Here is a 116,229-nt window from a genome sequence, read left to right on the forward strand (position 1 = left end):
AAAAGGCTGAGGCTGATAAGGCAGGGTGCCCATAGTTTATTCCCCTGCCTTACTTACTGTGGGGCAAATGCTTTGTGAAGACCTGAACATGCCCCCCCCACAGGATATGTAAGTGAGGGGAGCTCAAATGCTTTGAATATCCCCAGCGTGACTCACGGCTGGTGTGGTCCCCAGTTTTGTCTCATTTCTGTTCACCCACAGAGCCTCTGGCACGTCTGATAAAAACATGATGGGGAACGGCCTCTCATGCGGTGGGGCAGGATGGATGCCTGCAGTCAATCAGCAGGAGATGCTAGGTTGCAGCCAGGGGCTCTGACCCATCCAAGGGAGCACCTTGGGGCAAGACATCTCGTAGGAGACATACAAGTTTGCTTTTGTATGTACCTCCTAAGCAGTTGCAACTGGTAGGTAAGCCATTAGTGGCACCGGGGACATGGCTTGGCAAGGTTTGGCGGCTGCAGTATGAAGCTGGGCTCTCAGCCACCAGGAAACCTTGGACTGCAGCCTCCAGCAGCAGGACGTGTGGCCTGCCTGGTGGAAACCCTGCACTGTGGCAATCACAGCAGGGTGCAGGGATGGGGGAGCTCCTTCTCCAGACACAGATGAGTGGCAACTGCTTGTGCAAAAGGCCACGTGCTGGCACATGGTCAGGGGCGAGAGGAGAAGCTGCCAGAGCAGCTGGAGACTACCTCGAGGAGGCTTCCTAAAAGGTGTTGGGCTGCAATCCCATAGATTCCTGGTGGAGTGAGGGATATCAGCTGGAACTGGCCAAGTGGTTTCCTTCAGTCTCATCTCATAAGGTGGGGATGAGACCTGCCTTTCTACAGCCCGAAATGGCAGGCCTTGGGAAGTCAAAGGGTATCGTTTCTGTCTTAGAGGCTCAAGATATTCTGATTAACCCTTTAGATAGCATAGAGAAGTGGGCTTGCTCACATCACCCCAGGACACATTTTCCTTTTTGTGTTTTAGTGTCTCCCCCCTAATAATAAAAAAGGACTGCAGATCTTTTCTGTAAAATTCTTATAGGGCTAGTGAAAATGTCAAGAATAAACCTAACCGAGATGTCACCATCTAGCTCAGGTGACGGTCTTGGATGATTTTTTCAACTTGAAAGTGGTGAATCTCCCCTAATACTCTTGCTGAATGCTCTGTCAGAAGTAATCTGTAAACTCTTAATTTGTCATATCAGTACTGCTATTTGAATGATATATTTGAATTATATATTTGAATCTCCAGCCCTCTGTTAGCAATCATCCTGAAGATCTGGTGCACAAGTAGAAAGTATTTTAACTGTCTTCCTGCAGACTTGACGGCAAAGTTAGCACAATCCCCACCAAGCCTAGACAAACTCTGCTGTGAAAGGAAGGCAAATAAAGACCTGGAAGAGCTCCTTCATAGAGATTGAGAGGAGAGAAAATGTTTACCTGAAAACCTTAAAGCAAACTTGGGAATTAACATTGAACAGCTTGTGTGTATTTCCAAGTGAGAGACTTTGTAAGCAAAGCTTCATTTAACTCTCTGCTGACACAAATTCAAACAGTGAAACAGCTCCTAACCCTAATTAACTCAAAATGTTTGACATTTTAGAAAAGCTTTGAAGCACAGAAGGGCTTTCTATCAGCCAAACCTACAGTGCAGACCAGAAGTTTCCCTATTCAAACTTCAAAGTTTTTCAGTTTGCATCAGGCATTGTATAAACTACATGCAACCTCACACAAGATCCAGCAATGTATTTTGCTCCTAGAGTGCATTTTTCTAGGATAAAAGCTTGAAAGTGATCTACACGTTTCTAACTGTAAGCAGAAAATCCCAACTTCTTTTCAGACCCAAGGGACATGAAAATGAATACAAGAGATATGGTCATACTGTCAAAAGGCAAGACAAAAATGTCCCTTGCATGGTGTTGCAAGGGGGATAGGATAAGAGGTCAGGGTCAGACCTTCCTCTGAGCTGATCTCCTCTCTGCCACTAAGCAAGGGGTGGACCAGAGATATCCCAAAGTTTCTTTCCACAGCAGTCCCTACTCAGGCTAGAGACTGGCTAACGATAGAAAGTTTAATACTCTCTTTCCTCAAAGGATCTTATCATTCATTTATGGATTTCCAACTCTAAATAGTCTCTGAAACAACGCAAACAAGACTTGGTTGCTCATTGCCTGGTAATGACCCTGATGCGTGCAGTTTCATCAGCAAATTTTGCTGAACAATCACAGCTAAGCTGCTGGAAACCCACATGTCATCAATTTCAAAAACCGTAAAGGTGAGCTTCCTCCCAGAAGATCCACACCCCTCCTGTAATTGTCAAATTAATGGAGTTACGTTTGGGTAAAAGCAATGTAAATGAAGAGAACACTTGCTTGGCAATTTATGTGCTGTATCAGGAAAACGTTATCACTTCTGACATAGCAGGCAGATTCTCTGTTCACTGACACGTTTGTAACACTACAGTGATTTTGATGAAATCCTTAGGTAATGATTACATCAGGAGACTTATACCACTGAACAAAACTTCAGCATTTTCCATCTGCGGTGCACATTAAATATCAGCGATGATGACTTCCATGGGGCTATCCCTGTGGAGAAGTGAAGCAGTAGAGCACAGATGCCCGCATTTTTGTTAAGGCCACGCATAGCTTTACAGTTACTTCCAGTCGCTCACATGGAAACAGCATCTTGAGGTGCTTTAGTACATTACAGCTTACAAAGCAAACAGTGGTAGTCACAGTGGTGCCACAGGTAACTACTGCTTCTCATCACGTGAAAGCCAAGCAGTCCCAGCCACAGCCGGGACTGCTTGGTGTCGGTGAGAGAGGAAGGGAAGGGGGTGCTTAGACCTGATGTGCTCATGGAAGGAACAGGGTTTGACCGACAGAAGCAGCAGCAGAATGACTTCTCCATCTCCAGATATGCATTATGTCTACGATTCACTGATTCACTCACGATGGTGGGTTTTAACAGGAAGTAGAAGAATAAAAGTACAAACGTGCTGAACAAGATAATCTGAGTTTGTATATAGCAACCTTTGCAATCCAGCTACCTTTTCCCTAAAGAAAGGTCTTTCTTTAGATCTTTACATCAAGGCCTTTAGATCAAGGTGCCCCAACGAGAGTTAATACTTCCTTTGACCAAAACTGAAGTGTTGCTGCAATAAGGATTAGCCTGGGGGCTGTGGAAGAAAGTGCACCGCGCTCAGGGAAGGCCAGGGCGGTGTGCTCGGTCACAGGGCTGCCCAAAGGGTTTGCAAACGAGGGACATCTGGACTGCTGAGTCACACGTGCGGAGAGAGCCTCTGCTGCAAGCAATGGCCAGATGGCAAAAGCATACAAGCAAAGCTGTGTCCCATGTGCCTCTCATACAGGACGTGGGATTTGACAGTACAATACAGGAAATCTGTGTTGGAAGGGGTGGCTGAGAGGCTTAGCCCTGACTGATGGGCAAGGGGCATCCGTTGCTAAAAATGGCAGAGGTGTGCAGTTCCTGTACAGGATGGGGCATGCAGCAGCAGCTCCCACCCGTGGCACCCGTGCACCCTGGGGGGGCCTGTCCACCACCCGGGCAGCACCCCACTGAATGCTGGAAAGGTATCCCTGGGTGCTCCGGATGCTGGAAAGGTATCCCTGGAGAAAGATGCTGCAGGGTATCCCTGGCCTCTCCACTGGGCTCTCGTCAGGCTGGAGCTGCCAAGGAGGTCAGCTGCCTATTTTAAGAGGTCTGCCTTGGCTGGTCTCCTCGCCTGGCTGTTGAGGCTCAGTCTGGGCCCTGCTGCATCTGGCTGCGGGCACCTCTGCGTGGGGAAGGGAGCGCTCTCCCTGAAGGCTTTCCCCTGGAAGAGTGGAAAACCACCAGCAGCTCTCGGCAGGAAAGTGCAATTGTTTGTAAGAGAAAATAACGATGAGATAATGCGTGGACGGGGGTGGGCGGCAATGACAGAGAAGAGAGTCATTTGATTGATAGTCTGATCTATTGAGCAGGGGCTATTTACAACAATATCCACAGTGCAGTGATGGAGCTGCGGCTTTCGTGGGGGTGACGTGTCTGAGCCCAGTTCTAACATCCAGGGGGTTCCTGTGCCACAGGTCCTGGCTTTCCTTTCCTGCCAGGTAGACTGGACAGCTGGAGTGCTATTTTTTCCCCTCCTCTTGTTTGCTAATGGGAAGAGGAATTCCATTGCATTAATCTGGGAGCAAAAGCCGAGAGAACAAAAAGCAAATATTGCAAGATTTACAAAATCACAAGAGCTGGCAGCACTGCGTAGATTCGTCTGTACGTCACTCATTCTAGAATAATTGGGAGAGACTTAACCAGCCTACTGGCAGAGATGGGGACACATGGTGCCTTGTAAAACTCAGCAGAGAACAAAGAGAAAAGGTAGCGTAGCCCAACTCCCTGCAGACGCAGAATTGCAGCGTGAGAGTCTTGCAGACCTAGTCTCTCTCTGTGAATGCCCTTGTTTCCTGCTGTGTCCCCAAATCCCTGCAGATTTCAGCACGAACAAGTACTCCTTGAGCCTTTTACCAAACTGCAGCAGAAACAAAGTCCATATGACAAGAGCATGAATTAAGAAAAAGGGCTTATTAACTCCAGGCAGTCACCAAGTCAATGTCTCTAGACTGAATCCAGTAAATGCTCCCTGTGCCATGTGGGCAGACCAGCTTTGATTCCCACTGCCTCTGGCATTTCAGTGGCAAGCAGCGTTTTGTGGTGTAAACTTGTACTTAGTTCACCCACAGTGCTCTGGGGTTCTCTTGGGACTCGTTTGATATAACATGATCATCTCGATGTCACCACAGTAAGGAGCTGTGAGCCACATCCTGTGTTCCTCATGCATTTGATACTTTCAGAGCTACAGAAATATCCACTCTAAGGCTAACATCTCAAAGAAAAAGTTAGATGCCCTTTCAGAAAAATATCATGGTTGGACGCTTTGAGTCTCCTCTCAGGTCTGGAGCTTCAAAACTGGTTCCCCATATGAAGTCATGGTTTAAAGGAGAGCAACAGTTTGCATTTTGTTTCTAGACAGCCATTTATTAAAAATGCCAAGACAAGCAACTTTCCAGGGAATCACACTAGCCCCATTTCTGCCTGCTGAAGGACAGCTGTCTTACCCAGCCACCGGTCAGACCTTTCCCCATGGAAGCACACCAAGGCTAACATCCTGCAGCATCTAGGTCTCCCCTCTTTCACTCCAGTTTGGGTTAGGAAGCATTGAAAGAGGCTTGACTGATGTAAAACTGTAGGAAACAAGCTATTCTTAGACACAGTGGTTATGGTAATATGGTACCTTTGCAAGACAGAAATAAGACAATTTCCTTTGACAAGAACCAGCAGCCACAGAACCATTGACACTGGCAAAACCGGCCGTGGTGAAGGAGTGAGAGGCATCTGACAAAGCTAAGTAAATACACTACAACAACCAAGATAATCCCAACAATGTGGTGGGTAAACAGAACAGGTTTTTCTCTGTCTATACATACACACACGCACATCTATATATACACATGCACGCATGCAAGTATATATATTCAGGTAGAAGCATTATTCACCCAGAGGTCTAATTTGAAGCCGATGATGCCCATTAGTGCAAGGCATAACCAGCAATTTGGAAGCACTTGGAAGCGTTTCCTTTTGTGGGTGCAGAACTGCTAAATTGCATCGTAGAGGCAGCAATGGCTCTCTCCTAGGGAGACTGCGCTGCACAGCCCCAGAAGGCAGGCCGGGGCCTCTGCTTCCCCATGTGCCTTTCATTGCAAGTCAGAGCTAGGCTGCAAGTAGGATTTGCTGCCTTATCACCTCCTCCTGCCCCTTTCACTGGCGTTTACATCAGCCTGAATCTGGCCTGGCTCATTTAAACAAAGCCATCAAAGAAAATGTCACTCTGTTTTCCTAAGCACAAATGGATTTAGAGAGCCTAGCATAGCAAGTGGCAATGTAAAACTCACTTGTTTTACAAGTACAATCTTGCTGATGTAAACCAGAAGGCATATGCCAAGGGAAAGTTTAATATTCACCTGGAAAAAACATTAACTTGAGTTACATCTATTTTCTAATGGCATATTGTGTATGTAACAAAACACCCACAAATAATTTTGGGGCCAGAGATGTTCCCCTTTCTAATTGTTTTCATCATGGGGGCCGCCAGGGCTCTTACGTGCACTTTCGACTGCCGCTGTGAAATATGTGTTCCCTGTTTGTTCTTGTTCTGCCTCTACAGGAAATCAGAGACTCTGGCTTCCTGTAGGCTGCAGATGCTTTATTCTTTGTATTCCCCAAATAGGAAGTCCTGGGGTCATTCTGCCAAATATATGGAAACTTAATTTCATTTCAACACAGGATTAATCACTAGGAAGTGTCAGGACATTGATGGTCTGATAACAAGACAGTTACAGCAGAAACCTTTTATGGGCACCAGGGCTAAAGCATTTGGCAACAGACATGAAGCTGTAAGTCTCTGCATCAAATGGGGAAGGAAGGCTACCTGATGCGAATTAATGCCGGCAATTGTAATAGCGGTGTTTTTTTAATGCCCTGTAAACCTTACCAAACTTTTAAGCTTTTTTTATATTTCAAGAGGAAGGTAGATTGCTTTTGATGACTAACCCCTGTTTTTGATGACTAAGCTCTATGTTTTTTCTCTACAAATCATAACAGTCTGTGGTGAACGTCCTCTCACTTACCACAGCCCAGCAATGGCACACCTCCGCTCAGTTGAAGGAAAGGCTTCTGATTTCACCCTTGGAAGTCACAGATCAGTCCCCTACTGCCACTGCATGTCAGAGCGGGTGCAGATTTCTCAGGCTAATGGATACAATGGGAACACTGGAAAAAACAATTGCTAAATTTAAGTCCATAAGCAATTAAATGGCGTTTCACCAAGTGTGCTCAGACTTTCTGTTTAAAGCACTGTTTAAATGCAGCCAATGCCACAATGCTGGGAGGTTAGCAACTATTATTATTCCCATTGTAAAGGCTGGGAAAAGTGAGGTGCAAAGACTGAGAGCTTGGTCTGTGCCCACAGAGCTGGGCTCTTCGTCAGCACTCAGGGATTGACAGCATCAGTCTTTATGCAGTGTCCAGCTTTTGCTCAGGGCTCAAGATAGCTTGCAGAAGAGTTGCTTTACCTAGCATCCCGTTTTAACTGATCAAATCCCAACAGCATGACCTTCATAACAGCTTCTCCTGTATTCCCTTCTGTGTGGGCTAGCTGTTACAGGCCCCGTCTCTCATACTGCACCCTGCTCAGCTCATTAGACATTTTTACACTTTTTCTGAGGTCTAGCTTTAGGGACAGGTACAATACTGTTTTATCATGACACTGGGCTTGTTCATCTTACCTGGCATTGGGACAGAAATGCAGCTCTGTAAGGGATTAACATGTTTTATGGCAAGCAGTTAAGGCCAAGACAGGGTTGTGTGAAACATTTAATGAATATAATGTCATCTTCTGCCTTAGAAGAAGAGATCTGTCTAAATCATAGGACTTTGTGAAGACGGTATGCTTCTAAAACCATACTCAGTTCAGCATTTTCTACAAGGAGTAAACAGGGAGGGAGGAATCTCCTTTACAGAAAGCAAGAACCCCTTCACAGAGACCAGCAGGCATGTGGTGCCCTGCCCAAACTGCTCTTGTGCAGTATACAAATGGAGCTGTCACCCCCTCCTTCTAAAAACACACTGCAGCAACTGAGTATTTCAATTTCTACCCTTTTGAGCTTGTGTGAAATCTGCTATGGAAAAGCAGTCAGATCAGCCCACTGCTTAGCGTGCCTCCTCCATCTCCACCATCTGAAGCCAGAGATGAGAAAAACCAGGTGCGTAGAGGGATGCCCTCTGCACGCCGCATGGGATCGCCCAGCTGCCATCACCCTTCCCACGCAGCAAAGCTGAGATCCTCACCAAAGTCTTGAGCAACCCCACAGGCCATTTCACCTGGCAAATCCAACACTACAAAAATGTCCCTTGATGAGCAAGACTAAAATACCAACACTGTGCCCTGGGAATAAACCGTTGGATGCACAAGTGGTGGAGGAGGGAAGCCGTGGGGCAGGAGTACACCACTCTTCCATCTGAACCTAGCTCAGCAAAGCTCCCCTCTCCTTGTAATTAATCCCCTTCTCATTCAGTGATGTAGTGTGGACATTCACCTAAATCCAATAATAAGCCATGGGACTTGAGCATGGGTTTAATATTAAACTCACAGTTAAACATTCTGCTGAAGAGAAATGGAGCCAAAAATTGGCTTATGTACTTTGCTGAATAGGAATGGCTTGCTGCAGTTCAGTGTCGGTGGAGAAGGGGGATTACTCTGTGAGGATGATTCACTTCACTCAAGCCCAGACAACCCCGAGCTCCGCAAGCCAGATCCCACCCTGCTTGTAAAGGAGACTTGAGAACACGAGAGGCTGGAATCGAGCAATGATGCATATGATGACTGCCAGAAGACACCCAGGACATGAAAATAACAAATGCAAAAAGGTTCGCTGCAGAGCGTCACTCCCTCGGGGGTCTACATGAATCTGCAGAAACACTGTATGAAAAAAGCGGTGACCTTACCTAACTGACGTACGGCAATTGAGTCAAACCACTGGCACTTCAGGCAGCTTCACTTAGGAGCACTTGTCTACACTACAAAGCCTTTACCAGCAGCTAAGCTGGCTGATTTATGTCAGCAGCGTCTCCTAAAGCAGACTAAGGTTATATTTGGAAGGGAGTGATTTGGAAGATTTATCTTAATGTTCTCCCTGAATAAAATAAGCTGCGTTCTTCTACTGGTCTAAATTCTGCTTACTCGGTGGGTTTTCCTGACCTACCTAACCTGGTTTGGGAAATAATGTCTTTTCCCCAGAAAAACTTCAGAACGTCAGCTTGACTGAGAAGACCGATGCAGCTGCAAACATGCATAAAGAGGGCAGACTAGGAGAAATGAAATATAAAGATGACAAGAGGCAGGAAATTTGGGATAAAAAACAGGCAAGGAAAGGCTTCCCAATGGTAACTCATTTTCGTTACAGACAAAACCCAAAGGAAATAAAGCTAAACAGCTTATCACAGAAAGAGTCATGCTAAAAGCCTGTCACAGGGAGAGTTTACATTAGGGGACAAACAACAGACATCAAGAAAGGCGTAAAATGTTGCCCTGAAGGACGTCCTTTTCAGAAATGGCCAGGCTCTGGAGGACAGAGCAATTGGGGATGAGAAGGAAGCCGAGAGACCTAGATTAAAGGATCCTGCTGAAATTTGTTGAGATATCGGTTTCAGTATTTGAAGTCTGAACTGGAATAGCCCAAAAAAAGTGAATAACAGCATTTCTTCAATTGAAGGGCTTTACCAGAAGCCCTGTGAAGATTTATGGTAAGCACACCTATAGCCCAGGGCATGAGCTGGCTACAGCCCCCAGCAGCAGGTGTGAGTGGGCTCTAGCCGGCCTCCGTGCCAGCCAGTTCCAGCTGTGGCAAGCAGAGATCTCCTGAGCACGGGAGCTGGCACCAGTGAGGTGCCTTCAGGGCCAGACCAAGCCCCTGGGGGAGGCTGTTCTTGCAATGTCACCGACATCTTTGTGCAGCTGTGCAGAGCTGGGATCGGGGAAAGGGGCGAGGGGTCCAGCAGGGGATATACTGAGAATAAGGTGACCAGGGAGCAAGAACTGCATTTCGCAGAAAAAAACAAAACAAAACAAAACAAAACCCAAACAAACAAAAAAACAACCAACCAAACAAACAAAAAACACAAAAAGAAGATTTCGACACTTGTTCCCCACTCCATGCCAGAGGAAGAACTCAATTTTGGATGGCCCCAACACAGGGAGAAGAGGGAGGAGACGGGAGCAGGGGAAAGGGTGAGGGGAAAACATGGGGAAAGCCGGAGAGGCGTGCCTCGGCAGCAGAAGGCTTGGGCTGGGGTAAAGCCAGCATGCCTGAGGTCAGACACAAGGAGCACTTAATCCTCAGCATGGCCATTCATTTCCTCACTGTTTAAAAAAATACATATATTTAAAAGATCTCTCAGGGAAGGGAAGTTCTGTGAATCAGTGTCTGACTATTAGTTGCTGACCCAGATGAAGGCATTAGCAACTTGGAGCACCCCTTTCACGTCGGCTCCTCAGGCATCCTCAGGCACAGCTAACAGCTGTGTGCCATTAGAGCTAACCTCACCCGACCTTGCATCGCTGTCGTGTTGACATAGCACTAATAATGTATTTCACGGACCTGAGCTCATCTTGGGGGCTTTCTCTTCCTGCCTTGAAACTCTTCTTTCAAGGTCCTCAGCTTGTTGAAGTGTAAAATCTTTCAGCTTCATGATAGGAAATTCTTCAAAAGGAGGTACTTTCTCTCTACGCCACACTATCCTTGGAGCTTCTCGCAGCAACCAAGTTCCTATCGTAAGGTGCCTTTGATCATATCATTGCTCTGCAGAGCACCCCAAAATATATACTGCCAGTCTCCAAGAACTATGGATTGCCAGAGGAAACCTTGAAGCTGCCCACGTCCTGCTAGGTATTAAAGAGGCACTCTTTTACCCCTGCAGGCTGCCATCAGGCTCCACAGTGCTTCTCCCACGCTGAAGGGTCACGTCTGATTTCAGCCTCTGTCAATGAGGTCTTTCCTGTACACCGCAGCCCTGGCCCCGGGCCAGAGAGGGATGGTGTTCAGGCAGTGCAGATGCGGCAGCTTCCTGAGTTCCTCGTGCCTGCAACAAGGGAAACTCTTGGAGGAGAAGGGCCGTTCGGAGCCTTTGTGAATTAGACAAGTCCTAAGTTTTCTCAATGGCATGTTCCAAATTGCCAGCCAAAGGCATCCCCAGGAGGTGAGGACCAGCAGGTCAGCCCAGCCCGGGGAAGCATGGCCACAGGGTAAGGTGACGTTCGAGTCTGTAGAAGTGATGGAGAAACTTCACAATTCAAGTGGTTTCTGGTGAGAATTAGGCACCCAGAAAGTAAAGGCACCCAGTGAGGTTTTCAAAAGATCCCAATCTCCCAACGCATTTATTTCAATGGAAGTTGGGGACCAAGGGGCTTCCCAAAGCCCCATTGCTCCCCCCGCCACCCGGACCTCATCGCACATCTGGCCTTGGAGAGCCACTGGAGAGCATCACCCACTAGCAGGCTTTTGGCCCTGAAGGCTGCAGCTCTGCCACCATCAGCGTGAGCTCTCCATGCGAGCAGGTCACCTGGCAGCACAAAGCTGAGACCGAACAGTCACGCTCACATGGTTGCCTCTCCGTTGAATTAGCCACAACACGTGGCCCAACGTCTGTGCAGCTTTACTCCATCGCCCTGACCTCATGCCAGCTTCAGGAGGACGTGTAGCACCTGATCTAGCACAAAAGCTGCTTTAATAACATTAACCCATCCAAAACCACATTGTCCAGTGAATAAGAAGAAGCAAGAGCATTCAAAATAGCAGCTCACTGTTTTGTGCTATATGGTTGCAATGGATTTGGGTCAGTGCTAAGTGCCCTGAAAGTTCATTTACTATCTCATTGAGCCATGGCCTCTGCTACTTGGGAAATTTGAATAATATTTCCAGAAGTACCTAAGTGCTCCTGATAAATTTTACTGCCAAAAATTAATTTCCTTCATTTCCTCTTTTTCCTCCCACTTTCTCCCCTTATTCCCACTATTGTTTCAGGAGCAAAGGATTGATGTCAGTGCCACGAATAGCTCTGAATTCATTTGCTTACAGCTTTGGGTAGGGAGATTATTTTTTTTTTCATTGGAAGATTTTATTGCATTTATTCTCTCCTCCTCCTTTCTTGCACCTATGCCTGGCCTCTTCCTCCCTGCACTAGCATTTCAAGACTCCCCCTCAGCTGCTCTCGTAATGGAGGCATCACTACTGAGTCATCCCTTCGCATTCAGCTCGTTGCTAATCCACCTCTTGCTATTTCCTTCACAAGGGTTGTTCACTTCTTCTTCCTCACATCCATCCCCAGCCGTCCACGGTTTGCGCATTTCCACCCTCAGTGGCTTCTGTTACCTCCTCTCTGAATTTTCTCTCTCTCCTTTCTCTGGAGTCTGCATTACTGAAGATGGTGCCTGCCCCTTTCCCCTACCTGCTGTTCAATGGAATGCCTTCCTCAGATGTCTTCCCAAGTTTCTGGCCTTGCCCCCCGCACCCTGCTATGAAAGTAGCTACCTTATCGTCATCTACACAGTCACTGTGGATGCAGCAGGGACGGGCTTGGCAACATTTCGTTTTGATAATTTTCCATCAGAAACAGATTTCCCTGTTTTGTTTTTGCTTTTGTTTTTCTGCTCTGGCCATCAGAGTCCTGAGACCTCCTCCTTCTCCTCCTCCTTGTTCTCTTCCTCCTCCTTCAGAGGCAGCTCCAAAGGAAGGAGGCCTGGCCACTCTTGGAGGCTGGCGACGCAAAGTCAAAGCCTCTCCAAAAGCCCCTCTGCACCTTGTGCTGTTGAGGATGACTCAGGAGACAGCCGTAAGCAGAGCTCCTGCGTGAGGTGCAGGAACAGGGAAAGGAGGAGACCATTCCCTCCCTGGTGCTCCCAGACATGCTGCTCTGGTCTGCGGGTGGCTGCCTCCCTTCTCTCCAGCAAGGCAGCTGAGGTAGGTCGAAAACCGCTGCCCCTCACACCACGTTGAAATCAAAAGAATTGTTATTTGCAACATTATGCACGCCATTTAGCACATTGCAACGACTCTATGGGCAGGTCGCCTGTACTTAACCAAAAACCTTGGTTTTCCCACCTCTCCAAGAAAGGAGAGGACATCACAGTCCTTCAGTCCTGCAGGTCCTTCCCCCTCTCCTCCTCTTCCTGCAGCCCTCTGCTTGTGAGCCCAGCCCTAGGGTTAGGGACCCTGAGGGCTTCTTCCTCAGGCTGCCTCTGCTCAGGTGTCTGGAGCTCAGAAATGCCTGGGATGAGCATCACAGCAGGAGGGAATCATACCAAGTGTCTTTCAGAGAGGAGCTGGGTCTCCTTTGAAGAGTTTGAGTCCCCAAATCAGAAGTTGGTTGTTATTACCACAGATGAAACACACTTCAGAGGAGTGGGCTGCGGCCAGAGACAGTGACTGATAGCCAACAGCTACAATACAGGAGGCTGCACGCTTTTTTACATCAGAGTCAGGAGCTTTCATACCACGTCCTCAGGGAAGGACTGAAACCACCGTCGAGATCAAACCCTTTCTTGTCCAAGCAGCAGCAATGCCATCCAGCACAGTTAAAGCCTCTGGAGCAGGAGAGACTCCCTGTGCACGAGCACATCAAAACAGGCTGTCACACCACTAAGCGTGCCCATACCAGCATCTTCACGGTTGTCATCGGAAAAGTTCAGTGTGCAAAATGGTGGCAGAAGATGGGATAGGGAACTGGACGTGCTCCTCTTCCAGCTCATCCAAACACCTTTCTTTCAGAGGTATATGAATATAGTCCACGTAGCCAGGACATCAGCTGGCAAAACTCAGTCACCCAAGTAAAAGGGGAAGTTATAGGATGTTTTGCCAACAAAAAAAAAGGAGGAAAAAATAGGTTCAACTGGCAACAAATAATTCAACCGATAACAGCAATAACCTTTCAGCAACTTGCTGGCTACTCAGCAGCTTTTGGTGCCATTTTTATTAGCCATATAGGATAGAGATTATATGATCCTATCCAGGTAACACTGTTAAACCAGAAAAAGATACTACAGCAAAACAGCCTGTTCTGTGGCTTAATTATATGGCCTTGATCCAAACTCCACTTAAGTCAATAAGAATCCTTGCCACTGACTTTAAAGACTTTGTACGACTGAATACTCCCAGCAGGGCTTTAATAGGAAAAAAACTGCAGTTTAAGCTGCAAAATACAGGATATAATCCATACAGCAGGAAAGCTGCCGACATACTTCCATGGCACAGACAACTGTCGATGATGGGAAAAAGGAGATTTTGACTTAATGGGAGAGCTTTAGGGTTTGCATCTTCATTTTCTGTTGACGGACTCAAGGAATCCTTTGGGATTTACATTAATAAACTGGTGCCTAACTATAAAACGTACACTGTCAGAGGGCCAAAATGCATGTCTGTGCATCTGGGAGAGGTAGAGTATGTTGACACCCAGAGCCTGTTTTCTTACTGTGCCAAATCTTGATTAGGTTGAAGTGAAGGGAAACACTTCCACGGGCTTCAGCAGGACAGTGATTTCGCTCACTCTCTGGAAAGAGCTGGCACTGTGGAAGGAGCACTATTGCACACGCTGGACTCTCACTTTGCAGAGTCCTTTTTATAGATGCTTCTTTTTTATAAGCAAAAGTACTTACATTAACATTGCAAAACCAAATAGTCTAATGCTGTTACATTTTAAGGGCACATTAACTTGAAAGAGCAGCCAAGTTTGTTGACTAAAATGATTTACACAACTCTAAGGCCACTAAACAAGTATTTCTCAATGTCTCAGCAGCAGCTCAAGGGAGCAGAAGCTAAAAATGCCACAGCTCAACAAACAGTTCTGTGTTCCTACTGTTGATAAGTACATCATGTTTCTTTGCAAATAAAACACTGTCAGGGGTTGCTTTAAGAAAAAGAACAAAACCAAAACAACAAACCAACAAACAAACCAGAAATAAATAAGTAACACAAATAAAATTCTAAGTACATACTGTCCTCTTTCCCTCCTTCCATTTCCCTTGTATAACTCCATTACAACAGCCCCAACAAATCATCTGCAATATGCCCAGGATTCCCCAATTACCTTCAAACAGGCTGCTGGCTGGCCAAGAGGCAACCCCTCATGTGACTATTTCAACACAACAGCCCTTTGCTTGGCAGGGACAGGAAAGTCCAGGTGTCAGTAAACTCCATTTACACAAGTTGATCATCCAAGGTGGCCAGGTTGCCCGAGAGATGCTGAATGTCCTCCACCAGCAAATATTTTGATGGGAGATGAGCATGTTCAGCATCACACAGACATGGTAAGCACCTCACAGGGGCCTGCCCTAAGAGCACAAGCCTATGCATGGCCATGGAGCCTTATGTGTAATTCCAGTTTGCAGATGCACCCCCTGATCTGTCAAGTTGCAATGGGAATAGGTCCCTGTCAAAGGTTGCCATTGATTAAGAGCTCGGTCAGGATCTCTCCTCAGCTCACCAAAGGGAAGCGTCCAGGTGCCTTGCCAAGGAAACACTATAAAGTGGAGACGGTTCCTTAACAAAGCAGGCAAGGGAGTGGTAAAATGAGTGGTTGGAAACTGAATTCAGGAAAACATTATGCTAGCAGATGTCTAATACTGACAGCAATCAGTCAAGGGACTCATTACCAAGGCACACTGTGCAATCCCCATTACTTGATGCCTTTACATCTAGACTGGCAAAACTTTCATAAGAGATACTGTTCAACCAAAAGCTGTGGTGCTTCATTTTAGGAAGTGGAGGATAAAATTCAAAGTCCTCCATCATACAAAGGCCAAGCAAGGTGATCACAAAGGATTTTAAAACATTGAAGACTATGAATGCAATCATTGGAAAGATTTAAAAAGCTTTTGTCTCCATCAAAAATGCTGGAGAAGCAGAATAGGAGAGTGTGCTCTGCAGCTGGACTGCAGGCAGGGAAAATACCAAGAAGCACTGCACTGCTCTGCGTGTTTTGGTAATTTCTATGGCCATGGTTGCCAACCAACAGAGATCCTCACTGATGTGTTGACTCCAGCAGGCCTAGTGAAGCACGAACACGGCCAGCTTTCACAGCTACAGAAAGAGATGAGAACCAGTGGTTTATGTATGTCATCCAGTCACATAAAATATAAATATGTCCTAATGGAGGCATGCAAAGCACTTGCTCTGCTTCCTCTTGGAAGTACTTGCTTACTTCCTCTGCTAAGCCAGCTGAGAATACGTTTTGCTGTTGCAGTAAAAGTGGTCAAACTGTCACATGTCACATTTGGGGCATACATCTTCCATCATATATAGTCTGTCTTTTCTCTTGGTTTTCCTTCTTTTCTCTGTAAGGTAAGCACAAAAGTTTCACTGTAAGTAGACAGACATCTTGCAGACTTGATTCTCACTCAGGTCCTATATCCTTACCATGCATATTCATGACACAGATCTATTCTGCCATAAGAAGATGGCTGGTCTTTTGCCTGTGATATGATCATTTGCCAGAAATGATTTTAAATAGAGCAGACAATGAGCCTGTTACTTAGAAATGTTTTCTGATAATTATGTTCTGTCACCCTTAGCCAAAATGATATAACATCTGTGCTCAAACAGTTCCTACACAGATGCTGTCTGAGACCCGTTTTTCCCTCTGAACATTTGGTGAACAGTGCAAGACAGAGCAGGAAAACACCACTTTGAGTAACGTTGGCAGTATCTCCACGATGCAGAGAGAAGTCCGTGAGCTGAACTCTCTTTACGTAAACACCAATAGGGGATAAGTCAGTACTCTTGAAATCAGTATGTCACCTTATTTCAACATCAAACTAAAGCTTGATGTGAAAGTTCAGTCAGAGCTGAATCTGGCTCCACGATTTACAGTGTTTATTTAACTTAGGAGCCAGCATGATAGTAAAATATCTCAGATATCTCTTTAATCTGGATAGTATATATCCAAAATTACATTTAACTGTTGGAGGAGGGGAAGGAGGGAGAGTCACAGTTTGGACCAGGTTTTAGTGGGTGTATTGGGAACTGGATGCCCATCCTGGGGAACAAGACCAGGAAAGCAGCTCCAGAGCGGGGATGAACTCTGGCCTTAGAGGCCAGAGGAGAGGCAAGAGAGGAACGGGGAGGGAAAAACATGTCCATACAGAAGGGCAAAGGCACTTGGGATTTCGCCCCCAAATGTATGCTACAGGGCAGGAGGCTCAAATGAGAAAGGCACGGGCCAAGCTTGGCACAGGAGACAGCTCGACCGACTGCGCTGCCCTGGGAGGAGACGGGAATGGCTCCACAGGCGACACACGCTGCCCGCACTGCTCAGCTTCCTCTCCTGCTCCCTCCCTCCCTCCCTGCCGAAGGACACCGTGCATCTCCTCTGCAAGGGATACAGCCCAAAACCCAGGGGCCAAGCTTCAAAACTATGAGAACATGTCCCCTGTTGCACGCTGTGAAACAGGGTCCTGCTACCGCAGCTGGCGGGACTGACCCCTGCTTCTAGAGAGGCTGCTGAGGGGCCGGCTGGGCATGGGGCACTGAACACCTCCAGGCGTTCAGCATCTGGCTACTGAGCCACACACAGTGCCTGATGTAAAGGTTGCTCTTATTTTGGATTCTTATTTTGGATCAACGACTGGACTGAAAGCTGCTTCAATAAGGAATTATATACAAATCATCTTCAGTCCGGGGGGCAGCGAACAAAATCTCAACAAGTTGCAATTTCCCCTCTGGAACACACAGCTATGCATTTGGATTTGAAATCTTCATTTGCACGTTATCTATAATATAAACATACATTTACACACATATGTATATAAAACTCAAGAGACGTTTTGTAAAGACATTTGAGTGTGGTAGAAAGTTGTCCCACTTCCCTTCAGGCAGGGCCCTGAAATGCCTCTCATGGCCAGATGGTATTCCCTGCCTTTCTCCGCAGATGTCTCAAGAAGGCGGCGGTTTGTGCTTACTCAAGAGCCAGAGCCCCTCGGGAACTGCCGAGGGACTCGTGCTGCCTGTCTCACGCAGGCTCAGCAGGGGATGGACCTGCCACGGGTGAAACCGGGTGAGGCGAGGCCAGATGACCCCAAGGCAGGAGTGCTGCTATGTTTTGTACAAAAAAAGTGAGGCTGTTATCCAGAGGGTGCTGCAGCTGAAGTACTTGGGTGCAATATCAGGGTTGGCACATCTCAAAACTGCCCCAGGTCCCAACACAGATCTGCTGTGGGTGGCACAGGCATAAGGGTACGCTTGGACCAAAACCACATCCACCCACACCTGCCATGTTAAATGGTTTGGTTCGTTGGGATGGTGACAAGATGTAACGAGGCCCGAGGCTTTGCTTTATCCACTTGCTTGGTCTTGGTTAGCCAGTGCCAAGATCTCCTCCAGGATACCGTGACAAATACCTTGTTTAATGGCTCCCCCTGAAAAGCCAGGATTTTCTGAGTCCTAAAACTAGTCATCGCTGGATGGTCTAGGAGGCAGACACAAGTGATTCAAACAGCAAGCAAATGCCAGAAAGGGGATGATTTCACTGCATTATTGAACACATGTTCGACAGATAAGCCTAGCAACAGGGAACCCTGACTGCAGGCTGACTCCCAACACTCAGCTACTGCTGTAGCTCCCTGTCATTCGACTGCACTGCTGCAAACGCAGGAATAAATAAATAATCTCCTATAGCATTTGTGCAATAAGCAGAATATTAGCATGTGGCTCTCAAGATGACCTTAATCAAAGGAAGCAGCATTTATACTGGAGAAACTTATCTAAAAATAAATGATTATCACTCATGTATACATAGAAATACCAAGGGCAAGATATGACTTTCTATAATGTGAAATGACTCATTTTCCCCTGAAGTTTTAGTGAGTGTCGAAGATATGTACTTCTAAGAGTGAATCACTCCAAATGGCCACTGGGTGACTGGCTGAGTTTGAACTAATCTTGGGGAGGAGAGCTGACGTAAGGGCCGTGGGACTTGGAATGCATCGGCTATTTGCAGGGCAAGGATGGCAGACATTAGCACTCAGTTGTCTCTAGTAAATCTCAAATTGCTTTGACAGGTGGCAGATTGTGAGATGTAAATGGCTACAGCTTCCAGGGGAACACTTCTTTCCATGGAAAGTGGAATGAAGCCAAGGGAACAGCCTATATTTCTTCTTTATACATATGTGCGCGTGCACACACACATACACATATATAGCTGTAAAAAATAAAGCACCTCTTTTATCGATCAGTAAACTAACTTGAACCCTCATTTATACTTGCTAGCTCAACCCCAGAGTAAGAGCTCAAGCTTTCTGGACACGTAGCTGGATTGCCAGCCTCCAGAACAAGCCCAAAAAAGTTCTGGTGAGTTATCTACAAACTTTGTAAGCGTGAGAGAATTCAACAGCTCTGCAGATATTCACGGGGGAGTGTGGAGCCTCCTCTTGCTGGGTTCAAATCACTCCTGGGACAATCTGTGACCACAGTATGAGGCCTAAAGTGGTTTTTTTTTCAGTTACCCCAGTGATGTTTGTCCTCTGTGTCATTCCCAGGTGTCCATGTCAGCACAGGCACTGACTGGCACCCTAGGAGATGGCACGAGCCCTGGGGAGGGGTGGCATCCCCTGTCTTCCTGGACACAGCCAGTCTGGCCAGCATATTAGTTGTGACAGCACCAGAGGAAGAGCTTTATTCTCTCTTCCCAGTGGCATAGATGGAAATTGAGGGTGGCAGGACTGAGCAGGGACGGCTGCAGTGTGCTAATTGAGCACACAACAAATTCCTGACTCACTTACTTAGGATTGCCTCCCCCAGGGCACAGGCATTACATATACATAAATATCAGCTTCATATTGGAGACATGTCCCGAGGAGGGAAGTGAAAGAGAAGCGAGCCTTGACTTTACAGATTAGCTCACAGCTTTTTGCAGTCTCCCTTTAAACAGTGATTAGAGCAGCCTGACTGCCAAGGAGGGAAAGATCCCCAGAAAGCTCTGTCTTCCAGAGGAACTTAGCATCCTCCATAAGCAATGTAAGTATAACTGTACTTGGCAATAACACATGCCAGCCATGCAATGTGTCACACAGTTAAAATGGTCTGAAGCAGCAATGCACCAATGCCTCGGAAACGACTGCACATGCAAACTCATATTCTACGATCCACTACGTATAGCTCCCTGCATATAGCCCGGTGCCTGATGTGCATGTGGGTTCCTTACGCACAGTGAACTCGGTGAATGAGGGTCCCACACAGGTGTTACACCTTGCTAAGGGACTGGCTGATGCAACTGTGTCTTTCATTTTCCACTCCCATAGGGAGCAGCCAACACAGCTTGCCCTGCATTTTGTAGGGATGTTCATGGCAACTAGTTACACTGGGGTACAAGTTTTGCTGTGGGCTATAACGAAAAAATTAAAATCAAGTCACACTGATTCAAGGCAAACTTGTAATGAAGAAACGATTCCTCAGAGGACAGAGCTGTCAAGCAGAAGGTCTTTCAGAACACAGGAGAAACCTCTTTTGACTAACACAGTCTGCCAGAAAGGATGAAATCCTGGAAAGATTTTGAAAATGAGAGGGAAAAGTCGGTATTTCCAGTACTGCCACAGAGATTTTGTGTGACCTTGGAACAGTGGTATAACCCTGCTTTGAACCATAACTTCTCCCTTCCTCCAAAGGCAGAGAGATGACAGGAACTCCTGCAGTTCCTCCCACTCTATAAGGGCATTGGTAAGTCTAACACACTGGACAGGTAGGGATTTTAAGCAGATGAATTATTTGCTATAAACATTCTTTTCCACTTTGCTAATTATTTGCATACCTACTTGGACGGCTATAAACTTGTTCATGATTATTAAACAAGAGAGGGATGCAGCTGTACTTCATCCTGTACGCAAACTCTTTGCACAACAAGGATGGAGTCAGCCCTTGTCCCGCTGCAAGAGCTGTGCAGCTGCACAGACACAGCCAGCTGCTGCTAGGGCAGGGAAAAGGGTTGGGATCTCTTAGCCAGGCTCACACAGGAGTAAAACAGGAGTGCAAAACACTCATTTTTTTGCTGCCATGGAGTTATTCAGTTGCACTTCCCAGTCCCATGGTACCTGATGGCCAAAGCCACAAAGAAATGCCAAACTAACCCTATGAACCCTTCCAAATATTGATATATTTGCATTTTACCTTCTTGAGAACAGTCTCAAAAAAACATACGAGCTCCTCAAGTAAGTGGAGTCCTCAATAGCTCGTAACTCATGTGGTTTCTAATCAAATTGAGGTTTCTGGGTCCTTTTGGGAAGAATTTAAACCACTCTGCTCTTACAGTGATGCAGCTTATCTAGAGGGAAAGATACCATATAAAAACACAGATGAGCTGGTTTCAAATCCCACTGCACCCCAGCTCTCCTCTGTGATTTCAGATAAACCGGGTAAACGTTAATTACAGTTTCCATTTTCTGCCAGAGGACAGTCAAAGGACTGTTATACCAATGACTGAGAAGAGCTCATAAACTACACGGATGAGATCTATAACCATTTGCACAGGTGAGGCAGGAGAGTTCAACATAACATGCTTATTTAACAGAGAGACAGGTTTCATCTCTTATAAGAGGCAATAGTTGATACCTGAAGAACAGATTCTTGCATGAAGAATTTTGATAAGTATATTCCATTTTCAGTGGCTGAGATTCTTCTTTGGAGCATAATTAAGTATGCAATATATGGTCTAAAACAGCCAGGAAAGAGACTGAAAATACAGAAAATTGAAAGGAAATTATTTCAAACTGGAGTGCTCTGACTCTGGAAACTAAGTTATAAATGCTTTTGAGAACCTGCATTTATTACTTGCAATAAATAACTTTTCTTCCAAACACGCCTTTGTGTGAGAGACAGATTAGCAGTGCAAGTGGAGCATATTTCTGCTGTGCAGAAGTTACTTATTTTAGAATAATGGACGTCACAAATTGGCCCTGCATAGCAACACTCATTGGAAAAAGATCACAGTTCCACTTAACACAAAAGTGCAATCTTGAAGCCCATTGAAACTGAAGTCTCTTCACAGGGCAAACACTGAAGTAGCTCCTCATTTGCGTAAAGCTGGACAATTGCTCCACTTCCATACACAAAAAATTGCTTAGATATCTGCTATGCATGGGGAAAGGCTCATTAATCACATTACAGCAAGTGAACATCCCAAGGTTAAATCCTGCTGCTGTGGAGTACTTCAGCGCTTTATAAAGTCATCTAAATGGGATTTATAGCTGCAAATCTTCACGGTGCGGTGAAGATTTGGAGCTTACCTTTAAACTCGGGGCACTTATTTTCCCCTGTAAGAAAAGCATGGTTCTGAAAAGCAGATTTAGATACATAAGGCCTGATTCTCCACTACATTAAGCCTGTTTTACAGCTGTGTCACTGCAGTGAAAATCAATGGAGTGACACTGGTGAAAAAAAACAACTTAATGACGAGGAGAACTAGCACAGGCTCTTTAAAAGGCAGTTCATGCAGCCATTTCTTCAGGTTTTCTTCAAGTCCATTTTGCTAGCTGCTATGTGGCAGGAGGATGTAGGAAAAGAAGGCCATGAGATGGCAAACCCTTCCACCCTTGTTTGCTTGTTTTATGGCATTCCTGTCTTTCTGCCTTTGCATCATAACTCTGTTTTCCTTCAAGGAAAAGAAAACAATGAGACCTGGATTTATCCTCACTGATGAGCTGCCTTTCCTTACAGTTTTTTCTGTGAGAAGCAATTACACCCGAATTTGTTCCACTGCTTCTTACAGCCCTGGGAGGACGTCTGGGAGCACAGGCTGTAAGCCAGCATAGCTCTAAATGGGACCAAGGGAACGGTGCTGATTTATACCCACAGAGGATCTGTCTCATGGGGTTTGCCATCAGGCGTGTTATTTCACTTCTGGAGTCTCCACTGGCAGACACTAAGTTTCCCCTTAAAAGCCAGCCAAAACCACTCAAAATCTTGCAGACCGCTTCAAAGTCACCTTGAAAGCACTTGTGAGCAAAAAGGGGCAGCTCCTCTGCTTGTTACCAGTCACATGCATCCCTCCCAGTGCCTGCTGCCTCCCACCCAGCCCACACCAGCTCTCACCCGCACTCCTCCAGGATGCCTGGCGCGGGGCCGGACCCAGCCTCACCACCCCGTCCCAGACAGAGCCAGCTGATAAGGCACATGTGCTGGGGTTTCTCCTCATTCATCATACCAAAAGCTGCTCTTATGTGGCTGGGACCCAGACACAGGAAGTCTGGGCTGGTGGTTAAATTTGCTACGGATTCCCTGCATGAGATTAGGGAATACAGTTGAGCCCTCAGTGTCTCAGTTGCCTGTCTCTGATGCCGACACCATGGCTTGTCCTCTCATCCACCCTCTGTCCAGTGCATCAGCTTTTGGGGACAGAGGCTTTTTTTTTATGTGCTTCCCCCCACCCAGTAGGACCTCCCTCATCCCACTTCACTGCGTGAAACTATTCAGAGCTTAAGCAGCAAACGTGGGTTGCACACCTGTGCCTGCATTCGCTGTCTCGGAGCAGACACTTTTTTCTGGAGTTTGGGCATACGGCCAAGTGTCAGGAAAGCTGGCTGGACGCTGGGACTCTGCTCAGCAGAGTTGCTGGCTGCAGAGGAGGTTGGCACGAGACAGCTGGCAGCAAATAATTGTCCAAGTCAGGGGAGCATCTGAGCAAAAGAAAGCGTGTATGAGCACAAACTTGCTTAAAAGAGTGGGCCACACCTGGGGCCACGGCTCTGGAGAACTGAGAAGGGAAAAGAGACAGGATGACTGAGCAAAAGCCCAGGGAAGAGTCAAGAGCCACGTAGGCACAGGGCAGCACAACACATCAGCTTGAATTTTGTGAAGAAAGGTGAGAACCTCTCCAGTTTGGCCAGTAAACATTATTCCCCTTAAGCACTTTGTGTCACACGGCTGCAGTGTCCTTTCGCCCAGGACAAAGTGCTCTAAACCCAGATTTGCCACCTCCTGGACACATGGCCCCGCAGCTGAGGGCTGTGCCTGTGCTGGAGACAGCCCTAGGGAACGGGGAGCAGGGACCCCTGCGCAGCAGGGTGGCTCTCCGATCACATTACCGATAGGCACTGCCGCAGCTGCGATGTATACATATGACTGGCAGAGCTAAATCACCCTTCGTTAGATTAACAACCGATTCAAAGGCCACGCAGCTGTCATATCATCCGTCCCATTCCTGGGGTCAGACTGTTTTAATTTTAGCAGTTCCACATACCTTTGGGGCTACTTACAAGGTTAGAAATGGGGGGTTTCCAAGTGAAAACCGTGGGTAGCCAGACCCACCCAGAGCTTCTTCGTTCTGGAGATGACGCAGCTAACTGGACATCAGCAACTGGAAGACACAGACAGCTCCACGAGGTGGCTGTGAGTCATCTGCCTGGGGTTTCTGATTTGGTTTCCCTTTGACTGGAGGTAAAAGTGAAGTGCCGTGACTCCCAGTAAAATGACAAAGCACAAAGATGAACTACAGGGATTCAGCCAGTGACAAAGTAATGAATGAGGCAGGGAGGAAACTGCCTGGAGGACTCTTCTGTTAATCCGCAGCCGGATGAATTACTCCTGATAACATGCACACATTGTCCACTGACAGCAGGGTGGGCTTGAGATTTTTTGCAACGTCCAACAAAGTATGAGATTCAGCACTAGTTTGTGGGGACACGGGGCCAGGTAAAGAATGAGGTGAATAAGTGACATTATCAGGAATAAAACAAGGTAAAAAGTTAGCTTTGTCAGTGGTGTAGCCAGAAGCAAACACAGGTAACACAGCTTACCCACTTCTAATTCAGATACTTCCTTCCTTCATGTATGAAGAAGCAGCCAGACAAGTGAGTTTACCCACCTCCTTCCTTACCAGCTCCCACCAAGCTACACTGTATTATATTTAGTTGAACAGCCAGCTCCAGCACTGACCTTTAAAGCACTATACAATCCTTGTAACCACCCTGTAAATAAGAGCCTTCTATCCTAAGGACAGGCAGCTGGGGACACCCAGGCTATGTCCATAACAGTGTATCAGACATGCCCAGGTCTGTCCTCTGGCACTAAGGCCAGCCAGGATAAGATACTCCACTTCCAGACGATTGAACTTTCTTACCTGCCAAAACAAGGCAGTTTCATCTCAAATGTCTACCGAGAATTGTCTCCAGGCCCTGCTGCCTTCCAAGCCATGCCTGGGAAACATCTGAAGGACCACAGACGTGCTTCGGACATCCTAAAAATTTAACAGTATAGATGACTCAGTCTTAACGTCTGAGAATGTGCCCTGGCACCATTTAATTAAGTAGCAGAGAAGTAGCTTGAGGTGCTGAAGTACTGCAACTCCAGCTAAAACCAGGGGACAGTTTCAGGCAGCCACTGGCAGCTAGCCCTTCAGTGGTTTGAGCTGAGCACCAGCATCCAAGGCATCAAGAACAAAGCAGCTTTCTAAAGCCTCTTTGTTGTGATTGACTCACTCAAGTAACAGAAGATAACTGCCCCAGAGCATGTCTTGGATGTCTCTTATCCCCTACTAGAGAATGATGTGGGAGTGAAAGGTCCTTTCTCTCATCCCCAGTTGCACCCTAGTTCCCACGCAAAGGAAATCTGAGTGCACAAGCTGAGCTAGACCCATGCCGCCGCTTGTGGAAAATGTAGATGCAGCTGCAGTGATCCAGAAGAACTGGGAAACATCTTCCTAAGACCTCTACCTCTCCTCACATCCTCCTAAGAGCCCTACTTCTCCTCTGCCTTTTGTCCCAACTTTCTAGACAGTCTTCTTCTGTGGCTAGGTCATGGAATCAATCCTGAGCCTAATTGCACAAATGACAGTATGCAACTCGCTAATTAACGACAGACATGTCAATCTGCTTGCATGGAGCTGCACGCATGCCGTGCATTTTTAACATCGCTTAGTAAACAGTGGTGATGAAACGTGATAAAGAATGCCAAATGTTTAGCACTGATATGATGCCCAGACAGGTTTCAGTGCCTTTGGCAGACAAGGGAGCGGGTGAGCTCCTTTTCTTTGCTATCACAATAACCCAGCGGTCTCACTAGAATCGTATCTGCAAGATCTCAGAACTAAGCAGGATGTCCTGTTCATAAATCAAATCCCAGCAGACCTCTCCCTTGACAGGCTTTTCCCTTCCTGGACTGGACTTTCTGGAAACTTAACATTTAAGATTCTAATCCTGCAAACATTTGTACACGTTCTCCTATGTAGAGGTCCCATTATTGAAGTTAAATCTATGTACGAATGTTGACAGTATGGGCCCGTGCTTAAGAAGAGATTTTGTAATGCTTCTTTTCAGCAAGTTACCTATTTCTAAACAAGTATCTGTATTTTTCCACATGACCTCATAACTCTGGGGCAAAAAGAGAACCGTATACACCCACCAAGTGACATTATAATCAGTTGTCTTAGCAGCCTTGCCCTATATCAGATTTGGGATGTGCCCTATGGAGCACCTCAAATATTGCTCAAGTCTGTTGCACTTCCCTCCCTATTATTTAGGCAATAATAGCTGATGGGGAGGGTATTTCCTGAGAGTCATCTGGAGAAAATGAGGTCTCTGCCTTAGGCCCATAATTCAGTGAGGAATGCACCGCCAGGAAGTAAGTTCCACCCTGTCCCCCTGCGCTGGGCCCATCGCTCTTACAGCAAGCCAGCAAGTGGCTGCTTGGTTTGGGGTTTTCAGGTGTGAAAAATAGGTCAGACCTACATTTGTGTTTTCTTCAGTGAGCTATTTCTCAGGTTTCCAGACTGGTGATTTTGGAGACACAGAAGGCTGCTCCACTTCCAAAGGGAAATTTTGCCCCAAAGGGTCAATGAATCTTGGGATGTCAGGCTGCAAAAGGGGAGATAGACAATAGGCAATATATGCAACACACAACAGACAAGATACACAATCAATATATGATTGCTGTCACTTGTCATGTATTGATTGCTGCGGCCTTCACAGGACACATCAGAAGGCTTCAAAAGCAGCAGGGGACTGCACTCTGCATTTGAAAAATCTCTGCTTTATATAGGGACAAATTTACTGATCCAACTATGCACTTGGAGCCACTGCTCCGAGCCATAAGCTGCCATCCATAAGCTGGGTTTATGGCTATATTGAATTCCCGGAAAGCTGCACAGCAATCAGCACACAGAGGAATCTGCCGCAATTATTTTACACCAGCGTTTCTTTCACTGATATGTTCTTTGCTTTTCATAAAACCTTTTCTTGCTTAAAATTGTTACGATAGCAGGACTTATTCTTCTCAGCAGTTATATATATACATACATACATATACATATACATATATATGTATATATTTTCTTTTTTCCTAACAGAGAAATTAAAAAAAAAAAAACCACAGGGATTTAAAAAACCTTGGATTCAAACCTGGAAAAATGCCAGCAGTGGACATGCTGGGGAGAGTTTTGTTAGCTTTATTAATGTGAACTGTGAGAAAGAGAAAATATTTTTTCAGATCTGTACCTGTACGACTACAAAGACTGTAGCACACCTCCGGCAGCCTGCAGAACTCATTGCCACAGGACAGCAACATGTTCACAGGGTGGGTAGGATTGATGTGGAGTATTTGGAGCCACAGGATATTCTCAGAAATTACTTGTTGCTGCTGCAAATTAGCACGCTTCTCCTAACTTTACTAGAGAGCTGTTGCCATCAGCTGAGGTTTTAGCTGCAAAGGTTCCTGTGGACATAGTAACACCAGGACTAACAGGCTATGGTTTCACAATACAAAGCCATCAGTAGCAACACTGGCTCAAGCAACTAACATTGCCCTCCCTTCTTGTCCCCTGTGTCATCCCCTCACACTACCTAGCACTGTTGTCTGTGGGGCCAAGTTTTGAACTGGCTTAGGGAATGGATCCAGCAGAAAAGTAATTTAAAAAAAACCACAACAAAGAATCCTTGGGTTTTGACCCAGCTTAGGTGTCCCACCTGCTTGACAGCTCTGGCCAAAAGCAGGCAGGCAGCACAACAGAAGGCAGGCGAGCCCCAGCGCAAGGCAAAGGTGAAGAGCCGAGGGCATCCACCGCTGAAGCCAGCAGTGCTGCCAAAGACACGGCAGTGCGAAAGCACAGCCCGGCCGAGCTCCCCTGGCTCTCCATGAACAGGGCAATGGTATATGATGCCTCTCCTGAATTCCCTTCCAGCCTACAACCGCCTGTGTTTCAGGGATTTCCTAAGCCAGCTGCAGCGTCTATAACCCTTCTGGTGACACTCAGTGGGATCTTCCTCCATAAACTTGTCTACCCTCCTCCTGGATCCACACAAGCTTCCTTAGCATCTAAATACCCCTGAAAGGGAGAGAGCTGCTCCACCACCAGGTCACGGGATGGGACCACCCCGCCATGTGATGGAGGAGGGCCCAGGCAGGGAGCCTGTGCCTCCCAGCAGGACTCAGCAAGGCTCTGCTAAGGGAAATGCGGCACAGACCATGGGAAGGCTGACCCCTCGCATGGGGCACGATGGTAGGGGGTGTTATGGGGCAGGAGAGACGTTGCAGTGCCTTCTCCTGCCAGAGCACCAGGTAGTGGCCAAGGAACGCGTGGCGAAGGCCAAGGGGCCAGCTCATGCTTTACAGTACAGATCAAAGCAAACAATGGGACTCAGGAAGAAGTGTGCCATCCCCCTCATCCTCCTAAGAACCTGTTCCCCAGATTTTCAGCATTTTCCTTGAGAGCATCTGGTGGCGTTCCCTGCTGGAGATGGGATTCTGGCTTATGGGTTGTGATTTTGCCCAATACAGCTGCCGTTGTCTTTGCACAGTCCCCACCACAGTGGAAACAACCTGCCTGCAGAAGACGCAGTTCTTGCTGTTTCTTTAGTGCTGATCAATTGCACATTTTGGGCAGGACTGTCTGGATTACTGCTGATGTGAGTTATGGCAGCGTGTCAGGTCGTTAAGCACCCAGAAGGTTTCGACATCTTGCACCTGCCACTTGGACAGCAAATCCTGGCATTTCACATTTCCACCGGACAAAACTTTAATCCCTTTACAGAAGCTGAATTTTCAAAGACACCAAATCCTCTAGCATGACAAAACCGACAGCATTTCTATGTTCTCTTTAGTTTGTCTCTATTTGAAATTGCATCTACACCCTAGTGTGGCTGAAACTCTGGATGTACAAATCAATTGAAACTGAGTCACTGGGCTTGATAAAAGCAAATAGACGTCATCATAACGGGAGTGAAGCCCCACTTCAAGCCTCTACCACCCTGCTGAGTTACAAGATTAATTAAAGGAATGTCTAAAACTGTAATGAATGAAGCAAGCATTAAACATGTTGCTAATATTTAAAGAAAATTAAACATGTTGCTAATATTTAAAGAAACCCGGCCCAAAAGAAAAACTAGCTAGCGGACTAACGTTTACATTGTAAAATGTAAATTTACAGTGTTAACTTTCTCCAGAATGAACAAATATTTTAGGCAAGCAAAAAAAATGCACATACTTTCAGCAAACTTTGACATCTTCTTACACTGGGGAAATTCTTGTCGTGCTTAACCCAAGTGTGTCACAATGCCTTGTAATAATTATCCATTACTGAAGCTTATCTGGGCTTGCTGATAGCCTGGTCTTCCTGTAGCACATAAAGAAATGTGTATTTCACCCCATTTACCTTGGACACCAAGCTTTTTTAATCCACCCGCCGCCTTAGGAGGACCAACTGCCTGTATACTCAGCATAAACCAAGAAACACTTGGGTGCTTTGAGTGACTCACTTGAGGCTACAGTCAGTCTTGGGAGAACTGACAAATCTATCAACTCAGATGCCTAAAGTAGGGCAGGGTGAGTGTTTACTAAATATCCATCTCAGGAGCTGATGGTTTGGTCCCCCACCTATAGTTTCACCAATGGGAAAGCCATTGTAAGTGACTTCCCTCAAATCTTAAAAAAAATTACCCAGAAAGAAGTCAGGGTTTCTTTTAAATCTGTGAATCTGTGCTGCCCCACAAGCAGATGCTCCAGTACTGCTGGAGAGTGTGTGCTGTGCTGAGAATGGGGGAGAGGAAGGGTCGATGGTGACAGAGGAGGACAAAGCCTCTTATTCAGGGAGTCATAACACAATACCATGCCCTGCTTTCATGCACCCAGGGAAAAGCAGAAGAGGTCTTGACTAAGACCACCTTCACAGGCCATTAAGAGTGTGCCGGTGCTCCCAGCTGCTTTCACGGTGGTGACACCCTGCCTTGTTGGAATGGACCAATATGGGCCACGGGAGAAGGTTTTACTGGCAAAACTATACTGTGCCCTGAAGCTGTGGTGACACCACTATTCTGATCTTGAGATCCTCTTCAGGGCAGCTGGAAGACCACCTAAAGGGAAGTCTTTTTCTAGACCAAATTAAAATGTACAGGACCACAAAATACTTGTGGCAAAGAGCCAGGCAGATGCTGATGTTCCAGCAGCAGTTGGGCTGGGTAGCCTCTCCCCATCACACCACATAACAAATGTACCCCACAAGGCAGAGCTGATGGTGACACAGGAGGGCAGAGGGCTTACAGTCTCCTTGCCCACATTCCTCTTGTTCGCCTCATCTAATCCCTAGCAAAGGGAATATCTACGTGTCTTTCTACTGATTTTCCTGCCCTAATGCCCATTTGTGGCCATGGGTTCAGGCTTGCCTCCACAAGCAAAACACTGGAAAACTTGGAAGTCAGTTTTAAGTGTAGTTATTGACAGAACAGACCTGACTCAAGCGATAAAGGTTTCACCTGTTTCTGCCTTTTTTGGTTTGGAGAGCATTTACATCAGGTTACGTTAGTGGGCCTGTGTCTTTTCTACTGATGTGGAGAAGGGATAACTCTTCCCACTTACCCCAATTCCTTTTGTTGGAAATAGCAGCTAAAAGGTATTACTTATCCTCAGAGCAAAAAACACTGTTATCAAAGCTCAGCAGCAGAACCTGAAGTTCTTTGATTAGCCTTTAGTCCTGGTCTGCAGTCCAAGAATTTAAAGATATTGGTGATTAAGTCAAACAGATGTGTGCGTGGGGAACAATGAGGAGATAGGGAACAGAGAAGAGAAGATAAACAACCATGTTATACTCTTCTCACTTCCAACAGTCCTGCGTTTTCAAGCCACAGAATGTAATTTTCATGCTGTCTCTAGACATAAGGATAACTGCTCTTCAGGAGCTACTTTGTGTGTTAAACAAATATGACATTTACAGATTGTTTTCTCTCACTATTTATTTGCTATGTCCTGAGCTAATGACCTTAAAAATTGCTCTCTCTGATGGCATTAGTGTGAGATGATTTCCAAAAAGCATGAAATTGCAATAAACTGTCAAGTTTGCACAGGTGCATTAGAGATTAAGAGATCAGCCACAGAGCCATTAAGATCTATGGCAAAATGCCCAATGGGACCAAGATCAAACCTTCAGAGTGTTTTTAAAAATGTCATCATTAATAGAGAGATGCCTTGCCTGGCAATCCCAGGAGTTCAACATAATGCTGGATTTTAACCATACCCTTCTGCAGTACTCCTCTGAGATGGCAGCTGCTGGAATTTCTTATTCATCTCAAAACAGATGAAGCAAATATTAATTCTGCTGGAGCAAAGATCAGTGGAACATCCCCACTGAGATGTTGGTATATACTACAGAAGCCTTCGAATTCTTCCTAACCTGCAAGAAGAGGGCATCTTACAGTTGCAAGAAGCCCATTTACACTCATTGGACAGGAACATATTTGTATCTACTATGAAAAACTCTAAGGAGCCAGCTCTTGTGAAGAATCACGCTGGCCATGAAAAGGTGGCTTTGAGATCAGTAACTGTCTTCTCTGCAGTCACACAAGTTTTGTTCTTACCCCACTACCTTTCCACATGGAAGGACCCCGGCCCGGGAAGCTTCTGCTAGCCGGTATGGCCAAGGGCAAAGGTTATGTCCTGAGCTGCCTGTCTGCACAGAGAAGGTGTGGAAAGAAATCAATCAAGTGTTCAAAATCTCCCACTGCTTTTCCTGATCTTTTCCTGGAAGGACAGACAAGTTTCCTTTTAACTGCCAGGGAAAGAGCTCTAGAGCATCTCAGCCCAAAGAGCCACGAGATACACTCCAGGCATATGCGGGCAAATGCAGAAACATTGGTACTGCAGGAACGCAGGCGGAGATTTGCTTAGCAATGCTCAGGCATGAGGTTGACTGCGTACATGATAGGTAACGAGTTGAGTGTTTGTAATGGCTTGGGATTGCCTTTCAGGGCTTCTCTTCTAAAAAAATGACATCATCAATGCTGAGGTTACATTTTGCTTCAGTTCTCCATTGGCAAACTCCCTTTTCTGTCCTTTGGTACTGTTGCTTTTGCTGCATATTGTAAGTCTTACCCCACAAAGGGAAACAAAGAGAGAAAGAATAAAAACTAATCCAACTTTTTTTTTCAAACTTTCCATATTGCTTTTCCCAAGAGAAAACCTGGGATGTTCATGGAAACCCATACCCTATATCATACTGTTGAGCACATACTTTGAGTTAGTTCTTCAAATATTTTTGTAAGATAGAAAAGTCAAGCAGGAGGTGGGAAATGACTAGATCTGAGGGAACATGTGCTTAGCAAGCTGAGTCACCCCTGAATCCAGCCAGCTGCCTGCAGACAGCTCCTCCACTGCTCAACTGCAAATTAGTTCCGGCCTTGTGCAGAAAATCTGTTCAACAATACATAATAGGTGTTACGTCTGTAACACTTTATTGTTGCTGATGTTGTCCTTGTCCCCTCCCACCATGGCGTAGGTACCTCAAGCCCTGCAGCTGATAGCATTACCTGCATGATACTGAAGGTGCCTTCTGCATGCCCATTCACACAAGTCCAAATCTGACAAGCATCAGGTCTAGTACTACTGACAAGAGATAGCTATATGCCAGCTGAACAGCAGTTTTCAGCCTTTTTCAATACAAAGGCCCACATGCATTTTCTAGTGCTTAATGGCCAGGAGAGGAAAGAGGGCAGAACAGAGGAACGTGCCTATCTTTGTGGAAAGGAGTGAAAAGGGCAATAAATGGAAAAAGATTCCCACCGTCAGCCACAGACACCTAGGAGACCTTCTGTCCTGTCCTTGTTGTTGCATCCTTGGCCTTGGCTGCTATTCTGAATTCAAGGGCAGTGAGATTTCAAAGTAAAAATACAAAGCATCCCCTGCAGGGCAGAGGAAGGAAGGGAACCACAGTGAGCCCTTGGGAGAGGGTCAGGATAAACAGAGTCACGGCACCTACCTGTCTGCCTCTCTTCCTCTCTCTGCAGGTTGTGGCCATGGAGCACACAGAAGGCGGCACCCTGCCACAGCTGGGCAGCTCCTGGTGCCCTGGCTCAGTTCCTCAAGACAGGCCAGGTAACTTTACGCAGCACTACGGTCACTGCTGCTGCTGTTTTGCCTTCTCAATTCTGCTCTATCCCCTGCAGAATCCCACGCTCATTGCTGATGCAGAGAAGCTGAAATATCAGCCTGCTTGGTTAAGACAAGATTTGCAGCCCCTAGGGGATAGCATCATTGCAGCTACCCTGCTGTCACCTTATTAGATACACTGTCCAAAGCCACCAGCAGGCTCAGCAGTATGGGGAGGTTGCTCTAAGACCTTGTGAAATGAAGGAAGGAATTTCTTTGAGACCTGACAGGGAGGTGAGGGCTGCAGGGGCAGCACTAACACATGCTGTGCTTGGCTGAAGGTCTGGGAGATGTGCTGATCCGCAGCCAGAACGATGCCATAGACCCAACCAGCTTCTCCAGGCTCCCGCTAGCAGCAGGAACAAAACACACGGGACATTTTCCAGTTTCCAGGACACACTCCAAGTCCTAGGTTGCTCGCTCCCCAACCGTATCTTTTACTTTCCAAGGAAGTTGAGCTCTTCAAGAATGAACAGATTCAATACTCAAAAAGCATCCTGCCCTGACCACCCCAGGGGAGGGAAGGGAGCCAGGTCTGGCTGTGTTGCAGTATGAATGAGTGCACACACGGGACTTCTCAAAGCCTGGCCAACGAACAGCAGCGCACCAGTGCCGTGGGCAATGCAGCCACAGACGGTGGTTTCTGCTCCTGGGAGATGAGCTCCCCAGGGAACAGACCTACCTCTTTGCCTGCACCAAAGGACAAGCTTTCATTGGCGAGCTGCTTCTTCCTTCTCCTTCTTCCTTCTTTAGCTTCCTTTCTCACTTCCTCTGTAAACAGAATCTCCTTCTTTCTACGTCACTGTGCTTAAGGGTTGAATCCTTGGAAGCAAGTTTCTTTTTTCTCTTCCCCTTGGAGCCAGAATGCCCTTTGTCCTTTTGTTTTCCCTCAAAGTATCCAGAAAGCATTGCTTCATTCTCATTTAGGGTCTTAGCATTTCAATTAGGATCCTAGGATCCTCATTTAGGATCTTAGCAGTCTTCCATCTGGAGGGGCAGAGGTGCACAGGGCTGGCGTACTTCTCCCTCCCATAACCTATGGTGGCGAGAGCAGGAACACCAGTTTTAGCCCTCCCTGCAATATAGGAGCTGCTCCTCTTGGCACCCGCACCCTGCTTTCACAGCATGAGCCCAAGAGAGCTCACGCTGCCCAAATCCAGACTGCTGTGTGCAACCTGGGCTGCAGATAGGCAGGAGCAGTGTGCCCAGGGCCTTCTTTTCCACTGACTTCTCTGCAACCTGGCAGAAACAACATCTCCTGGACTGGAAAAGGCTTGTAAGACTTTGCAAAGATGGGACCTCTTAGCAGCTTGCATGGGTCTCACTCATTACCCAGGGGTGGACGATCAGGTTGGCAGAGAGGCCATGTCACAGCTATGCAACCAACTGAGCCGGGAGCCAGCTGGAGGCTGGAAGCAGTAGCCTGGGTATCCTCAACACCTCAGGCTCCCTCTTCTCCTTCCCTCCGCCACCTATTACTTGGACTGCAGTACTAGCCAAGCGAGATGACAGCCCCTTTGATACTTTAGATACTTATCCCAAAGATTTTTGCAACCCAGATAAAAGTGGTCAGACTAAGGCAGAAAGGAGGGGAGTTACATGAAAAGAGAACCAAAGCAGAAATCTGATTCGGACGACTGAACCCTCCAGCATACTCCCTCTGAAATCAGGAATGCTCCAAAAAAAGCTCAGCTCCTCAGCAAATGCGGTCCATGTGGCTTACCTGGGCACACAGGAGGCCTGTGACTGCACAGGGAACCAAGTCCCCATCCCCCGAGTCCCATATGAGCACCCCAGCAGCTACATCCTACCTCATCCTGGAGGGCTGCATCTCAGGCCCCAGCAGGAACCATGGACACAATATCTCTTGGCCATCAGTGGAGCACAAGCTGTACGACCTTCTTGTGCCCAAAGAAACTGAAATGCAGGTCTAGGAAACTATAATTTAGTAGCAGCAGAGCACTTAAATGGAAATGGTCAGTTTGTGTAGTAATGTTTCATTTTTTGTGGCATTATAGCAGTGCCTTAGAAACATTTTCCAGTCCTTTCCTCTCTGCTCCTCTTGTGACAACCTTATCAGTGAGAAGGTTGCCAGTGGACCACCCCCTGCTGTAGACAGCCTATACAGTAGAAACAATCTATCACTGCAGAACACTCCATTATAATTAAAAATTAATGGCAAATGTACTTTCTCCCTTTCTGCATCCTGAAAAATGTGTACCATTCCGGGGTCAAAGGCTTGTGGCCAAAAGGACCAAGCCCTTTCCGTTACAGGCTCAGTACATTTCTCAAAAGCTGCCTCCTCTGTGGCAGCTTCCACATCAGTTTCACTGTGCTCTCATGCTTGTAATCTGTCCTTGAAGCCTCCCCCTCCCTAGGTCACTTGCAGCAGCACTATTGTTTTTAGCAGCTCAGCTTTTCAGCTGACTTTAAGATCCCCAGAGGCAGTCTCTTTTTTTCTGTGTTCCAGGTTGCCATCGGTGCTCATGAAACGACTCCCGCACCTTTTGGTCCCTTGCCATTTACAGCCAAGAGGGTACCTCCTTTCCCTTGGCTTCCTTACCCAATATCTGCCTGCTGCTAGATTAGCTGCCTGGGCACAGGAGACACCGGCTATGTCTGACAAGCAATCTCTGAAGGTTTCCGGGGCAGTATTACACACTGTCAGCATTGTTAAAGCTGAATAGCTCGGCGGTGGATCAGGGCTGCACAGGACATCATTGCTAGAGAGGCTTCCTGAAGGGGCTTCCTTACTGGAACGAGAGTGACTCACTCCTACTCAGCTGCTCTTGTTTCATAGAGATTAAGCTGCTGCAACAGGGTAGTAATGATGTTCATGAAAATCACTCTGCAGGAATAAACAGTTACTGGAATAAAAAGAAGACAAAGGATACGTTTGGGAAGAGCAGCAATCGCTATCGGTAGCTTCTTGCTGCTGAACAATTTCTGAGTGCACGGAGAGCTCTGTGCTTCTTCGTGTCAGGCACAGGATGAAGCGTCCACTGTGTTTTCCAAAATGCAGCTGCACCCAGCCAAGCTGTGAAATGCAAAAAACAGTCACAAGAGCACATGTATTTCTGTATGTGCATGCTGGGGATCTTGCAAGCATCACAGCAAGCCTACGCAGGCAAAACAGAGGTAACCACCTGTCCATCTGCCGCACGGGTGTCGTGACTATGGGCCCATTATGCATTACAGATCCCCCGGAAGTCCCCTGCTTTCCCTGGAAGCAGCTCTCCCCTCACACCTCCAGTGCCAGCAAGGTCTTGCCAGGGTGGGCAGGGGACCTGCTGGGGGCCAGCTGGAGAGTCTGCCCTTGCCGGCACTCGGGTTTACAGTGTCTGTCTGCCCTTCAGGTTGGCCACCCTGTCCTTCACCCAGGTTCATTACTCAGAAAAGGCATCCCACAGAATGCTAGTGCCATTTTCTGGCACAGGCAAGGCCCTGGTGCTCTCAGCCATCTCCCCCAAAGTAAGGCAGCTCAGGAAACTCATTCAGGATCGCATGCACCAGTGCCCCCCACCTGGGTGGAAAAAAGCCTGCTCTGTTGCTGGGAGAAGAGCCCAGAGCACTGCTCAAATCCCAGGCATGTCTGCCCCCGCCCTGCTCGGCCGCTCTGCCCTGCCCTGCCTGTCGCCTGCTCAGAGACGTAGCTCCTTCTTATCGCTGGCGCCCAGCCCGCTTTCAAGCAACAGGGTCCAGCTACAGCCTGGCATGGCAGCAGGGGTGCCTGGCTGCTGACTGTGGGCTTCCCAGGGCTCTGGTGGGGCGATTATGGCTTGTCTTGACCCTCTTTCATGGCCATTCATGCTGTGGAGGCAAGAGACACTTAGCTTGAAAAGCTTCAGACAGCTCACCCACGCACAAAGCGGTCCTTTTGTCAGAAAACCTCCCTGATGTTTCCTCTCAGTGCTGTCAACAGCGGCGTGGAGGAACATGGAGAAGCTGCCCTTGGCGCACCAAAGCCAGCTGACACACGCTTAGCCCAGCCCCGGGGTGCTGTCAGACATGTTAAAAGCGGCTGAGGAGGCAGATGGAGACAGAGCAAGGCCCGGTGGGCCCGTGGAGCCACGCGTGCCAGCTCTTCGTCGCCACGCCACAGCTCCCTCCTGGCCTGCTGTGGGGCTGAGGCAGCAGCTCAGCTCTGCTCCCCACCAGCAGGTTGGCCCTGCGAAAACCTCCCTTTCGGCAGAAGCTGCCTTGCACCCACCCACCCAAAATCAGTCTCTTCCCCATTTACTGCACTCCTCGCGCCAAGCTAGTGAAGCCCCGTTGGGAGCTTCGCAGCCCTGTCGGCAGGAACGGCATTGCCTGGCGGGGCCCCAGGCCTCCCTGCCCTCAGCACCCCAGTGCTCTGCTCCCTGCTTAGACCAGCCGGAAGACCACGTTTCTCTTTCCTTGCCATCACCATGGCATCACCTCGTAGATCTTCCACCTCTAATTAAATGTTCTGGCACATGCCTAGGAGTACTGACAGATCCAGACTCCCATCACAGTGACTCGGAGGACTTCTTACCCTAGCAGGAGGCCCTGACTCTCCTTGGGCTTTGAATGCCCACCACCCTCTTCCCCATGCCAGTAGCTCCCAGAAACCCACAGAAAGCTGCTGAGAAAATGGCAGAAGCCCTCCTGAAGACCTGTCCTTGTGCTGCACTGAAGGCCCCAACGAGCCCTACCACAGCTGTAACAACACCAGGAACCATAGTAGCAAGTCCTCTGGTAAAGCCGCAGTATGCTGGCAAGCAGCTGGTTGCACTGATCAGCTTTTGCACATGCCATGGCTAAGCCACAGTGCCCTTGAAATTGATTCTGGACACCACAGATCCTGCTCAGGAGGAAGGAGCGCAGACCCAAGAACTGGGCTTCTTTTCCTACATTCTCGATATTCTGTTTTGTGCTAATACGGGGTGACTGCTGCACTTTATTTGACCTCGGCAGCAATATAGCTACAGAAGAAAGGAGGCATTTATCTCTCTGCAGAGAGCATCAAACAGCTCGCTTTCCTAACACCCAACCCATTCCCCTGCCTCAGTTCAAAGCAAGACCCAGGTGGCGTGAAAGCCACTTAAGCAGCTCAGTCGGACCCGACCTTCCCCATCCACCTGGCAGAACCACCCAGGTCGCACAACATCTCGCCCTTCCCCAGCCCTTGCCGAGGCCCACACCAGCCTTGCCCTCAGTGATTGCTGCTTCTCATGACTGCAGTCCAACAGCACAGAAAATGAAAAACACATGCATTCAAAAAGACTGAGCACCTGGCATCAAAAGTGCTTTAACTGCAGTCGCGCCCACAGTAAAAATTATAGTCCTATAAATTACATGCGGAACTATAATTTGGTCAAAGTCTTTTTAAGGTTTCCGACAGAGCAAGTTATAGGTTGTAAAGGTCATCGTAAAGCATTGGAGAAGTTAAAATCTGTATGACCTGAAGAGTTTTCTGATGACTTTTTATCAGCTTTAACTTGTAACTCATGTATACGAGAAGCAACCAGCAGTTGCAAAAGTTCCTGCATACAAATCAGGAAAATTACCTACAGAACAACACAGACATGGCCAGATGCAACTGCAAATCAGATGCTATGAAGGGAAGGGGCAGCCATGCTTTGCATATCCCTTAACTTGTAGCACATGCATTGGGCAGGGATAACAGAGGAAACAGAGGTTCCTTATACCCCAGTAAAACTCCTTTCTCCTCACCTCCAGCATCCTTGCAGGACTGGAAGCAGTAGAGGAGATGAATCATACAACATTTGCAAGACTTGTAAAATCTTATCAATTCTGAAGTCCAATTTGTGCTAATCAGCGCATATCACAAGTGCAAATGTTAACCCAAAAGAGCAGCTAAATGATTGGTGCAACCAGCTGAAATTGAATCATCAGAAAGTTCACTCACGGCCATATGACCGAATCGCCACCCTCTCCCATTCTTCCTCCAACTTACTTCCCTCCCTTAAACAACTTTAACAGGACGATGTGTCTTGAACTCTAGTTCACCACCTTTGTCATGAGCTCCTGGGAGCGGGCCAGCGTCAGTGTGCAACCAAACACCAGCTTCCCTCAGGAACTGGGCAGCTGGTTGCCGTTCTCATCCAGGATCTCAGTCCCCTTCAGAGATGCCAGGCCACTCATGCTGCCATGCCTGCCACTCAGCACAGGGCACAGAGCCGCTGGGGAAGGTCTGCCTTCAAACTGGGCCTTACTTTCTTCTACTGAGGTTTTCCAGTTTCTTTTCAGCCAGCTCATAGTCCAGGCCAAACATCAACCTAGGACAGCACACAAAGAACGGGTGGGGCAGTACATTACATAGCTAAACTTCTTAAGTTACAGGAAATAAGTTTAGGGGATCCTCATTTATTTTTCCTTTGCATCTAATTGATCATCAGCACTAAGTATGAAAAGCCAGTATTTCCCAGAAGCGTCAGTAAACTGATGTCATTTCAGCGGCTCTGTACTCAGCGTATAAAACTGAAAGGAGTAAAGTTCAATTTTAATTGTGCAGCTGATACTGTGAAGTAAACAGGCGCTTTCTTCTAAGAATTTTTAAAACAGATTTTTCATCTTTTGAGACAGCTTAGTGTGAGTCAAATTTGGTTTCACTTATATGGTATAAATCTGGAGTAACTCTGATAATCTCAAAGCAACACCAAACTCACGTTTTCTTCTTCACTGAAACTCTGAGATTGTACAACAGAGGAAATGGCAACGATGGAGTAACTCTGGACTTTGAACAGGGCTAGTGAAACTAGTGCTTTGACTGTGTGAACCACCTTTTCTCCTGAAAGCTAGCAATGCAATTAATCAATTACTACACAGAAGAATCCCGAACTTTTCAACAGGATCCAGAAAAAGCAACATTCTAAAGCCGGTGTTTTCCACAGCGTATTCTGAATTCTTGATTTTAAACCAGTAAAACTTCCTAATGGCCCACAGTTTCAGACAAAAGCAAAACTTCACAGCAAAGTAAAACCAGAGATTTATAATGCATATGTTAACCAGTCTTTAACTGCAGCAGCACCTTATAGTGTCATATTGTGTTCTGTATATCACCCATTGTTCAACTTTGTAGATAAAGCTTTGACACACTCTAAGTTTTTGGAGCACCACCTGTTATTTAGAGACTTCCTTTTATTCATAAACTGCCAAAAAATATGTGTTTCAGGGGAGAGGGAGACTCAAAGGAGATCCACAGTTACCTAACAGCCTAATTTCTGGCACTAGCCGCATGAAGACAAATTAAGACTTTAAACGCTCTTCTCCTCCAAACAGGGATTTCTCAAGCTTATTGACAAACGAGATTCTAAAATGCTGTCTGTGAACAGTAGAGTAACCTGAAAACTTGCTCTGTATCTATTATTGCAAAATAGACACCAAAGGGTAGGACCCATCTCACCTAATTTTAGCCATCTAAACTAAACACTGGGCACCTTGTCTCAGCAAGTCACTGGAGCTTCCTCTACAGCCGATGGCGTGAGACTCCCACCAATTTTAGCATGGAGAAAGAAACAACAAAGAAGGCATTGATGCCGCTGATTGGAGAGTACAGATCATTTCGTTATGATAGATGCCAAGGTCCGGGAGAATCCCACCATGACACATCCAACAGTATGCATGGGGTATAGCAGATGCCTGTATGGAAAGCTGCAGGCTTCATTCCCACAGCAAAAACGTTCAACTAATTGCAACACAGCCCTAGACCTGTAGAGGAGCAGAAGGAGGGGGCTGGTCCCTGGCTCCATCAAATGGGGGACTGGGGAATAAAGGAACCTGAAAAACAGCAAAAAGATATAACAGCTCATAATGCAATCTGCAACTAGTAACGTCCAACTTATTTTACTGAAATATTTAAGTATGAGAAACCTTAATGAAATTTCAAACGCTCTGAAATGTTAAGGGGTCAGGCTTATCCCTGGCTTCTATCCACTTGCCTTGCTTCAGCACAATTTGACTCCAGTGACCCTTTTTTTTTTTTTGCCAAACCAAAAAGTATTATGAATTTGCTTCCCTATGATAACAACTTTCCCTCAAATGTTGTCTTTTTCTTTTCCATAAACCCAAATAAAGAATTAAAACTATAGCATTAATTGCAAACACCTAGACAAAGTAAATTCAGGGAAAACAAAGACTCTCCTAGAAGCCTGTTTGTCACAGGTTCTCTCTGATGCTTCTGATATTTTTGCTCTCTGGTATTTCTGAAGATACACTGTGTTTCACAGATGGGGGGACTTTTTCTTATTTATCAGTCTTGCATAATGAAACACTTAGTACAGAAAAAAGACTTTCTCAAGGTCAGTGGATCATTGATGGCTTGATTCTGAAGAAACAGTCCTGGCGAGCTACACCTGAAAATAAAGTCATCTGGGAGACATTCAAAGACTTATCATCATCGAATCTGAGCACCTAGCTGGGGAAAAACTGTAGTGTCTCAAATCACCTATTTTAGCATGGCTTTTAAGTGCTGACCATGCCAGTGGGCACACAATTAAAATGAACAGTCCTGAGTGTTTTGTTTCCTGATTCCATATGGAAATGAGGTGCAATTGCATTGCCAGTCCCTCTCATAACAATGAATCTGTCAGTCAGCTCCCAGCAAACTTGACAGAGGGGGAAGACTTCTCAAAGATAATTAAGCTCCCTCAAGCTCCAGGACCAGCTAGGGTAACAGCAGAAGAGACCTAAATTAAAACCGTCACGAGGGCAACGCTAGCAGAGTGGTGTACACCCTGCTTGGCGGCAGCTAACCAGCCCAGCGCCACAGCTTACTAACCTGGCCATGAGCATCTGTGTCACCCTCAGCTCATGCGCTCCATGCTGCCCCTTGGGTGGACTCGGTTTCAGGGGGAAGGGCTGGGAAGGACAGGGAAATTTTCAAGAAATATCTCAAATCCACAGGACATGAGGCTTCACCAGCTCTTCTGCTCACATAACTACTTTTTTCTTTTCATTTACTGGCTTCCAAAAGTTTGATGAAAGACCTTCATGAGCAGATACCAATTAAATGGAAAGTGGATGCCCTTTAGCGTTTCTTAAAATTGAACACTTTCATGAGTTGATATTCCAGGAAATTCCCAATTATCATTTTGATCCCTTTAGGATTAAACTCTAGGAGGTTTAACTAGGATAGCAAGATAAGAAAACAAATCCAAAGAAAGCATGCTTTAAAGAAGATATAAAGCCTTGCAAAAATCTGAACTTGGTAAGTGCAATGTAGTGTTGAATCAGACATAGCAGAACCCCATGTAACCCTTTCATGTATGAGATCTGTATCTTAATCTTCATTTTAGACAGTCCCAAATCAGACTGCTACTGTTAGTAGCATTTGAGCCAATTATTTCAAGTAATTTTCAGCCAATATATTACATTTCTAACTCTGAACATTCATCATTCTGCAAATAGCCTAATGGGAGATGACCTATATCTTAACTTACACATTTTACAATGGTCTTCCTCTAAAACTGTCCACCAATCACAATATTTAAATCCTATGAAGTTTACTTCATGTTTTCTATACATTTGGATTAGAAGTCCACATTATATTTTGTTAATACGTTGGGTTCACAGCTGAGGTACCATAACTTTAGTATGGAAAAAGTTGCTACCACAGCATTGCATTTCTCATTTGCTATTCCCTTGAATAGCATCACCTAACTAGCTGTGTTTCTTTCTGTCATCACAGAAATGGATGCTGTTTTTTTCTAAAAAATGTGTAAACTCTACCAATACAAAGCACACGAATGTTCGTATTTACCACTGAGGTAAGCAACCTGTACACAGAAGCTCTAACAACCACCACAGTTGTGAGGGAATGCAATGCTGCTCACAAGAGAAGCAGTTCATTTTAGCCTCTTCAGCGCACAACTAGGTACCACGGACAACAGTAATTCATTTCCTTTTTCCAGGGCTTTTGAAAAAAAACAATGGCTCAGTTTCTAGTATGCCTGGATCGACTTGCAGTTCGAGTGAATCTGAATGCAAATTTTGAAAGCAGAATCCATGACACACTACAGAATGTAAGTTTTCTTTTATTAGAATAGAAAAAGAGAGGTAAGAAATAACATCAATAAAACTGGAACTTGGGATGCATTCTGACACAGAAGAGTTATGCAAAGCAACAAAGTTTTCCTCACAGTACAGTAATTCTTAAGGATGGACCAAAAGGATTATTTACCACTGCAACAAACTATATATTGTCAATGAATGAGAAGACTGCTTTACTCCCTATATACGTTAACAGACAACATAACCAGGATCATTTTGGAAACCGCTTATCAACAAAATCCTAACTCAAAGAAATTAAGTCTGTCCCATCTCTATCAGATCACCTAAGATTATATTTGGGCAGCTAAACCCCAACACATTTTCCCAAGTATTATTGTAGTTGGGTTACTAATTTCCAAAAAGGATTTTGTCAGAGGAAATTAGGCAGAGGTTTTTTCAGTCAAGCCCATCTCCAACAACTCTTGCAGCACAAAAATATAGGAAAGACGTAAGCAGTTGGTGTCATAGAGCTCTTCTATACTTCATACTCAAGTATTTTAAGATCTTCAAGTAGTTCTTTTGCAAGTGCCTGCAGATCTGCATTGCGGCTCTTTGACAGTGCAATGATACGCTGAAATGGCAAAGTATCACGCATCTCAGAGGCTGACTTGGCTAATACTTCTGGCTCCAGAATCACAGACTGGAGGAGCCGCAAAGCATGAAGACAAACTTCTGCATCTGGGTCTAAAAGTAGGGGAGGAAAAAATCCAGTGCTTATTAGAAGCGAGTCCAAAAATGTAGCATTAAAGCTCTACAGTGCCATTCCTCATGACCCACCAGGCAGACAGGGAATAACTGAAGTTTTGTAATTCACAGCTGCCATTTGGTACTGGCTGGCTGGCTCTAGAAGGAACCTGAAAACAACATCTTGCCCTCCTCAGCAGCTTGTGCTCAGCAGTGTTTGGGAGGGAGAGATAACCAGGAACCTTTCTCTTGTTTTTCATATGTTGAAAATGCTATAAATCAGAGAATTTATCAACTTGAATTTATCCAGTCAGTAGCCAAGACGTACTGTTGGATGCAATCCAATTTAAGAGCAGAACAAGCTATATCCATCCCATGACTATTCAGACTTAAAAAACAAACAGACCAACTAATCAAATCTGCAGTAAATCACGAGGCTTTTCTTTAATTTCTTTTTATACAAGCCTTCAGATTTCTTCAAAGCTCAATAAAATATTAATCTTTATAAAACTTTCTGGTAACCATGTATCAACCTTCTAAGTGTTTAATTCAGTCTACACAAAATTGAAATGGGTACTGAAGCTAAGCACTGCTGCTTAGGAATGCGTCAGAGAAACACAGCAAAGACCTTTGACTGACTTAAGCTAGGAAGACATATGACAACTCTACTGTTAAGAACACAGGATGTATTTTTAATTACTGAAACATTAGGAGCATTATATTTTAATCGTTCACAACAGTCCATTTGCATTTAGTTGTTTATAGCTTTATCAAAAGCATCTGGTAGAAAGCCCCATTTTTGCACTTCTCTATTCTGCATATTCTGCATATTCTGCATATTCCAATATATAATATATTTTTATGGCTGAAGTAGTTATTTGTTCCATGTGCCATGCAATTTTTATGTTTTTGTCATCAGCATACCTAGTCTTCAGCAAGCTTTTGATAAAGCATTGTGCAGAAATGTTGAGAAAAATTAATTCAGATCACTTTGCACACAAAATCACCACAGAGACCAAAATCTCACTGAAGGAGCACAAATGCAGTGCAGCAATAAGCCACTGTACTGAGTTTGAAGGAATCATTTGGTGGGCTGAGGCAAGTTCTTTCCTTTCCTGGCTTATTTAATACCTAACACTGGTGACTTGAAAAAGGACTAAGGATGATTATTCATTAAAGCGTAAGGGGAAATGTTGAAAGCACCCAGGGGAGAAGACAGAATGTGATGGACAGTGAAGACAACTACGACTTTAAGCATGAAACTGACTGTCGAGATGGGAATTTTTAAGTAACTCCCACTAGCACATGGCTGAAGTACAGTATTAAAGATTGTGACAACTGATCTATACCCACAAGCCAGGCACTCTCTCTCCCTCCATTTTCTATCGTAAGTGAGATATGTAGGTCTTTTCTCTCATACATTCTTCCCCATTTAAAGTGTAAACCTCTTGAGAAAGGTATTCTACTTTCTCCTGGGAAAGTAGCAGAGTGGGGCACAATCTGAGGACACAGGAATCGTCCAAAACTAAACAATAACATGCATTTTCTGATTTTCTGTGCAACGAGAATCTTCGCTATTGGGCATACTGGACAACTTTAGACATTCAAATCAGCATTTAAAAAAACAATGATTAGTGCTGCACAGCCCACAGAAGTGGCCTTACCCATAGCACAGCCACTCCTATTGCTGCCACCTGGGCTGAAGGCTCTAAGGAGTCTCTTTCCATCATCATCTCCAGCAGTACCTGCAGGTCCAATTTTCTGAGTGATGAGCAGTCATAACTCATGGAGAAATGCTGCCACTCAGCCTCACAGACAGCAAGACTTTATGTCCAATTTCTTGGGCAGCAACACTTCAGTGAATCATTTTGAAAAAACCTGGGTGCAAGTTTTGGTTGTCAGATTTATTCTGACCTAATCAAAATGTGACTAAAAGCTTTGCATTCGTTCTCCCATTCCTTCAATTTTTGTCTTCATGCCTGCCAGAGGTTTTTTTTAATTCCTATTTTTTTTGCCAGATATAATGTTCAAACTCTGCACATATCACCTGCCCCCTTTCTCTGTACTTAGTATTATTCTACATTTATTCACTGGAAATAGCAGCAACAAACCATAGCCCAAACAGGTAAGAAGAAAGAAGCTTTTGGGAGTAAAATCTATGTAGTTCATGAGAGTCTTCCTCCGTGTGCCATTATTCCTCCATGAAATAAAGCCATTAATACTTTTAATGGCTTGCAGTACTGCTGGGAAGCTTCATATATGTAAGTTGTTTTAAATCCCTGGATCAAAAGTGCTTTGTTATTAATACTGTTTACAGGCATCTACATTACTATTACCTGCAAGTGATTAAAGGCTGTAGAAAGTAAAGAATTGATCAGGGAAGAAGCGTTAGCAGGGGAGCTAACAAAATTAGGATCTGTAGGAGATCAGGAAATGATTTCCAGCTTGACGAGCAAGAACATTTTCCCGTAAGAGCTGGTTCTAGGAAGAATCTCCAGCAGGAGCCAGGGAAGCTTAACGGCTTGAGTCACTCAAATGAAGAACAGATTAGGCACTCGGGCATACAGCAAAGGAAGGAAATGATCCTGCACCAGAAGATTACTTAATACACATTTAACCTCTGATTGCCATTGTTTTGCATGTATTTTGAGATGCTTCGAGTTAAATAAATACATATGCCTTAAAATATACTCCCTTAGGATTACATGCGGTTTTGAGACTACTACTTATTAGGGATAATCATGTTTTCTAAGAGGATTTAAAAAAAAATACCCTAGAAGTCTTTCTCTTGTCTCTCCAATATCATTAGGGATTTTTTCCAAAAACCCTGTCTAAAGAATACTCAGAAGAAATGTAAGGAATCTTCATTATTCAGCATTATATTTATTTCAATAGCTTCCAGATTTAGTCATTTCTACACTAGCTGAGTAACATTTTGTTTGTACAAGATCAAAAAATCCTTTAGCTGTAATCAAATCACTGCATCATATCCTCCCAACAACTAGCACACATCTCTTCAACTAAAATTTGAAAACTACAGTCATTATTTCTGGGGAATAGGGGAAGAAATCAAGCTGCTTGCCTCAGTCAGGGATCTAAGCGTAGCGTAAGCCTACCACCATCATAAAATGCTGATGCAATTTTAACAAGGTGTTGAAACTGCTGTAGTTTGCTGACGTTCTGCTAGCTGCCAGCACTACCGTTTGATGTCACTGGCTTTCAGTCACTGACAAAAGCAACTGATAACGTGGACAGATTTTAGTCACATCTGTCATTAGCACCATGCTCTCAGATGAACTGTCCCCTACAGCAGGGTTTAAGTAATTGCATTACATCAATGCTAAACAGCTTATCTGCAATTGGCTCCAAGTTGTGTGAAGTCAATTTACACATGCCCATACCATTCCCTGGCCACCTGAATGCAAGATTTATTACCAGCAAGCTGTTTACAGCTATGTCTATGTGCAAGAGAAGTATTTCAAAAGCTTCCCACCACTGTCATAAATGTCATTCAATTCAATTACTGTCTGATTCTAGCAGGAAGGGGTGACCTGCCACTCCCCCTTTCCTTTTTATGAACCAGTCAAACTACCTACGTTCACAGCATGTCTAACAGAGAGAGCCAGGGCCACAGCTTGCCCCACGTAAGATCTCTTTGCATTGCCAATGCTGGCAGAGCTGAGCTAGTATCTGCAGCAGCAGAGAGTTTTCTGGACATTTTCGTCATGGTGATAGGTCTGAGGAGACAAGAAGTGTTGCAATAAAGATGCTATGTGGGGAAGGAGCAGGGAGAACACCATGGCAGAAAAAAGACTGAGCTCTGCTGCTGCAACTCCTATAGACACAAATGTACTTTCTCTCTGCAACGTATTTGCCCCAGCTCCTGTATAACAGCTGGGTTTGCTTCAGTGTCCTCCATGGCCAGGTGGCTGCTCTCACATGGAGTTCAGCTAACCAGAGCTCCCCACTCTCCTACAGACACATGCTTGTCATGCTTTTATCAGGGAAATCCTTGAGAGAGACTGCCAGGGTCCAGATAGAAGCAGCAATTCGGTCCCGATTTGCCTGACTGCTACTTAGGGGCTGCGAGTGAAAAGGAGCTTGCACAAATGTTGCCTGCAGCTGGCAGATTCGTGGGTGAGCTGTTAGATACGTTGTCCAGCTCCCATAAATCCTAGCTTGGGCTTCTGAGGATTCTCACAGTAGCTACTGAACGAGAGTAACAATGTAAGAAGAAACCAATGCTTTACAGTCACAGATGCATTTACCAGAGTTAAGGTTTCTTACATATATTCACAAAAGGAGAAACACTGTGCTCCTCAGGAGAACGTCAGTTTCCATGAGTCTGCTGTTAGGCAGGGCAAGGACCTAGTCAAGAGACTCCTGCTCAGATGGCAAGGACAGGCACACCAAGCCCAGCCGGAGCTCCATCTGGGCAAGTATCTTCTGCAGCAGCTGCTTAGAGAAGAGTATGGAAAAGGGCAAGCGTCCAGTGTTCAGCTGGTCCCCCAGCCACTCTTCCAGCCTCTCAGCTAACTGTGGTTCAGGAACTTTCTGCGTCAGAGCTGACATCTTTGCATTTAAGAAAATGGATGTGGTCTTAAAGGCCAAGAAGGGTAATCCTCTTTTTAAGATTAGTTTCATAGTCTGAAGAGTATGAAACTTTTGAGCACTTGAAAGACTGGTAACTGAGGTTTTGATTTACGAACCAAAATTTGTTTGAATACAGACATCGGTTTATAAATAGGGAGGCTCTATTTGTCCAGATGTCTTTTAAATAACATGCTGCCATGCAAACAACCTGAATTTTCAAAAACTCTCACAGCCATAACCAATTCAGACAGAAAAGCAAGGCATTAGAAACCTTCAGGGTTAGTCAAAGCAAATATTGAAGGTTGCAGGCAGCATTAGCAAAATGAGAATGTGCTTCATACAGGCATTTATAATAGAGACTGTCATTTGCAAAGAATTTGGATAAACAAAGTTAGATTTCCATGTGGAACTGTGGTGGAGGAAACTGAAGGGCAAGATCTAAAATTAGTCATACTTCTCTTGTTGTCTTTTGTTTAATGAAGTACCTGGAGCAATTTCCCAGCTATAGATGAGAAAAGTCACTGACATAGTGTGGAATTCAGAGAGACTTTCTCATGTATCCAAGGAGAGAATTTTTTTTAACTGCATTCAAAGAAAAGAAAAGTAGGGAAAACCAAAATAAAGGTACAGGATAGTTTAAAAAAAAAGAAAAAACAAAACAAAACACCAAAAAAACCAAACCAAAAAACCCAGAGAAGATCCTAGACCCTTTTTCTCCAGCACCCATTTGTTGGTAGATGTTATGTATGATCAAAAGTGAAAAACATAAATCTAGTCTTTATTAGTAATACCTGAGCTGACTGCAACTTCTTATTCTTCAGAAGAGCCTTGGCAATAAAAAGTCCCAGTCTACCTCTTTGGGAAATACAGAATTAAAGTCTTACTGCATCTATAGATGTAAAGCACCAGAAAAAAATATTGACAAATCTCAGGTGGATTTCTACTCAAAATTATATAACTTATTTTTCTGTTGCTGAGGACAGGGCTTCTTTAAATCTGAAAGTTATGCGAAACCCTTAGCCAAGACATCAACACAGGGACAGCAGCTGATGGAGGAAACTAAAGCTGCCTATTTTCTCCAAGATGGGAACAGCTGCTCTGCAAACAAATGGTGCTCCACAAGAAGTGAACTCTACTGATCCCACAAGCTGCTCCATGGACAGAAATCTGAGTCATCACTCACGTGTTTTATGCTGGCAGCAGGCTGGGAAGGTATAGGTAGGCATAGCTGATACCTACGCAAGAATACAACAGCTACGTAAGCTATCAGAGTATATTCTTCAGTGATCAGTGTTGCTTATTAAAGGGTGCTCATCTTTTAGACAGTGTTTAATAAGGTGGAAAAAAAAGAAAAAATAGCCCACCTCAAAGTGCTAAAACTACAGAAATCTGCATTATCTTCAGAAAGTGTGTCAAACATTTGTTTTTCTCCTATCATCAGTATAGCCTCCAGCAGAAAGAGCTATTAAGAATTCTTGTTAGTGAGTGTGAAGTCATACCAGCTCATCCAAATTGTCCAAAGACAGTAAGACAGATGAACCCAGTTTGCTATTAACATTCTTACTCCACTAGAAATCTTTATTAGATTTTTCCTCCTTTCTCTTCCAATCTGTGTATTCAATGTCAAGGCGTATTTCTATGTCTTCAAAGAGCCTGCTAGACAACCTGAATCAAATCCCCCTTTGCTTCCGATACAACAAAGGGGAATAAAGAAAATCAAGTTAATTATTTGCTCTCTTAACTTAATGGGAAGGACATTCTTCTTCAGGGGACAAGACAACTGGGCAGAGACTGAGAATTCAGAGAAGGAATTTGAGGGGTTTATCAGCTGCGTACAAGCCACTGGGAGAAAAATGGCCTTGATGTATAGGCTGAGGTCACAGACACTTGTAGATTGACGATGGAAAAGCAAACAGGATGATTCTCTGAAAATAAATAAAAAGTCAGAGAATGATTTCTGGGGCCTCTCTTAGTGGAAATGCTGATAAAAGCTTACAGAACTGTGGAAAGCTGAATCATCTCACAAGCCTTAATCAAAACACTCTTTGAAGAAGCTTCCTGCAGGAAGGCAGCATATACAGGATACCCTGCCAGCAGAGTGTAGTGCTTTACTCTCTTGCGTGGAAAAAAACTGTTAAGACCTTATGCTGTAGCAGCTCCAGGTGTTTATAAGCTGAATCACAGCTAGCAAAAGCTGAAGATGCTGGCCACAGAAACAGGAGAGGAGTGGGAGTGGGAGGAAGCTACTGAGTTTTGCAAGTTGAAACATTTAGAAATAGATTAAACGTAGGGAACTACAGAGATCTCATACAAAATGACAGGAACAAGATCAGGTCTTGGATCTGACCTCTCATCTGATATACAAACTAGTCAGCCCTCTCCCTTGACAGTAAGCAGACTTACTCCAAAGTCAGAAATCTGAATCAGCACATGGTTTATCTGAGAATCTTCCTCCTTTGCTGTAACTGGAGAACTTTATTATCAAAAAGTGAAGGAATTAGCCATGCTTGTCCTTCCTTCTACAACCCAGCCATACACAATTAACACTTTCAAAATGCAGAGTAGCCTTTCCATTTCTTATTTCCATTAGCAGCTGCAAATTAATTATAACTGTGCCCCATTTCATCCTCTTATGCAACCTAGGACCCTTCTTCAAACAACAGACTGCATCAAATGATTAGCTTCTTTGTTTTATCACAACATTTAGAAGGGCACATTTAGGAACTCATAGTTAAACAGGGTTTTTGAGGGTGTTTTGGGTTGGTTGGTTTTTTTTTGCTAGAACAACAGCTTATGTATATATTAGGCAAACATAAAGTAAAAGGAAAATCTGGACTAATATATGTTAAATTTCTAAGCACAGCAGAACAAAGGACCACGTATTCAGTGTTCTCTGAGAATACAATTTTTCTCAAACTATATTAAAAAAAACTATAAAACTGGTGTTTTCCAACAGTCTTACAAGGATTACTTAATTTTCTGAGATCTCAGAAGAGAGAGCCTATGGCATTGCAAAGCAGGAAATTATTTGGTGAAAAGCACAAGTACCTACATTTTCTGTAAAATAGTAGAGGGAACTATGAGCAATGAAAGTAGCTTCCAGTTTACCAGCCCAAATCAAAGCTTTTCCAAAACTTCAATATCAGAGTAATTCCTTGAAAAAGCAGATGCAACCTCTCTCACTTCAGCTGCTGTTAGTATTCACTAATTGTATTTTAGCAGGGTTTTGCATAGCAGCATAGAGTGCCAGGATGACTAACCTCCCCGGTCTTATGAACTGCACACCAAAATCTTCTCACAGACAAGCCACAAGAACTTGAGAAAGCCAAAACAGAGCAACTCTAGGAGCAGTTCATAGGCAGGACAGTGTCATGGCTCTGCCCTTACTGCTGTCCTTACTGTCCCTTACGAGCTGTGCGCACAGCTGCCAGCCAAGTCCAACGCACATTGGCAACGTCAATCTCCGCTGGCTCCTACATAGGGATTTGAAGCCTCCAAAAGAGCAGAGCCTTGATGTCACTCATGTACCTGACAGGGGCAACAGAAGTCCTTGATGTCCTTGAAGTCCTGCACTGGCCAAAGGCAAAGCTGGGAACAGTACTCATGCCCTGCAACCCCACATCCTATTGGAGCACAAGGCCTCTCTTCAGCTGTAGAAAGGGTCACTTTTGTCACGGGTGAGTGTAGTTACAGAGCCTGGCTTCTTTCCCCAAAATGTGTCAGAACAGTTAAATTTTCTTTTGTTAAATGGTAATGAACTGATACATAGTTTCTCCTCAGGGTTTATTTTAAAGTTGGTATGTGAAAACACAGGTGGCTTTTTTTAATCCACTTCATCAAATTTCTCCATTCCCTATTTTTAATTCTACCATTCATAGATTTTATATTAATGGCATATTACATAGAGTGCCAAAAATGTTGTGGGAAATATGCATCTTCTTGGTTTAGCTATTTGCCCTTTTTGTTTACTTTTAATCTGACAAAAGCTATACATAATCAGGTTACAGATATAAATTTCTGTTTTGTTATTTGCAACACCTATTGCCAATCTACAATCCCCAAAGACACAATTTACAAGGTTCTCAGAGCAACTTACCATTCAATAGCCACCAAAGCAAAGGAATAAAACCTGGACTTTCACTGATGTACTTCAAGCCTTTCAAGTTGATACTCACATTGTAAAGTGACATTAGCATTAGCCTAGAATTGAAAGAAAAAAGATGTGATGACCTTTGACTTCTCTGCATGTTTTAGCATCTTTTGCTATTTATGCCAAGCATGTACTGATGTAGAAGCCTACTCTAATAATTCATATTTTGATAAGAAAGACAAGTCTCACATTATATATAAGCAGTGTTGTGCAAAACCTTGTTTCTACTGTTAAATCACGTATTTCAAACACATGGAAAAATAACCCATGCGAGAGTAACAAAATCTCAAACTCCATGAGATTCATTACGTGAGATGTGCAAAACCAGGACTTGGCTTTATGTGACCACACAACCTATACAACAGAGCTTTCGTGGTGACGATCCCCACTGGACAGACAATCATCTTAAATAAGCTGTTTGCCTTGACAAATGAAAGGGCCACAAGGAAACACAGAAATCAAGACTGTATAGTGAGTACTAGAAACGTCAACGGAAGTCTCTGCTCCATCAGTTGTGCAACACCGGCCTTTCTGTACACTGACCCTCCGGTCAGCTGAAACACAGACACATTGCTTATGCCATCCTCTCTCACATATCCTCCTGTTCCTCCTGCAAATGGGAACAGATGCAATACATAGCCAGCATACAGCAAACACCAATGTAGTCTCTCTCTGCTGGCAGGGGAAGTTAGTACGCCTACAGAAGCACCTGGAAGAAGGGGACAGGCCTGAAGGAGAGAAAAGGATTGTATTACTAGTCCCAGCTCAGCTTAGCACACTCCCTCCTAAGCTGGACTCGTCCCTTCTGCTATGGGTGCAAGGCAGAGAACCGGCTTGCTCTACCTGCTGTACAGCCCCTCGCACGCAGGCTGGGCCATACAATCCAGGTCATCGAGTGAGACCCTGCTGTGAAAAAAAACGACTGCTTGTCTCTTAAAATGTCATCATGGACTTTCCTATTTACTCTGCCTTCAGGAATCCAGACTGCTTATGTTCAAGGTACAAGTGGAAATTTTTTTTCCTTAAAGTCAATAACACTGGAATTCAATTTGGCTTTAAACTGTGCTCTTGTCTGAGTGTAGATCAACACCAGAATACCACAGGCCAAACAGTACTCTCACCCGCACCTCTTCAAAACTGTTTCCAAATAACATTTGGGCCTACTCAAAGCCTTTTTTTTTTTTTCCCAGAACGTGATTTTTTTTGGTCTTTTATCACGGTCATTGATGTTGAAGGAGGACAGAACCTGTATCCTGTCTTGCAGGTAACAGAGAAGATCTATGGCCTGGCAGCTAGAAAACATTTCCTTAATTGAGCATTGAAAAAAAACTAAGACGACATCTCTGACAAACCAAAACCAAGACCGTCCCTTGCACGTCAGTAAACGTCAAAATAAAAATACACATAGTAAGTATATGTTCATTTCGGCCACATTTTCAAAAGCTTCCAACCCAGGATTTCCTAATTTATCAGCCTTCTAAAATAGGAAGTTCATTAGTCATTTTGGGGCTGCATACATCACAGGTTATAAACTAAACCAAAGTCTCAACTTTTCTACAGAGAGAAAAACAGGTAGGCTGGAGAAGGCTCTGCATTTTAAAAGGCGTGCTCTAGCCGGCCGATCCCACTGGCTTCTCCCACAGCAGAAGTTACTGCAAACATGAAAAGCTTTCAGTATGGTCAGTAACTTGCAAAATCTGAAACCCATCAGGGAAAGGGGGTTTGGCTACTGGTACCCCCTCAGCCTTAGCCATGACAGAGCTGAGGTAATGTTGTAAGCTACAGGAAGCTGCATACAGAAATGGCAGCTTTGCTTCTTTATGCAGATAAAGTGCCTGGGTCAAAATTTGCTTTTAGCTGTTTTCGACTGTCAGACAAGTATGGTAACATGGGGCTCAAAATGAGCCTCCCTTTCCAAAGCTATCCAGAACAATTGCTAATACTCAATGCAGAGCATTTCATTGGGATTAAATCTTCTCCTGCAGTTTCCACTGAACTAAGTTCTGCTTTCAAACATTTGATGTTGATGTTGTGACACTGTCTTCCACATTGCTGATACAAGTTTATGGTTTTCGTGGATAAAAACTTCTTTTTCAGCTAAGCAGAGTCTCAGTGGGCTTAATGCAAATTATTTCAATTTCCCTCTAACTTCCAGTAGGAATGGGACCTGATACTCAAAAGCAGAAAACATCCAGAAAAAAATCCCCACTGACATTAACAAGACAAACTAATGCTCAGCCTCTTTCAGAATCAGATCACTGCTGTACTATGAACTTTGAGCCAAGAGGCCCCTGATGTTCCTGAAAAAAGAGCCATACTCTGGAGTCAGAAGTTGTCTTACAAATTCTTTCACCCTCCTAAGCGATGTTCTCCTGCCCTGCCTTTTATGCAGATCATCTTTACAGCTGTGGAGTACCTGGGGGGACAGGGCATTAGTACACTTTATGATATGCTATGATGCACACTATTACTTTTTATTTTATTCCTTTTCAAAGATGACAACACACAAGTCAATCTTCTGGACGATGAAAAGGGAAGATGAATGAGCAGGGCTCCTATAACATTTACGGAACATGTCATCATACCCACTCACAGCTGGATGCTGGGTTGCATACAAAACAATTACAGAGAAACAGGAACAGGCTGGAATGTTCTCCTCTGTTCTGGGGCCAGATTGGCTGCTGCTGTCTCTCATGACTGTGATAAACCTGCATGTCACTGCACTGCCACCATTTCCAAACAAAAGGGAAATAACGTTATTCCGAATGGACTTCACACCTCACATCCTATTCTCAAATGAGTTCTCATGGCTTAAGCTACAATGCCACCAGCAGACTTTCAGACACTCTCCGTGCATTCCTTCAGAAAGCAGGAAAGAAAGTAATCCATTACAGGCTAAACTGAGTTGTAAGAGGCATAACTTACGTGCTATACCACTGTGAGTTTGATCACCTAGGCTCTTAAGCAGTAGGAAGAAGAAATGTAGATTATTAAATCTACTGCATCAGTGGCCACTGACAAGCAGCGTGGGGTGCTGTGGAACTGAAATTGCAGCTTGTAAAGCCCATAAGCTTCTTTTCATACAACCTCTGCAGCTCTTACTTGGCTTCCAGAACCCAAACCCTGACAAACGAGCACAGCCATAATTACCTACGATCAGCCAGAATGAAAATGATCAATAAAACAGTATCTTATAATGGAAAGTGTTAACATTTCTTGACAATGTCTTTCATCCTTAATCTGTTTGACATTTGCAGTTAGAAATAAAGTGACGTAAAAAGATACTGCTATGTTTGTATTTTTATTTCACTTGTTTGCTTTGTGTAGACAAAAGGGACTGGTGGTGGTGATCCAGGGAAGTGCTGTGGTTTTGGAGTGTCAGAAGACAACATAACCCACCTCACAAGCCAATGTAGTAGCATGTTGTTACTAATTAAACACACTCGCCTGAGCACAACATAGAAGCATTTCCAGGCCCTTTATACCACCTTCACCTCTAGTACTTGCATATTCTAGCAAGTATTTTTTGCGATAATTATTGCAAAAGTGCTTATTGAAGCAAACGTGACACACACAATAACTGGATAAACAATACTTTCTGGGTTTTTTTCTAATTTGGAGGGCTTTTTAATTATGCACTTCATAGTCTTCCTATTTAGGCAAGACAAATCTAATTACCATCTTGTAGTACTATATCTGTCAATGCTTTCTTTAAAATCTAGAACTAAAAGCACAGCTAAAGCCCCTTCTCGTTTGCTTAATACATAGGATTAGTACAAAAACTATACTCATGTACTAAAGTACATATTTTTACTGTCTACTTTCAACTGCTACATAAGCAAAGTTGAATATTCCTAACAATTTAATTACAGCTACAAACAATTGTGTAAATGTTTATTGATTGCCTAACCATTACAAATGTTGAACAAACACTATACCAGTGAGAAGAAAACCTAAAGTCTTTCACACCACTGCTATTTCAGAAAGGCAAAGACACCCATGAGATTTCAGTCCCAGCACTCATGTAGATGCCTTAAATATATTTATTACATACTCATGGACTACAACGGATATTGTAGCAGTGCCGGAATAAATGACAGCTTTCCCCTGTAATTTTTAATTTATATACTGGTACAAGTAAAACACAGGATTGCTAGAACTAGAAGAGGAAAGAGAACTCCTCTATCAGCTTACTTTGTTTGATGCTGTGTGTAGAATTAGACTCACAGTTTCCCCTGATTTGCCACACAGTAAAGAAAAATATTTTTGAAAATAAAACCTAGAAAAGAATTGTAAAACCTCAAAACCGAGCAAAGGACAAACATATCCTTGAAAATAAGCCAATTTTTTTCTTTAACTGATTACATTTTATGTTGATTATGTCCTTCCATGTAATACCATGGTGATGTTCTGAGTAAAAACACATTGCATTTCCAAAATAACGTACAGACATTTTTATCTATGAGGTATAGTTTTAAAAATGTGTCTGTCTGTATATGCATATGTGTGTGCATGTGTAAACATTATTTATGATGACTCCAGAGTCCATCTATACATAACTTAGAAATTTCACTACAATTTATGTTAACTATCATATCCTTATCTCACAATTGTCTTTCATTTTATGGTAGGAAGAAAAGGGAGTTCTTCTGACACATCTGCATATGAAAAAGTTGATTATTTAAGATTAACAAGCAGCTAAAAAACCTTACATGCAGAGAACAATTTAAAAACGAACAAACTAAACAACCCCCCAAACCCTTCTTTGCTGGGCTGGGAGAGTGTAAAATCTCCCAGCTGATACTGGGAGATCTAGTGTTAGCAATGGGTTTTAAGAACTGAACAGTGACAAGACACGTAGGGAGCTCACAGACGAAAAGGAACCTGACCGCAGATATGAAAGCCAAACACAGGGGAAACATTTTGCACTAAAACATTTGAGCAAATTAGGATCGCTCATTCCATGACAAGGCCATGAAGAAAAAAATCTCCTTTCTGGTATTTGCTCTAATGTCATCATACAGCAATTTTTTATCAAATGGCAAGTGTTGGTTCCATGGAACATCAGAAAACATTATCACTGCACTGAATACAAGTTATTGTAACATATACTTAATGTTTCTCACTTATCAAATACCTTGTGCAACCTCTTTTTTAAGCTTCACTCAATTGTTAGCCCAAGAGGCTGGTCCCTGTTGAATCCCTAGCCACTTCATGGAATTGTTTTATGTATATTTTATCAGTATTGCTGTATGGCAGCCAAGTTTATATCACCATGTATAATTCTTCTGCAAAGCAGGCAGATTTTGAAATATAATTTAAAAACCACCCAAAACATCAATTCAAAAGGAAGACCCTCAAATCCAATTACATTAATACAATCTGAAATGATCAAATATAATTCACCTGGACCCACAGACACACATTCACTTGAAATTCAGAGTGTGTGTTTAGGAACACTTTCCTCTCCCTCCTCCTCTCCAAATAAAATCCCTTTTTTTTTTTCTGTACAGATTTTGAAACAGTATAGGTCCTCTTTTCATGTTTTTTTTTGTTGTTATATACATGAAGGCACAAATTACCTTTTCTTTCTTAAGTTGAGATTCTCATACAAATCTTTTAGTGGGGGCTTTACAAAAAAACCCCCACTGTTCCAAGAGTTAACTACCCTGTTTTGAGTGCTGACCTTCAAGCCCAACACTCGGGAAACACAATAAATGACTGACATCAAAGTATCTAACCACTACCTACAGCACAGACTATTCAGCTTCCCCCTCGCTACTCAACGGAGAAAGGCAAGCACCTTCAGAGGGCAACTTGTTCCCCCTAACACGGGCTGAGCGCGCGATCATCTGACAGCACCATCTCCTTCCACTCACTGTGGGAAGGAGCCCAGACAGTTAGCAGATACTTGACATCTAGCTTCCTGATAGCTGAGGTCAGGCAAGATAAAACCTATCCAAAGTTAAGACCGAGCCTGATTTCATGCTTATCACATACAACCTGCCTAAATGGGTGCATGGATGCAGTCAAGTTACTGTGGCTGACAGGGTTGCTGTTTGTCCCCTGAGCTGTGACAGCTGGCTTGGGTATGAATTCTGTGTGTGTGTGTCTGTGTGTGTGTGTCCCACTAAAAAACCCACAAGACTCGCTTAAGCCATCTTCATGAACAAATTAACCAGGTGTACAGGGCAAGTGCCCACAGCTTAGCAGATGAGCAAGTACTCCTTAAGCCACGGTAATTTGCTCAGTCAAGGCCATATATCCTCAGCTTGTAACAGCTCTGAGAAAAAGACAAAGACAATAGTTTATTTAATCTCTCCATCAGCTGGAAACTACAACTTTTCCAGCATCTGAACTGTGTAACATGGCCTTTTCTTTACAATGCTGTGTCACAAGGTCCCTTTATAGGCATTACCTTTTACAAACTTAAGTGCATGGTGCTTCTGGCTACTAAGTAGCATAAACTAATTTAATTTTTGCTCTTGGCAGATACGTAACTCACTTTCTTCACTAAGCAGATGTAGCATTTTACAGTCTTCGTATTGGAAGAGAATAAATATGAGTCCACATTTCCCACATCCTCTCTGTTTTAAAACTTGACCTCACCTTCCTTATCTGACGCTCAACTCATGAGCCCCTCCTAAGGTAGAAGAGTGCATCCCTGCTCATCTCCATACTATTATGACGCTTAAGAGACCTCCAAAGAGACACAAAACCTGGATGAAGCTAGCCTTGTAGCCAAGCCTGGTATATCTGCAAGGAATGCTACTGTGAAAAGAGTTTCCAAAAATTATGTTTTCTCTCCAGGAAAGGAAATAATGAGAGAGTGGGAAAACTGCTGTCATCACTATGACCTACACTGCAAGATAATGTATTTCATTTGAAAGGAAAAAAAAAAAGTTATCATACACTTTAAATTTGGTACAGAGTCCCGGCTTCATGTCTCCCAGGAGGTGCATCATTGTGTCCAGTAATTCACGACTTGAACTAACCAAGAATTCACGGCCACATGCCAGTGCAGCCACATCTATGAGAGAACACAAAAGATCACCATAAAAATCATGTTTCAAACAAAAGTTTATGCTAATTATCAGGACAACTAAAAAGATATGTCAGCTGTGAAGAATGAACTACGGCATCTATATAAACTTCAAACTATATTCATCTACATAGCAGATACTGAAGCAGCAAATTACACTGGTCAAACTCCTTCATAATTCTACTTCGATAATTAAAATATTTATTTGGAACAGCCAGTATCCTAATAGTAACACAGTGAATTATGAAACAAAAGGTTGGATTCATCTGCAAATAACGCAGGACTGAAGCAAAGGTGACCATTATAGGTCCCACTTTAAAGAAACAAGATTGCAGATGGTTTTACAAATCACTCAATCCAATATACGTGGCACATTACGCAACCAAAACTCTCATCATCTACTTAAAAGCTCTTTTCCTACCTCTCTCCAAGCGCTCCATTATTTATGCACAAACCAAAAGGCAAAAATATTTCCAACGACTGCTGCTCCAAAGCAGATTTTCCTTTAGTATTTTCCCTTATGCTTTCCCCATACTTTAGGGCATCCTTCCTTATGTGCAAGGGGTATCTTCCAGCAACCTGAGCTTCTTTGTACTGTGCAACTGGCCAAGCCTCCTCCAAACGCATGAAGTGTGGTATATGTAACTAGTGACAAAACCTGGTTCCCTGGCCTCCCATTCAGGGCAAGTTTGGGGATCTGCTGCATGATACAGTTCTTCCACTTTCATGAAGCCTCAGGTTCTCGCTTCTATTCACATACACCATGATGCCTTTTTTAACCTCTGAATAAGCAGAGGTACTATGGACACAGCATATAAAGACTGTTATTGCAAGGTTTGTGCACACTGGGCTGTGTTAAGACTGCACTGAGAATTTCTGGTGTTTTCTAACTTCTTAATACTTGGCACTTCGTGATCACATCCTCAGTGTTCTTTTAATACCGCTTTCTAGTGTAATACTACTTTACAGCGTAACTAGGAGGATTAAACTGGTACCTTCTACATCGTTCATCTGACTGTATCCTTTATCACATTTGAGTTTCAGCAACCTCCTTTCCCAAATTACAAAGAGACAAATCTTGGTAATATCAAATTCACTGGCAAAATTTATATCAGCTTCAGTGAAGCAAGATTTCGTTCCACCATCCTGATTCCTCCTCAGGCAGAACCCCAACACCCCCAACCCCTCCCCCAGCCTTTAAACATTTACTTTGTTCAGACTTTTGCTATGCTTTTTTTGGTTTTCTTCAATGAAGCAATTTGAGAGAACTGGATTCTGCCTTGGTACAGTGGCATAATGCATCACATACTGCTTTTTACTACAATCTTTAATGGCACCACACCACCTAAGATCACACATTTAAAAAAGCTGCTCATGCAAGATTCACTTAGTGGTATAAATACCCACTATTTCACCTATCTTGCATCATGTCATTAGTGTCATTTTGACAGTTGCACAGTTTCACAAAAATGCAGATAACATATCAACCCCATTTCTCACAGCCTTCCAAGCCAAGGGCAGCCATGCTAAGATAGATATGTGGCTTTCTACTTATTTTCTGACCCTAAAAATAACTGTTTAGTATGGAAGTCAGGTTTATTACTTTTTACTTCTCTTAGCACTATGGACTCAGGACAGTGAAGGTGGGGTTGATCTGGCAGCAACAAAATTCTTAAGCAGTTTCAAAATGCTGAGCACATACCTTAAGATGGGGCTGATCTACTCGCATCATCTGCAACTCATACATCTTGAGGATGTTAGCATTATTGGCAATTCAGAAAGTAAATTGCTTGACACTTACAAACTAAGGTGAGCATACAAGACTCTAGAACAGTCCTTGCTTTACTCCAGACTGAATGGACGTGTTAGGGTATTTCAGAACTCAATGGCTCTTACCCATCTAATCCTTAACTGTGTCACAGACAATACAATGCCTCACAGAAGCGTCAATAACAAAATCTGCTAGAACTTTAAATGACTAGGAAGTCGCCCAAGATATCAACATTGACTAAGCATCTGACTTTGAAAAGCTGTATTTACTGCAGCACATATAAGGCAATATAGGACACATGGAATGCTATTCTGAGAGATAACATTAACTTACTTGTTACAATCCCTGCCAAAGCTAATACAAACTGATTTTCATCAGAATCCAAATCCTGCTGTTTCATGTCTTCACTTAATGACTTCACAAAGCTCTCCATGGTCTGTGCAGTGATGGTGAAAAACTTTACGGCTTTACTCTGCAAGCACAGAGGAGAAAAAAAGATTATACACACTACAGCAGCTATGACTATTAGATGCTACAGTAAAACTGGACAATCTTCAAAATTACTAAAACATCCAGTTACTTCAAAAAACAACAGAAAATAGCAGGTATGCACTAAGTGACATTTGATCCCCTAATATTTGAAACCACTACCTCAGAAGAAAATGGGAAACTACTCAATGCTACATTTATTTATAGAATTAAACCACTGCGTATTTACCTCCTAAACCCACAATAATATATATCAAATAACAGAATTAAAGCTTATTTTCAAAAGTGAGGGTATTATCTCTTTGCTTTGCAATAGCTGCACCAGATGTTTCACATTTACCTGGGCTTCTACAGCAGCTTTTGTCAAAACCCTACCCAGCTGAAGACTGGAGAGCAGCCTGACATAGTGACTTGACATGAATTTCCTAAGAAAACCAATGAAATACCCAGAAAAAAAGCAGAATTCGATTGGACCCTAACAGGTTTCATTAAAGAATGGAGAACAACTGATTAGGTAGAAGTTCTTTAGAAAAGGAAACTGAGGTCTCTCCTGGGTCACAGGTTGAATTTAAGTCAGCAATGTCATGCGAGAAAGACGATCATCACGCCAGAGCGTACAAACAGGAGTACAGTCTGTAATTACGTTACGCAGTCTTCTCCCCTCAGCAGGAATAGTACTCCATTTTGGGGCATCTCGGTTGAGAAAGCAGCCACCTGGTACAAAGCTCAGGGCAGGTCAAAGAGCCTGGTCAGAGGTGCAGACAGAGCCCACAAAGGACAGAAAGAACTGTTTCTGTTTATTAATAATTCTGGCCTGTAAAATGTTGTTGGAACATTTCACACAGAAGATGCTGGTTTTCATAACAAAAATAGAGTAGCAGAAGCCCATAATGCCAGGTTTCCCAGTGTCTTTAATAATTTTGCCAGTTGTTTCATGAAGCAACTGAAACTTTTAGTCATTCCCAGCAGCGACCCAATGGGACAGCCCAAGAAATGCCTGAACTTTTACTCATTTTGCAAAGTGACTGAAAATTTCAGTATTTTGTCAAAACTACTGCTTTCACAATATGTGCAAAGCTAATGATAACACTTATTTATTCCTCCACTGCTGCACATTCACTGCATCAAAGATGTACAGTTCCTGTGGGGTGACTCCAGCAATGGGGCATAAAAAGCAGCGGCAGCCAATACTCAGCGTCTTCACAAATGATACTGTGGTCCCAGAATAACAGGAATGAAGGAATCCTGGGGAAAGAGAATGGAAAAAAGGGTACTTCTGCATGTGCTGGATGTACTTTTTATACTTATATGGACGCCACATCTCAAAGATGGCAATTTTAACGTAAGCAGTGACTATAGTTCAAGAAGCAGAGAGCGTGAGAGAAAATGAATAGCGCCTACTATAGCATACTAGTGCAAGCTATTATGAAAATACATATTCACCTGGGAACATAATACAGTACTAAGCAAACCAAGTAGTTAGTATGTTGCATAGAAAACAAGCAAAATTTTCTGTTTGCCAGTCTCCTGAGGTGCTGCTGGTGTCCTCTCTGCTGAACCTGCTTTCTAAATAGCCATTAATTAACAAGCCACGAGGTCTGAGGAGCTAAGGCAGAGACCAATCAGGTTTATAAATAGCAAACATTACATACTCTGTGCAGTCTCTTATTAGCTTGACAGTATTTTCATGGGACTGAAGAATGTCTCACCCACAGACACCGAGATAAGGACAGTTCTGAGAGCAGCCATTAAGGTGCTTGAGCTCAGATGGTGCAATGAACTCTTTCCTGTCCAAGTAACTCCCGCGTGAAAGCATCAGTTAATGTGCAAAATTGCTGCCATATAATATAAAGCCATTTGTCACCATAGCAGATAACAGAAGTAGCACACCACAGTGTAGGATCCAAAATTTCTCAAGTTGAAGCAAGCCTTGATGTTGTTCTGAAATCAAACCTTCAGTTTGCGCTTCCATGAGAGCCCTGTCACGTGGATATCTGGTTGAAGTTTTTTTGAAAGACATCTAAAACAATCTCATGGGCATTAATTTACGTCTTTTTTGGCACATGCAGGTAGGCATCCTTGAAAACTCTCTCTCATGCTGCTTCTCTGGATGTTTCCTCAAGTTCTCTCTAGAAACGTTACGCATGGGCAGAAACAGTAGGCATGTCTCCCCCACTGCCTTGAAAACTACTTGCGTTACATTTCAAATTTGCTGCTCGAGTTTTGACTTTCCCAACCCGTATGGACACAAATGGTATACTGGTCCCAAACATAATTTCAGTCAATCTGCATTACAGAACTGTATGAAAGACCTACTTCTGTATCTGTGCAAAGACTGAAAAAAGCTTGAGCACTGTTCCCTAAGGCATGAAATGATTTTGAATTGATGCCACCCTCCCTGCATGCTTAAATATGAGCAACAGTTTCAAAGCACTCTTGATGTTCTCATACATTTCTGTAGTTCATAGCACCTTCTCAGGGGAGGGGGGAAGATGCTACAAGCTGCACAACTTGTCCAAAAATAACCCAAGCCAAAAACTTCGTAGGACAAATCTCCATCATCTTTTAATAACCTGACTCATTGCCAATTGTAATCTGTGGTTGATGCAATGCCATATAACCCATTTATGTTTTTCCTAGTAGTCTTGCTGCACACCCAGGCACATTTCTTACCATGTTATGTGCACCATCACAAGAAAATGATGCCCAAAAATGTTGCTATGACCTTCACCAGAAGTATAGCAGTTCAATGGACTGTAATGATTGCTGGGAATGACTATAGTAGAAGTATTTTGCATTTCAAACAAACCTAGAAACAAAAGTATTGCGTCTTCACAGTTGGGCTTTTTACCCTTATACAAGTCATCACATAACAGTTTTGGTTTTACCTAATTCTACTAAATTTTGATACTTAAGACTGCTTTCAACAAGGCTTGTACTAATTTTACTCTCATCTTGTACAAATACAGTCATTTTAATCACCGCTAATGCTTTGTTCGTGGGAAACATACCATTTCAATACTTGAAACTTACCATTTCAATAGTGTTTCACAAGTCAAATAACAATGGCTAGTCACTAAATATTGTTGACTCTTAGTTATAAACTGTTCTGAAAACACAGAATGTAATTTTATACTGGTTACCACTTACTATAATGAACTAATCCTATTCACTCAGCCGTTCATCATGCTGCTGAAAAATCAAGCCAGAAGAAATGGTGGCATCAGTTCACTCAGATTAAATACAATAATTCCTTCTTATGTTGGCTGTGACAAGACTGAAAATCATATTTTTATCAGGCCTGTTCCTCTGATCCCACCCGATTCCATAAGCTGCACTTGGCAGCAAAACTGTGTTAGTTGTAATATTACTATTGTCATTAACTGTTGTTTTGTTTTTTCAAATAAGCTACCTGTCCATGTTTAACATTGAAAATTTAATAAGATTCACTAGCAGCTAGGCTTTCTATATTTCTGAGAGTCATGCACGTATTAAGGCAGCACAAAGATTTAAAGAAGTTGAGAATCAATGGATCTATCTTCCTTCCATGGAAATAGCTCCTCCAAGCTCTCTACAGGCATGGGAACCGCTGCATGTGCCCAAGAATTATTTTCATCTTCTGTTAGCTTGCAAAGATGTTTACATTGTGCTAGCTGTAGCCTTGCTTCCAGTTTAACTCTGTGTGGTGGAAAACAGATAATCCTTGTTTGTTAACATAAGAATTAATTACTGCTTTTATTCCCAGTAATATGTTTGCTTCATAACACTTTATAGTTCCAACATTTCTTAAATGAGAATGGATGGTTCCCAAACATACAAGTCAGAAAACATTTCTGCTGTCCCAATTAGTTTCTGAAATATATCCTTATATTAAAGTGTGTGACAGAGCAAGGTCCTTATTTTAAAGGCCTAACAGCATTACCACCAGTAAGTATTCACCTGCCATACTTACTCCTCCTAGAACGGTTTTAACAGCTTCCTCATTGCTAGATACACCCCACAATAACGTGCACACCGCTGCACCCATTTCTGTGCAATACTCTGCTTGTTGCAGGAGCTGCTGCTTGGCCTCATTCAGCTGCTGGCGGAGGTCTAGTTTCTCCTGAAATAGCATAAGGAAACTTTGGTTGCACTTCATATCAGCCAAAACAAGTTTCTAAGCTAAGGGACAGAACAAGAAACAACATCATGGCCATATATGAAATGGGGGGGGGGGGGGGGCAGCGGGGGTGGCAAACACAGCAGTTGCAGATACATACTACTTCAGTATAGCTCAGGAGAGAAGGCAAGTACCTCGTGGAGGCTGACAGTAACCAGAAGCCTGTCCACAAGGTCAGACCAAGTGACCCACTGAGACTGAGTGGCACCTAGAGAAGTCTGATAGGAGAGCCTACTCCTCCTAAGCAAACAGCTACACGTCTCTTCGAGAGAGAAGGGATTTCAGCATCAGAGGTCAGCCTTTCCAGACACCTTACAAAAGATACTGCAAACATAGGAAGGGAGGGTTGTTTTGTTTTTCAAAACAGACTTCTGCCTTAGTCAACGTGGTAGAGTTGCTGGATATCTAGGATAAATACCGTTGTCTCTTCCAACTTTTTTCTATTGGCATATTCCTGATCAGCAGTGGCAAAGTAAGACAGAGTCCCTGGAAAAACACACCTAAGGTTTGAAGTTTGGAGCGCCTTTCATACCAAGAAAGCCCAGGCATCCACCATTATGCATCCATCACCTGAGCGAGCTGCTCAGTGGTCCTTGCCACAAAGCATAAAGAGAGAACAGAGCAATCCAACACAACCAGGACACAATTTCAATTTGGCAGTACTTTTTTCCAATCACATGGGAAGGTGGTCAGAAGAATATCATGAGATTAGGTATGATTCTAGGTCTCACTGACTTCCTACCAACCGCCACAGGGGTAGCAAAGCTGCTGCACTTCTCAGCTTAGAGCTAGCGTGGACAGTGAGATCAAGGCAGGGATATCGCAGTCTGTGGTCTCTCAGGGTGGGTGGGGGCTCACTGCTAACTCTGAGTGGGGTGGTACGAGACAGTGCTGCAGGAAAAGATACAGGCCAGTCAAGAAAAATGACGCTAACCCAAGGTGGGGGGGGGGGAGAGAGAGAGTGTCACAGATCACACGATGTCAAAAGAACAGAAGGATCCTGCTCTGCCCATTTTGTGGGCATGGGATTTTCAGATTCACCACAGAAAGCACCCTCCTCAGCCCAGCCTCCCCCGTGTGTTTAGTTATCAGCATGAAGTATGGGGAAGCGAGAAGGAATCTCTTCTATGTCAATTCTGAAAGCAAGTAAACAGAACAAAACTTTCAACCATGTATTCCCATCAAGATTTTAAAATAAGTATCTTGTCTTTTTGGGGGTTCACCTCAATGTTTTGTGTTGAGGGTTTGGAAAGAATAGAAAAGTAAACTCATCTGAAAATGTACATAACATGATATCAACCAGTATAAAGCTGCTTGTACTCTATCATCAATTATCTACTTAGCCTCCTATATCAAACATGACAGCCTGATTTGCATTGCTTTATCATGCTGCTAATGGAACACACAGGCTACGATTTGTAAAGTTCAAATTAAATTTATCAAGCAGATTTCTGTGCATATTTACTCTCTGGAGTCTCTTTCACGTTATAGTTTAATATATGCAAAAGACTGACACTTGCTGCTGATTCCCAAGGCATAGAAGTCCCAGGAAAAGTCTCTTATTTCTTAATACTTTTATGATTTTTAAGCAAGTTAGACAAATTTTTATCTTTTACATAACTCACTGCCAGACCTATCAGCTTTTCTGCCACCATGTGCATCAACAAAATGTCCACAGGCATCTTCCTGTCTAACCTCTATATTGTCCCTGTCTTTCTTTTCCACACTGTCCTTGTCTTAGGAAAATGTATCTTTTAATACTTTTTATTTGCATTTTGCATTTGGATGCTAATACTGAAAGTAAGACATAAAATCCTGTAATACCAAAGCTAGGTCCCCCAACAAGGATGCAAAGCCAGCCCAAGAAATGCCAGAATTTTTAACAGATCAAAAGCAACATCAGAACAAAGATACGAAGCAAGGAAAACAAAATAGTACATTCAAGAGCCAGGAAAATAAACGGAGCCTGCAAAAGCAAATAACCTAGCTGGAAGCAACACTCCTGAGAGTTCAGATCCCGAAGCAATCACTGCACTATGCAACACCACCATCTTCAGGAAAGGATCAAGGCATAAGAATACAGCAATGCTTAAGTACCTAACTATGAAAAGAAAGACAAAGACATTAGCCAAGAATAACATGTGCACTTCAAGTTTTGCTCAGGTTCAGAAAGCTCAGCAATTCCCTAATCAGTGATACAGCACTGCACAAAAATTTTGGAATGCAAAATGTTGATTTATGATCCCCTAAGAAAAGGGTACTGCTCAACTAGAAAATGCATTTATTTCATGTTTGTTTCAGTGAATCGTTTCCTTTTCCTTCAGAAGATAAATATGTAGAAAATAGTTCAGAAACTATACACAAGGATGCCTATAGCAGAACAGCAACCAAATGAAAAACACCATGCAAAGTGATTAATCACACATATACATACATCATCTTCTTTCATCCCAAAGAGCTAAAGGATTTCACAATGTACATAAGCACAATCCACTCAGACAAATACACTTTTGTGGCATCTAACAGAAGCCATTGAGACAACCAGTATATACTGCACAACAGCAAAGATATGAAGAGAAGAACTTTGATCAGGAACACCAAGAAAACAACTACTCTTAGTAAACTACTCATGCTTTAAGTAAAACTTTCATCCAAAAGAAACCACAAACCTAAACCACCTGCCATTTATTTTGTAATATTAACAAGAATAAAGGGTGGGACCCATTTCATTAATATCTAAAGCAGCAATATTAAATCTTACAGAGATTTTATCCTGGATGCTTATACAACTAAAGACCCGGGTGCACAGCAAAACTAATTGTGCACCTATTGTTGAACTCCAATAATAGCTATCCCAGAAGATACTTATTTTTTTGCAGTAAGGAATGTCCAGATAGACAACTATTCCATCATACTTTACATTCATATCAAACTTAATTCCAGAATTACTTGTCCATGCAGATGTGCCCTAAAACTGCATGTCTGAACTCTTCATTTATTCCTTTTCAAAAATGAAATAATTTCTGCAGATTCATCTGTCTTTGTGCAATCCCAAGGCTGGCAGATGCTAACTCTAGAACTCCAACAAAGTCAGCTTCTGCTGCCTACTGAAGATAGCTATCAGCTCCAAGGAAATGAACTTTTGCAGCAAATAATCACAACTGATTCTCACACCTCTCAGAAATTAAGCCGCTAGGCTGTGTGATCCTATTTGAACCCCAATGGCTTCGCAGAAGACCCACAGTCTGAGAAGTCACAGTCTTTGCTGTTCCTTCATTGTTAAGGATCTACCCTCTCATAATCACTAAATACAATATTGACAGAGCAAAAGGAGCCCTGTAATTGTTCTTTGACTCACAGCTGTACATGGCAATTGGATCAATAGGTGCATTGAGAAAGACTATTAAAACTAAACAAAGGTACACAGCTTACAGCAAGCCAAAAAAGAGGCCGGTTTCATTTTGTACATTGCGTTGCTTACATTATCTTCTGTTTTCCACTTTGAAAATACGTTATAGTTACATTAAATTCAAAAGAACTGATTCCGCAAAGGACCTTTTGATGCCAGCTACACCACAACCTTCCCCAATACCCAATGTTTTACTTCAACATGCTAATATAAACAAAACGCTAATGGTTATTTGTAACTTCACATACACCAAAACGAACCCTATCAAGAAGCCCGTAATGCAACCCCATACAACCACACCTCACACAGTATGGAAGTTAAGGGAGATCTATGCAGTTATGCAAGAGTTATGTACCTAAGTAGGAGACTGACTGTCAGTTGGTACCTCTATTTGTACACATTGAATACTTTTTAGTACTGCATCATGTTATATTTTGTCTAGTTATAATATTGAACCTTTTGCTCTAGAAGTATCAAGGGAAAAAAACATCAATTATGAACTTATAGGCAAGTAATTTACTCATCACTTGACTATATGAATAGAAATCCCACACTGTTTTTCAGGCTGAGAATGTATTTCGTGACATGAACATGAAAAACTGATCATTACTGCTTTTGTTATTAAAATTCAAGTGTACAGACACCAATATTCTGACAGCAAATCTACCTTCTTCTCTCTCATGCAATCTGCCTGGGCTGTTTCCAGACGAGCTCTGAAGTGTTCACAATCCATTTTCAGCTGCTCTATTTCCTCCTCCTTTTTCTCCATGTCTGTGACAGGATAAATCAGATAAACGAAGTAGTAAGTTGACCAACGGGCTTGCACTAAAGAAAAAAGAATCCACTAAGTGCAACTTTAATAATGAGGTGCTTTAATTATTTGCTTGTGTTAGATCACCTCCTCGTGGCTAAACTGGTATATCGCAATTTGCCATATCTTAACAGTTCTTACAAGAAACTAAACGAACATGATGTTTCTGATTTAAAACAGGGAAAGACTGAAAGAATCCAATCTAGCTGTTAGATACTGTGTGCCGATAAGATACCATTCTGGAACTGAGCTCCAGCTCCTCAAGGATTTTTAAAAATGTACTCAATTTTCTACTTTGTTTGTTTGTTTTCATCATTTTTTTCATGTCTGGTATCTTTGAAATTCACTGAGTATAGTGAAAATCTAAGAAAAAGAATACCAAGATCAGTCAAAAGTGAGTGTTTCAATATACAATGTACAAATTATATGAATAGTAAGAATAAAATGCAACTACTCCAAGCATTTTAAATTAATGTTTATGAAGTATTATAAGACATTATTTAAACATTGTATCAGTGACAAGCAAATTTTACGATTCCCTTAAAAAATTAATCTCTGATGTTATCAGAAATACATTCCAATGTAGATGCTTTATTTTAGTGAATGGAAATCAAGTTTAAAATATTGTATTTCATGATATGATGTCTGTTTTAAAAAATTCACTTTGAAGGATATTTTTAACAATTGTTGTGTATTGTATTTTACTTTAAAAACCACAGTTCTGGATGCTTAGTATTTATACTGAAAAAAGGAAACTAATTTACATAATTCTAAAAAGTAATGTTCAAACAGCATCTACTGTAATGTTGGTTAACTTAAAAAACAAGTTACACCCCACTTCAAGCGCCATACCCTTGATCATGAGAGTATGGTCTATGGCTTAACACACTTCAAATATTTCCCCTTACATGTGGTCAATATTTTGAATGTATCTACCAAAGAGCATATCAAATTCAATCATAAAAAGACAACATCATTAAAAAAACAGTCCTTATTATCCAAAGAGCTTGGATTCTGGCATTTTATTTAGTAATTCTACATTATTTGGAAATAAATTCCTTTCTTTTTTGGTCCTAATTGATAAAATGTTGCTTTGAGTAGGAGGTATAAAAGAAGATAATCTAGCCACAAACTGCTTTTCTAAAGAGGTAGAACATATTTCCACTCAGCCCTTGCATGATTCTAAATCATCAACACTAAGACTTTTTAACAGAAACCAAAGAGGCGAGGCAAGGGTCCACTCCTAGGAAACATGTATGTGGCAGGGCATGCTCTCCAAGCATTCAGTTCTTTTCAACCTGCAATCCAAAGGAAAAGAATGAAGAGGGGAATGGATTAATTGAGTTTTTGAGGAATAACTCTGGTCAGTGGCAGGAAACTTTATTTCCTTCCATCAAGTAAAGAAAATTCAGTCCCATGCACCTATTACTATGTGGGTGTGAGTCTTAAATACTTGACAGAAAGACGTCTTGAGCATGAGTAGGGCATGCTCTGCTTATCAAGAGCAGACCAAGAACCTGTTTATCCTTGGTAGGTAAGTACATCCAATGAAAATCTCTCTCATTGCAAGGAAACAAGCTTTCCTGAATGAGAAGAATCACTTCCAGTCTTTGAGAGGATGGATCCACCCTGAATCCAGCATCAGCGCAGCCAGCAGACACACAAAGATGCCACGTCCTTCACCGGCAGACTTCAAAGATCCTGGAACCAAAACTGAGCCAGGAGAAGGGGAATAATATTAACTACTGAGTGTTAATACAATGCTACCTGTATTTTTTTTTTTAAGTCCTCCAGATAAAAGAAGGATGTGTCAACCTCCTCTAAGGTATCATGATGTTTTATGTCAAGGGAAAAAAAAAAGGGTAATATTGGAAGCTGCTGAAAAGAGACCTACTTCTAGCTGTGCCTCATTCGTGGAAACTTCCCCCTATTACACCCAGTCAGCTCTCCCAGCTGTGCATGCCTTTGCTTCGAAAAGAATTCAAGGTTGCATGCACCAGTCCCGACATTTGATGGCCTCTTGACACACAGCACCAGAATGCGCAGCAGACATTTTGCTGACACCGAAGACTGCAGCTGTGCCCCTCACTCTGTACACCATGGTCCTGAGCAGCACACAGAGAAGCCCAACAGGTTCTCCCACTGGCTGCAAGTCCCAGCCCCTGGTAAGAATTCCTTCCCTCTTGACACAAATATCTTGAGGCTCAGACTGTCTACCTCCACCAAGTGAAGAAGCAGCTTTCACTATCAACTTGGATAAGCAAAAAAATATGAAATGGCATCCTTATACAAACAGGAAATACATAACTTTACCACTGCAGCGGTAAATCAGACTCTGGGAAGAAGTGGCATTTGCTCCCGAGACAGACAGCAGACTCAAAAGCAGAACAAGGCATCAGGCACAACGAAAGAAGAGGCTCACATTTCAGGCATGAGGTGGACTCATTCTCATCCATGCTATAGGTCACATCAGGAGATTTTCTGGACCAGAGATCTAATCTCAAAGCTCTGGGAGGTGGAAAACTGAGTATAATTACGATGAATGCCAACAAGTGATGGAATTCCAATTCTACTGGTCCAAATGCTAGAACAATGTTAAATGCAATTTTTAACATTTCCCCAGTGGACTGAGTTCGACTAAACATATGCATAATAATACAGAAAATTTGTTGGACCTCTTTTTCTAGGATTCCTGGAGCCAAACACTCTTCCTGAGGAGGGCAGTAAGAACAAAACAGACCTTTCTTTCTGAAATGAACAATTACCCTGGCAAAAGCCTTAGTGAAGACCCTGACACCAGCCCAAAAAGTAGGTGTTGGTTGCATTGACTGTTGCCAGTTCAGATCTCAGATGCCACCTATGGGATGCTCCCATAGCAAGTGGGCATCCTATTGACCTAGATATAAAAGTGAAACATGCAAAGATCTCAAGGTTTCTCAAAGCTATTCAAGACTCCATCAGTCCCACAACTGAATGGGCCAGAGTTATTGAAAGTCTCTGACTATAATCTGCACTTTCTGAGGAGCATGAGAACCTGCTAACCACTTCATGTTTACAATACTTAGAAAACTGCAATAGCTGATGAAAGTCTAGAGAGATGTACAAATCACCCATTAGGCTTCTGTAAGAACAATGTGAAAAAAAACCATCTCTAGTAGCTGCCAGGACTCCTGTAAGCTTCATATGCCAACACCAAGAGACTGTATTCAGTAAACAGCACCAGAGAGCTCACCATTCTGAGACTGAAGACTGCTTGTGTCCCTGTGATGTCCAACCTTTTGTGAACTCTATGCTCCAAAGCCTCCTTTCAGTCTGCCTTATTGCATGCTGCAGAGGTAGGAGCAGAGTGGAGTAGCAAAAGTCACCACTTGACTTTTCCAGCTGTAGGGGCAAACAATGGCAAGAGCCTGAATAAATATTCAAACAACCTCATTAACTACAAGAGAAATCTCCACTGCAGGGATATACTCAAGAGAGTTCAAAGGCTGACTCAGCTTCAGGTACTCCTCCAAAGGACCCAGAGAATGCTTGGCCAGCCAACAGAACATTTGAAGGAAAGTCTTAAAATCCCCATGTTGATGCTACAAACCTGCTGCTGGAAGGCCGTGACAGGGCCTGATAAGCCCTGACAAGGAGACAGTGTCTCCTTGATGCCTGGCACAAGGAACATTAAGAAGGATCAGTGAGAGAAATCTCAAGACTGAGCACTGATAAAAGTAGGTAAAACAAGGATCTGACTAGTTGAGGATCTTGAACACTTAATGAAACTGGAAACAGTCCCTGATGCCTTGCAATAGCATAAAGAAAACATTTCCAGGTCCTACATCACTTCTTGTGGCACAGATGATGTCTCGACTGGCAGCAGGAGAGGCAGTACAGTCTTCTCATCTCTGTTAGGATCTGATGGCATGGAAGAATCTTTCCAAAGAGTGAATTATTGAGGCAGCTGAAAGCTCTGCCTCAATATATTACTTGGTATTGGAGAAAGGCCTTGAGGGTCTATCTTACTCTTTCTTAGCTAGCTGTTGCAAATTAATTTTCAATTAATTACTTGATATTCTAGAAGAGATACACTCTCTATAACCTGTCTCAGTGCTTGTCCCATGTCTTTTCAGACAAAACCAATTCCTAGGAGAACAGGTGCACTGTACTGCTGCATGTAAGCTACAGGCTAGGGATGGAGCTGACTCAGATTTGGTCCTGATGGCATGGTGGGGGTGGTGCAATTGTTGAAAAGATAATGCACAGAGAATCGTAACACTGAAAAACTGGACTTAGGGGACAGCAGTAAAAAGACCTTTGTAACAGAAGGTCTTCAACTTTTTTTATTATTATTATGAATATTTATGGCAATAAAAGTATACAAGCTAAAAAACAAGACAGGCTAAATACAACAATATTATCTCTTCCTTTAACTTTAGATGCACAGCTATTTACCTTGTTTTTTTGCTGTGGATGAGAAGTGACATTTTGAAAAACAGAATGCTTTTGCCTTTTCTCAGAGGAATCACTTTTTTCCTGACACAGCTTCCCTTACAGCCTGAACTAAGTATGTTTTTATCCACAGTAAAATATTTTTAAAGATTAATTTGACGTCTAATTATTTCTAATGCAGTTCGTAATTTTCTTCATTACAAACACATTAATTTACTGAAGCAGTCATTGAACATCATAGTTTAACCTGGAATACCTCCACAAACTCTACAACTATTTGTAGGGGCATGACAGTTTTTTGTAAGTAGTTTTGGCAGAGACTATAAGAGCTCGTAACATGGTACTACTCACTTGATTCAATAGCATCCAGTTTCTGGAACGTCCCCAGGATATCCCCATTTACTATTTTGGGTAGGAAATCCCGCAATTGCATAACCTCAGTTGTCAGCCTTTCCAAATCCCTCCTTTTAATTTTAACAAATTCCTCTTTGGTCTCAGCCTTCTGAAATTTAAAAAAAAAAAAAAAAAAGAAAAAGAAAAAACCAAACACACAAACAAACCAACAGTCAACTAAAGACACTGTTACAGCCTTGCAGTGCTTTTCTGCTTGAATCCTTTCTTTCAGACAAAAATATTCCTTTCTTTCATCATTGCAGAAATTCATAACCTTTTAAAAGAAAACTATCCAGTAATAACTAAACCCAGAAGTCTCTAAGATGGACTCTTTGACTCTAATCTAATTTTTGCCACTCTGGCCTAAAGCAAATCCTATTACCTCTCTGCATCTGTTTCTTCACCTAAAATGTGTGCAATGTACCTCAGAATGCTGTAAAAATTAACATTCATATTTTAAAATGTGAGCTGCTATGCATATGCCAAGCTATTGTTTCGAGACTGTTGTAAAGGACAGAATAACTCAGTTTTTAATTAACTCAAATATTTGCAAGATCCTCAGTAACCTTGCTAAATTACAACAGCTCTTTTAGAGGAAATTGTATTTTTTCAAAAGAACTTATCTTTTGTGAGGAGCAAAAAATACTTGCAACTATTTGCAATCCAATCCCACATAAAAGTAATTTAATCCTGAGTTAAGACAAGAAATGTTTACTAGTTTCCTCTTCTGCCAAGCTATTGCTATAAAATAACTTTACTTCCACAGTCCAAGAGAATGTGCATTAATTTTAAAATTATAAATTTAATTTTGTACCAAAAAAATTCCTAAACTCCAATTTCTGATGTATGTACATGTGCACACTGCTGTATCTTAAAAAGGATACCATATACACACAGACATAAAAAAGGTTTAACGTCCTTTGCCTAAAACATTAATCATCAAATATGCTTTCACAAAGCAAAATTATAACATATCCTAGTACTGTTTTGCACTGCATTGAGAATGGTGCAGAAAAAATGAGATCCTTTATGTATCACATCTTATTCCAGACAGAAGAGGGTACTACAGAACACAGGAAACTATCTCCTGCAGGTACAAAACATGCCATCCCCACAGCCTTCTTGAGTCCAGCTGCACAAGACAAATGGAGGTCATTATCACTGGTACAGACAATGCTACCCTGGCATTTCTATCCTTTCCAACCTTTTCCTACAATTCTCTCTTTCTGCTTCCCTACTTTCTCAGGTTAAACATTTCCTTTCAGTTTTGCTTCCTGCTCTATTTCTTTCCCAGCTGTCTTTCAAACCCAGACAGTTGTAGGGACAGAACAGGCCAGTTCCAGCTTTCCCCGTTCAGAGGCATCAGAGCCACAATAAAGGTATGGAAGACAGATTTTACTTTTACCTTGAATTGTATGCTCTAAGCTGCATTTAGAAAATGTTTATAGCAAAGTCAGTATGGCCAAGTGCCACCACATTACATGATTCAAGAAAAATACAACTCATTTAGGTCTCCAGAAATATGGAATAAACACATGGTAACAGGACTCTATAGAAGAATACCATCTGCATGTCAGCAAACAGGAATGACAGAGAGACAATTCAGTATTGCTCAAAATTACAGAGCACAATTTGGTACGGGCATAAAAATAGCTCTATTCACTAGCAGAAACTAAATTCAAATAAAATAGACTACTGAAGTACTGGGATTGAGATACGAAATATACAATCAGGAGAAAATTCTCATTTATAGTTCCCACTGTAAACACAGATCTTTGCAATACTGCAGTTCCAATAGACAAGTTTTATTTCCTCTGCTTAAGCAGCTATTCAACATCTCCTCCCACTAAAATATTATGTTAAAAGCAAATACAGACAGTGGAGAACAGCAGTTTTCTGTCCAGCCCCTTGCAGGAATGGCAGGTGACCGGATGTAGGAAATTTGACTTCAGTCCTCACAGGCCTCTTGCACAACGGTCAGGTTACTTAGTTATGTACCTTAGCTCATGACCTGCATGATCCGAATCCCCCATCCCTGCCTGGCAGGGGGCTGAACAGGGCAGAGATCCCAGCTGGCGATGGAACACCCAGCAGAGAATCACAACTAGCCCTTTCTCCACTCTCCACCAGCCCAGGGTGTCCCTGCCACGCTCCCCTCTTCCAAGGGAGGGGTCCCTCATCCTCGCCCACAGGTGTCTTGCGAGCCAAGGCTGCGGGCAGGAGCCCACCCGAGCAGCCACCGCGGCCCCTGACGGTGAGCCCCAGGGGCCGAGCTCCTGCATGCCTCGTACAGCCAGCTCCCCAGCGCTAGCGCTAGCCCTGCCCGGCCCGGCCCGGCACTCCCCGTCCCCCCGCGGAGCTCCACCGCACAGGCCCCGCCATCACCCCCTCAGGGCCCCACGAGGCCCGGCGGGCAGCGCTGACCGCCACGCAGGCCCCCCTTCTCCTCCGGGGAGCCGACACCCCGCGGCCGGCTCCCCCCACACCCCGACCCCGGGGCGGGCAGGGGCGGTCCGGCGGCCGGGCCGCGCGCGCTACCTGCGCATCGCCAGCGAGGCCGGCGCGGCGCCGCATGGCGCCAACGGCCGCGGCCAGCCTCGTGCGGGGGAGTGAGAGCGGGAAGAGCGCGCCTCTGGCGTCACGTCCCGCGGGACGGGCGGGGCCCGGGGACCGCGTGTTGGGCGGGGCCTGGAGGCAGGGTCGGTCCCACCCCCAGGCCGGAGCCGCCGGGGGCAACCGGCCACCGCCCTGGGGACGGGCCGAGGCGTGAGCCCGGCGCGGCGGCGCCCATGTCAGGACAGGGCTGCGGGGAGCTGGAGACCGGCTGGGCAGGGGCTGACGGCCCCGGGGGGTGACATGGGGTCCTGGGCCGCGGGCAGCGTGTGGGAGCCCCGGGGGCCCGGGCAGGTGCTCCCTTTGCTTGCTTCTGTCCCGTTTATACCGCAAGTTTTCAAACCGTAGTAGCTGCGTTTGAGGCGGCGGCCCCGCACGGCCCCCAGCGGCCACCTCAGGTACCCGGCGGGACGGGGCCGCTCCCTCCGCCACGGCACCGCCCTGGGATGACGGCGAAGGCGGGTGACGGGGGAGTCGGTGACGCCATCAGGCGGCGCCCGGCTCTGCGCGGCGCGGACAGACGGGCCCGGACGGGACGGGACGGGGAGAGGGAGAGGGAGAGGGAGGAGAGGCCATGGCTCCCGCCGCCGTGCAGCCGCCCGAGATCCAGTTCGCGCAGCGGCTGGCCGCCAACGAGAAGCGCATCCGGGACCGCGCCCTGAAGAAGCTGCGGGGGTACATCAGCGTCCGGACCCAGCGACCGGCCGGTACGGCCCAGCCCGGCATGGCCCGGCACGGCGCTGCCTGGGGGCGGTAGGGCTGGCGGGGCTGTAGCGGCGGGGACCGGGATGGGGCCGGTGGCCGGGGCCGGCGCCGTCAGCGGCGCGGCGCGGGTGAAGCGGCGGCCCCGGCAGGGGTGGGGAGGCACGTGTGGCGGACAGCCGGGACCCGCCTCCTCTTCCCGGCCTCGTCCGTCACCGCGGGGCCGCCACCTGTGGGATCTTTTGGGGGTTTTTTGGTTGTTTTTTTTTTCCTTTTTTTGGTTGGTTGGTTTTAATTTTTTGCTTTGACGCCTGTGTTTCATCACAGGAAGTGTTTGCCTCCGTGACTCCGCAAGCGCCGAGCACGCTGCCGGCAGCCCTTAGAGGAGCGGAGGGCCTTTCGCATCCTCGCCCATAAAGTTTCCCCGCGGTTGCAGCGAGCAGGCTGGGGCACGGCCCCGGCTCAGGGGGCTGGAGGACTCGGGGAGGATCTGCTTGGCCCGGGGGGGGTCTTGCTGCCGGCAATAACGTGGCCGGGATTGGAGCGGTGTAGCTCAACACGCTCATTCCCAGGAACAGAACGTTAAGGCACTGAGCTGAACCCACCCTGGTATATGGAGCGTGTAGTTTTGTTTTCTGCTATGCTGCCTGGTGGGGTGGTGGCTGCCTGTTTCTGTGGGTGATATTCAGGAGCATTGGAGGGAGTTGAGGAAAGCTCAGGAGTGTTTCAGCACTTGTATAAATGCAGTCAATTCTCTTACCCATTCAGATTATCTGGATTACCTGTTACCTCCGCATTCACGATATCAAAAGCTTTTTTACAACAAGGTTTATTATCCTACTTGGAGCTGTGTACTGCCACCTTAGAACCAAGAGTCCAGTCCATGGGCACTTCAGGGGTGTCCCTGGAGACAGCTTGTGCCCAGCCATGCTAGTCTGAAGCTGCCTGCACCTGAAGGTGCCTCCTGTGTGCCCTCTCCTCATGGACACAGGTTATAGGAGGCTAATGAGGTCAGTCGTAGCATTGCGTGAACGCATGGATCCAGTTCAGTAAACCTTCCTGTTGGAGTGATAAGGAGCACAGTGCAGAGATGCCCAAAAGGTTCTGTGATGTTTCTAGACTGCTTTTTCCAGCACGCTCTGTTGCAAGCTGGACACAAAGCCAGAGGGAAACTGGTCATGAGCATTTGCAGAGCGCTATGTCTGACCTAGTAAACCTTCCTGCAGCGTTTGGGAAAGTGGTACTGAGCTTTATGCATACACACTCCTTTGGCTTTGAGGGAGCCAGCCTAGACCTGGCACCCCAAAAGCTAAACTGAAACTGGAATGCTGGTTGAACCCGAGTTGAACCTTGAAAAGACACTGGGGAATAGATGTTATTTCTTCCCTTTACCCTCTTCCCTTTCCAACTCATAGTTGACCCATTAGCCACATTTGACAGAGCGAAGAGCACATAAGAACAGCCTCACAGGGTCAGGCCAGAGGGTCAAATAGTCCATTATCCCAGTTCTGACAGTTACCATAGATCTAGGAGATACCTAGGGACTAGTAAGAGCATGCAAGTGTACATTGTATTCCTCCCAAGTTCTTTCTGAGCCCCCGGCTGTTTTTAGCTCTGGAGATTTCGTAAGCTGGACATGGCTTCTCTGTGTTCAGTAGTGCTCTGTGCATCTCTTTGCAAAGTGCAGATTCCTTTAAATTTGTGGAAGTAGCCTGCCAGATGGACAGGAATGCCCTAACCGAAGGAATAGGTTGCAGGTTAAGCTAATGCCTTAAGATATTAGGAAACCACCACAGGGAAATTGTCAGTTGGGATGTGAACCTTTTGCGTGTTAAGGTCAGCCCGCCATAAAATGGAAATGAATAGGAAACAAGAGTGACTAATTTCCAGAGCTCTTAGATTTACTTACTGTTACATACTATTCAAGCTAGTAATATTAAAACAAAGGTTAACTTCCTTGGACTTGGAGAGAAAGCCTTATGTTCAGGAGAGAGATTTTTTTTTTTAAGTTCTTTATTAATAAGTAGTCTTATATCCATCCAGTGTTCTGGGAGAGATGAGGCTCACATGTTAGGTAACCCAGCTAGATACTCTAACTTGAACAGCTGAGAACATGCTAACTTTTAAAAGAGGTGGTGGAGTTCACCTGGCGTTCACCTCAGTCAAATGTTTCATAGGTCGGCAGGACTGCTCAGTATGGTCTGTGCTAAGGCTGAATTATGGGTCATGCTGGGGAAACTTCTTCAAAGACCTAGAGCTTTTAATTTTCAACAGGAACTTAAACTCCTCAGAAGGCACAGAACTACTGAAGCTCTGAAGTCGTTGTGTGTGCAGACGAACTTGGATGAGCACGTTATTCCTTGGAAGTGGTCCTTTCTCTTTCGTATTAACTCATTCTTCTTAAAATCCTTACCTTGAAAGAGAAGAGGATGCTGTACTGGGCTGATAATAGGAGGGTATCTTTATGGAGACAATCAGTAAATGATTTGGTGAAAGAATAGTAAATAAAAGCAACTTTTGGTAAATGAGGAAGGATTGCTGGGTGGTTTCCTGACTGACACAGCTGCACTTACCTGGGCCCAGATCTATAAAGGATTTATGTAATTTCTGCTGAAATAAGCCCATGTGGATCTGGTCCTTGGAGATTATCTAGAATGGGAAAAATTGCAACAATTTTAATGATAGCAATGTCAAAACAGCATAACTCCCAAACAGAAATGCTAACAAGGCTTGCATTAAAGTAGCATGTCTTCAGTGAGTGGTTGTAACATTACTAATCCAGGCTCTCACACTGTACATGGGGACAGAGTTACAATCCAAGCACTAAAACCAAAATGTTTCTCAAGGTAGCTTTAAGGTAGAGAAGGCCTTCAGTTTTGCACACTGTGGTTGCTAATACTATAGATTCAGGTTTTAAAATAACTTTGCTTGAATGATTATCATTTGACAGCTGTAGATGGCAGAGCACATAAAGTTGAAAAATGGAAAACCCAATCTTGAAACTACTTTTTGAGTGACTAGGGTAAGAGACTTGCTCTAAAACCTTTTTATCGGTGTCCTTTGTCAAATGGACAAAGGACTGCCTAGGACACTTAAAAAAGCCCTCAATGTATGAAAAGCAACCCCATGGAAGTCTGTGTTCCCTAGACAGGGAAGAACTCTTCAGCCATCTTTATAGGTAGCAGCAGACATCCCCTGGACGTAAGCCTTCTGTCTGATGCCTCTGTAGAGTTAGTGCTGCGTGTGAAGTTAAGCCTGCTTCTTACTGCTACATACGCAGCATATAATTCTGTTAAGAAATGTTATTAATTTTAATATTTCAATGAATATTAAATCAGTGACTCAATTTGTTTCATATTTAATCTTAATATTACTGACAAATTTAAGTTAAATTCGTAATTAATGCTTAATATTACTAGACATATTGTTTCCTACATAGCGTTTTGCATATTTCTTTCACTTAGCTCTACTTCCTTTCTTTTTAACCAAGCGTGACTGTAGACGATTTAACCAACATGTTTACCATTTTTTTGTCTGAGTGCAGAACGATGCAGTAGTGATAACTGCATTCAGATCATTTGTCCCAGGAGGAGGTACTCAATTGAGACGTAGCACTGGGTCTCAGGCTTTTTGATTGGCAGACCCCTGAAAATTTTTCAAATGTGAGAGTGATCTTTTCGGAGCAAATTTGAGTTTACTGACGATGATTACCTTTTTAACATGATTTTTCTTGAAATTACTTGAAAGTAATTAATAAGCCATAATTTTAAAATAGCTGTAGTACATTATTGTAGCTACCTTGTGACAGTATGCCATTATAATTTTACTTCCCAGAAATGTATTTGATGTCATGAATAATCCTGTTTTTAAAATGTTCTTGAACAACTATTACTGATAGTAAAATTTTATTTTCCATGTAGTGCTTCCCTTCTGTAATGTGTGATTTTGACTAGAATGTGAATTTTTATACTGTTAATAGTGAAAATATTCTTTACTGTTAAAATTCAGATGATACTGTACATCAAGACTAACTGCAATGAAAATATTTTCATTATAGTTGCTCAGGCTCTTTGATTATGCATTTTAATATGGAAATAAATTTTTTGACTGCTAGAAGCTTATTCTGTCAAAACAAGCCCCTAGTAAGGAACAAAACGATTGCTAAAGTGAGACTTTGTTTAAAAAAAAAAAAAAAGCCTTGTCAGTTATGTTTGAGGATTTGCACATCACCTCTGTTGCAAAATTAGATATGATGCACTTATTAAAAATATCTCTCAGACTTGGTGCTAAAATATGCCAGATTTATCAGAATTATCTTAGTATTCATCTCATCTGTGATTTCTTTGAAATCTTTTTTACTTTGATACAAGATAGAAGCTTACTAGGATCACTGAACTACTACAAGTTGCCTTCCAATTAGTGTGCTTACAGTAGGAACCAACGTTTTCCCAAGAGAATATAACAGAAACAAAGAGGAAAGCAGGGAACAGAGGGAACTGCATGAAAACATTTTGATGGAAATGTGTGATTTTTGGTTTTCACTCAGACTTCTGTACTGTAGGTGGCTTCAGCCAGGAAGAACTACTAAAAATATGGAAGGGCCTGTTCTATTGTATGTGGATGCAGGATAAACCTCTGCTACAGGTATAGTAACTGGTTTTATATTTGCTTGAGTGAGTATCTTCTAAAATACACTATAGGGACATACCAATTCAGAATGGTGACAATTACCTTAGTGAGTTTTGCTCACTTTTTTTTTCTTCCCCTGCTGCTCATATGTGGCATGTGCAGGAGAGGTGACTCAACAGAAGCCTAAACGGTATCATGTTTGGAGTCACCCTCTGAATGGTAGGTGTAGCTGTTTACCTTCCAAAACCAGAACTGAAATATATACTGTTACGAAGTGCGTTGATTTGGTGGAACTAAAGCAGTAACAGCAGGTTGCCCTTAACTGCAACTACAACGTACGTTTAGTTAGCCTAGTTTGAAAGTTTCACACTGCCTTTTCTTTTGTTAATTCAGTGGCACTTCCTCTACTACCAGCTTTGTCTCTACTACTGACTTTTGTCAACTACTGCCAGTTTGTCTCCCTACATTCAACAGATACCAGTTTTGGAGTACCTGATCTTAGTAACCTCACTTAATCAGTTTTCAAATCACTTGTCTGTTTGCATGAACAGGGTTTCTCTCGCATATAGCACAGAGAGCTCCACCCACAATTAAACTATATGAAAACAGTACCCCTAAAGTTTTACATCATTTGTTAATTCAAATACATGGGATTTTTCTCCTCCTAATTTAATTTTGTCTGCTGTCAAAAAGATGATTTGTGCAGAGATGTGGTGAAATGAACAGCACTTGATACCCTTGAATCTTCTTTTACAACTGACCTAATCCCAGTGGAAGGATAACTGTAGTACTAAAGCAGCTGTTAAGAGGATTTTTTTAATTTTGAGGGATGTTTCATGATAGTCATACTTCTTGCTGTTTTCTGGTTGCATGTTTAGTGAAGAGACCAAGCTCTGAAACGTGCTATACTAACTATATTTACTTTTAGGAGGAACTTGCGGACAATATCTCACAGCTTATCCATGTGATTCAGAATACAGAGGCTCGTAAGTACTATATCATTATCTAATGCTTTGTAAGGTACTTTCACCTTTGGTGATTTTGAGGCCACGATCACAGTGCCAAAATAGAGACAGCCAGATAGGGTTGCTGCTTTGGGTTTGTTGGTTTTGGGTTTTTTTACCCAACTGGTGTGTGTGATTGCATTAAGGGAAGCATGAGATGCAGTTTGTTTCTGGTTGTTGCAGGGGAAGAGTTATATCTCCAGTGTGATAAAGGTGAGACTTTGCAGGGTGGTTAGCAAAGCAAACTTGTCCCCTTACTTTGCCATTCTGCATAGACTTACTTGTTCTGTGTATTTTCTACTCAAAACCAACCTTGTTTCATGAGCTGTTAAGCACCTGGTATTCAAAATGCACTTGAAATAGAGTGCTCGGTCAACGCCAGAATTTGCATGGGTAGGAATGAGTGCAGAATGGATATTTTGCTCCAACTTGTGTGTATATAACACAAAATAGATACAAAGCTGTCCCTGTAATTACACTGTCTTTAAAAGCAGCTGTGTGCCTTTTCTTGTGTTGTTCTGAAGTTTAATTGACTTGTCCTTGTACCTGTCTCAAGCATGTCTTCCCTTAGCTCTATCCCTGTCACTAGGCAAATGCCTAGGGAAATGCATCCCTTTCTCACATTGAAGTGATTTCTTGAGATTCTTTTAGGTCAGCAAAATAAATTGTTGTGCCAGACGCGCAGATACTTTTTCTTACTCTCTTACAGGACACCTGTTCATTCAGACATTTTGGCAAACTATGAACCGTGAATGGAATGGGATAGACAATCTGCGTCTTGATAAGTACTATATGGTAATACGGACTCTCTTGTAGATCTTTTCTGCAAGAAAAGATGTGGTGGTGGTGTGCTGGAAGGCAACTTTGTCTGCATATGCATTTATGTATATTGTAAGCAAAAACAAGTGACTATCTTCTTAAGGCATTGCAAGAGATACTTATTTTAAAGGCTTTCACTCACCACTGCAAATCTAAAAGCCATTACGGTTTATGTCATGCTGCAAGTGCTTTCTTGTTTGCCTTCCTTTATAATATAGTGATGTTTCTCATTGATTTCTGTATGGAATATAAATACTGTCGCAGAGGACACTGCATTAACATCAGTTATTTAGATCAGACTGTTTAAAGACTTTTTATGACACTGTATAAAGTAGTTGTCACTAGAACCCCAACTTTCCATCACTGAAGTATCCACTGTAGTACATTCAGCTATCAGAATTATTTCTATAGGAAACACTATATTAAAACAAATAGTAAAATCAGTGAGAGAAAGATCTTAAAAGACCTACCTTTGTAAAGAACAAAATCACATTAATCTTCTTATTTGAAAGAAGTTAATTGCAGACACATTCACTGCTGTTTTTTGTTTCTCAGTGTTAGCAGAAACCAGGTATTTCAGTAAGTGAAGTGTTTTGAGCCAGTTTAATGTAGCTGTTTTACATATGGCTGTCTCTTAGTGCAAGTTCAAGTAAATTAAATTATTATTGTTATCATCTGTCCTGTATTGTTGTCTCCAGTTTAAGCTGTGGGGTTTTTTAGATTTGGCAGCACTTAATTAAGAAATCAGGGTGACAGAGCAGGAGAAAGCTGTATAGTAGAAATGGTCATGGATTTTTCAGGGCTTAGGATATGAAAATAGTTTGTCTTTTGAGCTTCACAGCATCCTTCTGTTGCTTGACATGATAGACAAGTCTGTCAAAATGTTCATATGAGGAAGCTTTCCACCTCGTTGTGCTACAAAGAGGTTTACTAAGAAGTCTATTCATCTTACAGTAACTCCTTTATCTGTTTTCATGAACAACACTTATTACAAATTTTGTACTTTGCAGCTAATGCGTATGATTTTGAGGCAGTCCTTTGAAGTGCTGAAAAGAAATGAATGGGATGAAAGGTAAGCAGATTTCTGAATGTAGTTGCATCATAAAGAAGTTGGCTGATTTACCTTTATCAACTATATTTTCATTTAATAGATCCTTTTTCTCCATAGATGGTGCTGTCATGAAGTCTTCACACTACGGCTTATTTGTTCTTCAGATCACTTATGATATGTAGTTTAGAAACAAAGTTAGGTGTTACGCTTCATTAAGTTAAATACTTAACTGCATTAAGTTAAATATTTAACTGCAATCAATAACTCTCATGTTCACCTAAGCCATTTAGTGTGTGTTTCACAGAGATTTGAGAAAGTAATTCATATGTGCTTATGAAAAACCTGAATGTGGGAGCTTGTCGTGTGGTATTCCAAGCAGTCGTGAAACCTGAGGGCTCCAAATTTATAATGGAGTTTGCTAGATCTGACTGATTTATCCAGGAGAGCTATCAAGGGAATATCACCTGTAGAGAGATTAGACAGGAAACCTGCATCCCAGAAAATACAGAAGAGGAATTTTTTTTTGGTTGTGTTGTTTTTCTGCTTGGCTGTGACCTTTTTTTAATTTTTATTTTACTGTGTTTAATCATGGTGACTTGTCTTTTGATAAGACAGAACTCCTGAATTGTAAACTAGCTTCTTGTTTGTTGTATACATCAGTGGTTTTGTTTGTATTTCTTCCATATTTTATCAAATGGCAAGTAATTGCAGTCATCTTGCTCTGTCTAGAGCTCTTGTGCCACTTCTAAGATTGCTCTGTGTTTAAACTGATGAAGAGCTTTAAGTCTTTTAATTAAATGTGCTTGATAACCTAGTGTTAAGGTTATTCTTTCTCTCTCTTGCCTTCTGAAATGTGGAATGCATACAGGCATGTTTTTGTGGAAATAGAAAGGAATGCAAAGCTAAAGTACACCCCGTCACCTCTGTTCTACCCTAATTTTGCATTGGGTAAATGCCCACAGATTGAAGAGATGAAAATGCTCCATGACAGGAACAGAAAGTGCAGGAGGAGGTTTGGTAAAGCCGAAGCCCTTCTTCCCCACACACATTCCCATGGCAGAGACATGGTCACCCAGGGTGATCTCTGACAAGGTTTCTTAGAGCTTTGGCCTCCCTTTTTCCAGCCTCACTGGAAGGATGGCCTGGAGGCCCTTCACCCCCAGAGGAGGTAGTGTGGGAAGAGAAGATCATGATTCCTTTCTTTGCAGAGTGAGGGAGCTCAAGAGCTGCCTTTCCCTCTTAAGTGGAGCCTAGAAGCTGCCTAGCATGTCTTCCATTTCTCTTTTCTTTTAAAATGCTTTTGAAGAAAGGAGTATTAAAGTAAAACTGAAACTATCTTTATGGTTTGGGAATGCTTTAAATTCTCTTTGGAACTGGAAATGTTTGTTCTGGGCAAAATTGCAGGAGTTCCCACAGAATGCCAGGGGAGAAAGCATGGAATATACAAAGCTTCATTTTCCTGAAAGACAGTAAGGATAGGCCAAAAAAAAAGTCCCAGGTGCTGCTTAAATGCAGCAGTGACAGCATGTCTCCTTAGCCATGTCACTCCAGCAGTATTTGTTAGTACTCAGAAGTCAGTAACAGAACAGAGCCACAGTCCTGCTTGTACACAGCTCAGTCACTTCTGTCTTGAGCTATTGGGATGATGATTTTTTTTATGCCTGGCTTAGCCCTTCATCTGTTCTTCAGTGTAATTGTTTTGCTCTAAGGGACAGTGGATAACATGGTTTAACGAAGACAAAGTCTGCACAGTTGAAATGAGTTTGAGAAGGATCAGTATTAAATTTAATCCTGGGGTGTGCACCAAAAGGAAAATAGTCTCATAAAATGGAAGGGTATGATGTGTTGCCCATCAAAGATGGATGAATGCGACAGCTGTGTCTTCGAAATGCCCTGCTCAAATGGCAGAATCTCTCCTCCTACCCGTCAATCATACGGCATAATAAACTTCAGTCCAAATTAAGGGGTGAATTTTAAAACAGTGATTTTTCACTGTAGCAAACTGCATTGAGTGGATTGTCTGATGCTACAAAATCATCTAGACTGTAAGGAGTTCTGATTATGGATGGATTTTTTAAAAAGTTTGCTTTAAGATGTGAAAATTGGTCACTGGATTTATTTCTTATGAGTGTTGGACAGCCGTCTTCACTGGTAAAACTGTGCATGACTAGAGTTTGTTTTCAAAGCAAATAGAACATGAGCAATTTAATATGAATATCTTGTTCTTTTTTTTCTCTTTTTTTTTTTCAGTCTAATTGAACTATTCCTGCAGCTACTAATGAAAGAAGTTATGGATCCAGACAGCAATGCTCCCACTGGGATAAAGTTACATTTCATTGATATCTATCTGAATGAGTTGGCTAAAGTTGGTGCAAAGGAGGTTAGAAAATATGTTGTAATTTTCTTCCTGATTAATGTTAACTGTGGCATGCAGCATTTTAGAAGAAATACAATTTTTAGATTATGTTTTAACAGTTTTAAATGTGATATAGCAACATTGAATAAGCATGAAGAAAGTGACTTATTACAATTTACGGTTTTACTTTTGTTCATGTCTTAGTGTAGATGGTGAGAATATAGTAGTTTCTCTCAAGTTCCTGAGTACTGGTATATTGGTCCAAATTGAGGTTGGAAATAGTGATGGAAAAGTTATACCATTCTCATTTGTTTGTTTCAACAGAAAGGACTTAGAATCTTTTCCCTTGTGTGAACATGTTTGCCAGTCTTTGCTTTTGCAAAAACTGACATAAAGCCTGCTCTTGGCTGATTGTATAATACACCTAAGTAGAGGAAGAAAGTGAGCTTTCGAAGTTGTCTATTATTTGCTTATTGCTGGCTTCAAACATTGTTGCCTGTGCATTGAGCAATTTACCCTCTACATCCAGTTGTTCATTTTGCTGATGACATCTGTCTCTCTCTGCTGTATATTGCTGTTTCAGTTGCCCTTAGTTTTGGTTGATGTTACAGTGCTGCAGAGTTTTGCAGCAACTGAAAGCCTGTTACTGCAGCTGTTGCTGCTGAACTTCTTCCAAAGAGTCTATCTCCTGTTACTCCACTAGGGCAAGCTGCCCCCTGCCCCACACTTCGTTCCAGGCTTCTGCTCATTTACCTCCTCTCGTTTCTGGCATCTGATACGTCTCCTCGCAATGGATGAAGCTGTTAGCAACTTTCCATTTGTATTCTTTGCAGTCAGTACTGAAAGCAATCCTGCCTGCAGCTTTTGTGGTTCTGTATTGTGGAGTGTGAGAGAGAAGATGTCTGCACAAGAGAAGTGCCTGCACTTGGAGCCCAAATACTTTCTGCAGCTCCACAGTCACAAAACCCTCATTCCATGGCTAAGCCACTCACAGGAAGCATGGGGAATTAGTCCCCTAGACTATTTGAAATCACAGCTGATGCTCATAAATTGAATTTAGGGAAGGATTTTTATCTTTAGTACTACTGACAGTGTTTTGGTCCAAGCGGTCCAGTTAAGAGAAACACAGATCTTATCATGTCTGCTACAGAACTTCTTTGTGAAAGAGCACAAAATTATTTAAGTTTTCTCTGCCTCATATCTAAAATATCTAAAATAAGAAGCTTTGTTATATTTCTGTACTCAGTAGATTAAAGTTTGCAAAGCAGTCAACATTTTTATAATGATTCCAGGGAATATCTGGAAGTTAGTGGTAGCAGTGATAACACAAAGTCACTGGATACTTCTGTCAGTTGGAATTAGACACTATGCTGAAAGACTTTAACTTCTTAAAGAAGATCCCCCTACACCAAATATTCAAGGAATTTGAGTGTACACATACAATATTTACTGTACTAATTATTTTTTTTCTTTCTAATAATACAGCTCACAGCAGACCAGAACCTCAAGTTCATTGAACCTTTCTGCAAAATTGCTGCCAAATCAAAGGAGTAAGTTTAATGAAAGGATAAATAGTTTTTTAAGAATTAAGAAATTCTGCATATACCACTCCACATGGTAATAAATGGATTGAAGAAGTGTCATAGTATAACTTCAGAATGTAAAGAAAGAAGGATATTTTACTAACAGTGTGCACAGTCATTTGAAGATAACTTGTGTTTATCAAAGCTATAGATAATCTTCATGGATTTATAAGAACTATATCAGCCTTTGTCAGTTGGTTTGGTGATATAGAGCAGTATATAAGCACAGTGAAATTTAAGAGGGGAACATTGGTAGGACTCTATTTGGATTAAACGACTGCTGTTTAGGAAGTATCAGGTTCACTTTCCTCATCTGGAGCGCTAGATGCTCTTCCACTTTCTTCTTTCTTACCCATTTTCCCTGTATCCCTCAAATTTCCATTTTTTTAAATGTGAGAGGGGAGGGTGTGTATGCTTCTGCGTTTCAACTCTCATCCCTGCTCTCTTGTAACACAGTCGATGTGTGCTGCATGCCGTAGCCACTGGTATCTTTGAGATCATTGTGGATCAGTCCCCCTATGCCATCGAGGACCTAATGAAAGAACTGGGTAGCATCAGTGATGAGGAGGATGTGTCTGAAGAAGACAAACAGGAAAATGAAGAAGTGCTTAAAACTAAAGGTGAGGAGGGAGTTCTAAATGGCCTTGGTAACACTTGCTAGGATTTAAAAATCTGTTTCTTAAAAATACATTTCTGCTCTGAACCAGTCAAACACATGTTCAAGGTGCTGTAAGGATAATTGTGTTTTCCTCTCTTCCCTTCACATGTGCTTAAACAAAATGACTGCAAAAATCAGTGGCCTCTCTAAAACCAGGCAATAACAGCTTTCTGCAACAGTGCTAGATGATAACCCAGTCTGGCTTTTGGCTCTTGGATGCCCAAAACATTTCTGAAGAAGATGAGGTTTTGGCATTCTGTGGGAGTCTTACATTTAAAAAAAAAATTAAAGAAGTTGAGCAGGAAGGTTTTCAATCCAGATATACTCTGGTACAGAGGCAATTTTTTAAAAGGCTCAAGATAATGCCAAAGTTGGGTATTGCATAATGGTGACATAAAGTAGTTAAATCAGTCCAGGCTCACAAGATCGCGTGAAGAAAAATGCACCTGATCTTCCGTCTATCAGAGTAGTGTGTGCTATCTCAGTTTTTGCAAACTAAACATTAATAGTCAGTCTTTTTTTTATAATAGCAGACAGATGTTTGTCAAGAAAATCGGCACACAGCTCTGAAAAAACAGAGGATGTTCATGAAAATGCTGATGATGGTATCGGTGCTGTTCTTCAGGTTTGTGGCTTGCTTGCTCTGTTATTGATACTGCCCTGCTGTTTTCTTTTTTCCTATCCCTGTCAAGAGGTACAGAAGTAAAGGGTGTTAATTGGATAAACACATTACAAAATTTTAATCTCCTTCTGCTTTAATGTAAGGTGGTATTTATGTAATGTGTACTCTGTGAGTAGTTGATAAGAAAATAAATCCATGTCTAAATTCTGAATTCTTCTTTCCTCTCTCCCATACCTTCCTTTTTCTGCTCCTCCCTTCCTGTTTCAGGAGTTCAAAAATGTATGGCAAAAGCCAAGTCACTGTGGGTGGTGAAGCAATCAGCGTAAGTTTCATTGACAATAAGAGCAAAAGTAGTGGATGATGGAATACATGGGAGAGAGGGTAACATGTTGCAATTTGGGTTTTTTTAGACACTCTTCCAGTGCAGTGTAGTGTTTTTGACAGATCCACCAATCAAACACACATGCAGGTAGATATGCTTCATGCATCTGTGGCTTTTAAGCAAGAATTAGGACATGTCACACTTTAAATCTGATATTTAGCTAAATATTTGCAGGAGTTTTGAAGCTGGTTGGCTTCTCTCTTGAGTAAGAATTAAGGTGAGGAATGTTTGAGAAAGTGATAACTGAGTTTAACTGTTCTGTTAATGAAGCAATCATCTGTAAAAGTCAGTATACATGTGTAAATTTCAACAGAGAAAAAATACTTTGGGTTTAAAGGAAGTGGCTGTTTAAAGGACATGTATGCTACTTGAAGTGTGGATAACAAGTCGCATTGGGTTATCTTGCATGAATAAGCTAACTAAGAAAAGCTGTATCATACTTTCCTCCAACAGTTTGATTATAAGGCTGTTGCTGACAAACTCTTTGAATTGGCGAGCAAGAAAAATACACCTTCCCTTAACAGAAAGCGTCTGTACAAGCTGGTCAAAAAGTGAGTTCTGTTGAAATACACCTTGCATGTTCCACCTTGTCCTAAACAACTTTTACTTTGCTTTCTTCCCACCCGTCCTTGTCCTGATGACAGTGTCACGAGAGCAGGCTTGTCTCACAGCCCTGGATAACCTGCATAAGGTGCCTGAAGCCTGTGCTACTCATTGTACTCATTGGTACTAGACAACTGCAGCTAGCTGAAGTGTATCTACACTGGGTGGATTTGTACTGCAGGCTGTGACATACAAATTACAGATATAGGAGAAGTGTTAAATTGCTCTTTTCTCAATACTTTCAGTGATTTGGTTTGAGTTTTTGGATTTCTGAGGCAGATCTCTTCTGGAATGAGCTCTTTGTAACTTCCTGTGTAAAAGATGTTGTTCCTATTTTGACAAAACTATAATAAGTACAGTGATGCTATGCTGCTAGTATTATTATTGGTACTAAACCAGTAATACTAATTTGCTTTTCCTTCTCTCCCTTCCACTCCACCTCCAGGTTCCAGGACTTAGCAGAAGGTAAGGACTGAGCAGCATATAGAGACAGTAGTTTCTTTCCGTTAAAGGATATATAAAGTTCCCATACAATCTGTATTGCAAATCTTTTTTTCTTTTTTTTTTTTTCTTTTTAATGTGTATTTCAAGGATACTGTTTTGGGGGTTTTGTGGGGTTTTTTTAAATTTCATTAAGACACATTACATGTTTTTGGTGAGATGGCCAAATCCCCTTCACAATTTGAGCAACCCTGTACTTTTTCCTTAAATGCAAGATTATTATTTTTACTTAAACAAATAGGAATCACTTGTATGATTTTCTTTTGGGTTGAGTGAGGAACAAGGAGTTTATTTTCTTTCTGTGGGAGTTATGCTGTAGACAAACAGCATAACTGTTCATAGAAATAGAAGTAGAAACATAGAAACTGTTCAATAGAAAATACTGTTAGTTTTCAGATACCTTATCCTTCCTCCTCAACAGGAATCTTCCCCCAGGATTTTCCTGAAGATGTTTCTACAGACGAAGATGATGATGAATTCAGCAGGGGAAGGCGAAAGAAAAAAGCTGTCAAGCCCTGGGAGAAAAACAAGTTGGAAAAAGTAGACGGTAAGGCAAGATCAACCTGTGGAAGAGAGACAATCTGTAGTCACTTGTGTAATTTGGCAAAGTATCAGATACAAGCTGATCTGAAGAAGGCAAACCTGTTGTTCAGGATGTGCTGATTTGTATCATGTTGCAGTGAAGGTTAAATGTGAAATTAAGGTCTCTTTGAAAGTGGTGGTAATTTTGTTACCAATTTTGAGGCAAGAATCACCTCAAAAATTTCAGTCAAAAGCAGAAACGGAAGCAGTTGTTTGCATTGCTCCATTGAGCAGTTCCATTTACTGTAGGAAAAGAGAAACATATCAGTCCCCTTAAAATAAGGTGACTGTTAGAATATAGGAATTTGGGGATGTTTCTGGAAAGGTGGAGAGAGTTACTGAGACCCACATGCAAGTATCTCTAGCATCATGGTATATATTGCCATGGCACAAGCCCAGTCATACCCAAAAATACCTCACCAAACTACTGAACCCCTGAGTTGCCCTTCTGATGGGCTTAACAGGTGGGTAATAACAACTTTTTCTAGCAATATTACTATACAAAATAGGGTTACTGCAGGGAATGGCTTAGATGTTATCTGTGACAAGGCAAAATCAGCAAAATATTAATTAGGCTAGGCATCAGAGGAATGTAATGTCCTGACCAGCTGTAATAGTAAAACTGTTGTGCTGGCTGATAGCAGAAAAGTGGTATGCCTATCTTAAAAGAAAGGAAAAAAAATAGAATAGAATTCAGTTGTTGTAAGTACTTTTGTGTTTCACATGTGTGTTATATGGCATTCTTTTTGGGGTGGATTTAGAGGATGAACAAGAGATGTCAAGTGCGAAGGAGGCATCAGTTCCCCAGAAGAAGAGGAAAAAAAGGAAGAAGAGGGACAGCCCAAGTGCTGATTCTGGAACAGCTGATGGAAATTGTGAGGAGGGAATAGCTGAAACATCTGGATTTAATGTTTTTAGCCAGGGAAAGGTGCCAGAAAATAACAAGGAAGGGAAGAAAAAGAAATTGCTAGTAAATGAGGCAAATGAGACCACAAATGTAGCAACTGACATCAGAGAAAATCACAGTATCTCTGCGCAGAACAGTCTGACTGACTCAGAACAGAGTAAAAAGAGTCAGTTGAAGAAAATGAATACAAAATTGCAAAATGCTCCTGTAAAGCCAGTGTGTCAGAATGGACCAGCTAATGCCAGTGAGGCAGAGGATGTCAGCCCACCTGTCACACTGTTAACGCCTAAGGTTGTGAAAAAGAAACAGAAAGCAGGGGCTGTCTTGGTGAATGGGGATACCCTTTTGCAGCAGACTGACGTGAATGCCAACAAGGAGGGCTTGCTGGGGACCCTGTCAGGAGGTGCAGGCTCTGAATCTGTACCCTCCAGAAAGGTCAAATTGAAGACAAAGCTAATTGGTTTGGAAGGGATGAAGGTCTCCAGCCAGAAAACAGCAACCTTGAAAAATAAGAGAAAAGTAAAAGAGGTGTTAAACTCTGTCGAAGCCAATGGAGTTCTGGAGACTGCATGCAAGAAAAGCAGGAAGGGGGTATGTAGATCTCATTCTTTTCTCTGCCTTCTTCATGAACTGCCAGGCTCATTTGCAAATTTGGCTTTAGCTTTCTGAGTGTGGGGCTTCATGGGCAGGCTGCATGCTGATGTCATCATGCATTGTCACCAAAAATAACTCAATTCCCCAGAAATCCACACCCACCACCATGGTCTTATGCCTTCCTGTGCAACGACACTAAAGCCTGCGCCAGCTACTCAGCTGAAAGAACTCATCTAGCTGAAGCTTGGGTTGTTGGGGTATGGGGTTGTCTTTTTTTTTTTCTTCTTCTTTTTTTCTTTGGTCCCTGTGTTAATTATTCTTTTGCATGGGGTCTCTGGTTGAGCTTACAACATGTTCACAAAGGGCATGTTTTGGCAAAAGGATGAGAGTGGGAAGGTGGAATATTCCTTTCTCAGCAGCAGCACAGACTTAGAGTAGTATAAGCTCCTTGTGAAATTGCCCTCAGCAATTCCAATAGTGGCTTCTTGTGCTAGCTCACTTTTCCATCTTAAATTGTTAGTGCTTTATCAGGGGATTACTTGGGGAAAGAACAAACAGAGAATATATTATCACATTTATGAATGGTCCAGTTTCTTTAAAAGAAAATGCTGTTGTTTTGCTAGGAAGGTATGATTGTAGTCTTCTTCAAAAATTTGTCTTGCAGTTTGGGAAGAAGCTAGTTTTTCCCCTCTCTGCCTCCCACCCCCATTTTCTTCTTGGCAATGAGTAGAATAGGGTTGATTTTACTCAACAGTTTGAGAGTCAAGAGGCATTTTGCACCATATATTTTTGGTAGCGTGGCTAAGAGAGACAGTGCAGGGGTTCTTTCCTCTCCTGCCACTGAAATTCTTTTAACTGCTCATTTTCTGTGTGTATATTCACTCTGAAACATTTAGGGGTTCAGTTATTTTGTTGGAAGTCTTGCTGACATTCTCACTTTGGTGGAAAGAAAATTCAGAAAGCGTAAATGAGATTCAGTATACAAAACAACTCCATCTTCCTCTGACTAAAAAGTGCATGTTACTAGCCTATCAATTCACCTCTGTTTGACTTAAGTTTAAAACTGTATGATTAGTTAATATAGGCTCATATATTAACTCAATATAACCACTCAGCCCTTCAAGGGAGAAAAAATGCATTTTGAAACATTGCTGAAATAGTGTTAAAATAATTTTGACATTTTCTCTTTTTTTATGATAAAGTACTGAGAGGAAAGAACCAAAACATTTCTCTCTCCCCAGTATGAAAACTGTGTTTTTCTTACTGCAGGGCTTCCCAAGTGGGAACCGTTGGCTTTGTCTCCTGTTGCCTAAAGATTCCGTGTTGCATACCTCATCTTTCTTTGTCTATAAAAGCTTAGTTTCTAAGAAAATATGATTATGCCACCACCATCTCTGTTTGTAAAACTTTGCTGCAACTGACCAACAGGTTCAAAGACCTGGAATAGATTTAAGATGAAATTCCTGCAAGCTTCATGGAAATTAGTTGTTGGCACAAATTGGTGTAGCCACTGAGGGAAGGAGAGCAGCATGACCCTAGCACTTGTCTGTTGGCTGGCTGGCCAGTCAGTGCATGGGCTAGCGGGCCACTCTTCCCATGTGTAATTCCAAAGAAACTACAGCAATTGCTGTTTCTTGCGCAATCCAGGTAGCTCTGCATATATGTGTGGGTGCGGGGGGACGGAGACAGGGAGATAAAGTTGGGAGTTGCATCAGGAGGAAAATGAGAGTATTGGTATAAGAAAGAAATGAGCAGGGTAAAGCTAAAATGCACAAATGTGGAGGAAATTAGTCTGTGCTAATTTTGTTTTCATTGCTTGAGAAATAACATGTTGTTTTATTTCCTGGTTTTAGATATGTAATACCAGTCTTGTGCCCAGAAATCATGAGGGGCATGTTTTGATTCTTGATTTCAAAGACAACACACACCCCCAAAGAATTAGCTTCAAATATTGAGAGGGAGGAAGAGGGGGAGAAGGGGAAAAAACAGACAAGGGGATCGAATTCACTCTCAGTAAGTTTGCAGATGACACCAAGTTGGGCGGGAGTGTCAATCTGCTTGAGGGTAGGAAGGCTCTGCAGAGGGACCTGGACAGGCTGGATCGATGGGCCGAGGCCAATTGTATGAGGTTCAACAAGGCCAAGTGCTGGGTCCTGCACTTGGGTCACAACAACCCCATGCAACGCTACAGGCTTGGGGAAGAGTGGCTGGAAAGCTGCCTGGCAGAAAAGGACCTGGGGGTGTTGGTTGACAGCCACTTGAATATGAGCCGGCAGTGTGCCCAGGTGGCCAAGAAGGCCAATAGCATCCTGGCTTGTATCAAACATGGTGTGGCCAGCAGGACTAGGGAAGTGATCGTGCCCCTGTACTCGGTGCTGGTGAGGCCGCACCTGGAATACTGTGTTCAGGTTTGGGTCCCTCACTACAAGAGAGACGTGGAGGTGCTGGAGCATGTCCAGAGAAGGGCAACGAAGCTGGTGAAGGGTCTGGAGAGCAAGTCTTATGAGGAGCGTCTGAGGGAACTGGGGTTGTTTAGCCTGGAGAAGAGGAGGCTGAGGGGAGACCTTATTGCTCTCTACAACTACCTGAGAGGAGGTTGTAGAGAGGTGGGGGTCAGTCTCTTCTCCCAGGTAACAAGTGATAGGACAAGAGGAAATGGCCTCAAGTTGCACCAGGGGAGGTTTAGCTTGGATATTAGGAAAAATTTCTTCACTGAAAGGGTTGTCAAGCATTGGAACAGGCTGCCCAGGGAAGTGGCTGAGTCACCATCCCTGGAGGTATTTAAAAGACGTTTGGATGAGGTGCTTAGGGACATGGTGTAGTGGTGGACTTAGCAGTGCTAGGTTTACGGTTGAACTTGATGATCTTAAAGGTCTTTTCCAACCTAAATGATTCTATGATTCTATGATTATTTCACAGTTGTTCCCAGAATTCAGAAAGCTAAGAGACTTATGCTTTTTTACTTTATTTAAAGCAGAAGTGATTTTCAAATTAAAGAGGCCATATCCCTGGACATTTTCCACAGCACAGCTGCGAACTGCTTTAGGAATTTCATCTGTAGGTTGATGAGAAGTATAGCTGAACTTCCCCTCACAGTAGTCCACAAATATGGGGGGCCCATAGGCAATAGGTTGGAAAGCTCTGGAGTGGTGCATTTCATTAGTGGCACTGCCAGTACAGGTCCTCAGAATTCCCTTGTGCTGGAGAGAAGGATTGCTTTAAATGGCAATACTCAGTATGAATTTGAGGCAGCAAACTAGTAGCAATACAGACCAACCGGATTTCTGAGAGTGTACACAGACTTCATATTCCACTTTTTTTTTTCTCCAAAGTCTCCATCTTAGCCTAAAGCTGAGTTTATTCATTAGTTGTGTATCTTATCCATCCAGAGGTACGACAGAAGAGATTTTGCTTAAAGGCAAGAAAAAAAAAAACCATCAGCGCTTGTGTGCAGGAGAGCTGGGTCAATTGTAAGGCAGCCTCATGCACATAAAGAAAACATCTTTGTTTGCAGTCTGACGGGCCAGGCAAATGTATTACAAGTTCTTTCTTCTTTGCTTTGCAATGACCTTCCTATTTCTGTGCAGAACCTGCCTTAAACTTCTGTTTTCGGTCATGCCAACTGCAAAATTAACTCCTGAGAGTTAACCATGATGATTAGCTTATGTGAATACCAACTAGCTCGCTCTCAGCTGTGGCAATATTTACAGAAGCTGCCTGTGGTAAGCTCTGAGCACTGCTTGCTGTAGTAGGTATAGTTAACTACAGTACTTTTGTACTGAGAGCACTTTTGCCTTTCCCTCCTTTATAGGAAAGCAGTGCTACTCTATCACCATTAAAGAAAAAGAAAGCAAAACCAGGAAGTGATTTTGTAAAATTTGAAAAATCAACTTTACCAAAGCCAGTATTCTTCAGGAAAGCCAGAAGCACCATCTCTTCCACCAGGGCATCCATGCAGGTAATGTGGTCTCACAGATGGCAGCTGAATCTGGGCACAGGTCTCTTCCCAAGCTACCTGCCCAAGCAAAGGGCATGACCTCACTCATGCTGTCTTTTCCACTCTGCATTAGTCTCCTAACACGGGCAGATAAAACTGGAAATGCTGTTGTATTTCCTTGTAGACAGTCACATATGGCTCCAGAGTTTCAGAAAATGAGTTGTAGACATCTTTAAAGTCTCTTCTTCCTTCCCCCCTGCTTTCAAAAATACCTTCTTGTTGAAAGGACACCATTCAGAACCCGTTCATTTCACAAGAAAGCAAAAGCATAAACTGACTTGCAGTCTTGCTAAAGGACTTTGAGCCTCCACTTCTTGCCGTTTGTGGAGGCTGGCAACAGTACAGAGCTTCAAAAGACTACCCTCTTTTCTAAATTTTTTTGACATATAGTATCTTTTCAAGCCCTCTTTGCACTTTGAGGCCTGAGTGCAGTGGGGCCAGTGTATTTAATACACAAATATCTTCTTGTTTTGTTGTCGAATTACGTAATGACTTTAGGGAGCATATGTGATTTCTCTACAAATGGAATACGTTTGCTTTTGGCTAGAAAAACAGTGCTGTCTTAGCAGGGGTCAGTGCTAGAGGATTGGGGGAGTTCTAAATCAAATGAAGGAAGTAGGCTGCTTTGCATCAGTTTTGATGGGATGCACGTAAAAGAACTCGTAGCACTGCCTCAGAAATCTTATTTAATGTCTTTATTTTGCTTTACAGCTGAACAAGCTGCAGTCGTCCAGCTCCAAAAAAGTCACGTTTGGCTTGAATAAAAACATGACTGCTGGTGAGTCTAATACATCTGTGTGTTTCCACAGTCTCTCTTGTAGCCAAGGAATGGGGAAACTGTACGCACTCATACACACCTATACTCTTCACCTATCTAGAAAAGGATGATTCTGATCCTTTTCTGCCTCAATATTTGTGTGCAGTTTATAAACCACCCTCAAGTTCCTGTCCAGAGGAGGTGGTAAAGTTTAGGGCACTGGGCCCAACAGCTAGACTTGTGCGATTCCAGGGTGCTCCATTACTGACTTGCAGATGGAGCCTTATAGATAGAAAACAGTGCAGCAGAGCAACAAACTCTCCTTCCTGAGCCGCCTGTTTTGCAGGGCACCTCTTAGGGAAACGCATGCATTTCAGTCTTCATTAATCACTTCTGTTTCGCAAGACAAAGGTGCTGCTATGCTGATGAGCTCAGGCTGTATGATAGCAAAGTTTCAGTTTTATCTTGGCTGCCTGGTGGTTTATTAATGGTAACGAGTAGATAAATGTCAGTTCCGTTCTGGATCCCAAATGTAAGCAGACAGTGTTTTCCCTGATAAATAAATGTCTTGCACTGTAGCATAAAAGTTTGTTCCATATATTAATTCAGCTATTCTTTTTTAACTCTCTGCAGTGTGCTATAGCCCAAGTTCCAATGGAGAATAGTAGGCTTAGCTATATGTCTTTATGTTAATATAACACAGCTGCATAAAGAGAAACAAATGCCTACCTGCCGGCAGAAGGGATAACCAAGAGTGTCTAGAACAGTGCTGTTTAACAGTCAGAGTAGAGCCACTTCTTACCCATCGTCATCTTTTAAATTAAAGTGTGGTGTTCTTCAGGATAGCTGGAACACCTGTTTCTGAGGAGTAGGCCCAGAGTCTCCGGTGGTCTGTGAAACCATGGGGAATGGTTCACAGCCTCTCTATGGATTGCAACAGACCCCATTCTCAAAGGGACTCTGGTAAGAGATGTGCTTCACCACCATCTCTCCATTTTTTTGCAAAGTCTTAGGCTTCTGATCCTTAGTGATGGACTTAAGCATCTAAGGCAGACTTCCAGGGCTGGACAATTCCACAATTGATTGACGGGCCCAATTATTCCAGGAGTTGTATTTCTTTTAACTTGTTTGCTTTTTTCCCAACAGAATTTAAAAAGACTGACAAAAGTATATTAGTGAGCCCAGAAGGACCCTCCCGTGTGGCTTTCAATCCTGAACAGAAACCTCGTCATGGGGTGCTGAAGTCACCCACAGTTACCCCAGCAGGAGAGCCTCAAATGAAGAAACCATTTACGGTATCAGCTAAGAAGAAACCAACTGCTATGGACTTCTTTTAAACCAACAGATGTGGCCTACTTTTGTACAGGACATTTTGCTAACCTAGAATGTTCTCTGGAGGTATTTTGAACTTCTTTATTTTTTTAAGTTAATACAAATTGTATATATAATTCTGATTGTGACCTGGGTCATCGCTATTTTGACACCACTTCAGCTGTATATTGAAATACTTGTTTTGTCTATTTACAGAAAAGAAACAAAATCCAATCTCTGCTCAGGTTTGGTCTACAAAAAGTATGGTCTCTGCCCATGTCATTCCTGAGAGACTTGTTAATTTAATTAGGAAATGTTCAGAGTTTGATTGTTCCAGTGATTTTTTTTGAGTCAGTTTAAGAAAACTTGCACTTCATGCAATTTAAGTGTCTTTCATTGGACAGGGCTTAAAATGGAAAAAGACAATGTAGATTTTAAACCTCCTAGTTGTTCACGTATTTTAAAATTTTACCCCATCATTTTTTGTGTGTCACCCTTGGCATCCTGTTAAATCTTCTTCTGGAAATAATGATTACCTCATGTCTCTGTTTAATAACACCTGGTCTTGGGTAGCTTTACAGATAGTAAGCAAGCTTTCCCTGGGACAAGAAATGCCTAGCTGCTCAAGTGGTCACTGTTGCAAATAAACCTTCACAGCTGGTTGCCTGCTGAGTTGGGAACAGTCACCACATTATTTTCAGTAACACAAGTGCCAAAGCTGGCTTACACTTGTCATATTGTAAGCTGCCTTCTTCTATTTACTGTAACTGAAGTAATGCTCTCGCACGGGAGAAATCTTTGCTATTTCCAGGTCTTCCCCCCACCCCCACTGCTGTCTTTCCTGAAGGTCTGACAAGACTTCTAGTTTTCTACTTTAGCAGCTGGTGTCACCCCATTTTACCAGAACTCAGATCTCATTCAATGAATGAACCTCTGATTGTCCTAGAGTGAGTTAGATCGGTATAGTGCATCTTTGGTTAGGACACACATCTCTCTCTAAAAGCTTTGGTGCCTCTCAGTACAGGGTAAAACTTTACAGCCCAGACAGCTTGATTTTGGTTTTGATGTAGAACCAGAAGAATTCTTTCTGCAGCATTTCCTTGCGTTAAGTTTTTATTTGGATATTTTATCGCAACTGTGCATGTTTTGTTTTTTCTTTGCTTCTTTGGTAAAGAATGAGGTGTACTTCTGTGAGAGACCATTAATGTATTCTGAGGGGGAACTGTGAGGAAGGGGAGAGCAAATGAAAATAAAAATGTTTTTTATACCATTGGAAGATTTGAAATCTTTCTTTGAAAGTTTTGCTTATGTGAATAAGGCAAAGGCTTTGCAGCAGATCTCTACATTAGAGCTCAGCTTCAAAGCACAAACTGGTGCTAAAGCAAAGCTATTCATGAAGCTTCCCACCAGTTACTTCTGTGATCCTGTAAGAGAGAGGGTAGGTCTGCTTCATTACCTTGCCATATGGTAACTGGTAAACATTTGGCTACTTCAGCCAGCAAAATTAAATTTTGTGACATAATATATTTGCATACTTCGATACTACTTTTTACCAGTCTTTGGTGCTGACCTCTGCCAGATCACTCCCCGTAAGCAACTGGATTGAAACTGCTCTTTCATGGCTCATCTAGAATTTCTTCAAAATACTTGTGTACTTGTAGATTGCTGATTGGTCTCAGTTGCTCAGTTCTAATCCATGCCAGTTCTTGTGTTAAGTTTGTGACAGTCCATGGTTTGTGGTACTGTCAGAAAGTCATTTTGCTTGTCTTCTCTCGTTTAAAGTGAAGGACTGAATTTTATTTGGATTTGTTTTAATTTGTATTCGTTTGACTGATCAGTAAAAAACTCTGGAGAATACATCTGATACTTGCTGTTTGAGCAATTATTGTTCATTTATTTTTTAAAAATATCTCATTGTATATTAGCATAATACATTTTTTTGACAAGACGATGGTAAGTAGGATTTAACAAAGACTGTTCAATATGTTGTACTGTTTATCTTGTACTGTGGGTGAGAAGTCTCTTGTGGAATATGCATAAAAGCATTTGTATGTGCATGGTTGTTAATGCATTAGGTTGAAGATGCCATACTCCTCCAAGGATATAGATGCAAACAATCAGGTGGATCTGGTGTGCACAGAAAAATCCAGGATCAGGGTGCATTGGGGTTTGGTTTTGTTTGGGTTTGGTTTTAATACATATAACCTGTTACGGAAATGTATTTAAATGGTTGTCTGGATCTTTTTCTATTGGTTGCGGATCCATTGAACCTGTTGCTTGTCCAAATATTTTGTTGCCTACAGTGCTAAATGCAGAGGGCAGAAATGGCAGTTGGTTTTTTATAGAAAATTTTAGTGATGTGATTGCTTGTTGGGATTCATGCATAATCCATCTGTGCCATGAAACTGGTGGAATGTTTTGTAAATATATGTCTGTTGTGTGTATTGTCTTCAGTGGTGTCTGGAATTTCATTCAGGACAACTTTACAAACAAAAGCCAAGCACTGTCGATGCAGTTTGATCGGCATTGTTGGGTTAAATTGAATACATTGCCCAAAATATTTGGATAGTGACAATCCCGATAAATGTAGAAGACAAAAAAAGGAGAAGTAAATGTGACATCTGGGATATCCACTGCACAGGCACAATGGTACTGTAAGGAGAGATGTATCGATAGGAAAAGAGAAAAGAAAAACTGATCTGACTTGCTTGATGTTGCTTCATAGGTTTTTTCATAGTGTTATTCCAACTCTACAGCTGCCAGTCATGCTCTGTCTGGGTCAAAGTAAGTTAATGTGGCATACCTTTTAAAGGACAGTATTTTGTAATGATTGTCTCTACATTTTTGTTATGAATCTGATCAACTTTGTACTTCACAAGCTCTAATAGTTTATAATTCTTTATAGCTTCAAGAGAACTCAAAAGCACAAAATTAATTCAGCAAGGCAAAAAGTTGAAATTATATTTAAATTATTGGGTATGCAAGATCTTTTATAGTCTGTCAAAGCTATGTGACTTGGAAAGCATCAAATGCCTTTTTTGTCATTTATTTCCTGTGCTTAGACTTAATTACAAGCAGAAAAAAAAAATCCATGTGTCATTTTATGTACTTCTGCAACAGCATTGTTAATACAAATTGAGTGTCTAAGCATTACATCATTTAGTCTAGTCCAATAAACCATCTTGTTTTGTGAACATTGTATTTCAGGTAAATCTGTAAATTTGAGGGGTGGGAGATGGGAGGGTAGCATCCGGGGAGGCCACTTGAAAGTACAAAGGAAGTTGTTCTTGCATGCGTGCATGTGCTCTCTCTCTCTTTTTATTTTATTTTATTTTATTTTTATTGTATAAATAACCAAAACTGATGAAGACTCAGACACATGTCAGAAGTGAGTAGGGTTGTGATAGCATACACCTGTTCATACACCTTGAGCTTCTGACCTTTGTAATTGGGCCATAGAGTAGATGCCAGCAGCTGAAAGATTGCTCAGGAGAAACTAAGTAGATCACACACAGTCATCCCTTGACAATTAAAATTGGTAACTGAAGTGATAATGTGGTGAGAGGTGTACTTGAAAGGTGTAATTGTGCAGGTGCCAAAGTAGGTAAGATATGGGCACTCTGAAAGACGTTTAGATGTTCATTAGCAGTAGCACGCCACATGGAGTTATGTACATACAGGAATCCCGCACAGAGTACTGTGTCTCCATCTCGGGTACTGACAGGCCCAGCAACTGCGCAGGATCAGTGAAAAAATGAATCATGTTTTCTTGACAGGCACAGAATTTTCAGAAATGCAAAAAACTTTATTCAGACAAAGAAAAGTGACCTATCCACAGCAGTGGCACTAGTAAAATCAAAACAAAAATTGTCAGGTAAAATGAAAACAGATTTCCTTCAGAATGAAGTCCTGTAAAAGTGACATTCTTGTTACATGTTTAAAAAAATGCACACAGCTAAGTTCCTAGATGGCAGTCTGTTTTGACAGTGTTGAAGACCATAGTCATTGCATATAACTGTAAATTAATGCTGCATGTGCTTTCACTATAAATGATGTCGGGTGGAAATCCCCATTTATAGTTTAGCTGTGGGGCCAAGATATGACTCACTGTGGTACCTTATGCCACCTTCACGCTGTGTAGGATCTCAGTCGCTCCAGTGGAGTGCTGTGCAGCAAAACTTGTGCTTGCCCCGAACGCACTCCAAGGGATTGTTGTAAGATTCGGTGCTCCTCATCGTTCTTCATGGGATCCATGCAAGCAGGTTGGACCTGGATTGGCATTTCAGTGATCCATACTGGCTGGTGTTTCCAAGAAGGCAGAAAATGTCTGTCTGCACAACAGTCTGCAAGGTAACACAAACATATTTTACATTTTATTCCCACCATGCAAATCAAGGAGAAACGTAGTGCCTCTTTCAAGATTAATATAGTCTGTGGCAGAACTAGAAGTTGAACCATACAAACAACCTTCCTGGGGAAAAACTTCTTTAAAAAAAAAATAAAATACGGATTTTGTTACTTCAACATAACACTGTAACAGTTGTCATATGGTATTTTGGAAAGATACAATTATTAACATGATAATTCTGTTATCTCTAAAATAATTTCAGCGTATTTGACCAGTCTGCTGCAGTCAGGCATCTGGAATAGCTGCATCCCAGATTATACAAATTCTAACTCAGATAAAAGGAGTTGAAAGAATTTTTTTTCCTCTTATCCCAGAAAGAGGGGCGAGGGGGGAGAGAGTATTCTCTGCTGTAGGACCCAAACAAGCATTTTGTATGTGTAAAAGCACAAACCAGTTTGAGGGGGAAAAACAAATATTTCATCTGCAAAAACACTGCAACATGTTGCAAATAATACAGTTAATTACCGTAAATAAAATCCAAGAGGCGGTCAAAATAACACCATTTTGTGCAGTGGTTTCCTTAATATAACCACTTTATTGGCATGTCTTTTTATTAGACACAGAAGAGGAAAAATCTTCTGTTCTTTAGGAAGCCTTTTTAAAGGGGGTTTAAGAAAACTCCAAAACCTGTTTTCAGAACCCTGTTTACATCAATTTCATCTTGGAAGATGAATTATTTTACAGAAATTCACTTTTAAAAAAGTTAGGGCTGACTGTATTCTGTAGAGCTGCTTATGCTCCTTATTTCTGAGAGGCAGGCTTCAGGTTTTAGCACCTCCATGCTGTCTTTCTGATATTGGCCCCACACCAGAAAAAAATACAGACATGTTAAAGGAGGCATTTGTGAGATTCTTTCCTATATAAGAAGTCTTTTGAACGTTTCTTCTTGGAGAATAGCTTTAAGGCATAGGCTTAAAATCCTTCCTACAATCACTTGTGTGTTGACTCCTTTTGGGGAGTTAAAACAGAGAAGAGTACTGATTAGCAATATCATTCCTTTAGGATTTGTACGCCATTCTTTTGAAGTATCACAATGTTTTGGATTCAACACCACCAGATACTAGCCAATTTAACAGCTGTTTTTTTAAAAAAAAAAATCTCCAATGGCTTCAGCACAAGCATTTTACAATGTTCCACATAGAACATGTAACCCAGTGCAATTACACAGTTCTTAGGCTAAACTGTTCCTTATTTACATTTCTCTTTCAGATGTTTGTCTTGCATAATCGAAGTAAAGCCCTGGGAGGTTTGAATTCTGCTCACTGTGTGGTTTTTACTGTGGGTACAAGTTCTGCAGTCTTGGAAACTGTCTCCTGTTTGCATTCCTGCAGTATTTGTTGCTGAAAAGCTGCTGTCGCTGTTTCTATGGTCCACCTTCCCTGAAGACTAACAGGGAACACGATGGAGAATGTAATACTCAGCACAAAAATATGCATACAAGGTCAGAAAGAATTAAAACAGAAGAGAGAAAGACTGCAATTGGAGTTCAAGACCTTCTTAACAAAAAAGCCAGAGTTCTCCCCAAAGTCCAGTAAGATTTCTGGGTGCACTATTTCTTAGACTTTTTCTGCCATCGAAAGCTTTAGTTTAATCAAGGCTTGGTTGGACTCCAGCCTGGACCATTCTCTGTGATCCTGCTCAGAGGAGGATACAATACTAAAATGGTGCTCAGTGAGGAAATTTTGCTCTTTACAAACTAGTGGGTATGCGGAGAGAATCCCTGATTAAATCCTACCTCTTTGACACGGATTTGTAAAAAAAGTCAACTGCCAAGAGTTAGGCTCTCGAGGGAAGTGAATTCCACTCTCTTAATTTTTTAGGAAGGAGATCTCATTCCAGTCTCAAGCCACATTTTCACAGGCTTTGCCACTACGGTAAACATCTGGGAGACATCTGCCATAAAATGAAGGCTGAAACTGTAAACACTTGTATAATCCAATAATGTGTACTTGTCTGTGCAGAGTATTGCCACAGAGTAATTTTGTTTCTGAAAAGAAAGCCCTCAAGTCTTTCCCCATCATTAATCCCTTTGAAAGGAGGAACAGGAATCATTCATGAGATCTGCACTGCCTTCCAATAGACTGACAGAGAGGAGAGAGTGCCCACTGTTTCTTGCTTAGAAATCCACTCAGGAGCCCTTTATGGCAAGAGAAGAATAAATTGCTGTTTGACGTTCGCAGGCTGCCAAATTGGCATTGAGGGCCTGAACTCCAACACAGTTGTTTGCCAAGCATAGGAAATATTGTATTCCATTGTAATGCCAGGGACAGGAATTTGCAGTTAACCATTGCCATGTTTAGGGCTTGCATATGATACAGACATTTTTGCTGATTATTTCTGAGCAACCATGGTCAATGATGTTAATTTGCCAAGGAGCCTACTGTTGCTGCTGATAATGGTATCCGCCCCATGTATCTGCCAGGACTAGATGGCAACTTTTAGTCTTTGCCCATCTATCTCATGCAGTCTTCATATCTTTTCTGTATCAGTTATCAGTTTAGCTTATTTAAATAGAGAAGTTGTTAATTGTCCTGGAGAAAAACCTTTGCTATCAAACCTACTGGTATCTTGCTGGATGTTTTTCACTATGTGGTGTTGGTAATTTGTATGTAAAAAGTTTTCTCTTCTCTCCTTCAATCCCCAGATACCAAATTAGGGAAGATGAAAGGTCCTTATAAGAAATAATCTTGTATGAAGCATCTTGCTTTCACTTAGGTGAGAGACTGAAATGAGTCCAAAACAATGTTCTGTTTTCTGGCCCTCCCTTTCCAGAAGCCCAAATCCAGATTCTGTGGCTTGCACACAGTTGCATTGCGCATGTTATGCTAACGGTCTGTAGTCTTATGTCCTCATTTTATCCCTTTTACTTTTGCTAGAGTTTTGGGGGGCTGCCTTGGAATTGCTGCCATTTGCTGAGAGAATCTTAGGTTGGGTTTATCTTCAGTTCCAGGAAAGAATTGTTTATTATTCATTTTCCAAGAATGGAAGCTAATTATTAATTTCCTCTGAATTTTTGTAACTTTGGCTATTTGTGTGAATTGCAGTGCTCGAGGAGTGTGTGTGGGGTTTAGGCGTCTCTTTTTTTTTTTTTTTTTTTTTTAAATACCTATGGGTGCTAAACCAACAATGTACTAGTAAATGCTAAATATAGCAAACCTAGGATCATCCTGAAACTCCTGATGAAAGTTTGAAAGTTTGGTATGAAATCCTGGTCCCACCGATGTCTGCTAATTTCATCCTACCATTATATTTTGGTACTAAGAAGGAAAAACAAGGAGACCTTCAGAACTACATAGGTTAGCCATTGCTACTAGTCACAATGGTCAAAGCTACAATAGTGGGGAGAATTGTCCCCTAATAGCACAGGCAAAAGCAAGAGCAAATTAGAAAGGAATTTCCAGCCTGGAACAGAACTAACATCTCTCAGGCTCCTGAAATCTGTCCTCTATTATCACTATTTTGCTAATTAGTGAAACGACACAAACTGTAAAAAGTGACATAGTTTGTGAACTTACTGAATTTCATTCAGATTTTTAAAGGTTAATTTAAAGTAGAAAATCTTTTTGTAACCACTGAAAGAAAAGAACAAATTGAAATTACCATTACCCAGGTAACGGGACTAGAAATAGATGCAGTATTAGTCAACTTAGCATGTACTCCCTGCAGCTTGAACTCAAATGCAAATCTGTTCTGTTTTGAGCACAGCAGTGGCCTGACTTCCCGCTGCTTTGCGTGCACATTTCCCCAGGGAATAAGCTGTGTAGGACATAGCTTTGCCAAGCTGATATCCCTGAGTAGTGGGAGCTGAAGCAAGTGACTCATGACTGCAAGATGACAGCATGTGATGCAAGACACACACAGGACAAACTGCTGAGAGATGCATTTCATGACTGAGAGGTTTATTCCCACTGCCAGGAAAAGCATTGTTCTTTTCCAGCTGTTACTATGTTTTATAAAACAAATATATATACTGTGGCATTTCTGATCCAAAATCTATATCAAACAATTTTCAAGGTTAAATATTAACAACCAGGCACAGAAGTGTCTGTGAAATCACAATATTAAAATCAATGAAATAACACCAATTTCTTCACTCCCCCTCCTTAAAAATGAAGCAAAAGCAAAATGAAAGCATTTGTATGCATTTCTCTAAAGCCATTATCATGACCACATGCCACGTTATGCTATATTGTACCGTAACTGCATGCATCTCCTACCTCTTTGCTTGCCAGAGCAGGGTTTCGGTCTGCTGCTAGAAATACATTGATTGACAAAGAGGTATGTGCACTTACTCTGCTACCTCCTTAATGCTGGTGAATGGTTATTCAAGGACAAAAAGGGGTAACTGGGATTAAACTCCTGATAATAATTAGTTACTTTTCCCCAATATTAGGTAGTAGATACTAAGTGCAATAGGACTGTGCAAGCATTAGCATTCAGAACAAAACTGCAAGCTGATCCTAAGCACTGTAGCTCCCTTAGCCAACCAAAGGAGGCCTTCTGCTTCCTTTTCATTAACTTCAACTGTTTTCTTAAATGGACACTGGAACCAAAATGTGCAGACATCAGCACCAACCAAAATATTTGTGTACAGTTACTGGGAATTGTACCAGTATAAGGCGTGTTTTAGCTTAGAATTTCACAGCAGAGTGGTCTTGCATTTTTTTAAAAAGAGGTGTATTTTTAGGTTTCTGAAGGAGATGAGGATCAAGAATGCCATGCTATACAGTGCTGTTCAACTGTGACAACTTGTGACAGTGATACAGCATTTTAAAAAGAACTTTCTTATCGCTGTCCTGTCTCTCAGCTTGACACCTGGCCCCTTGCATGTTTTTGGTAGGAGCAGTTCCATTTACTTCAATAAAACAATTGACGTGAGGATAGCAAGACTGGGCCTGACATTTGGAGGCTGATACATTGCATGATCTCCTCCCTGAGGCCCCATTTTGCAAAAATGCTCAGAATATATGGAGCTTCAGCAAGTCAGTAATAGAGAACAGGTTCAAGTCAGAGGTGTAAGAGAATGGATAGCCCACTGTTACTCTTCTGATCATGTCATCTCTTAATATATAAAATTAATTTTTTTTTTTTAAATGGCCACAATGCCAGGCTACTCTGGGGTGTGGGAAAGATTGTATAGGTCCTTGTTCTGCAAGTTTCAAAGGCTGTAAGAGAAGGGAGCACCCAGCAGTTTGCATGATTGGAGCTGGAGTACAGAATTACACATACCGCTTTCATTATTTACTGCCTGTTATGAGGGCTGTTCCTCTCAATTCTGTTTAAAGAAATTGGGGCATCTATGACTACTGTTCTATGCATGATAATCACTAGTGGAGTCAATACAGATTTAAGTCCAACAATTTTTCTGCAGGCTGTTTTTTCACTAAAGCTGAGAGCATGTCAGCCTTGCTAGTTTGCAGTTCCATTTCATGCTAGGTTTTGGAGAAACAGCACTGATGGGTGCTCTTTTTGTACTAGAGACAGCAGCCCCACCTGCCTGTCAAAGGGTTTAGAATGGCTTTTGTAATTCCCACACGCAGAACAGCTTTGATGGCAAGATCAGTTTTCAATAATCTGCTTTCTTTTGCTGAGAAAATGGCTCCTTCTCTGCCATTATTGACAATTCTGACAAAGTTCATCGTTTTAATACAGGCCAAGTGAAAACTTGGTGTGAGACAAGAATAACGGCCCGCTCCTACATCACATGCTGCTAATACTTTATTATTACTATTCCAGTCATAAAGTGGTACTTTACACCCTGTCTTAGCAAACATTCAGCTGATCAGCAAAAATCAGTATCTTAAATACAGATGGTCTTCGGATTGGGGAGTGCACAATTATTACTCTCTGCTGGTCCAATTCTGCCACCTTGAAGACTTGTTGAGAAAAGGAGAGGCTATTAATAGGACTTTTACGTAACCTTGACCTTTTATTTTCTGTCGATGTTCATGATGATTTAGAGGATCCAGATACAGTTTACAAAATCTGATTTAAGACCCTCTCTCTATGCATCTTTTATCAAGCTGAGTGTGTCATATTCTTGGCAGCCCCATATCTTTTCTATTGTGCTTATATAGAAAAACTGGACTTCAGGAGATCTTGGTAGTTAATGCAGGCTGTCCCCCATTCCAAGACAAATGTAAATATAGCTATCAATATTTATAAAAATATTTCTTCCACTAGTTATGAAAAACAAACACACTGAAAATAAAAATGCATCAATCTTCCAAAGCAATCTCTTCCTGTGCTTTTCATAATCCTTTGCATAATGGAGGTAAGCCCTCTATTATGGCCATCAGTTTATTCCCTTCTGCTCCTTCATAGCTCTGTGTTATATGTATTTGTAGGCTGGGATCAGAGTTGAGCTTTCATTAAGCTAAAGAAACCATTTCCTCCTAGGTTGTGTGTCCTGAGCCTCTCGTATTGTTCCATTGTTTCATTTTAAATGAAATGCCATTGCAAAAACTTGGCAGTACTCCACCAGAGACCCTACCAGTGCTGAATATGCTGCAAGGATTACTTCACATGTCTTGCAGACTATATTGTTGTTTATGCAGTCCAAAAGGTGATTACCTTTATTGCAATATTGTGACACTGTTGACCCATGTTAAGCCTGTTTTTCACTGTAATCTCATGATTTCTTCATGCATAGCGAGCTGGAATTCCAATGGGTAACAACACAGACCCAGGAAGGCAGCAGCTTGTGCAACAAATGGCCCATAAAGATGTTTGTCCTGTCTGCCCAGGAGCAAAGGCAGCAGGTAAAGTTGTGTATCTTCCTGGACTGCTGGCTGGCCAACTGTCATGTGTATTATTGCCTCAGGTCTGCCACAGGTTGTATTGCTTTTTGGTGCACTGACAGGCTGAGCAGAGCAGTGGGGGAGATATGAGAAGGATTTAGGGGAGTTGTAGAGGAAAGCATAGGAGGAACAAGGAACATTTGTGGAAGAAACATTGCCAGTTGTTGATAAACTGTGGTCTTTCTGACTATCCTCTCTCTTGACCAAATTATGATAATCTTCTACTCAAAATTCATGATTTCAGAGCAGCAAATATTCTGCTCTGACCAAGGAGAACTGGTTTGAGAGGTCAGGTTACCTTAAAAAAAACAAACCATAGAACTGCATGCACAGTCCAATGACAAGGTCATGAGCTTGAGAAGGTATCATCCCAGTAGTACTACAGCAGCAGCTGTAGTAGAGCTACTCTATTACCTACATTTGATCTAACCTGCCCTGCCTTTTTCTTTTTTCCTAATGAAGCCCTTTGTCACACATTGAATGGTTATTTGCTCTTTGAATAGTCCCAGTAACCCCCAGATTTGGAGGAGTACCTGGGAGTTAATTTTTTTCAAACAGAATAGGCTTGAGAAGGATAGCATAGCGGAACACATGATGACTATGGAGTTGAAGTCTAGCTTAACGTTTTTCTGAGACACGCACCCTTTTTTATGAGGAAGGGGCCTGACTTCTTAAAGAATAAATAGGGCAAAGTCTGTAAAAAAACACTGCTCAGAAACTGGGTGCTCACATTTAGATGAGCTGCTTTCTGGAAGGGAAGGAGAATTGCTTTCTGGCCTTTGTTTTGCTTGTGGCAACTTTTTTAGTGTATAGACATATAGGTTCCCCCATATTTTGAAAAATGTTGGGGCTTGATACTGTTGAGTCACCCCCCTGCTTACTTCTGGTTGCGTATGCAGGTTCTGCTCCTTAATCCATGAAAAAGACTTCAATTTTGACAGCTTAGAGTATAAAGGGAGGCTTCAGATGTTCCTCTGGGGTAAGCGTAAAGATTGCTAGGAGTACTTGCCTTTGTTGGGCCTTTCAGAGTATTAGGAAGAAGGTAGCAATCCTGCATAGAATGAGTTTCTCCACTTGCCTGGAGAAACAGCATGTGTTGCCCTGTAACAAATACTCTTTCACTCCCAGCAGCTGCAGAGGAAGGCAGAGCTCTGCATTTGCACCCTCCCTGCCTTCCTACAAAGGGCCTCAGCATTATCATTCTCACAGACCTTATTGCTCTCTACGACTACTTGAAAGGAGGTTGTAGTGAGGTGGGGGTCGGTCTCTTCTCCCAAGTAACAAGCAATAGGATGAGAGGAAATGGCCTCAAGTTGTGCCAGGAGAGGTTTAGCTCGGATATTAGGAAAAATTTCTTCACCGAAAGGGTTGTCAAGCACTGGAACAGGCTGCCCAGGGAAGTGGCTGAGTCACCATCCCTGGAGGTATTTAAAAGGCGTGTAGATGTGGTGCTTTGGGACATGGTTTAGTGGTGGACTTGGCAGTGTTAGGTTAGTGGTTGGACTTGATGATCTTAAAGGTCTTTTCTTACCTAAATGATTCTATGACTGCTACCCACGCTGTAGTTTCCTCGCTTAGGTGTACAAGCACTCTGGTATCAGCTGTGCTCTGCAATGTGAGACTTCCTTGAGCCTATTCCTTGCTTTGCCTATGTGGTCTACTAGGTCCAGGAGTAGCGGCTGTACAAAACCTAAGGGCAGGCATTAATAAACGTATGAGGTGTGCTTTCCTTCTTGGGGGAGGAACTTGCTCCAGTGAGAATGTCAGACGTGCTTGGGCAGTTTTTAGAAAGAACAGCTGTAAATGCCAGAACACTTCCTGGCATCTTCTTTGGACAGTATATCATTATCAGGAAGGTAAAGATACAGTTGGCATAGGCACTACAGAGACAAACCATAAATGCCACTGCACAACTGTCTTAATTGAGGCCCAGCCTCACCTGACAACGCTGTGGAACCCACAAGATAGATCTTCTTGAGTCATCCCCAAAAGACACATATGCCAGTATGTATGTATCATATGCTTACAAGGTCAAAGTGGGGTATTCAGCCCTATTGCTGGGGAAGGGAGGAAAAGCAGGAAAAAGGACAACATCTGTATTCCAACAGTTGCCCTCCAAGCTACAGGAAGGCCAAAGACACTTTATTCTTCAGTGTATCAAGAGATACGGAAAACCATGGGATAATAGCATGTCAGCATTTGTTGCATCGTGTTTGTGGAGGCTTTAAGAGCAGCAAAATGGAGGCATAGATGCCTTCTGTTCCAAATAATATGCAGTAGCCACTCCCTTGAAAAGCAATGGACACATGCAGCAATTGCTATTAAGTGAAAAACCGTGGTTGGACTTCCGGCTGAATGAACAAGTTGTAAGTAGGTTTCATGTCAACTGCTTGCAGTGTGTATCTTGTACAGGTGTCTATTACAGAACAGGCTGTGTCCTTTGGATGCACGTCACGGGAGCAGCACATGGATGCAGCATACAGCTTACTGCATGTATACGTTTTTCTTTATAGTGTGTGCATTCTGTACTCGTTTATTATGACGAGTGTCAAACATAAACAGGGCTGGAAACTTCTCTATGGTTGCCTAGCCTTTTCCATGTGAGACCTTACTTTTAGTTGTTTATAAATTTGCCAGTCCTTGAGTGTTTTCATAGTCATTTTCTGTCTCGGGTTCATTTTGGGGTAAGAGAAGGAGAGAGGACAGAGGGAAAGAATATGAGCTAGAACAATTGAGTCATGTCTGGAAATGAGTCTTGCAGAAGATACACAGTTTTTGCAACCTTTATTTTAAAAGATGATGACATCTTAAGCTCTGGAACCCTGGATTTCTTATTTGGGAGAAGACAATGATTTCGTGTCAAGAATGTGCATTTTGCTCAACTTATGAAAAGCAGCGCCAAATGTAACCCCCAAATGTTAGCCTTTGTGAGGAGAAAAACAAAAAAAGTCATTGTCTATGCTCTGTTAAGATTTGCTAGCTTTAAATTCTTCAAAGTTTTGTCGTCTTTAAAGTAGATTTGACCTGCAGCTGCCAGCCTGGACTGTATCCTGTCTGGTCTCAGCACTGCAAATGGAAGCAGAGAGCCTTGCCTTTTCCTCCCTTGTGTGTTCACAAAACGTCAACCTTAATCAGGTTGCCTGATTTGGACTGGAGCAAGACACGTGTTGGTGAGAAGAGTGCAAGTGGGAATGGGTCAAGGAGCTTGAAGCAGAAGAGGAAGGTGAGACAAAATGACACTATGTTAAGAGCAATCACTGGAAACTGAGACTAGATAGTCAAGGACATGGACTTGAGAAATATGGAAAGACAGAAAGAAAGAAAAGATGGTGGAGTTGCTGGGGACAGATGGTGGAGTTATTGGGGAAGGAAACGGAATAGCTCAAGTCAGAGGAAAAATAAGAGGGAAGACTGGCACAAAAAGTTAGAGATGTGAGGAATATGAAAGAGGTAACAGACCTGGCAAGCAGCTTTGGCTCTAAGAATACTAAGGTGGTGAGAGGAGGAAAATGAGGACTTGGGACCCTGCAGGTTGAGGGATGTGGCGAGTGACTCAGTGGAGGAAAGCAGGCAAGGAGCCTGGAGGTGGAGAATGGAGATGGGTGACCAGAAACTGAGAAAGATCACATCCCAATATATGCCTCTGTCTCTAATTCTTCTGGCTTACCCTGCCATCCAGACCTGTGTCCCCTCGAGATAACCTCCTCACGTGAAATGCTGTTTTGTAAAGTTTTCCCAGACTGCTGGATCTGGAGCTTTTATGGTGCAGATCATTCATTGTTCTGACCCTGTCTATACTCCGAGGACATGCACCAATTTCTACAATTCAAGAAAATACCTACATTTATAGGTGATGGAGAAACTATTAGTAGTAAGGCCAGCCTAGAACAAGCCCTAAGTTTTGCGACTGGAGTGATGACAGAAAAGAGAACAGTATGTTCCCTCATTTTTCAACAGATTACTTATGATGAGGGAAATATGCTTTCATGTTGCTGAGAAATAATCACGCTATTTCAAGAGTTGATTTAAAGCTATCCACTAAGAAGAACAAGAGGCATCAGGTGTGATTTCTTGTTGTGAGAGGATCTTTGACTGAACCTGTGACTGTCAATAATGACAAATGGCCAGAGGAAGATGAAATTCCCAAAAAAGTTATGAAGTCCTGTCTCAACAGAGTCTTGATGTATTGTAGCACTTGCCAGCCAACACATCTTCTTTTACTCTTTGTCAGCTCTCTGAAGGGGGTTTTTTTTTGTGTCAATAAAATACAATTGTACTCACTTCAAAACCTGACTGTGAGGGTGGTGCCCTGTCAGGCTGCCTGCAGCTTGGGCCAGCGTGCCACCACAGGGCGTTGCGTGGGGCTGCCTGTGGCGTCCGTGGCTTCACAGGGCTTTCTG

General features: G+C 42.8%; 2 protein-coding genes across 5 annotated transcripts; one reads left to right on the forward strand and one right to left on the reverse strand.

Annotated features, from left to right (window-relative positions):
• Nucleotides 1-43,027: 43,027 nt before the first annotated feature.
• HSF2BP (heat shock transcription factor 2 binding protein) lies at nt 43,028-77,974 on the reverse strand. Of its 4 annotated transcripts, none has more exons than XM_072847448.1 (8): nt 77,489-77,974; nt 74,909-75,056; nt 69,980-70,137; nt 65,697-65,846; nt 61,589-61,727; nt 59,355-59,472; nt 52,389-52,492; nt 43,028-43,699 (listed from the first exon to the last, which is right to left on the reverse strand). In XM_072847448.1, the coding sequence occupies exons 1-8, from the start codon at nt 77,522-77,524 to the stop codon at nt 43,491-43,493; spliced, it is 1,062 nt and encodes a 353-aa protein (XP_072703549.1). In that variant the 5' UTR covers nt 77,525-77,974; the 3' UTR covers nt 43,028-43,490. The 4 variants fall into 4 exon arrangements, with proteins under 4 accessions (XP_072703549.1, XP_072703556.1, XP_072703541.1 ...); XM_072847455.1 differs by having other exon boundaries at nt 69,980-70,083; nt 74,909-75,059; XM_072847440.1 differs by having other exon boundaries at nt 74,909-75,059.
• On the forward strand, nt 77,813-103,815 carry RRP1B (ribosomal RNA processing 1B). The gene is made up of 16 exons (XM_072847427.1): nt 77,813-78,270; nt 82,827-82,909; nt 83,823-83,880; nt 84,608-84,693; nt 85,728-85,789; nt 88,019-88,148; nt 89,610-89,674; nt 90,164-90,327; nt 90,896-90,990; nt 91,823-91,920; nt 92,418-92,437; nt 92,895-93,020; nt 93,817-94,553; nt 98,368-98,514; nt 99,265-99,331; nt 100,457-103,815. The coding sequence occupies exons 1-16, from the start codon at nt 78,138-78,140 to the stop codon at nt 100,645-100,647; spliced, it is 2,262 nt and encodes a 753-aa protein (XP_072703528.1). The 5' UTR covers nt 77,813-78,137; the 3' UTR covers nt 100,648-103,815.
• The last annotated feature ends 12,414 nt before the right edge of the window (nt 103,816-116,229 follow it).

The sequence above is a fragment of the Ciconia boyciana genome, chromosome 1, assembly GCF_034638445.1.
Source record: "Ciconia boyciana chromosome 1, ASM3463844v1, whole genome shotgun sequence".
Lineage (NCBI taxonomy): Eukaryota > Metazoa > Chordata > Aves > Ciconiiformes > Ciconiidae > Ciconia > Ciconia boyciana.

What these genes read in the sequence shown, in the direction of transcription:
- HSF2BP (XM_072847440.1), bottom strand. Translation starts at nt 77,524, where the DNA reads ATGCGGCGCCGCGCCGGCCTCGCTGGCGATGCGCAG. An exon ending in CTCTGTACCAAATTTAAAGT is followed by an intron (nt 52,493 to 59,354) that starts GTATGATAACTT and finishes TTTCAATTCTAG; the next exon opens with GCTAATGCTAATGTCACTTT. An exon ending in GCTTTGGTGGCTATTGAATG is followed by an intron (nt 43,700 to 52,388) that starts GTAAGTTGCTCT and finishes CCCTACTTTTAG; the next exon opens with ACCCAGATGCAGAAGTTTGT.
- RRP1B (XM_072847427.1), top strand. Translation starts at nt 78,138, where the DNA reads ATGGCTCCCGCCGCCGTGCAGCCGCCCGAGATCCAGTTCGCGCAGCGG. An exon ending in AGAAATGAATGGGATGAAAG is followed by an intron (nt 85,790 to 88,018) that starts GTAAGCAGATTT and finishes TTTTTTTTTCAG; the next exon opens with TCTAATTGAACTATTCCTGC. An exon ending in GTATCGGTGCTGTTCTTCAG is followed by an intron (nt 90,991 to 91,822) that starts GTTTGTGGCTTG and finishes TTCCTCCAACAG; the next exon opens with TTTGATTATAAGGCTGTTGC.